Raw genomic sequence first — 142210 nt, 5'->3', positions numbered from 1 at the left:
TCATCTAATAAACCATCTTGTTAGTCTTTAAAGTGCTACATTGTCCTGCATTTTGCTTCAGGAACTATAAGGTCTTTCTATGTTGACAATAAAAAACAAGCAATTTACATAAAGCAGTGAAACTGTGAGGAGTGGTTTCACTTTCTTAAGCTATCATAGTCCTGCAAATATCTGAACTGCCAAAGACAGAGGCCATTACTCTGGTTTGGGGTTTGCTTGTTTTCGTACTGCACTTTGGTTTTTGTGGCAACAAAGCATAGCATAACTGGGTTAAGTTTTAGATTTCTGCAGCTTTACCTGCATGATTGCCATGGACTTTAATGAGTTGTTGCAGCTGAAGGAGCTGTGCTGAACATTTAACAAGCAGTCTGTTTTCATCCAACTGGTTGCATTTTGTAGTGTTACATATTTAGCCCAGTTATGCTATGCTTTGTTGCCCTTTAAAAGATTTCTTTCTCATGTGAAATGGATGAAATGCCAGCCCTTTACTTTGATGTGAAGTCCACCAAAGCTAGAATTTGGGCTCCTGCAAGAAGCACTTTATTCTTCTGAGATTACTTGGAGCCACATGGATTTCTGAAGGTTTTATTCTATTCTGGTAGCACCTGAAGATACTAGGGCCCCATTGTGCTAGATGCTGTAGAAAGAGCCAGCGTGAAAAGCTATAGAAGTTCAACAGGCCATAGAGATCACCAACACCATCAAGTACATCAGAGGTAACTGAAATAGACACAAATGCACTATTAAGCACTATAGTAAAACTTAAGGAAGAAGCTATTCTTTTCACCTGTGTTACTTCTGTAGGTCCTACATCATTTATAGTGTGCTAATGCCTTATGTTCTTGCTTTCATCTCTGACAATGATGTGAGAGCAACTATGGTATGTATTACACCTCCAATAAGTGAAACAGGCAGGAGACTTAAGTCCTTACTGTGCAGATTTAGAAGCTTCACGGGGTAGCTGAGTTAGCTGTATCCTGTACACAGGATAAACTTAAAAAACAGCAAATAGACTAACAAAACATGTAGATGGTTTCATAAGCTTTTGTGGGCACAGCCCACTCATCTGAAGAAGTGCTATCAGACCATTTGTTGTTTTTTTTAAGTTTATGCATATTTAGTTTGCTTAGGAAGCACTTAGGTATTGTGTTGATGGGGCACTGTAAGAATCCATGAGTTGGATACGTTCTTTTTTAAAATGTTAGTTTAGAAAGGGCTTTTAAAGGAACAAATCAGAGTTAGGTTTCCAATTTCCCCTGTCAGTGGCAGTTGGGTGCCAACTCTCCCTTTAAAAAATTTCCTTTTTATGTGAAATAGATAAAATCCAACCCTTTCCTTTGAAATGCACCAAAGCTAGAATTTGGGCTCCTGCAAGAAGCATTTTATTCATCTGAGGTTACTCGGTGCCACATAAATTTCTGAAGGTTTTATTCTATTCTGGTAGCACCTGAAGGTACGACGGCCCATTGTGCCTAGATGCTGTCAAAAGAAGCAGCTACACAGCACCTGCTCTGAAGAGCTTATACTTGAACATGAAACAAGACACAATAACTTCCCCTGACCAGCAAAGGAGGAAAGGGAGTGATGTTAGGGGCTCTGAAACCAGTTCACTTGCCATAGGTTAGTTATTGCACAGTTTGATTCCAAATACCAGGGGGTTTTTCTTCCATAAAATGTGGAATGTGAATTTAGCCTTGATAGGTTTGACTGTGCTGCCAACTCATGTTTAGGCAGTGAACAGCTACACCGCAGCAAACACGTGTTCTAGCTTCCCAAGTATTTCCCTCCCCAAGTGTCCCAAACCCTGCTCTGCAGAAGGTTGTTCGCTCAGCATACCCAGTGTGTCCGTGCGCAGTGAGGGCACTGAACCGTGCCAGTTGTGATGGCCGGGGGCTACATGGACAGAGTCCACTTAAGTATTACAGTGTGTTGAGACAGACCAGAGAATGCCCAGCTAATGGCTGGACAGGTGGGAGTTGTGATCCCTGCTAGTGACTGGTTGAGAGTGACCCTCCCAGCTAGTCTGCCCCAAAATGTTATGGCTGCTCTCTTCCCTTCCCTTCTCTCATTCACCTGTGTTGCCTTGTCTTTAGGCTACATCAGCACACCACAGCGCTGCATGAGGTGGGGGGGTAGGGAATGAGAACCAGCTTAACATGGCTTTTCCCTGCAGTGATTAAAGGCTCCAGCAACAGGGAGCTGGCACAGCCTTTCCCTGCTAACTTCCCTCAGACGGTGCCTTTTCACTGTGGTGGGGGAAGACTCCTGGAGCAGGCAGGCAGTGGGACACGACAGCACTAAAAATCAGTGTGGTTGCGGTAATATGGCTTGGGTAAGTGGAGAGCCTGTAGACAGAGTATATACCAGGGCTGTCAGCTTCCTAATAATATGAAACTGAACACACCTGCCTCCTGCCCAGCTCCACCCATTCCCTGAGATCCTGGTCGGGGCCCTTTGAGTCCTCTGCACTGCCTCCATTACCTCTCCCTCCATCACTCACTTTCACAAGGCTGGGGTAGGAATTGTGTTGTGAGGGCTCCAGTTGGGGTGTAGGATCTGGGTGGGACTAGAAATGAGGGGGGTTTAGAGTACCAGCATTGTTTCCTTTGTAGTGAGTTTCCTTTGGCTCTGTCCCAGGCCCTACCTCTACTTCACCTCTTCCCTTAATGCACTCCTGCCTAGTTCTGCCTCCTCCCTGAAAGCTCCAAATCCTCCCTCCTTCCCAGCCCCAGCCTCCTGAATGTTGCAAAAAGCTGATTGTGGTGGGTGAGAGATATGGGTAGGGAAATGAAACAGTGGGTGAAAAATCTGAGTGTTGAGAGGTTAGCTCTTTTGAGCTCCACGCACCTGGAGAAGAGCTCTCTGGAATTCCAAAGATTCTCTCTTCCACCAACCCTATCTGGTTGCAATTAAAGATAGAACCTCACTCACCTTGTGAATCTCATGCCGATACCAACATGACTGCTACAAAACAGCAAAACCCACTAAATGTCAATATCACCTGTCAAGATGTACAAAATAAATCTCCTAATACCAGACATGATTAGTTGATTTAACTATTCATTCACTTGACAATTTGTAACAAGCCTAGTTCAGAAGTAAATATCACCAAATTTAAGCTCTTAACAAATTCTCAAGCAGCATTTTTCTTGCTTTCCCTATCTGTAAATAATTATTACTAATGGAAATATTTCAGAATTTGTGTGTACTGTGAAATCAACAGCTAATTTCTAAAGTATTTGAAAAAAACAAATATCAACCCTACAACAACCTATCGATTTCCAGTATCTAACTGTCCTCTGGAATCAGCTGTTTCCCCCATCCCAATCTGAAATGGCACCCCTGGTGCATCAGGAGTGACTTAGAGGGCTTCATTTCACAATCTGGTCCCATTGAATTAGCAGCCTGTCTTTTATGCCTCCTGTCTTAGGGTAAATAATGCATCTAAAATAATCTATTCCTCATGTAACTCTTGGGCAAGAAGCACTGATAATGAAAATCCCCTTTGCAAGGGGCAGACACAATAGCAGGCCCTGCACTCACAGGAGCAAAGGACTAAGTAGCTTCCTTCATGTGTCCCAAGGACTTGCTTTGTCCCTTAGGGTACATCTAAACTACATGCCTCCGTCGACGGAGGCCTGTAGATTTGTGTATTCGAAAAAGGGAAATGAAGCTGCGATTAAAATAATCGCGGCTTCATTTAAATTTACATGGCTGCCGCGCTGAGCTGACAAACAGCTGATCAGCTGTTTGTCGGCTCAGCGCGCTAGTCTGGACGCTCCCCTGCCGACATCAAAGCCCTTTGTCGACAGCCCTGGTAAACCTCATCCCACAAGGAATAATGGGGCTGCCGACAAAGGGCTTTGATGTCGGCAGGGGAGCGTCCAGACTAGCGCGCTGAGCGGACAAACAGCTGATCAGCTGTTTGTCGGCTCAGCGCGGCAGCCATGTAAATTTAAATGAAGCTGCGATCATTTAAATCGCTGCTTCATTTCCCTTTGCCTACAACCCTCATCTACATGGCTCCGTCGATGGAGCCATGTAGTCTAGACACACCCTTAATGTCCTGAGACTCTAATTCCACCCTGGTCTTTGGGGAATGCTGGGGTTCAAATCTCACCTGGTCACAAGCAATGTCACAGTTTGCAGCAGCAAAGGCTTGCAGTGCTGCCATCTCAATCGTCAAAGCTTGGTGAAAAACATTCTGGGTTTGTTGTTCATTAGTTTAATATTTAGTTTATTTGACACTTCGCTATGATGGTTTTTATTACTTACAGTAGTTAATTATTTTAATCAAATTGAATCAAATTGTGTCAATTTTTTGAGTAAATTTATGAAAACTTTTGAGATTACTACTTTATTTCTGAAATTTTCACTAACATTACTACATACTTAAAGTCAAGGGCTGTCAAAAATACAAGTTCACCAAGAATGCCACTTTTTGTAAGGCCAGCCCAGGTCTCCACTGTGAAATCTGTCTATTGTAAGGGTGGCAGTACTGCAACTCATGACTTTTGTACTGCCTCCTGAGCTGGGCGGCCAACAGCAGTGGTCGCTGGCCAGGCACCTAGCTGTGAAGGCAGCTCTGCTGCCAGTAGTAGTGCAAAAGTGGGATTGGCTTGGTTAAGGGGTGCTCATCAATTTTTGGGGGGATGGGGACAGAAGGGCTGGCTTCACATGCAAGCAATGTGGGCAACTGCCCAGGGTACTGTGGGCGGGGGGACATCATGGACACTACTTACACTTTTACACACACACACACACACACACACGGGGGGGGGGGGGGAGACTGCGAAGGCCCCTTTAGCCCCTCAGAGCTAGGGCCAGATCAGGGGAGAGATACGGCAGGGCTGAGGACACACCAAGTAGACCTCTGACCATGCACCAGGCTTGAGTTGCTAGTCCTGGCCAGGCTGGGGACAGATGGGGCTTTCATTCCCCTGCATGGGCTGCTCCCAAGGCTAAGTCTTTCCCATATTTGGGAACCTCCTACCAGCTGCAGGAAGCTCTGCAGCTGCTGGCTGGGAACCCAGCTCTGGAGGCAGTGGGGCTACTAGCAGCAATGCAGAGTAAGGGTGGCAGTACTCCCTAAAAAGCCTTGCAAACCCTTTCCTGCAACCCATTCTTTGGTTGGCACCCCCACAATTACAACACTGTGAAATTTCAGATTAAACCATGTTAACCAAATGGGATGAGTGGGGGAGGCAGGTGTGTTCATTCTCAAGGAAGAAGAGGTGAGAAAACTGTCAAGCTTCATTCAGAATATAGAAAGTTCTGCTGACCATTAGAAAAAGGGCAGAGAAGGGGGTGTTTCTTTGGCTATGGTTCGTACAGAAGAGCAGAGGCCACTGTCCTTCCCTGGAAGCTGCAAACAACATCCTGTTAGAAACAGGTAGAACTGGATGAGAAAAAAGCTGAACATATTTCATACAACATTTTAGTTACATTTGTGGATTTTTAATGAAAATATTTGATTTTTTTACTTTACTTTTTCAGAGGAAAGAATAAAGTGGAAATGAAACTTAATTTTTTTCAAGGTTTTGCTTTGTTGCTGGCAAGAAAATAACGTTGCAACATTTTTGATCTGCTGTAGAAACCAAGGCAGATAATATTACTCATCACCAGCAGGAGGAGCTCACGATACAGCATGGGTGTGGTTTTGCATTTCCCTGACTTGAGTTTTCCCTCAAGCTTCAGGTGTTTTTTTGGACAGTGCAAGAGAGAAAACCACACCTGCAAAATGAAAACTCACAAGAGGAATACCACATAGTAACTTTGACTGAAGTGCTCAGATGGCACTGTTCTAGCACTGGTAGAGTTTTCACGAGTGATGGGATGACTTAGTCCATTGATGTACATGAGGTTTTGAGCAGAGGAAAGGCTGCAAAAAAAGAATTTGAACTGCAGATTAGCTGGTTTTAGTATGGAAGAGACATTTTGATTTTAGACAGGACAGGTTTTAACATTGCTGCGGCAAAGATTCCTCCGTTCAAAGAACCCCAAAGCCGGACAGAGCAACTAGGATTGGAACTGTTGAAGAAATGCTCTTAAAAGCTCTGTCTGCAATGCTTTGGGGGGAAAATAGGGTGAGTTAGCCTCTCACCCCTATCTGTTTCACCTTCCACAATTTGATCTGAGGAAGTGGGTCTGGCCCATGAAAACTCATCACCTAATAAACCATCTTGTTAGTCTTTAAAGTGCTGCACAGTCCTGTCTTTTCTATCTGTGTGTGTAATTTTGTTTTTTGCAAAAGCCAAGTTTTATCACTGTCAGTGTAAAGATCTTTAATGTTGTAGCCTGCAAAACTGAGAATTGGGGATAAAAAGTAGAAGGGGTAATGGATCATAGAAACACTATGAAAAATGGAGGGCAAACCCCTGCAATACAGTGGCTGTAAGTATATATCTTGCTAAAGAGGCCCAAGATGCCTTATGAGAGCGACACTATTCCTAGAGCACCTCCTTTATGCTTCTTCCTTCTCACCAGATGTTTAAACAGACATGTGCCCCAAGCATAAGAATCTGCCGTCTGTTCCTTCCTTTAATGTCTTTCTGGCTTCTCTCCAATAGCCCCTCTAGTCCCAGATGTGAACTATCTGAGTTACACTGCAATAGCCAATAAACACAAAGGACTCTCCCCAGCCTCAGAGGCCAGCACTTCCTCTGCTGTCAGGACTGTGTAGTAGGAGACAGTGAGAAGGTATCCTAGAGTGACGATGAGCAAGGACACTATCACACTTAGTGGGATATTCCTACAATAGAATAAAAACAGCCCTTTTATTGCACCTCTCACCTGTCCATCAGGGTTTCCACTTGCCCACATGAATCTAGCAAAGCTAGTTGGGAATTTGCAGCATCACACTTTTTCACTGAAAAATGCAGATTTGTCAATGCCAGAGTTTTTGTGGGAAATGGTTGGTTTGAATTTCTTATTTTTTGGACAAATTTTGGAATTGTTGAATCATCCCATTTAGATGTTTTCAGCATGGAAAAGATCTGGTTTTGGTTTGAAATGACTTTGTTTAGAAACTTTTGCTAATTAGAGAGAAATAAAGGCAAAACAGAACATTTCAAAATGATCAAATGAAATGTGTTGGGTTGACCCAAAGTGAAATTCTTTTCCCGGTTCCTGGTTCAGGAAAATTAAATTTCAACCTCTCATCCTGATTCAGGGGACAAGAAAATCTGAGATTCTTTAGCAAAATTTACCTGGATTTACCTGCCCAGTTCTAGAACTTGCATTACATTTCTGATTATTATTTTAAGATGCTGGTTACATGAATGCAGATACTTCAAGTGCTTGCTCATGTCTATTCCATTCTAGTTGTGCGCATGCATGCATGTGGGGTGGTTTGAGATTTTTGCCTTAGTGCAGGGGTGGGGAACTTCAGATGCAGCCCCTAGCTTGCCTAGATCCAGCTCCTGAGGCTCAGAGCTCCCCCCCCCCCCAGTATTGGGGAGCCCATGCTGGTGCTCCAACCCCCTCTCCCACCACAGAACTGGAGCATACAAAATCTATTAGGCTGGGCCCCTGTAGACACTGGTGTGCAAGGGGAATGGCGTGAGTGTCTTTCTCCGTCACAATCAGGGTCCATGTTAGTGAAGTGGGGTTTTTTTGTTTTGCATTTCACTTGTGTGCTGCCCGTGTGCATGTGTGTGTCAGCGGCCCCCTGACCCAAAAAAGGTTACCTACCCCAGCGATACCCAAACAGCCAGCACTCATTCTACGGTATATCAAGAGCCTACGGCCCATGCCCTCTCCGTTCCTTTTTACCACTGGTGGTGGTGGGCAGTAACACCTCTCTTGGTTGACAAGAGCCAGCGAGTTTTCTTCCATTGGACTTTGTGTCTTCAGGTCTTTTGTATATTGATAGTGTTAAATAGTTCTTAAGTTTTAGGATCCCCAGCGAGGACTTTGCCCCAGACAGTGTATGCCCTAGGCTCCTGAGTTATAGGCCTGTTAGTCTGAGCAAGGCTTAACCTGTGAGTGACCCTCATAGTGAATGTCTCAAGTGCTTGGGAGAGTCACTCGTCGAGGAGTGTTGTTGGATCTTCAAACCTTTTTGGCCTTATGCCTGAATGTGACCCAAAAAGAGAGGAACATTCCCCTCAGAGCTCTCCTGATGGATTCCACCTTCTGCTCACTTCCAAGCCTTCTACGCAGACCATACGAGGCACTTCAGCCTGCATGCACAGCATGCCACCAGCACCTGGCTCTTCTCAGCACCGTTCACTGTTGTCAGTACCGAAAACGAAGACTAAATTGTGCTCTTTGGCACTGAGCAAGAAGGCCCAGCAGGGGTCATCCAGCAAAGTGTCCAGGCCTGTCTGCCAAGCTTTGCCAGAACCATGCGAATGTGCCTGCACAAGTAGGATTCTCAGTCTCCTTAAAAGCCTTCCACCAACCCCTGGGAGCAGTATGGGACCTGCAACCCTGCCTGCACCATCGTCATCCCAAGCCCAGGCATAGAGAAAGCACAATTCTCCACCTACTCCTAGGATGTCTTTGGTGTAGTAGGACAAGGCTAAGGCTCTGTGAGAGGGCAAGCCCGCTATTAAGACTCACCGGGGAGGGCGAGGGGGGACACAGGAGAGGGCTGCTAGTCACCAGATAAAAAGCATCACTCTCTGCCGCGTTGAGAATTCAAAGTCAGGTCCCAGTTGTGTTGTCAGTAGCCCAGACACTCATCCTGATCTTTTTGGTACTATGCTATGGCACAGGGTTGATGCTCCCCATACTATGCCTGGCATCGCTCAATCTCTCGCCGATAGATTTCTAGACATCCGTCCTAACTGCTGGCACCATGGGAACACTCCTCATCGTACTACCATTCTGCTCCAGAACTGGGCTTCCTGGCACCAGGACTGCTCTCCCCAGTACAGTCCTGGCTGCTGATCACCACTAGCTGTGACCAGTAAATAGACTCAAGCACCAATGGCTCCTCCCTGGTTGCCAGAAGGTGGCTCCTCTGGCACGGAGGCTCAGTTCAGACCATTGCCTAGTCTCAGTAGTGGTACTGGACCTGCTCCAATGTTAACGGTACTGCAGTGGCAGGCATGCCAGTGGCCCACAGAGTGGCTATTTTGGAGCATGTGGGGCATTCTGGTAATGACAATGTCCCCTGCACATCTCTCCTCGGTGGCCATGTCAGAGCAGTGGTCAGTGAACCCACTGGCACCGGGTCCAGTACTGGAAGCTCATTCTGAGGTCAGGGTAGAGGATCTTGTGCCCACCTCTCAATGTCCTTCTCCAGCGGCAGCCGAGCCTAAGCTTCTCTCCCCGTGGCTAAGTTTTCCTTGTCTCCCTGGATGAGACAGTTGTGAGATTTTTCCCAGGGCTAGCCCCTGAATCTGAAATGACTTCAGGGAGCATCTAGCCCTTCTCCAACAGGTGGCCAAAAATCCTGAGCCTCGAAATACAGGAGATGGTGGAGTAGGAAGGCACCTTTTTCAGTGCTCTCTCAACCTCCACACCAACCTGGGTCACCCTGCCTGTATACAACGGGGTCTTCAATATTGCCAAATCACTGTGGCAGATCCCATCCTCCATCCCCTCTACCTCAAAACAGGCCAAGAAAAAGTACTTTGTGCCTGCCAAAGGTTTCAAGCATCTTAATGCCTACTTACCTCCAGGCTCATGCGTTGTGTCTGCAGCCAAAGAAAAGGAGAAGCATGTCCCCACCACCTTTCCTCCCAAAAGTAAGAAAGCCAAGAAACTTGATTGATTTGGCAAAAATAATAATAATTAATAATAAAATTATTCAAAGGCTTCCCTCCTGTCCCAAGTGGCAAATCATCAGGCCTTGTTGGACAGATACAATTTTAATCTTTTGGACTGCATTAAATCCCAGGATTCCCTTTCTCAGGGTCAGGCGGAAGTGTTTGGCACCCTGGTACAAGCAGGTACTGTAGCAGCCAGTGTTCCCTGTAAATGGCATGTAGCGTGGCTGACTTGGAGGCAACAGTGGTCACATCAGCAGTGGTCCATGAGACACAGCTGCTGGCTCTGGACGATGGGGCCTTCCCAAGAGATGCAGATCCCGATTCAGGACATCCCCTATGATGGAGTTGGTCTGTTCCCCAATCAGATGGACACCAGGCTACGTAAGTTGAAGGACACTAACGCTACTCTTTGATCATTTGGGCACGCACACACTGCAATCTGCCAGAAAGCCATTCTGGCCTTTGCCACTGCCAAGGCCTTGTCAAGTTGTTCAGGGATCTACAAGAAGAGGAGATGCTGGGTTTAGTTCTCGCTGCTCTCTTCCTCCCAGTTGCTAACCCAGCATTACACTACATGCCCAGAAGAGCAAAAGCCCCAGAGTGATACACCAGTCAACCATCCAGATCCTACCCACCCTTTCCTCAACAGCCTTTCTCCCACAACTAGGCCAAGTGGGAGGGGTATGTCAGACCATTGGGTCTTGGACACAGTAGTTTGGGGCTATACCTTGCAGTTTTATGGACACCCAGCCTTCCAGCCCCCCTGCTTTAATGAGCAACTCCTGGTCCAGGAGATCAACAAGCTCCTGCAAGCGGGGCAGCAGAGGTGCTTCCTCGGGACATGGAAGGAAAAGAATTCTGTCATCTATGGTTCCTTATCCTGTAGGCCACGGGTGGTCTCAGACCCATCCTGGACCTTTGCGGCCTCAACAAATCTCTTAAGAAGTTGAAATTCCTTATGGTCTCTCTGGCTTTCATTATCCCTTCTCTGGATCCTGGGGGCTGGTCTACCACTCTCATCTTTGGGGGCTAGACTTATTAATCTGTAACTTTAAAACCACCTTAAAATGGCACCTTAGACCCGTGATCACCAACCAGTAGATCGCGATCTACCGGTAGATCTCGGAGGCTCTAAGAGTAGCTCTTGAGCCCTCTCTGAACTGCGCACCTGCGCAGTACATTTACATTAGATTTCCTCATTTGAGGAGCGGCTACTCACCGAGCAACAGCACAGGTGAGTAGCTGCGAGGAATGGTGGGAATTTTTTTTAAAAGTAGCAGTATAAGGATTGGGGGTAGCAAGTGATGGAGAGGAGGAGAAGAGAGAGGGCAGGGCTTCAAGGAAGGGGCGGGGCGGTAGATCTTGGCTTGGTCTGTCATTTAAAAAGTGATCTTGGGTGTAAAAAGGTTGGAGACCACTGCCTTAGACTAAGTTTAACAAAAATCTATAGAATCAGGAGCCTCTGTGGGTAAAACTCACTTCATAGAATGGAGTGGAAATAACAGATTCATCAGAATTGGAGTGGAAATAACACACACACACACACACACACAACCTTGTATATATGATATACCCTGAAGTTTTTCAGAGATGTATTTGCAAAAACTTTGCAGTAATGGCACAGTTGAATACAATATTAAACATTATGGAATACACAATGCTGTTGTTTTGTTTTACATTTTCTTAATCAGTATTCCTAAACTGATTTTATATTTTAAATGTACTCTCAAGTCTTCATAGTGTAATCTTTTCAGATTACTTCATATTTAATGCAGAGAAGTTTAGTGTATTCATCAAAGTTCATTGCTTTTAGAAAAAGGGAACCCTAATTTATTTTGTGTAATCTCTCTAGCAATGGACATTTTTATAAAATGTCACCATATGTTTGTTAAAAATATGTTTCTAAAGATTTTAGGGTTAGCATAGAATTTTGTATCTTACTAAGATATTGTTTTTGGTAAAGGGTTCTGTAGACATATTACGGTAGTGCAATTTTTGTCAGTAAAATCAGAAACAGACAGCATATATCTCTGTTAAATTGCTTCATTACAACTTAATGACTCTTTCACTGGTTCAATGTTATGCTGATAGGTCTGGCAAGCTGGAAGGCTTTTTACTTTTAAGTTACTAGATTTCTCCCCAACCCCCAGAAAGACACGCCAAGCTGCAACAGCTTGTTATGGGAGCCTGTCTATCCCTATTGTGACCATTCTTGCAGAGGCAAAAGATTGGGCACGAAGACCCAAGGGAGACAATACCTTCCCTTGCCTCTTACACCTGCCGCCTATGACCCTAATGCTCTGCCCCACCCCACCCCTGCCTGACTCCTCAATCACGCAACAGGAACTTAGCTGCATTGCTCTACCTTGCTTAGGATGTGTGGTGACTAATACCCCTTCCCATCTGGATGAAGAAGATGAAGGCTGCATGTCACTGAATCCAGCAGGTGATGTGGGCCTGGAGCTGTTACCTGTTAATTCATTGCAGGTTTGGAGGGTCACTTTTTTTCTGAAAAATGTGAAATGGAGGTGTATTCAGCCTGCAGCTGCGCTCTGGCGTTGATGGATTGCCCATCATTTAGCAATACTAGTTGTCTCTAGACTTATGTTGGGCCTCAGAAGCACCTTTAATCTAGCAGCCAAAGGGATAAGATCAAACAGTTGAAGATTTAGCTAGATACACCCAGACAGAAGGTAAGGTTTCTTTTTTTAACTGTCGGGGGTAACTAAGCCTTGGAACAGATTGCCAAGGGAGCTGGAGGATTCTTCACCCTTGAAACCTTTAAAATCAAATGAGGTGTCTTTCCAAAAAGTGTATTCTAGCTCACCCTGAGCCTGAGCAGGGGAATGAAACTGCCGTTGTGAGGAAACTTTCCTGGCTCCTACACCCAGTGAAATGGGCCAGCAAAAGGATCCGAGTCCCAGCTCCTGTTTCCTTTATCCAGAGGCCTTCCTGACTTCAAGGGGTCCCCTTCTGCTCCAGAGTCCTTATAACCCCAACAAGGCTGGGCCCAGGATTCCTGTGGGGCTTGACCCTCTCACCTTGCTGTCACCTAGGGCAGGGGCTAGGCTGTCCCCAGCCAGGGGTGCACTCTCTGCGCACTAGGCACTTCCCTGAGCCACTGGTGGTTACAGTTCAAAGCGAAAACAATTTATTGAGCAGCAAACAATTTTTTAAAAGAATGGAAAAATGGGAAAGGTTAACGGAAAACACGTTGTCCTGCTCTGTGGCACAGCGACATCACGAGCAGCGTGTCTGGGACATCAAGGCAGTTCAGTCTGCAAGTCCCTTGTAAGTCCCAGGCCCTGCTGTGCTGCAGGGTCAGACTGGTGGTCACATGCCTTCAAGCTCTGGGTGGCAGAATCCTTCTCCCCAGCACCAGCCCCTCTCTTCTGCCTTTGCCCCCCGGTTGGGGTTATAATTCCCATCCAAGTCGGGCCTGCAAAGTCTCTTGGCTGGTGGCATCTTCCTGTGCTGGGTCTCTGCCCTCGCTCTCCGCAGCTGTTCACCAAACTCCAGCCTCTCTGCTGCTTCTCTGGCCCCTTTGGCTCCATGGTTTCAGCCCTGCTCTCCGCATGGATCTGTTCATGGGGTTCTCACAGGATTTACGGCTACAGCTCTGCTCCCAGCACAGGATCTGCTCCCGCCTCTGTGTCTGTTTCTCTCTGTAGCTGGCACAACTCAGCTCCTCTTGGGTCCCTGCTCTCTAACTCAGCCCCACTCTGTCTGACCCAGGCAAATTCAGCTCATGCAGAGGGCGGGACTCGCCCTGGCCTCCTGACTCCCTCATTAGCCTACCTGCCCTCTCAATCAGGCTGACCTGGAGTGCTGGCCCGTCAGTCTCAGGTGTCTGATTTCTCATCAACTCTTCCCTTTCCTTTTGGCACTGGGGACTAGCCAGTCAAAAATGCCAACTGAGTTTTAGTAAGGGATCAACAGCTCCCTTACACAAGTTACTAGGAGGGCTGCATTAGTTATTGGGTGAAATCTGCATTTTGTTATGTGAGAGGTCAGAGTAAGGACAAAACCGACAATTTATGATCATCTAAAAACCTATGAAATTTGATAAGCCATTTTAGACTGCATCTGGAGAGTCCCTGAGCTACCTCCCTATTGTCAGAGCTACAGCCATGGCTTTGTTGGTTGAATTCTTGGCACCAACTACTCAGAGATTTACTTGGCATGCTTCCATCTCCTCTTAAATCACCATGAGACTTTCTAGAATGTTCTGATGCTCGCTTGCTGGCTCTGGACAAGCTGCCTCTGGCTTTTTACTCTGGCATATTTGCTCATGGAGGATGATGGGCTTCCATATCCTGGCTAAAATTCTCAAGCTCCCTCTCTCTGTCTGACGCTGTTCTCCACTGTCTCTCTCCTTTCTCATCTTTCTGTGCCTCTCCCTAGGCCTCCTTCTACCTTTGTCTCCTGCTGTGAACCCCTTTCTGTCTCAGGTCACATACAGGTTGCCATTGTCTTCTCTTTAGCTAGCGCCATCATCCCAGGGACAATAATCAGCCAACAATGAGCATCCGGAGGTTGGCGAGAACTGTCTGTATGTTTGCAGACCTGTACCCTTGGCTTCTACTGCTCTAGCTGTGGATTTATTTGTTACTGTTGTGGTAACACGGGGAGGCCCCAGTCAGGGATGAGGCCCTGTTATGCCAGACACTATGCGAATGCATAGGAAGTGAGGCTCCCTGCCTCAAGGGCATAAGATTCCCCTCCTCTTCCTTCTTTGCTTAGACTAAGAGAGGTAAATGCTGACTATCTTGAGAGGAGTAGTTGCAGGGAGTTGATTTAGTACAAGGAGGGTGACATTACAGATGAATATTTATAGAGTCCCATTGCTTTGTATGGAGCTTGGCAGACATGGGAAAGGGCAGACCCCACTGACACAGGCAGAAAACAACGTAGAGACGAATAATACCAGGAATAGCTTGTTGAGTCTCCTCATTTTCCTCTCCCAAAACCTGTTGCTTTGCTTTGATTGTTTTTCAGGGTTACTCCTAGATACTAGTGGCAGTGACCATGGCAAGGGGCAAAGAGATACTCAAATACTAACCAAAAAAGGACACCGCAACAATGTTGAAATACTGGAAAGCAAAACAGAAATTCAAAGCATGTTAGCCAGGGGAAAACATGTAGGTTCTTCCTCTAGCCAGATCACTTTCCTTCTATGAACCATCCTTGTAGGCCTGACACACAGTCATGGGTTATATAGGCTTAATTTTCTAGCTTTGTTTTATGTAGTTATATAGATTTTGTTTCATAAGCTTTGTTTTATAGCAGCTGCTAGGTATTGAAATCTAGGTATTGGGTATTATAAGCTAGTAAAAAAAAATGTTTAAAGTTGTCTTATTAACTTTGTAAGTCTGTAAGAAATCCTGCCTGTTCCTTTGTAAGGGAAATTGCTTTCTCTGAACTGAACTGTCCTTTGTGTGAATAAGGAATGTGGGAAGACCAGAGACAGAAGACTCCAGCACCATCTGGTCAGCATGGCTAACAAAGGGATGTGAACTCAGGTGTCCATCAAATTTGGGATGGTCAAAGAGGGGCAGAACTGACGACTCTAAAGCAAAGGCTTACATCTTGTTAACTTCCTCATTAACTTATCTTCATTAATAACAGGAGGATGGGGCTCCCTCACATACCCACCCCTCAAGTTGGAAGGATGGTCTTGGCACATGTTGCCTCTGTCTGATTCCCGTGGGATGAGTGAGAGGGAGAAATCCGCATTAGTAGGGCTTTTTCCCATTCAGTATTGTGCTCTGAGGCTGTGTCTACATTGGCAAGATTTTGCGCAAAAGCGGCTGCTTTTGTGCAAAATCTTGCCACCTGTCTACACTGGCCACAAGTATGTGCACAAGAACGCTGACGTTCTAATGTAGGAAATAAGTGCTTCTTGCGCAAATACTCTGATGCTCCCTCTCAGGCATAAGCCCTCTTGCACAAGTATTCTTGCGCAAGAGGCCAGTGTAGACAGGCAATGTTAATTTCTTGCACAAGAAAGCCCGATGGCTAAAATGGCCATCGGAGCTTTCTTGTGCAAGAGAGCATCTACACTGGCATGGATGCTTTTGCACAAAAGCACATCTCTTGCGCAAAAGCCCATGCCAGTGTAGATGCTCTCTTGCGCAACTACTTTAATGCAAAAACTTTTGCATTAAAAGTATTTGCGCAAAATCATGCCAGTATAGATGTAGCCAGAGACTATAGGGCTGCAGAATGAGGTACCATCACTTTTTATGTGGGGTTGAGTCTTTCAGAGTGTGGTGGCATTGGATTGTGGTAAAAACATATTAGTTGCTGCAACCATTGTTGTATGTTTGCACCAAATCTTGTACAAAATGGGCGGAGTAAGATGTCTGTGAAAAGCTTATGATTCACTGATTCAGTTTAAACGACTTGTTTGCATGTCTTTTTTTTTTTTTACTTGAATATATGAACATTAGCTGTGTGTCTATATTTCAAATAGCCCCTGGAATAACACCCACACAATAGCTAACCAGCCTGTCTGAGAAGGGCTATTCAGGTTAATTGGCTCATCAAGGAACATTCAATAAACTATAAAACATGGGAGGCACCTGACTTCACTGTATGGATTTTCCTGTAGACCTTCAGTCTGGGATATAGGCCATGACATCTGCCTAAAAAGGATGTAGTCATGCATGGGCAGGGGACTTTCTCATGTGGTAAACTCCATCTTGGCACAAACTTTTGCACTGCAAGAACAATGGGAGTCCCTCCACATGGGTAAGCTTATAAAAAGGGAACTGAGGTGTTTCATTTGTCTTCAGTCTGGCTCTTCACTGTTGATGAATCTCTGCTACGAAGCTTGAAAGGACTTATGACCCCTCCTAACAGCAGCTGTATTCCAGAGACTTGATCTAAGACATAAGATTATTCCATCTCTGTTATGAGCCTGCACCAAGAACTTTGCAATTGATGTATGTGTTTGATTTTGTTAACAATTTTAACTCACCATTTCTTTCTTTCTTTTTATTAATAAACTTTTAGGTGTTTAGATTTTAAAGGATTGGCACAGTATTTTTTGGGTAAGATCTGAGTTATAAATTGGCCTGGGAATGTGGATAGTCCTTTGGGATCAGAAGAATGTGTTTTGATTTGGTGAGATTGGTTTTCATTACCTCTCATCTGTATATGGGTACCACACCTTAATGACACAGGAGAACTGGAGTGTGTCTCAGAGGAGTGCTTGTATGACTTCCTGCTTGCCAGAGTGGTGAACAGAAGTGGTCTTTGTGACTGGTTTGCTGTGCCTTACAGTGAAGGATCCCCAGGCCATGGCTTTAAGAAGTCCTGTCTCTAAGCAATTTGCCCTGGATTGATCTTCTCAGTAAAGCCCCCAGAAAGATGGTAATGAGCCATTGTAGGGGAGCATGATCAAGGATGTGGGGCTGCCCAGCAGATAACATTTAAGGGAATCTACTCCCTACTTATAAGGTAGTGCTGCCTTTTCAATACTCAAATAGGTCTTTTCTCTACGAAGTAGCTTCCCAATCAAATATAGGACCAGATGTTCTTTTCTCTTGAAGCCTTGGGGAGAGCATGATGTCAAGGCTTAGATCTGAGGCATCTGTGTGCAGTGTGAATTACCAGCAAAAATGGAGGTGAAAGAGCCCAGCACAGTTGTCCTTTCAAATCATTAAAAGTCGCTTTGCAGTTTCCATCCCATTGGCTTTTCTTGGGTTATTATCTCTGATGAGATTTGTAAGTGGGAGGCTCTAACTGAGGTGAAGCGATGGATAACATTTCAGTAATATCCTACCTGGACTTGCTTTTTATCTGGAGAGGCAGCGTGCCATTGGGGCCTGTGTTTCATCCATCATTTGTTTCAGAAGGCCACTCCTTGTGCAGTGTCCCAGATATGATACCTTGGTCTTGGCCAGTCTACGTGTCAGAGGCCTGCATCTTGAAGCATCCTTAATAGTGCTCGATTCCTGCAGGAGGTCTGGCTGCAAACAGCAGTGCTATTTAGGTATGCTTCATCATGTGAATAATGAATCCCAAGGATCTTATTCCTAAATTGCTGAAGAGTTGAAAAGCCCCCTGAACACTGAATGGCATGGTCTCAGATTGCAAATGACGGAAGGGGATGCGAAAGCAGTTCCCTTGAGCATGGAGTTGAGGGGATCTGCCAGCAGCCCTATTTTCCAGACTGATGGTGGTCAGATACCTTGCTAATCCCAGCCACTCTACATCTAACCTTGACATTGGATAGACGTTGCATTTTGAGACTGACATAACTGTCCTGAAATCAGTGCAAAACTGAACCATTGGTTTGGGAACCAGAACTCTGGGGATCTTCCATTTGGATGCCAAAATTACCCCCTCTCCATAATTTCTTGTATTTCTCTTCAGATAGTGCAGAGCATGGTTGACAAAGGGCCAAGGATTCTTCCAGATGCATTTGCCTGTGGTGATATCCAGGCAGTTTTGGATTAACTGTGTTCTCCATGGGCCAGGGGGAGACTACAATGGCAAAATCTTAAATCTGATGGAGGAGTTGCTCCCTGTATGCACCAATGAGTCCCCCCCACACTTCAAGCACTGGTGTCAACACTTGGCCACTGTGTGGTTGGGGTCCTAATTTAGGTTCCATGGGGGAAGGGATGTATCAACATAGCTTCTCATATCTTCCAAGGCAATATACAGGGTACATTTAAGTTTCCTTCCTTCTTCCTAGCAGTTTTAATCTCCTAATCCATCGGTCCTACCTGCCTAAAGACTTCAAATAGGTTTTGCCACTGGGCCTTTAATTTTGACTCTGCATAGGTAAGCCAAGAAAAGAGCTGGTTGCCCAGGTAGAAAGTCTGCAGTCATGCCCCTCAGTTATAACATCTGATCTATGCTGGGCCTTTAAAAAATTTTCTCTAGCAGATGTTCCTATTTTCCTGACTCATTCCTTTAGTTGCAAGACATACTGCATTGCATATAAGGCACCAATGTCCTGAGCCCTCTGATAGCAAGTCCAAAATTCACTGCTGTTGATAGCTGCAAAGTAATGTGAAGACCCCCCTAGAAACTCTTGGGACCTTCTTTCTGGCAAACTGGAGCAGTGGGAATAGCTGGTCCCCATGCTTGGGATTATAACTAATAAACCCTTAGAAGTTGCACTAAATCACTACATTAGGTTTGGGGTGGGACACAGGTGTTTTCACTTAATCTTCAGAACAGTGAATAACTCGTGTCAGCTGAGAGATGACATTATGTAGCTATGTAACTAAAATTTAACTTTATGTGCCTCAGTGTACCTTGCCAGTCATCCTTTCTGACTTGAAGAAAGGAACAGCCCTAATGTTGTTGGCAAAGATGCATTAAATAGGCAGTTTGTGTTTTGTTGTTAATGTTAAAGCAGAAATAAACCCAAAGAGTCTATTTATGGCTATTGTTACCCTTTTGCTGTCAGGATATGTATTTTTCTTTAAGAATTAAATTTAAATTTTCTTTAATTTAAGAACTATTTTTTACAGAAGCAACTACGTAATCTTTGTGTGCGAAAGTGCAGAAAGAGGAATGTGTGTTAGAAGATAAGTCTGAAGGTCATCACTAGACCAGATGTTCTAGGGAGTAGCAGAGGATCAATGTAAAGGTGCCAGGAGATTGCTGTGTACCCCTGTTGGGATGTAGATTGACGACTCTAAAATATAAGGCAAGCCATTTTCAACTGGGACAAGATAGCTGTGATATGAGAAGAACAACCTAAGAAAACAAGCACTCATCAAATGGCAATTGATTACAGTATGACGGGGCAAAACTTACTGATCCCAATGAAGGAAAACTGCTATAAAAAGGAGCTGCTTTGCCACAGTTTGGGGGTATGTCTTGCCAAGATTTTGAATCATCTGTCTGGACTGATAGAGCCCTATCAGAGCCCTCCCTATCCGTGGTCTATCTGGTTGGCTGCCAGACGGCTTGGACCCTGGACTGGTAACTATATACATCGATTGGTGGCGCTGTATGTGTGTGTCTATGTAAGCGTATACTAGCTGCTTTACTCTTCCATTCTTAAGAAATGAGGCATATTGCCTTTTCCCCTAAAAAGATCCTGTGTGCTCCTTATAGGCATAACAGTAAGCCCTGGATCCATTAGTATTTTGCAGGGAAATCTCATGTGTGAGAAGAGGTTCAGGAACTCTGAGGCTATTGCTGTAGTTTTTTGATGAAAGAAGGGGAGCAGCCTCTGAGTATCTTGTTGCTTAAGTAATTATTGGCTACGTACTGGCGCCCGGGGGCAGTCCTTTCCAGTGGCCCAACTGTGCCCATTCTCAGCCCTTGGAGGGGGGAGGCTCTCTGTAGGGTTACCAATTTCCTAATTGCTGAAAACTGAACCCTGTTGCCCTGTCTCTTCCCCCAAGCTCTGCACTCTGCTTACTCCTCTCCTTCCTCCTTCTGTCACTCACTCTCCACCCACCCCCTTCCCTTGTTCACTCCCCCCTCTCTTGGGACTCACCTGCTGTCTGCAGGCAGGACCCACCTCCTGGAGTCCAGTCTGGAACCTGGCCAGTGCTTTCTGGCAGGTGTCAGCAGCTGAGCAGAGCAGTTCCTCCATGTGGCTCCAGTCATGGCTCTTGCTTCCTCTACCCAATGGAGGAGGCCGATCGCGGCAGTTGTCAGCACAGCAGACAAAACACTGCCAGGTTTCCTGGCTGACCCGATGTTCTGACTGAAAACCAGACACCTGGCAATCCTATGTCTCCGTCAAGGACAGAGACATCAGAGGCCTGAGGAGTCCCTTTGCTGCTGGACAGGCATGCTGGCTGAGGAAATATTCTCACCCTCCAAGCTTCCAATGAACTAGGGGACTAGACTGTTACTTTGGAGAATGCTTGGTGGGTGTTACCATTTTGAGACTGGCCTCCCTGGTCTCTCTCAGGGCTGGGCTGCACAGTTTAGACTCCTTAGTGCCCTGTGGCGGCGAGAAAGCTCTCCGTTCACTGAACTGCCTCCGACAAGGCCCTAGCACCCACACCCTGCCTTTAGCTAGCAATACCCTAATAAGTTGTTCAGAAGCAGCTGACTTAGCAACCTGGAACCTGGACTGTTCTTGAGGCTGGAACATTTCCAGTGGTGTTCCTTCAAACACTAGACTACGAGGCAGGGTCTGGCCTCCCTGGGAGAGGTTTTGAATCTAAATCTCTGACTGTGGGTTACCTCAGAAGTGTCCAAATAGTCCCAAACTGTCTTGACTTATTGTCCTTACCCTGTTCTGAGCCCTGGTGATGCTAGGCTGCCTGGGCTAGATCCACAGAGCAGGGAGACAAAATCAAAGCCCTCTCAGGCTACATACTGGAAAGACTTAAATGGGTGACAGGATCATTGTCCAGCCCCATCTTTCTGAGCCTTCTGGGCACTGGAGGGGGACTGAGTTGGGTGGAAGTGTGCCCCACAGGGACTCCTGGAGAGCGCAGGGGTCACACCATCTGTTGTGTCATGTCCTTGTGGAACTGCTGCTGCTGCTGGGCCATCAGTTCCCTCAGCAGCTGTTGTGTTATTTGCAGAAGTTGTTGGATGAACCACTGCTGCAGCCATTGCTCCTGGAATTACTGTTGTGAGCTGCTTGCAGCACGTTCACCACTGCGGGGCTCTATCTTGCTCAGACCTGCTGCGTTCTATTCACCTTCCCCCGCCACCTCGGGGTTTGTTTGTTTTCTTTTCATGGGGGTGTAAATTGCCGGCATTCTTCACTACTTGGGATGGGTCCTGGCCCTTGAATTCCTGTCCAGGCCATGCTGGTTCCTTTCTGACACTGAGTCCAGCTCTACACTGTCACTTGCTTTGGTGTAACTTGTCATTCAGGATTGCGAATAAGCCACCCCCTGAGCGACATAAGTTACACCAGCCTGATGCCGCTCCTCCCAAAGGTAGATTCATTATGCCGATAAGAAAGTGTTCTCCCGTTGGCATAGAACATCTTCCCCAGACGCGCTGCCATGGTGCAGCTGCATTCATGTTCTAACAGAAATGCTTCTAGTGTAGACAAGCCCTGCATCCTTCCCTTGCCTGGGGGGTAAACAAAAGTCTTTCAAGAGCTGAGCCTGCCTTTCCCCTCACTGAAACAAGGTACAGAAAGGAGGGGTGAGGTATAATGTGTTTAGTCTCTTGGTCCATGTCTCTCTCATCCCTCAGGGTCTTGGCTTGTCTGTAGGCTTTTTATTATCCTAATCAGAGTTGGAGGCCTTCAGGGTTTTGGTAACAGCCTGTAAGCTGTGCACTTGCGCAGCCACTCAGGAGAGATTCAAATGCTGCTCTACTGATTAGCAAGTGCCCACAGATAGTTTTTTGTTACTACGGGTGGTGCACATTCACATATGCCTTGGTGCATGTAAAATTTATTCCACACATGAATGGAAAAAATCCTCACTTGCGTGAGAGAGATTAGAGGGAACATTGGTAATAGCTGGTCCATACCTCGTCCAACATGGCTCAGTCAGTAATGTAGGTAAGGGAAGGCACAGCCTTCCCAAAATTGCCTATGTGTTCCAGCCACCTGGAAAGGCTGGGGCCACGGCATGACAGCCCAGCTTCCCCATCTACCAGGGAGAGCTGGGGCAGTGATGAGGCAGCCGTGGCTGCTGAGACTGAGGCCAGGGCTGCAGCACGGCAGCTCAGAAAGGACTGAGCTGGGGGTAGGCGGGGCTTTTGGTTCCAGGGGTGGGCCTTAGGCAGAAGGAGAGGGCTTGGAGCTTGCCTTCCTCAGCTAGGCCTTCACCTGCTACCCATGTAGTCCACATGGTCTTAGGGGCATCTGACTCAGTGCCCATCTCCTTTGCTGATCTTTTACAGTGACTGGCTGTCTCTGAGGCACAGCAGTCTCTCCTGTAACTAGTCCTGCTGCTGACAGACCTTCCTTTCTGAGAACTTTCCTTCCTCCAGGCTGAGCAAGCCTATGAGGCGTGTCTAGATAATGTTCACTGAGCTCATTAGCTTCCTCCTTAATTGAGGTATTGGGAGAGAAAAACAGGCGCAGATTTCGTTTAATGCCTGTGAAAGGTGGGGACTGGGAGACTGCCTTCTTGGAGCAGGTACAGGTACTTCTTCAGCTCTGTCTGTTCACTTTCTTCCTGAGGCTGCAGGATGCAGGATTTCTCTTGCTGAGGGAGGTTAAGGCCAGTGGAGCCTGATTCCCAGCTTGCTGAGACTTAGCAGTGTGGCTGCAGCAGTGCAAGGGTGAGTACGCTCCTGACTGAGGCTGTGTCTAGACTGCAGGGTTTTTTTGAAAAAAGTAGCCTTTTTTTGAAAAAACGTCACCTGCGTCTAGGTTACAGCCTCATTCTTTCGAAATTAAATCAAAAGAACGCAGCTTTTCTTTCGGTGGCGAAAATCCTCATTTCACGAGGAATACCGCCTTTTTCGAAAATGCTCTTTCAAAAAAAGGCATTCTTGAATGCAAACAGGGCTTTTTTGAAACAAAGCATCCAGACTGCCTGGGTGCTCTTTCGAAAAAGCGGCTCACTTTTTCGAAAGAAGAGGTTGCAGTCTAGAAATAGCCTGAGAGGCAAGATACGTTGTCAGGACAGTTGGCCAGTCACAGTGATGACACCATTTTTTAGCATGGCAGCTTGATGAGAACTAGCATGACTGTGGCTAGTCAGTCGGGGTGGGGCACTTCCCAGCTCACAGTGTGAGGTGCCCTCCTTGCTCTCCAGCTGAGAAGGGTCAGGAACCTGGATTTAATTCCTCCCCAGCCCCTCTTTGCAGTGAACTCTGTACTGTTGGAGTTTGCCAGGCTGCCTCACCACGTGTACCTGTGGGGACCACCACCAGGGGCAAGAGGGGAAGTGTCTCCATGACCATCCAGCATTTCTGCAGAGACTGGGAGCTAACTGTGTGGGCAGCCGTTCTTGCCATTTACCTATTCAATGGACTAATGTGCCCTCTTACCACAGTATCTGAGCACCTCCCAGCCTGTAATGTTCTTGTCCTCCCCTCACCCCTGGGAGGCAGGGAAGTGTGACTATCCCCATTCAACAGACAGGGACCGGGAGAGAGCGTCACACAGAAAATATGTGGTGGAGCCGTGCATCAAATCCAGGTCTCCAGAGTCTCAGATAAGTGCCCTGTCCACTGGCCCATCTTTATTTTGTGTAGGAAAGGAGCTGATGCTACTAACGCAGCATAGTCGGGCCACTGAGGAGCCACTGGAGTGGGTCTGTTTTCACTCACTAAGAAGGGATGCGAACTGGTAACCTGGATGTGAAGCTCTAAGTGGTTCTCCTTCTCCCCAACCATGGAAAGAGAGCTAGAGATTTGGATTTAAAATCTCACTATTCTGGAAATACCATTTTGTTTTGTAAGCTTTGTTTGCTGCAGATTTTAACCATTCTGAACTGTGCTGCTGTAAAGCGCACACGGTGCTGTCGCATTCAGTGCCCGTGAAACAAAACGCACTGTGCACCTTACCCCCTACCAGTGTGCTTTTTCCCCCCCACCTTCCCAGAGTTGGAGGAACTGGGGCTGCTTTGTGGATGTGGCTGGGTAGAGTCTAGACAGATGGGTAGATAGGTCCAGTCCGGTGGTGACTGCTCTCATTTTTATGGTTATAAACAGAGGGAATGTTAACAAGCTAGACAATATTTTTTTTAATTTGTTGTGCCTTTTGAATAGAGGTTTGGTTACTGTGTCCCATGGCTGTAGGGGTTATGTTGCATAAACAGTGATCTCATTCTCCATGGGGGGGCAGATCTCTCCGCCAAATCCAGATGTGCTGTGGCAGATACTTCTGTTTATCCAGCAGCTACTGGAGGTAGGGGAAATGAGGACGAGGTCACCCATCAAAATAAAAATCCGTTAGCTGGACACCTTCCCCCTGCTTCCAGGGTTTGAGTTCTGAAAACAGCTGGGTAGCTAACCACAGGCCAAGCTAAGAGGAGGAAAGAGGAGCTAAAATCAAGCTCGCTCCACCTTTGATCCTGCAGTAAGGGCTTCATCCCTAGAGGATGGTACCTCCTACCCCATTGGGGTACATGGCCATGTCACATTCAACCCCACCTTTCATCTGCATGGCTCTTCTTGGCAGCGAAACTACTGCCCCTGCCTGCCTTTTTCATTCCAGTCCTTCCCAATCATTCTGGAAGAGCATAACAAGTGGGGTTCCGCAGGGTCTGTTTTGGGACTGGTTCTATTCAATATCGTCATCAACGATTTAGATATCAGCATAGAGAGTACGCTTATTAAGTTTGCAGGTGATGCCAAACTAGGAGGAGTTGCAGCTGCTTTAGAGGATAGGTTTATAATTCAAAATGATCTGGACAAATAGGAGAAATGGTCTGAGGTAAATAGGATAAAGTTCTATAAGGACAAAAGCAAAGCGTTCCATTTAGCGAGGAACAGTCAGTTCCATACATGCAGAATGGGAAGCGAATGTCTAGGAAGGAGCACTGCAGTAACGGATCTAGGGGTTATAGTGGACCACAAGCTAAATATGAGTTAACAGTGTGACGCTATTGCAAAGGAAGCAAACATGATTCTGGGATGCATTAACAGGAGCGTTGTGAGCAAGACTTGAGAAGTCATTCTTCCGCTCTACTCTGCACTGATGAGGTCTGAACTGGAATATTGTGTCGAGTTCTGGCACTACATTTCAGGAATGATGTGGAGAAATTGGAGAAGGTCCAGAGAAAAGCAACAAGAATGATTAAAGGTCTAGAGAACATGACCTATGAGGGAAGACTGGAAAAAAGGGGTTGGTTTAGTTTGGAAAAGAGAAGACTGAGAGGGGACACAATAGCAGTTTTCAAGTACTTAAAAGGATGTTAAAAAGAGGAGGGAGACAAATTATTCTCCTTAACTTCTGACTCTGCACGCTTTTTATTTTGGGGAGGGGAGGGAAGATGAAAAAAAGGTTCTGGTACTCCGGGGGGAAAGTTGTTGAGCCAAAAAAAAAAAAAGCCGCACCGGGGGGCCAAAATGCCTTTATGGCCTCTTTAAGAGCTGCATGTCCCAAGTGGGCTTCCATCAGGAGCCCAGCCACCCCAGGAAAAGAGGTGCTGGTATGCCCAAGGAGAATGCAATTCATTTGTTATGCAGGGAAAATAGATACTGGTACATTGTCCTGGGCCGTACCATCACAAAAAAGCATTGACCCCTGATGACAGGACAAGAAGCGATGGGCTTAAATTGCAGCAAGGGAGGTTTAGGTGGGACATTAGGGGAAAGAAGGCAGGCACCTCACTTGAGCTCAGTGTTGCAAAGAGCCAAGACACCAGATCTTAAAAACAAAAATCTGCTAGCTGGACACCTTCTCCCTGCCTCCAGAGTTTGATTTTTGAAAACAGCGGGGCAGCTAACCACAGGATGGGTAAGTCCTAACTGTCAGTGTGATTAAACACTGTAATAAAGTGCCCAGCGAGGCTGTGAAATCTCCATCACTGGGGATACCTAACAGCACGTTAGACATGTGTGAGGGGTGAGCTTAGCTGGTACTTGGTCCTGCCATGAGGGTATGGGCCTGGACTTGATGACCTTTCAAGGTCCCTTCCAGTCCTCATATTCTAGGATTAGCCATCTTTCCCTGCCTCGGAGGATGTGCTACCTACTATGGAGCAGTGAGAAATAAAACATCTGGGTAAAAAAACCACGCCCTGGCTAATGTGCTGCTCTTGCCAAAGTGCACCTGGCTTTAGTCAACTGTTTATTAGTCTCCTTACATTTTTAAGGACAAGAATTTCAAAAGTGACTAGTGATTTTGTTAAGCTTAAATTTATAGGTGCCCAACTCAAAGCTTCTGAAAGGGTCCTGACTTTGACAGATTTTTATGTGCTATCGGCAAGCTGGCATCATTCCTACAAGCAGCTCCACAAATCTGACTTTCTCTTCCCCTACCACAGGTGAGCTGTGTTGACTGTGGGATTGAAAAGGACCCCTATGGTAGCACCTCTTCTTGAGGAATCCTTGACTTCTCAACACCCACCCCTGCTCTGAAATTGTAGAGACCATGGGCAAAGCCAAGAAAGAAGAGGAGGCTGTTTTTCTGAGGCAAAAGATCACTTTGCTGAGGGCTTTTTCACTCCTCGTTGGCAGCATGGTGGGCAGCGGCATCTTCATCTCTCCAAAAGGGGTGTTAAAAAACTCCGGCAACCTGGGTGTCTCCTTAATTGTCTGGTTTGCCTGTGGCATTCTCTCTCTGTTTGGTGGGTGCTGAGTTGCTTTACTCTTCTTGCTAAATGCTTGGTAGACGGATAAACTCGTGAATAATATTCATCTATAACAAAGGCCTAACTTTGCTTCTCCAGGAAAAGTACGTTAGGAACACAATGGACCAAACTCCTGTCTCCTAATGCCATAGAAGTGCAGCAAAAACAAGTTCCTGTGTCCACAGGGTTCCAGGGATCTGTTGTTTTAACTGGTTTGCCTGAGGGACTTGGGGAAAACCCAACACTTAACGCTGTTGTGTAGACATAGCCTATTTCTGAATAACTGACTTTATTCAGAAAGAGTGCATCTATACAGCAAGCCATTATTTTGAAGGACTACTTATTCCGACTCCTGTAACCCTCATTTCACTAGGAGTAAGGGAAGTTGAAGGAAGAGTGTTCTTCCTTTGACTTCCTGCTGTGTAGATAGCGCCAAAAGCCGAGTTAAGCTATTTTGACTTCAGCTACGCAATTCACATAGCAGAAGTTGTGTAGCTTAATTCGACTTTTGCCCTGCTGTGTAGACATGCCCTTAATACCCAGCATTGCAATATCATACAATGGGAAATAGCTTTAAGTGTTACATTCCACATGCAATGGCCAATTACATCAGCAATGTAATTGCTATCAGCAATTCTTTAGACAAACGCACACCTACACAAATATCCAACTTTTTTACACCCAGCGTACACACTCTCACACACTGTAATTATTCCTTATGCGAGTCATCACTCTTACTCCTCCATAACTTTCTGTCCCACTGCTCTGTCTGCTCTGTCTGCCATGGCTCCCACTGCTTTGCCTTCTTTCTTCAGTTATTTTAGCTCTTATCTTTCAGCTAATGTTTCTTCTTTCAGAGTTCACTCACTCTAACTTCTTCCACTCACACCCTCCTGCTCATACCTTGATGGACTCAAGCCTACCAGCTCTCTGCTTTATACACAAGTTTCGTCCTGTTGTGATTGGTTTATCCCTCAATCCTTTTCATTAGCATACCTATCTGGCAATATCTTTAAGCTTTTCTTGATTGGCCCATTCTTATGAACCAATCTCGTCAGCTAAACTTATCTGTCAATCAGAATGGGTCCTGACTGAAGTTTTGTGTCATGCTCAACTGACCCTTCCCTTCAGGTTTTAGAGTGACCGTTACCTCATACTATTGTCCGGATTGCTCCAAGACCACCATTTTAGTTTCTCTCTGACTGTGATTCCCTGAAACCAACATCTTGGGATCCCCAGGTGTAACTGCTTAAAATTATCTTTCTTAATTGTTAAACTCTTTATAAATATAAACATTCATACATTTATGTGCTCCTAATTATAATTCACAGTCATCCAATTTTACTAATTTAAATAAGTGATGGGCAAACTAGGCTTGTGAGTGGGCCACTTGAGTGGCACTTCTTCATCTCAGTGCGCCACAAGTCTGTTGTAACCAAGATGGACTCCCGGGATAGTGTAGTTTTGATAATTGCGCTTGTGTCCTAGAATTTGCAGGGTGAACCATAGCAGCACTTTGGATACAGAGGGAATGCATGGCGCGCTCAGTCAATATTGTGTGCAATTAGTATGCACCTCACTTCATGTGCCTTGCTTTACACACGTGTCACTTTAGTAGTACTGTTGGGGAAACAATGACAACAGAAACCAGTGGAATCTGGCAACCCTGCACATGAGCAATAGTAAACAAAATGTCTCACAAGCCACGCATGCATGTGGCCCACCATTGTAATAAAGATTAGAGGTATTTAGCTTAGGAAAGAGAAAACAAAGGGAAGTACAACAGGGTGCTGTCAGGCCGCCTTGTTTCCTGCCCCTGTTGGGCTGATACAGCCTCTCCCTGAGTTACGGACCAAATACTTGGCCGTAACTTGATCTGTTCGTAACTCGGACCCCATTGAGTTACATAGCGACTGCGCTGTTCATAAGCGCGGGTCGCATTCGTAACTCGGGGACCGCCTTTACGACTGCTTCATGGAAGCTTTGGTCATAAATGTGAACGGTCGTAACTCGACTGTTCGCAACTCGGGGACTGGCTGTAGTCACTCTGAGACCCTGGGTTTAGTAACCACCACTGCAGTTTATTTACGGGTTGTGCTTCCACCAACTTTTCACCAAATAAGTAGCATTTTACCTTCTAGAAGAGGGGAGAGCTATCTTCCTGCTTCCACTCCCTGCCTTTTCTATTTCTTCCTGTTCCTTCCCCCTGGCTTCCTTCTCCTGAGACTTTTATACAGCCCTAGCCTAGTTAGGCAGCAGCTGTTTCTGCTGCTTCCAATTCACCTCTCTTAATTGGAGCTGGAGTGTCAGAGGTCTGGCTCAGCAGTTTCTGCCCAGTCATGGGGAGATATGATAAAGGTTTATAAAATCATGAATAGTGCGGGGGGGGAAATGAATTCAGAAGTATTATTCCCCCCCCACACACACAATACAAAAGCTAGCAGTCACCTCTTTGTTAATAGCAAATGTAATGGAAACAAAAGGAAGTACTTTTTCATACAGTGCACAACTAACCTGTGGAACTCATTGTCATGGAATGTTGTGATGGCCAAAAGTATAACTGGGTTCAAAAGATGAGATACGTTCAGGGCTGAAAGGTCCATGATTGATTATTAGTCTAGAGTTAAGGGGTGCCAGCCAACCTATGCTTGGGGCAATCCTACACTAGAAGCTGGGACTAGAAGTCAGGAATGGGTCACTCCAAAATTGTCTGTTATGTACTCTTTCCTTGAATCTCTGATACCAGCAATTGTCAGAGACAGATTACTGGGTAAGATGGACCACGGTCTGAACTAGTATAGTAGCTCTTATGTTGAATGTTTTTAACTCATTTTAACTGATTCCTTCCCAATTATCACCTCTAATACCATTAACTCACAAACATCCCACTCTCCCCACCTCTAATATCATCAATTCACAGACACTTACCTTCCTTCCTCCCCCCCCCCCCCGCATCCCCCTCCTGTTCTGAAATGTGATTTGTCCTTTTCATATGTGTTCATTTTTTTTTAATTGTATCCTTTGGTATATATGGTTGTGACTATTTTCTTCCACTATTTGATCTGAGGAAGTGGGTCTGGCCCACGAAAGCTCATCATCTAATAAACCATCTTGTTAGTCTTTAAAGTGCTACATTGTCCTGCATTTTGCTTCAGCTACCCCAGACTAACATGGCTACATTTCTATCACTTTAATTCTTAATACATTCTATATGCAGTGGTAATTCAGTGACAGTTTACTAAATGCATTTTTACTTGATCTTTTCCAGGCGCTTTGTGCTATGCAGAGCTTGGAACAAGACTCACAAAGTCTGGAGGACATTACATCTATGTTATGGAGACATTGGGGCCTTTGCCAAGTTTCTTGTATCTGTGGGTTGAGTACTTTGCTATTTGGTAAGATTTCTTTTCTGCTACCTGAAGTTAGGTGTTAATAAGACCTGGGAAAGCCGTGGAAATGGATAAGCAGTGTATATGATTTTAAAAACTTCATAAAATGAGAAACCCTAGATGTTTCTTTGAAAGTCTTATAAAAGAAAGAAGGTGGAGGGAGTAAATAGCCACATGTGCACATTGCAACAGCATGTGCAAATCACTCTCTTCTCCAGGACATTTGGTTCCCTCATTATAGCACCGTCATAGTGATGTTATGATTGTCATTCAAAATAAAGCTAGCTTCTATTTTAAGCAACTTTAAACTCTCTCTTGATTTATCTTATGATGAAAATTCTCTGGATTAGTCCAGTTCTCAAAATAAATACGTTTTGGAAAATATACAACAAAGAAGTTTCTCCCATATTTTATGAACATGAAAAATCCCACATGGAAAGTGAGATAAACATGACATGTGAGAGATCAAACACTGAATTTTAATACTGACTAACTATAACTAATCTCAATTTATGTTTGTTTTCATGTTTAAGATGAGTGCTTTACATGGGGTTAGATGCAAGATATGTGGTAACATTTTGGTTTACTATATATTTGTTGTAGGATCACTTAACAATCTTTTACTTTAAGGCAGCATGCTTGGTTAAGGTTACTCTGAAAATCAGAATAATAGGACTGAATGAGACCTCGAGAGATCATCTTTTTTTAGTTCCCTGCACTCAGGGCAGGTCCAACTACTATCTCAACCATCCTTGACAAGTATTTGTCTAACCTGCTCTTAAAAATCTCCTAAAATGGAGACTCCATAGCCTCCCTAGACAACTTCATTACTTAACCACCCTGATGGTTATGAAATTTTTCCTAATGTCCAAACTAAACCATCCTTGCTGACATTTAAGCCCATTGCTTCTTGTCCTTTCTGCTGAGGTTAAAAGAACCATTTTCCCCCTCCTCCTTGTAAAAACCGTTTATGTACTTAAAAACTATTATGTACCCTCTCAATCTCCTCCAGATTAAACAAACCCATTTTTTTTCAGTCTTCCACTATAAGTCATGTTGTTTAGACCTTAATCTTATTTGTTGCTCTTCGCTGGACTTTCTCCCATGTGTCCACATCTTTCCTAAAATGTGACACCCAGAACTGGAAACAATAGTCCATATGAGGCCTAATCTGCATGGACTAGAGTGATCTTGCTTACATCACTCCTACTAACATGTACCAGAATGATGGATTCCCACCCCTCCCCAACGGTATTACACTGTGGACTCATTTTTAGCTTGTGATCCACCATGAGCCACAGATCCTTTTTCACAAAACTCCTTCCTAGGAAGGCATTTCCCCTTTTGCATGTGTGCAGCTGATGGTTCTTTGTAAGCAGAACACTTGGCATTTGTCCTTATTCAATGTCATCCTATTTACTTCATTTTGGCAGTTTATCTAGATCAGTGTTTCTGAAAGTGTACCGTGGAAATGCTTTAACTGGCCGTCCCGGTTTGTTTATGGACCAGCGCCGCTGCCACGGAGCCTTGTGGCTCCCATTGGATCTGTTTCGTCCTTTGCAGTCAAGGGGAGCTGTGGGAAGTGGCATGGGCCGGGCCACTGCTTCCCATGGCTCCCCTTGGCTGCAAAGGATGAAACGGAGCCAATGGGAGCTGCGAGGCTCCATGGAAGTGGTGCTGATACATAAACAAATTGGGACGGCCAGTTAAAACGTTTCCGCGGTACACTTTCAGAAACACAGATCTAGATAATTTTGAATTTTAATCTTATCCTCCAAAGCACTTGCAACCCCTCTCTGCTTGGTACAGAGATATTCACGAGAACCAAACCCAAAAGTGAACTCTGGGGGACCCCACTCACTATGCCCTCCCAGCTTGATTTAATTCTTTTTTCCCCTCTTTTTGTCCAATTTAAATGTTCAAATATTAACAGTCTTTAAGGTAGCCTCTTGTTTATGCTTAACACCAGCAAGTCAGTTCTAACTCCATGAATCCATCCCTCCTGCTAGGCCAGCCAATGTTGCAGTGATTTCTCTGGCGTTTGGACGCTACATATTGGAACCATTCTTTGCCCCCTGTGGAGCCCCACTTCCTGCTGTGAAGCTTGTATCTCTCTTGGGGTACTGTAAGTATAAAGCAGATAGAGGCCTAAACCACAACCCTTTTAATTCAGATTTCTAATTCCTTCCCCCCAAATTCAGAGATGTTTACAGGCAGGGTTTGGGCCTGTCCTGTTACAGATAAAACTGTGAAACGGGGATTCCATATTAAATTCAGAATCACCCAAAGTTCTAGAGTTCTGGTTTGGGCCTGTCTCTAGAGTGAAGGAACAAAGATGAGGTGCCAAAGCTGATGGGAATGGGTCTGTGGATTACAAAGCTGAGTGGAGAGAAGAAATCACCACTGGCCAAGCACTGCTATCAGACCGACTGGGACATGAAACCAGAGTTGTAGCCAGCACGTTTCAAGGTCTGATTTTACATATGGTCTAGTGTTGGCTGGAAGCTGTGTCAGGCTGGTGACATTTTGGAAGAAAGGAATGGGAGCTGACTGGGCTTGGCACACTGATGTTGAGGGCAGAGATTCTGTCTGTGGTGCAAGCTCCGTCAGAACATATCCACATATGGTTCAGGCTTGGTGATGCCAATCAGTGCAGTTGACAGGTGAAAGCGTGCGTGCCTTTCCAGTCCTGGCGGCTGCAAATGCAAAGACTGCTGTGAGGCAGGAAACCTGAGATGACATTGCACTCGTGGCTTATTGCATCAGCCAGGCACGAATTGCACAAAAGAAAATGTGAGAGAAGTGAACCAGACAGGGCTCCTCTCTCCAGGCGGTAACCTTTTTTTCCCCTTGAAATGCCATTTTCTGGGTCATGCTTTTATGGACTTAAAATACCCGTCCCTCTGAACGTTCTGCTCACCAAGAATTCTCCCCAGCACCAAGGGCGGGGAGTGTTGCTGTCTCTGGCACAAGGCTGAGACAATGGGAAAAACACGAGTAAAATTCTGATTGTGTTCTGAGCTCCAGCCATGGACGGTTTTCTTTGCCTTCTCCTCCAGACACAGTCCTCATCCTGAACTGTTGGAGCGTCAGCTGGACGGCCAGGCTTCAGATTGTCCTGACCGTCTTCAAACTCCTGGCTCTCGCGCTCATCATTGTTCCAGGGATGATGCTTCTGGCCCAAGGTGGGTCTGCGGGAGGGCATGTGTTAAGGGCTTGCCCACATGGGAAGGTTTTACCATTATACTGGTATCATTCTACCATCTAAGGATGTTAAATATCGGTTAATTGAATAGTCAATTAACCTCGTGAACTTTTATGGGTTACTTGACTCTGGCCACATTCCCACAGAGCCCTCTGCTACTCCACACTACTGCCTCTGTATCAGAGGTAGCAGCACGGGGTGCCAGGCGGGAGCTGGTCTGAGAGGGAAGCCAGTTTAAAAACAAGCTCTCCTCGTGATAGAGGCAGCAGTGCTGGGTGCCAGCAGCCTTCTGCAGGGGGGTGTTTGAGCTGCTAGACCCGGCATGAACCTGAACTGAGCTGGGCTGCCTGCCCGCCCGGCTCCTAATATGCTTTAAATGTTGAGCCACAGTGAGGGTAGGTCCCAGACCTGGTGTGAGCCAGGACCAAACCGGGCTGTAGGGCAGACTGCTAAAAAATTTACTAGCAAGGTAAGGAGGGAAATGAGTGTAATCTATAGAAATAACCAATAATCTTTCGCTTATTGATTAATTGGTTAATCAACTACACTGTTATATCCCTACTACTGACATAGTTTAACAGTTGCACTAGTACAACTCCCAGCATAGATGCTCATATTGTGAAAGTGTCTTCACTACCTGAGATCAAAGCTCCAGATAGTGCGCTCCTGGGGTTCAATTTAGCAGGTCTAGTAACTGACCTCTGATATTGCCCCCATCGACCCTGGTACTCAATGGGGTCATGAGGTGCAAGGGAAGTTGATGGGAAAGTATTTCCCATCCATCTCCTGCAGTGGAGATGCCACAAATTCATGCTAAGGTATGTGGACTCCAGCTACGCTATTCTAGTTGCTGGAGTTGCTTATCTTAGGTCAACTTTCTCTGGTAGCGTACATCTGGCCTTATAGACCTCAGAATTACAGGTTGTACCTAATGTGACCACACCGGGATTATAAATCATTCATTAGGGTGTCACAAACAATAAGTCCTTTTATTTGTAACACTTCTGCCAGGTAGCGCCAGCAGCAGCCAGGGCCAGGTTCAATATCAAGGGATTCCTCATCCATCCAACACAGAATGGGCTGGAGCTCCCACCCAGTAACCTAGGCAATTCACACCCACCCCTGAGCGCCTCAGAAAGGCCATGCTTCCCCACTCGCAAGCACAGAGTCTGAGTGTAGAGAAGAAACCTTTAATAAAAGGGGAGGGCAGTAGTGTGGCATTAATTTGGGAAAGCACCAGAAACAAAGTTCATAATGGAACCTTTTCTGCATATTTTTCCCCCACCCCTAAAGGGTAAGTCTCTGTCTCCAGTGCTTCCCTGCTCTCTAACCCGGTGTTTCTCTCCTATTTTTAGGCCACACTGAAAATTTCCAGGATGCTTTCAATAGTCAGTCACTGGTTTTGGACAAGCTGCCCTTGGCTTTTTATGCTGGGATGTTTGCATATTCAGGCTGGTATGTGCAGTCAGGGTCATTTAATGGACGGTAGAATCTACTCCTAAGTCTCAGGGCTTCTCTTGAGCCATCATTCAAACTCCACCATAACCTGTCTTCTTTCCCGCTGCAGGTTTCAGACGAGCTTTGTGCGAGAAGAACTGGTCCGACCTGAACGGTAGGACGGGGAGAGGGGCCTTTAATACCAGCCACTGGAGGCAGCATGATTTCAACATAAGCTGCCTTCCAAATAGAAAGAAAAATAATAGTTAATTTTGCTATTGCCCGGAGTGGTAATACTGATAATGTGAGTCAAACAAAACAAAGATCATCTCTGTTAATTAGCACTGTATCTCCCACTTCTGTAGAAATAACCCGCTGGCTGTGATCGTGTCTGTGCTCACTGTAATGGTGGGGTACATGCTCACCAACGTGTCCTATTATACAGTTTTGACAGTAGAAGATGTGTTGGCATCCCAGGCGGTGGCTGTGGTGAGTTGTAAACCCCATTATTGGTTTTCTTCAGAAGGAACAATTTACACTAAGTGGGTGGGGTGGGCTGCGGAGGCTTCTAGGATGTGGACAAAAATAATGGATTTTATAGCAGAAAGGCCTTCAGGTTTGTCACGTCTCATGAGTATTAGCAAGTAATAACATCTGGCTTCATCTGAGGAAATGGAAAAAAGCAATAGAGATCTAGAGGGTGGTGGGGATGAGGAATAGGTAATACGGATTTGGGAGTAAGAGGAGATCTATTTTAAGCCATCCAGCTGTTTCCATGAAGCCTGATGCCACTCAGGGATTACGAGAGTGTTTCTGAACTGAATCGTCTCTTTCCTCCAGAGTTTTGCACAAAAAGCTTTCCAGAGCCTCATCTCCGTGATTCCCATCCTGGTTGCTCTGTCCTGCATTGGAACCATAAATGTGGCAATCATTACATTTTCGAGGTCAGACTCTTAAATCTCGGACATTCATAGTATAGACAGGAGGAGAGCATAGGGAACAAATCTGTTGACCTGTAGCTATCACTCATCAGCTAGCTGAGACCCAAGCAATCCTGAGACACAGCTCAGAAAATACAGACTTCTCCAAGCCCAGGGCCTCCTCCCACACTCCAAACACTTCATCTCCATCGCACCCCAGAGCCTGCACCCTCAGATGGGGTCTGGACCCATCCCAGTCTAGGGCTTCCTCTCACACCCTGAACCCCCTTGCCCTGCCTCCCCATCCTAGAACCTTCTAGTATACTCAAAAACCCTCATTCTACCCCTAGGGTTGCCAGATGGTTTAAAAAAAAATATTGAACACACATGCTAACAATTTGTCGAGCATTAAAACCCCCCCAAAAACCCATCACCATGCTTAAGACCCAATGGGAACTTTATTAACAACAATCTCAAGAGTCTATATCCTATTTTTTACATTAAATAGTGCAGCTTTTATCATTTTTTTTTTCAAAAACTCATATTTTTGATGAGCAGAGAGGCAGACCCCAGGGCAACCCAATGGCAGGGTTGAGGGTGGCTGCGGGGAACTCAAGCAGCAGGAGTGGGTAGGAAGGTGAAACCCACATAGCCAGGTCTTTGGGTGGCCCAGTGGGAACAGGCAGAAATTCCACCCCAGTCAGTTTTGGCTGAGACGGGAGCCTAAATACACAGCCAGAAGGCACCTGCGGGCTTCTCTCCCGGACTACAGCTGCACCATGTGCTTGAAGAGCACTCAGGAGCACGGACAGGGCTCCTCCTCCTCCCCAAGATGTCACTCCCATGTCAGAGGCAACAAGACGCAACGGACCAGCAGAGGGCTCCCAGCACCGAAATGCAATCGTGGTCCTGCCTCTCCAACCACTCCTCTTGCCCCTGCCCCCACCAGGCTTCGGTCTGGCACCCAGCCGGAAAAGCAGAAAATATCGGACATTGCACATGTCTGGTATTGTCTGGTATTTTTTACCAGACAGAAGACGCGATTTCTGGATTATCCGGGTGAAAACCAGGCACCTGGCAACCCTATCTACCCACCCAAGAGCCTGCACATCCAGATGGAGCCCTATCCCCCCAACATACACCAACCCCATCCTGGCGCCACTCCAGAGCCCTCACTCTAGAGTCTAGTCAAAAGATGTAATTGTGTTGGGTCGTGGGCATCAAAAATTCTCTTCAACTGAGTCATGAGGAAAAAGTTTGAAAACACTGATCTAGATGCCCTAGCATCTGGCCAGAGGTTTGGGAATCCCCCAGCCTGTTATTCCATGGAACACCACTCTCCCATCCCCTGCCTTGTAGCCAAATCTGCACCATGAAACAGGTTTGAATATATGTACTAAAAATGGGCCACGGAACCCTTTTAGAATTTTGGGAAACCCCAGCCAGGAAAATTAGTTGAGCCCCGCCCTTCCTCCCCCCCCCCCCCCCAAAAAAAAAAGCGAGAGCTGTCTCTTTAACCGGGGGAGGCAGGCGAGTTCAGAGTTCTCACAGAACCCTCCCTTGGGTTCAATGGAGCACCATTTGGGAAACACTGCTCTGTGCAGGGGTGGGGGGAACGAGTGCTGCAGTAGCACTTCTAGCTGTTCCTTTTTGCTGCTTCTCCAGAACAGGGCCAGGACATCCTAGCCTCCAGCATGAAAAATGGAGTTTCTCCATAAGGGCCAGCTCCTGGGGACTTACGGAAATTTCCCAGAGAATTAAGAGAGTTTGACTTCTTTTTTTCAAAGTCACCCATGAGTTTCTGCATCAGGAAGCTGTGCAAAGAGTTATGGGATAGGTAGCAGAGGATGGTGCAGCTACCAAGATGTTGACAAGTACAAACTGCACCCTAATTTGCATGGTATGTGTGGACAGCCAGTGTTATGGGTATTTACACTGGCTTTATGCTACCACTTACTCAGTTCTCTAGTGCAGGAGACTAGAACTCAGGTCCTTGTACTGCTCCATGTCTCCTTTCAGGACTCTGTTTGTGGCTTCAAGGGAGGGTCAGTGGCCTCCTCTCTTCTCCATGATCCACATCCGAAGGCACACGCCCCTTCCAGCCGTCATGTTAATGGTGAGGAGAGCTGATTAAATTGGAATTTCTGCTATTCTGCCCTTCTGGTTTTGCTTTATTGTACATGCCACTATGCATAGATAGGTGTGTGAGGCTTAAAGGGAATCAAGTTACTCTCCGGTCTCTGAAGAGTAAAAGGGATAGAAAAAGCTTTCTGTTGATATTTATTCACACTTGCAAAACACTTTACATTGATTCCATATTGCAATGTATTATCAGGTAGCTTAGTGATTGCGGTAAGATTTGCACTCCAGATCTCCTGACTCCCTGTCCTGAATGTAAAAGCCTACGACCATGTAGCCTAAATTAAGAAGGGTGCTGCCACCTCCCACAACCATGTCTCAAAATTATCCCAGAAAAATGTGCCTTCCTGGTTTTGCAGGCTCCTTTGTGGCTGATGGAGTGCTTTAAATATCACAGACACTGACATGTCAGGGGATGGGTTGAGGTCACATGAAATAAATTTTTGTGCAAAATGTTTCACCAATTTTGCATGGCCATTATAGGTGCCTTCTAGCATGAACAGTGTCTTTTTTGATGCAAAGTGGTGCAAACTTGTTTTATTTGCAAACAAAGCATTTTGCCTGCCAGGCATTCCCACCCTGAATCCTCAATTGCAGTAAATATAGAGGTCTCAGCTGAGCATTAAAATCAGCCACTATCCCAGAGTGCCAGCTGTATCTCACTGCAGCAGCCTATAAATGGGAATTTCTGACCCATCAATGTTTTTAAATTGCTAAAGTCTGGCATGAGGATTTAATCAACATGTTTTACCTTTACAATCCCCAGTTCCCATTGGTTACTGTCATGGTGTGCTTTGGAGACATCTACCAGCTACTGAATTTCTTCAGCTTTTCCCGATGGCTCTTCATAGGACTAGCCACACTTGGGCTGATCATCCATCGTTATCGCCACCCTGAACTGCCCAGTCTCTTCAAGGTAACACATGGCCAGCTTCAAAGAGAAGAGGACACAAGCCCATGGTTATTGTAACAGACTTCTGTCCCTATTGTTCGCTGAGAGCTAGAACATGATGCACATGACCTCGGATCCATTTAGAGATCGGGACCCAGCAAAGGATATGGGGGAAACTTTTTGTCTGCCACTGGAACGATCAGCCAGCCTTTAATACAATGGTGTTCTATCCACTTGTGAACAGTCATGTTTAATTAAGAAGGTAGTGTGGTCCAGGGGGTAGGAGATCAGGAGATCTGGTGAAAATAGATAGTCCCAACCCCACTCTCTGATACACACATCAGAAGGGGGGTGTCAAAACACTCCCCATGGTGTTTGCCAGAACAAAACACAAGCCTCAGCCAAACCTCACTCCTGAACTTAGTTTGTCTGTGGGGTTTCTCCCTATAAGACTCCTATATCTCAGCCCCTAGTTTCCTGTCTCCAGAGAGTTCTTCCAATAACTCTTCTGTTACAGCTTGCGCTCCCTGTAAGCTGAGTGCTGGGGCAGCTGCACAGGAGAGATTCAGGTGCCACCCAGCTGACTGACAGAGTGTCCACAGCCAGCAGAATGTGTTTCTAGTGGTGGTGCACATCCACATCTACCTTGGTGCACATAACAAACTGTATTCCACGCATGGATGGAAAAAATTAGAGAGAACATTGGTTCCAACCCCATCATTATTTGGACAAATTGCAATGGTCAGATATGATTAGAAAGATCTGTGCTCTTTTTTCCCAGGTTCCTCTCTTCATTCCTGTCTCCTTCACCATTATTTGCCTCTTTGCTGTGACAATGTCTTTCTACTCAGACCCCGTGTATATCAGCATTGGCTGCGCCATGGTTTTAAGTGGCTTTCCAGTCTATTTCTTGGTAGTCAACAGGCCAATACCTGACTGTTGCCGAGCCACGTTCTGTGAGTATAAATTTGATTAAAAAGGATAACATCGTAACATCCTGTCATAATAGATCCTGCGCAGGATTCAGAACTCTCTACCTGTATGAGACTGTGTGTGCTAAGTCTGGGTTTAATATGAAGAAACATATAACTTAAAATTAAAGGAGAACCCAAGCTGCAGTAATTTGCTCTAGATCTGAATGTCATCAGGATTTGGGGATCTGGTTCGAGGGTTTTAATTGGCCCCACTTCTAAAGAAAATGTATTGTGATTCGGGGATTACTTAAATCCTTGAGAACTCACACCATCTTTATAGGTGACACACCTATGAAATTTGCTATTTAAGCTGTAAACAGCCCACAAAAAATGTGATCTCCCCACAGCATTTCTCAGACTGGGGACTTAGACCAAAAAGGGAGTCACAAGTCTACTAACGGGTCACAGTATTGCCCCCTTCATTTCTCTGCAATGCCTGCTAGGTGGCGCTGCCTTTAGAGCTGTGCACCCAGGCAAAAGTGGCTGCTCTCTGCTCTGCCTTCATAGCTGGTGAGACAGAAGCTTTTGGCCCACTGTCCAGCTGTGAAGGCAGAGCCACCAGCCAGCAGCAGCAGAGAAGTAAAGGTGGTCTGGGGGGCCCAGGCAGCAGGCGCCACTCTTTGCCAGCTGTGAAGGCAGAGAGGCCAGAGACCAGATTTCACAGTCCATGATGTGATGTTCATGGCCGCAAATTTGGCAGACCCCAATTTTGATGCTTTGCGGTCATGTTTCTGTGGAAAGCCTGGGGAAGGAGAAGGGAGGAAGCCAGGGAGAGAAGGGAAATACACTTTTTTTCTAGTTGCCAGTATATACTTGTAAATAGACAAAAGATACATGTTGGTCATGAAGCACCAAGATTGTATCCTGTCTTGAGAAGTTTCAGGAAGATACATTTTGAGAAGATTTTCCCATGTAGTGTCAAGCACAATGATTCAGGGGTAGCACGTGAAATACAATGTCTGTCTCTCAGATAAAGCACTGACCAAATCCATGTTTTACTCTGCACCCTGACTTTTTTAGATGAGTTGGTGCATTAGTAAGTTTCCTCTGGGTTCTGTACTTTTTACGAGCATTAAAAACATCTAAGTAGATACACAAGGAAAGGCAGCAGAGATAGTGTTTTGCTAAAGAATGGGCTATATTAGAAATGGTTTCAGTTGCACTGAAATAAATTATTTCTCTACATAAAATGCTTTGTCTAAACACAACAGTTTTAACATAGTTCAAACCCCGCCAAATTAAATATTCATCCTTCCTTTCTCTCTTGTGGCAGATTATCTTACATTCAAACTTCAGGTACTGCTGGAAGTAGTCAGACAGGAAATCAGGACCTATTGAAGACCACATCTTATTGGAGAAGACACACAGTGGCTTGTCCAATGGAAGCCACTAGTCTACTTTCTGATTCTTTAGGCCCTGCTAAGAGATCAGGAGGCACTCTTAATTTTGCAGTCAGTGCAATACAACTAGAGATGTCCAGAACAAATAACCTGAATCCAAGCACTTCTAAGCTTTGGTAATCGGAATCTGTATCAGAATTTTGCATCTGTTTCTTTCATTCTAAACCAAAACTTCACATCTGACTTTGGGAGGGGTTCAAAAATCAGGATTCATATTTTGTAGGTTGGTCCATCTCTCCATGAGACAAATGATTTTTGGTTTCCTAGACCTTGAGTGCTAGCAAGGACAAGGGGAGGAAGAGTGCTTGGTACACAATCCAAATATCAATTAAATGGATGGCTAGGGAATAGAAATTCAACTTGCAGAGGGAAGTGCTCTTGAGATCTGAAATGGAGTTCTAAGGTTAAATTAGAGCGAGAGCGAGCTACTTAAGAGAAGCAGAGGGCTAGGTGAACTTCCATTCTCCTTTCATTGGGCTTGGATAAAATGATCTTTGGGATTTAAAGTTCAGTAGTTCTTTGGGAAAGGACTCAAACATGCCTTGATATGTCTCTCGGATTTCCAGATCAAATTTATTTGGTTTGCAAGAACAAAACCTGTTCTGTTTTGATGTAACAGCCCAGGCTGAAATCTGAAAGTCAAACTTTTTTTCTACTTTTTTGGCATCATTACTAGTAAAGATTTTCCTGGCTAAATTCCAACCTCATATCTGTGCAGACCCGTAGTTGGATTGCACAGGCATAATCCAGTAGAATAGCAGAACTTGGCCCTGTAAGAGTTTGTCAAGTAACATGGACAAGAATTGTTAACAAAACTAGAATAAACCTCTCTTTCTCTCATAATGCACCTAACAGAATCTTTTGTCACTAAAGCTAGCATCCATGACCCTCAATTCACATTGGGAGCAGCAGGTCAGAGTAAGGAGGTACAAGGTATAACTGCATTTTAAAGGAATCTCAAATGTAAGTCATTGCTGAGTTCAGGTCAGGGATGTTGATAAAAAACATTTAAATGCAGTGAGAATATGCATAGACATAAAGGTTTTGATCCAGCATAGCATGTAAACATCTATTTTAATTATAAGCACATGCTTAAATGCTTTGATGGTTCAGGACCTAAATGCTCATTTAAACAAAGCTTCATAATATTTTTTATTTACAGTGTAATATTGATGTTCCAAAATTTTGTCCAGGTGCCACATTAATCAGATATTTATGAGAACTTTTAAATGTGTGACTCACAGTGTAGTAGATGAGACTCACTCAGAGGGGTAGCCATGTTAGTCTGTAACTGAAAAAACTTAAACAACAAATCGTTTTGCAACACCTTGGAGACTAACAAAAAATGTAGATGGTATCATGAGCTTAGTGGGTTGTGCCTATGAAAGCTCATGATACCATCTACATTTTTTGTTAGTCTCTAAGGTGCTGCAAGACTATGTGTATCAGGAATTGTCCATCTAGCCCTCTGAAAAGCAGAAGACCAGAATGCAAAGCATTTTAAGGATTTCATGTTAAGCCTCCAAATATTCAGATCAACAGCAAAGTAACATTTACAGAATTGTAATGGAATCAGTTGAAACTCTATTAAATGTATTCTTGACCCTTTTCCAAATAAAGTTTTCAGATGTGATTGAGAGTCATTCTTTTTGTTGAGGTTTGTCCTCACACTGAAGAGGAACTAGATCAGTGGTCACAACCAACAGATTGGGCTCTACTGGCAGATCTTGGAGCCTCTGACAGGTGATCCTTATTGGACTGGCAAAGAGGCTGTTAGGGAGGGATTAGCTCAGTGGTTTGAGCATTGGCCTGCTAAACCCAGGGTTACGAGTTCAATCCTTGTGGAGGCCATTTGGGGCAAAAATTCATCAGGAATGATGCTTGGTCCTGCTGTGAAGGCAGGGGACTAGACTTGATGACTGATCAAGGTCCCTTCCAGTTCTAGGAGATAGGCAATCTCCATTAATTTTTTTTTTTACCTGCACTTCAGCTGCCCTTCCACCCACTGCCATGCTTCTCCTGCTGCCTGCCTTGGAGCTGTGCCCCAAGAGCCTCCTGATTGCTGTGCAGGGTGAAGGAAGCAGAGGAGGGGGCGCTGATGTCAGGGTGTCCCCCGTGCTCCATCCCTGTACTGCATCCCCACGGAGGGTCATGACAGGGCTCAGGCTGGATGGAGCTTGCTGGTAGCTACTCCTATGTCTGAATGCTCTCAGCATACTTCAAGGGACAAGCAAATCTCTGTCACTCTCACACACTGTGTGTGTGTCTCACTCACACAAACACACTGTCTTTCTGGGTGTGTCTTTGTTACTCGTCAGATTGACAAGCAGCAATCAATTCAGCGGGGGCTGGTCAGCTTATTGCGTTTAGCACAGATGTGATAAATCAGCCACTAAATGCTCTCCCATTGACTCAGTACTCCACTGGAATGAGCAGAGTAGGTGGAGTCAGCAGAGAACGTGAGCTGTGGACTTACTGTGATGAAGATACTGTGGTAAATAAATCTAGATACATCAACTTCAGCTTTGTGGTTGTGTAGCTTAGACGCCTCATCCACACTGATCTCACTCACCTCCTGACACAACACATACTTGTGTTGTTGCTGTTACTTCTTTCAAAGTGTGTTATTTCAGGTTTTGACTGGTCCATGCATTTTATAGTCTTTCTTTCTGTCTTATGCTTAAATTGAGTAGTGAGTTCTAAAATGCCTGACCTGTCACGGCAGGAGTAATTATCCCTGTAATTTTTTAAAAGTATATATTACAGGTAAGCTTTGGTTTGTACTGGTGATGCACATCTGCACACTGGTGCACGTAACAAGATGAATTCCCTCTACTTTTTTCCATCCATGGGCAGAACACTGGCTGGGAGTCACCTGGAATTTGGACTCAATCTCCTGGAGGCTCCTGCAGTCTGCTAGCAGCCCAGCAGTGCATCAGGGCTAAGGTACACCCCCCCCCCCCACACACACACATCCTGGCCCTAAGCCCCAGGGCCAGTCCTAACCAATTGGCAGCCCTGGGCGACCATCTGGCTTGGCCAGATGGTTTCAAAAAAGATACCGAACAAAAATTTGTCAAGCAAAAAAAACCCTCAAAACCAAACAAGCAAACCAAACTGCCGGGGAAAATTTGTCAAGAAGAAGAAAGGGTCGGGGAGTAACCAGGGAAACCTGGCGGGAGGATTCAGGAGGTCGGGCCGAAATGCAGTCCTGCCCCGCCCTGCCCCGCCCCTAAGACTGGCTCTGTTGGCAGCCCCTTAAAAATGGCAGCCCCTAAGACTGGCTCTGCTGAGCCCCTTCTGGAAGCAGCTGGCAAGTCCCTGGAGGAGGCAGGGCAGGGGGATCCACATGCTACCCTGGCTCACAGACACCCTTCCCGCCCACCCCCACCCCACAGCTCCCATTGCCCGAGAAGAGAGAACCATGGCCAATGGGAGTGTGGGAGTGATGTGTGCAGACAGGAGTCACCTGCCTGTCCCACTCCCTCTCTGCTCAGGTGCCACTTCTGGACATGCCGGCCACTTTCAGGGTGGGGGTGAGCCTGCCTTAGCCCCACAGTGCCACCACTAAGGAGCCACCTGAGGTAAATAGTGCCCAGTCAGAGCCTGCATCCTGAACCACTGCCCCAGCCCTGAGCCTGTCCTCCACTCAAACTGCTTCCCACAGCCTGATCTCCCCCAACCTCTTCCCTTGCTCTGCCAAGTGAAAGTGAGTGAGGATGGGGGATGGAGTAAGCAGGGTGGCACCTCACAGAAGGGGTGGAGCAGGGACTTCAGAGATGGAGGCGAGGCAAAGGTATTGGGACTTGGGATGGGTCGTGAATTAAATTAAAAAGTGATCTTGTGCTTAAAAAGGTTGGAAACCACTGGATTAGAGGGAATAATTCTAGGAAATAAAGGACCTTCATTTCGAATAGCAGTGTGTCTGCTGATGAACTACCGACCACCTAGAATAAGGCTTTTCACCAAGCGACTCTTGCTCTTGGTACGTTTGTCTATCTGTGGCATATAGACTATAAAATGAAACCATGGAGAAAGTAGATCAAAGGAGCAGGTTGCATTGGAATTCCATTCGTCACTAGTGAACATCAATCATGTTGTTTTAGGATTACAAGATCATGAAACAAAAAAGCACAAGGATGGGTAGGTTGCAAAGTGGTATGCTGAATATTCATTCCTGTAAAAGTGTGCTTGCCTCTGGGAGACCTTGGATCACAAGCTTTTATCACTGGTAAGCAATGTGTGAACACTCCCCAAACAAGTAGAGGACTGGAATGGAAATGCTAGTATACCATTTTTATTCATTTTAAGATTGCTGTGGAAACTAATTAGCAACTAAATATAAATAGACAGATGGCTGGGAGTCACCTGGAAGGCAAAGTTACTTGTAGGCAAAATCTCTGCTAATTTATTCTCCTCCAGTGGTTCCATCTGAAGTCTTCAGTTTTCTACCCATGTCGGTCCCAGGAAATGAGAGAGACAAGGGAGGCAAGGTAATATCTATTGGACCCACTTCTGCTGGTGGGAGAGACTTGCTTTTGAGTTTGCAGAGCGCTCTTCTTCAGGAAAGAAAGGTTGTCTCCCTAGAAGTCAGTCAAATAAAAGATCTTATTTCACTCATCTTGTCTCTGTTCCATCTGCAGGTATGCTCATGAGCCAATGAGCTTTGTCTTTACTACTTGACATCTGACTTACCTTATATAGACGCAGTAGAACAAGGGCTGCAACCTTTTAAGAGTTGCATTTGGATTAATAGGTCTCTTTATTTGTACTGCTCAATGCTCCTACTGCATGTGCTCTGGTTTTGGAAAATAACCTTTGATGGAACACATAAGGTAACTAAAAATACAGTGTGGCTATGTCTACACTGGCCCCTTTTCCGGAAGGGGCATGTAAATTTCACTAGTCGTCGTAGGGAAATGCGCGGGGGATTTAAATATCCCCCGCGGCATTTAAATAAAAATGTCCGCCGCTTTTTTCCGGCTTTTAAAAAAGCCGGAAAAGAGCGTCTACACTGGCCCCGATCCTCTGGAAAAAGTGCCCTTTTCCGGAGGCTCTTATTCCTACTTCAAAGTAGGAATAAGAGCCTCCGGAAAAGGGCGCTTTTTCCGGAGGATCGGGGCCAGTCTAGATGCTCTTTTCCGGCTTTTTTAAAAGCCGGAAAAAAGCGGCGGACATTTTTATTTAAATGCCGCGGGGGATATTTAAATCCCCCGCGGATTTCCCTACGACGACTCATGAAATTTACATGCCCCTTCCGGAAAAGGGACCAGTGTAGACGTAGCCTATGTGTAAGCTGTTTGTGATGCTTGGAATCTGTCAGAAAGGGAGAGTACTATTTCTTGCTCTTCCCAAAGATCATTTTTAAGGAGAAATAACAGCTCCCTAGTTTAACTTTGTGTAGTTATTGGGAATGGTATTTCCACTCATGCTCCAATTTAAACTGTAGTACACTTGAAAGAAATACTTGTGACCCAAGTATGTACCCTGGTGGTAACTGGTGAAATTGCAAGGCACGCTTCTATGAACAAAAAGCAGGACTATGTAGCACTTTAAAGACTAACAAGATGGTTTATTAGGTGATGAGCTTTTGTGGGCCAGACCCACTTCCTCAGATCAAATAGTGGAAGAGAATTGTCACAACCATATATACCAAAGGATACAATTAAAAAAAAAAAAGAACACATATGAAAAGGACAAATCAAATTTCGGAACAGATTGGGGGGGGGGAGGTAAATGTCTGTGAGCTAATGATATTAGAGGTGATAATTGGGGAAGCTCAGAGGATTCTCTTTCAAGTGCAGTCTTAAAAGGCTTTTGAAGCAGGATGCAGGTAATTAAGTCGCTGAGACAATGTCCTTTCTGGTGGAACATGTGGATGTAGGTAATATAATTTAAGGCTCTAAAAAGATATTAGGACTGGTTACATGAAAAGTTTGGGCTTCCTGAAGTTTTGTTTAGGTTGTGATTTGTCTGAATCGGTTTTCCCATGTATGTCTTTTGGTATGATAGAAAACAATTAAAAGATTTTAGTTAAAACCTCTTGTGGTGGTTTGGCCAATGATAAGAAATGTTTTCCATGGAAGCTCCACACTTGCATGTTGCTGTCACTTAGTCTATGCTGGGCAGCCTCAAGTTAAAAGTTACTCAGGCATACTTTAGAGAGAAAACATCATGTCCCAAAACTCTTAAATAGATTTTCGTATTCCTTTTTCCCATCATTATTCTGCATGATGATATGAACTTAAGGTAGCTTTGTCCTTTGCTTCAATCATCAGATAATGCCACCATCGAGTTCGACTTGAGATTCACCCCCACTGCAGTGAATTATTGGCATTGGGAACACTGGCTTGTAACATCACTCAAGTAATGGGAAAGAAGAAGTCTTAATGCTAAAAAGATTTATTTTTCTATGTGCCTGAACAGCCCAGTATTCGAGAGGACTTGTGAAGATGACCAAGGTACTGTTTTCATTAAAATAATGTTTTAGTCCACACATATGGTCTGATATCATTGCAGAAAGATCCTTTAAGTCATTTTGCTTGGATTTCTTTACCAGCTGCCACCAAGAATGGAATTAATGAGGGTCTTTCTTGGGCCTTTTTGAGTGAAGTCTGGGCTCTGATGCAAAATGCCTTCAGTAAGTCTGGATTTCCTGGGGGATGACTTCCATCAGGACCTGCAGCTTCACTGTCATGGAATCTACACATAGTGCAGCGAGAAGAGAAAACATTGTCTGAAACAGGAATCATGGGGAGGGTGAGGAAGTTTATTCTGTAAGTGAAAACTACTGGACCAGGGCAAGCTCTGTCCAAAGAGTCCCCCAGCACTCCTTCTGCAACATCTCTTACATAGAATTAGTGAAAACTGCACCAAGAACCAATTTTTCCCAGCCTCCCGCCATGCAACCTTTGGTCTTAAACAACCACCTTAAAGTATCCCTGTGTAGTTTCCAGTGCAGTTTTGTTTGAAACCTACATATCGGGGTGCCTAGTACAGGGGAGCCCTGATTTATATCTAGGCATTGCTGTAATACAATAATACATATAACTTGCAACCTGTTGCATAAGAAAGGTCTTGTGTGTGCTTTTTCTGGAGAACTCTTCCTTATTTTTCAAACAGGCCTGAGATGGGTTAGGACAGTGGTCCTCAACGCGGTGCCTGCGGGCCATTTCTATGCACCCGCCGAGTGATCGGGACCAGCCCCACCCCCGGGCACATGGTACATGGGTGGTGCCAGCCCCTGGGCGCACAGCACATGGGTGGCCCCACCCCCAGGTGCATGGTGCAAGGGCAGTGCCGGCCCCGGGCACGTGGCGTATGGGCAGTGCCGGCCCTGGGCATGCAGCGTATGGACGTCCCCGCCCCTGGGCATGCAGTGCAGGAGCTGCGCTGGCTCCAGGCACGCAGTGTGTGGGTGATGCCGGCTCCTGGGCGTGCAGCACAGGAGCGGCACCGGCCCCTGGGTGCACGGTGCATGGGCTGTACTGGCCCCAGGCACACGGCGCATGGGTGTTCCCGCCCCTGGGCATGCAGCCCAGGAGCGGCGCCGGCCATAGGTGCGCAGCACGTGGGTGATGCCGTCTCCTGGGCGTGCGGCACAGGAGCGGCGCCGGCCCCGGGAATGCAGCGTATGGGTGGTCCCACCCCTGGGCGCGTGCACGGCCCCGCCTCTGAGTGCCCGGCATGTGAGTGGCCCCGCCCCCGGGCACCCAGCAGCCCCAAAAGGTTGGGGACCACTGGGCTAGGACAATAGATTCTTAGATGCACGGTGACAATTTGTAAGAGCCAGAAACAGCCAGAATATGGCTAGAGGATAAAGGAGGAGGAGGTTCTAACTGTAGTGCTGTCTAGCTGATTCCTATTGATGGTAGTTGGAAGGATAATGGTGTTTTAAATCCTAGAATTGGATGTTTGTGGTTAATTGCTGCTAGTGTATGCATAATTTTGCTTGAAAACATGGAAGATTCACACTTGGCTTTAAAATGTCCCTTCTTCACAGTTCTAGTGTGGGTCATGGGTTGGTTGCAGGTTTGAACTAGAGTAAATGGTGGATTCTCCAATTTGAAGTCTTTGAATCAGGATTTAAATCCAGTAACTCAGGCAGAAGTTTTGGCTCTGTTATGGGGGGGGGGAAGGGGAGGTTTTGTGGCAGGATGTCAGAGTAGAGGGTCATGATGGCCCCTTCTGGCCTTCAGGTATGAGCCTATGAATCTCTTCCTTTCAAAGACCATAGGAACCATTATGATCACTGAGTTTGACCATCTGCATTAACTCAGGCCATAGAACCGTACTAGTGATTCCTGCATTAAATGAGTTTGAACAAGAGCATATTTTTTAAAAGGCCCTTCAGTGTTAGATCTAATGTTATAGCCTGTACTTACTGAACATTGCACTGCAGCTGGCTGGTATTCTTGATTTCTGGACCACCAGGTAGTAGACAGGCAGACCAGTCAGAGTTATGGCACAGCCAATGCCTGTGTTCACAGGGTCTGAATAAAGGGACATTCCCACGATGAAGAGAGATGATATTGTGAAAACCAATGGGATGAACAGAGGCACCTAGAAAAGAGAGGGAATCTAGGAGATGGAAGGCCTGGCAGAGCTTGTCAGCAGGTACCTAATAGATTGCTTGTCAAGCAACAGCAAACAAGAAATGTACATAAAGCACCGAAACTGTGTGAGAGTGGTTTCACTTTCTAAGCTATCGTAGTGCTGCAAATATCTGCACTTTAGAGGACAGAGGCTATTGCTCTAGTTTGGCCATTCCAAGTGGCTTGGGGTTCTTTTTGTACTGTGCTTGGGTTTTTGTTGCAACAAAGCATAGCATAACTGGGCTAAATTTCTCATTTCTACAATTTTATGGGCAAAGAAGCTGTGAGGAACATGAGACATGCAGTCTGTTTTCATTCAACTGGTTGAATTTTGCAGTGTTTCTGTACTTAGTGGTAAAGCATCTTATGGTCTTTGTCTGCATTGCAGATGTCTCTCTAGTGGGTCAGTAGGAGCATTTGCCTGCTCAGAAACAAAACCTAAACAAGCAAGATAGCTACGTTTTTTGTGTCTTACTGCTGCCACTAACCACATCAGTATTGAAGTCCTTCTGCAAACTGTGCTAATAGTCATTAGGCTGCAGTTTTTGCTACTCTATCAGCAGAAACAAACTAGTGACCTTACCCAGCCCACTGTAATGACAATAGTTTGCCATTTGGATTCCTTGTCTGCAGATGAAGCAAGTACAGAATACTAGAGGACCATTTGATCTCATGGAGCCGCTTCTGCCAAACAAGGACGGAAGGACATCTCTATCCTTCCATATCAAAACGCTTTCTTTTTCAAAATCCTCTGATTGTGGTGCTTCATGGGGCTGATGTTAGCCAGATCTCCTTTTACCTTGAAGGGCCTTGGTACCTCAGGATGCCGATAACGATGTATTATGAGTCCAAGGGTCACCAGTCCTATGAAGAGCCAGCGTGAAAAGCTATAGAAGTTCAACAGGCCATAGAGATCACCAATCAACACCATTAAGTAGATCAGAGGTAGCTAGGACACAGACAAAAATGCACTGTTAAATCCTGTAGTAAAACCTAGGAAGACGCTTTACCTTTCCACCTGTGTTACTGATATAGGTTTTACAATATTTATACCATGCTAATGCCTTATATTCTTGCCTTCTCCCCAATGATGGTGGTATGTTTCCTCAACACGTGCAACTATGGTATTAACTAAATCACAGGGTCTCCCATAAATGAAAAGAGCAGGAGATTTAGTTTGCTTAGGAAGCGCTTAAATATTGTGTTGATGGGGCACTGTAAGAATCCGAGTTGGCTCTGTTTTTTTTTTAAAAATCCTAGTTTAGGAGGAGATTTTAAAGGAACAAACAGGAGTTAGATTTCCAATTTGCCCTTTAAAAGATTTCTTTCTTATGTGAAATGGATGAAATGCCAACCCTTTACTTTGATGTGAAGTCCACCAAAGCTAGAATTTGGGCTCCTTCAAGAAGCACTTTATTTTTCTGAGATTACTTGGTGCCACATGGATTTCTGAAGGTTTTATTCTATTCTGGTAGTGCCTGAAAGTACCACGGCCCATTGTGCTAGATGCTGTAGAAAGAAGCAGCTACACAGCCCCTGCTCTGAAGAGCTTACACTTGAACATGAAACAAGACACACTAACTTCCCCTGACCAGCAAAGGAGGGGAGGGAGTGATGTTAGGGGCTCTGAAACCAGTTCACTTGTCATAGGTTAGTTATTGCACAGTTTGATTCCAAATACTAGGGGGGGAGGGGTTCTTTCATAAAAATGTGGAATGTGAATTTAGCCCTGATAGGTTTGACTGTGCTGCCAGCTCATGTCTTTCTGTCTAGGCAATGAACAGCTACACCACGGCAAACAGCTGTGCCAGCTTCCCAAGTGCTGTCCCATCCGTGTTCCCAAGTGCTGCTCTGCAGAAGGTTGTTCGCTCAGCATACCCAGTGTGTCCGTGCGCAGTGAGGGCACTGAACAGTGCCAGTTGTGATGGCCGGGGGCTACATGGACAGAGTCCACTTAAGTATTCCAGTGTGTTGGGACAGACCAGACAATGCCCAGCTAATGGCTGGACAGGTGGGAGTTGTGATCCCTGCTAGTGACTGGTTGAGAGTGACCCTCCCAGCTAGTCTGTCCCAAAACGTTGTTCTGGCTGCTCTCTTCCCTTCCCTTCTCTCATTCACCTGTGTTGCCTTGTCTTTAGGCTACATCAGCACACCACAGCGCTGTTCACAGCACTGGGTACCTGTAGCTACATGTGTAGTGAGAAGTGGGACTAGTGGGGATCTGGCACCAGCAGCTGGCCTTGGGCCCCTTTGCACTCACCAGTGGCAGTTGAGAGAAGTAGAGCAAAATGGCTTCACTCCTCTGGCTACCAGCTGTGTTGCTCTGCTTCCTTCCATTGCTGCCAGTATGGCGATGGGGAGACCCCTGCTGCAGGTGCCAAGACAACCCCCCCCCACGCTCCCCTCAAAGCCTCTGGGTTACCCATGGTATGTATACACTATGGGATAAGGTTGAATTAAGCTACGCAACTCTAGCTATGTTAATTGCATAGCTGAAGTCGAAGTACCTTAACTTGACTTTTGGTGCTGTCCACACTGCAGGATGTCACAGGGAGAACACTTTCCCTTTGACATAAGAACAACCGTACTGTGTCAGACCAAAGGTTCATCTAGCCCAGTAGCCTGTCTGCCAACAGTGGCCAGCACCAGGTGCCCCGGAGGGGGTGGACCGAAGACAGTGATCAAGTGATTTGTCTCTTGCCATCCCTCTCCAGCCTCTGACAAACAGAGGCCAGGGCCACCATTTCTATCCCCTGGCTAACAGCCTTTTATAGAGCTAATCTCCATGAAATTATCTAGCTTCTCTTTAAACTCTGTTATAGTCCTAGCCTTCACAGCCTCCTCTGGCAAGGAGTTCCACAGGTTGACTACGCGCTGTGTGAAGAAGAACCTTCTTTTATTAGTTTTAAACCTGCTACCTATTAACTTCATTTGGTGTCCTCTAGTTCTTCTATCATGGGAACTAATAAATAATTTTTCTTTATTCGCCCTCTCCACACCACTCATGATTTTATCTACCTCTATCATATCCCCCCTCAGCCTCCTCTTTTCTAAACTGAAAAGACCCAGTCGTTTTAACCTTTCTTCATATGGGACCCGTTCCAACCCCTAATCATTTTAGTTGCCCTTTTCTGAACCCTTTCCAAGGCCAAAATATCTTTTTTTGAGGTGACTTCCCTTATTCCTTGTGAGAGCAGGACTACTGGCATCAACCGGAGTGCCCCTTTCAGTTCGAATTAGTGTGTCTTCACTAGTCCTGCTAATTCAAACCCTGGAAGATTGACTGTGGCAGCTTCGATCTTCTCTGTAGTGTAGACATACCCTCAGAGGCTTTGGTTCCTTGCTCCTCCCACCCACAACATTGGTGAGCGCTCATGTGGCCCTTTGTCCACCCCCCCACTTCTCCCGCATTGCCAGTGTATGTACTCTACACACTGCCAATAAAACATGCAGGAGCTGTCGTTTATGATACATGTATACAGGGCCTGACACAGTGAATAGGGACCTACCAAATTCACAGCTGTGATAAATTTGCCACAGAGCATGAAATCTAGTTTTAACTCTGAAATCTTTAGTAAGAGATTTTTGCCCCAATTGTTTGAATTGCCTCAATGGGAGGTTTGCAGAAAAACTTCAGAAGGCATGTAAAATTCAGATGAATTATTAACTCCAATTATTGATATTTGGCCATTAAAAAGGATGGCGATAGTGTCAGAACACTTACAATTACACAAGACAGCAATTAGGTTTAAGATTTAATTTTTGATTAAATACAAATTAATATTGGTTTAGATTTAGACTATCCAATATGGCTGACCAAAATAGTGGACAATGGAAGATTCTGTTTCTAAGAAACACAGGGTGCAATTTCCTGTCATGCAATAATTCTACTTCCTGTGATGTAATGGTAAATTCCACTTCTAACTGGGCTTTCTGCTGAGCCATTTCCTAACTGGGATTGATACCAACAGCCATGCCCTCTGGACAGATATCTGACAGTCTCGTAGCGGTACATGTGGAGGAGCTATGTGTCACATGTAGGTACACGTGAATGGGTGGGGTTCAAGGTGGAACTAGGTGAAAGATGGAAACTGATGGCGTAAGTCAGTGGTCCCCAACCTTCTGGGGCTGCTGAGTGCCCAGGGGCGGGGCTGCTCAGAGGCCGGGCACCTGGGGGCGGGGCCATGCATGCGCCTGGGGGCGAGGCCACCTATATGCTGAGAGCCCGGAGCTGGCGCCACCCATGTGCCACACTCCCGGGGCTGGCGACGCAACTGTGCTGCACGCCCAGGGGTGGGGCCGCCCCTACGCCGCGTGCCCGGGGCCGGAACAGCCCATGTCCCACGCACCCAGGGGGTGGGGCCACCACTGCCCATGCGCTGTGTGCCTGGAGCCGGCGCCCGTGCCAAGCGCCCAGGAGCCGGCAGGGCCCATGCGCCGCGTGCCCGGTGACAGGGCTGCCCATGTGCTGCGCACCCGGGGCTGGCGCCACCCCTATGCCGCATGCCTGGGTTGGCACCGACCATACGCTGCAAGCCTGGGGCCGGCACAGCCCTCGCGCTGCTCACCCGGGGGCGGGGCCACCCATGTGCTGTGCGCCCAAGGCTGGCACCACCCCTGTGCCGCGTGCCTGGGTCGACACCGCCCATACGCCGCACGCTCGAGGCCAGCACAGACCTCGCGCCGCACACCCGAGGGTGGGGCCACTTAACTGCTGCGTGCCTGGGGCCAGCACTGACCATGTGCTGTACGCCAGGGGCCGGTGCCTCCAATGTGCCCAGGGGCTAGCTCCGCCCATGTGCTGTGCACCTGGGGGCAGGGCCGGCCCTGATCACTTGGCGGGTGCACAGAAATGGCCCGGTGGGCGCCATAGCGCCCACGGGCACCACGTTGGGGACCACTGGTGTAAGTAGATAAGGCTGACAGGCTAAACTCTTAGTGGGATCAGGATCTCGGAGGCGAGCAGAAGCTGTAAGATGCCTGCACAGAGGAAGCCACCCACGAAGCAGCAGTGGCAATAATAGAACCCTGCGAAGAAGTAGCAGAAGCAGCAGCAGCAGCAGCCCCTGAATTTTGAAGTCACCATGGCAATGGCTTCTTTAGCAGCCCAGCAGCAAAAATGGCTTGATGCAGCAGACAGCGCTTACTGTTGACAGAACAGAAGGACCAATAGACGAATCAGAGGGAATTTGATTGGAAAAAGGGTAAGTTTAATCTTCCTTTCTACCACTTTATTCATAGGGGTGGGTATTGCCGGTCAATAAAGCTGGAGGCTTCTGGCTTGAATGAGATGGTCCCCTACCTCTTTGGTAACTGCCCAGCCAGCACTTACCAGGTGTTCGGTGTTACATGGTAACTGTTAAATATGAAACATGGTGTATATTTAATGATGGATGTTAAGTTAAATGCTATTATTCATCATTCTGAGCCATAGGGCCTTGTGTCTTTTGTATGCTGAGCTGCTTCATTGTTTTGTTTGTAATTGTTATGCTAGAGAGTTTGATTCTCTATTTGCCGTATTGCTTTGTTCTTTTAACAGCTATCTTTGTTGTATTTAACTCTGTTTTTCCTGCTTCATTTAAAATAGGAACTGCTTTTTTTTCTGAATAAATATTACTTGAAAAAATTACTACTGGTGTGCCTAGTCTTGATCGGAGGGGCTATGTTCATGGCCTTTCAAGAGTCAGCAAAGACTGGCTTGCTTTCTGTAGCAATTCCTTTAGAGTGGGCCACAAGCTTGGTTATCAGCTTACATAAATCGTACATTGAGAATTAAGAGTTTAAATTAGAAACATTTCATTTTAGGCAATATATTTGGCTCACCACAATTAAACGCCATTCTTTCAGTAACAAACTGGCTATTGTAGGGGGCTGCAGTGTTGCCACCCTTTCTTCTGCACTGGCCCCAGAGCTGGGTGGCCAAAGGGCAGTGGCTGTGGGCCAGGCACTCAGCTGTGAAGGCAGCTGTGCTGCCAGTAGTGCAGATGTTAGGGTGGTATTCTAGTATGGGAGGGTCGGAAGGGTTACCCATGGGTGGTGAGTGGAGTCCTACTTCAGAGAGGTTAGCCTCTGGCTCTGCCCCTTCCACTCATCCTACAACTGTAGCCTGAGACGCCACCCTGCAGCCAGACACCCTGCAGCCAGACACCACACCTGCTTGGAGGAGCCCTGGCCAAAGCTGTCGCTGACATGCCTATTCTCTGCAGGCCGCAAGCCACCCTGCTTGAAAATTCAAAAGCTCTTTTCTACTCTCCTCTGGAAGAAGCAATGGAGCTTTTGATATGCAACATGCAGTTCTGTGGCACCTGAGGAGGTAGTACAGGTTGAGCCTCTCTGGTCTGGTACTCTCTGATCCAGCAACATCCGTGGTCCAGCATGATTTTAGTTAGCCAGATGTCCCACTTATCATGGGTGTGGCCAACTTTCCCGTGATCCCATAAACTTTGCTTACAGCCACCAGTCCAGAGTTCTCAGTGTTCTGTGCTGTGATTTAGCTCTAATTTACCCCTAAATGTCTTCTAAGAACTCAGTAAGCAGTGGAAGTGTTGGTAATGCTGCAAGACAATATTGATTTCCTGAGGTCTGGCAAATTTTCTGGCTCGGCACCAGTCAGGTCCCCATGGTGCTGGACTAGAGAGGTGCAAACCTGTGTGAGTTCTTTATCTTCCTGGTTTCATCAGTTATCTCCCTGCAGTCCAGGGAGATTGATGAACCCAGGAAGCTAAGTAACACATGCTGCCTCCTCAGCTTTCCCAGAATCTGCATGGAGAATAATAAAAAGCAAAAATGTTCCCCCATCAAAACCACAAACAGGGTTCAGTGGCAGCAGCTGCACTAGGGGAGGCCTATTATACCTGCTGATGATGAGGCTGTCACTCTTGAGAGGAGGCAAAGGGAAGAGGGAAAGGCCAGACTTACAAATGAGCAACCCTCCAGTGTGCCATGGATGCAGTGGTCAACCCCCCACCCCACCACACACATACACAGCTAAGGCCCTTAGGGCTGAGCCCTTAGCTAGGGAGGGGGCAAAGCAGGGCTGGGGATACTCCAGCTGAGGGATATTACCATGTGCTAGGCTGCAGCTGCTAATCCTAGCCAGGCTGGGGAGGGATGGGACTTTCTCTTCTCCTGCTGCCAGGACTGGGTCACACCCATCTTTGGGAACCTCCCACCAGCTGCAGGAAGCTTGGCAGCTGCTGGCTGGGAGCCAGCTCTGGAAGCAGTACAACTGCCACCATTGGTGCAGAAGTAAGGGAGGCACATACCCCCTAAAATAGCCTTGCAGACCCTCCCCCATGGTTACAACGCTTTGAAATTTCAGGTGTATATAATGGGAAACCATGACATTTATGATGTTTGAAGTTCAATGACTGGGAAACTTACTAAACTGAACCATTAATTTGGCAGGGCCCTGACAATGAGTCCCAGTTGGAGCCTCTAGGTGCTACCATATTGTAAATGGTGCATCTCAGTGTTGTCTAATACTACCTTAGTACATTACCCAATTGGGGGAGGCAGGTGTGTTCATTCTCAAGGAAGAAGAGGTAAAAAAACATTCAAGCCTCATTCAGAATCTAGAAAGTTCTGCTCACCATTAATAAAAGGGCAGGCAAGGGGGTATTTCTTCGGCTATGGATCATGGAGAAGAGCGGTGGCCACTGTCCTTCCCTGGAAGCTGCAAACAACATCCTGTTAGAAAGAAACCAGTAGAACTGGATGAAAAAAAGCTAAATCTACTTCATACTGCATTTTAGTTACATTTTTGGATTTTTAACGAAAATATTTTTTTAATGTTTTGTCTACTTTTTCAGAGGAAGAAAGTAAAGTGGAAATGAAGCGGCGTTGTTTTCAAGGGTTTGTTTTGTTGTTGTCATGAAAAGAAAGCTGAAACATTTTTGATCTGCTGTAGAAACCAAGGCAGATACAATATTACTCATCACCAGCAGCAGGAGCTCATGATACAGCAATGAGTATGTTGCAGTTCCCTGGCTTTTGAGTTTTCCCTCAAGCTTCAGGTGTTCACCTTAGAAGACAATAGCAAGGAGTCCAGTGACATCTTAAAGACGAACGATTTTATTAGGGCAAAAACTTTGATGAATTGCAAATCACTTTATCAGGTGCGTGAAGTGAAAGAAAAAGAAATAGGCAGTAGGGTAGGGAGAGGGAGAGGGGTGTGTTACATCAGAGCTAATTCAATCAGTGTGGATGGGGATAAGAAGGTGAGAATACCTAAAGTGGTAAATTGCTTATTGTAATGAGAGAGCCATTCCCTATTCAGACCCATTCTGATAGTGTCAAATTTGCATATGAATTGTCACTCAACAGTTTCAGGTTGCAGCCAGGTTTTGATGTTGTTTTGCTTGAGGATGGCAATTCCTAAGTCTGTAATTGTGTATCCAGGGAGGTTAAATTTTGGTAAACTTTTCACTCTTAGTCCATCAATAGTCTCAGTCCATTGATTTACATAAGGTTTTAAGCAGATAAAGGCTGTAAAAAGAAGAGTTTGAACTGCAGATTAGCTGCAAGAGAGGTCTGGTTTTAGAAAGGACAGGCTTTTACCTTGCTGCGGCAAAAATTCCTCCATTCAGAGAACCAAAACAGGACAGAGCAACCAGGACTGGAATTGCTGAGGAAATGCTCTTAAAAGCTCTGTCTGTGAAGCTCTGGGGGGAAAAATAGAGACCTCAGTTTTTCAGGGTGAGTTAGCCTATCTCACCTGTTTGTTTCTGTAACTGTGTTGGTTAAAAACCCAGGTTTATCATGACCTCCAGATAATCCCATCTCCATTATTGCTAAGAGGCAAGAGAACCTTAGGGAATGGCTAGACTACAGGCTTTTGTCGACAGAAGTTTTGTCGACAAATACTGTCAACAAAGCTTCTTTGTTGACATAACAGTGTAGACGCAAAGGACAGTGTAGATGCAGTAACACCTTCTGTTGATAGAACTCTATCGACAAAAAGCGTTATTCCTTGTAGAATGAGGTTTACAGCCATTGACAAAACTGCTGAGTTCTGTCGACGTTATGTCGACAGAACTCAACGGCAATGTAGATGCGCAGGTATAGTTTTGTCGACAAAACCCTGTAGTCTAGACACACCCTTACATGCAATCCAACAGATGTGTCACGTCAGAAAAATTGCAGGGAGGAAGGAGCAAACCTGTGTCCGTATAGGGGCCTTTATATAGTGTCATAGTCTGCAAGACTGAGGGATGAGGGATCACGGAAACTCCATGAAAAGTTTAGGGCAAGCCCCTGCAATACAGTGGCTGTAAGTATATATCTTGCTAAAGAGGACCAAGATGCCTTATGAGAGTGACACTATTCCTAGAGCTTCTCCTTTATGCTTCTTCCTTCTCACCAGATATTTAAACAGACATGTGCTCCGAGCATAAGAATCTGCCATCTGTTCCTTCCTTTAATGTCTTTCTGGCTTCTCTCCAATAGCCCCTCTGGTCCCAGATGTGAACTATCTGAGTTACACTGCAATAGCCAATAAACACAAAGGACCACACTCACCACAGCCACAGCCTCAGAGGCCAGCACTTCCTCTGCTGTCAGGACTGTGTAGTAGGAGATGTTAGTGAGAAGGTATCCTAGAGTGACGATGAGCAAGGACACTATCACGCTCAGTGGGATATTCCTACAATAGAATAAAAACAGCCCTTTTATCGCACCTCTCGCTTGTCCATCAGGGTTTCCTCTAGCCCACATGAATCTAGCAGAGCTGGTTGGGAATTTGCAATATCACATTTTTTCACTGAAAAATGCAAATTTGTCAAAACCAGAATTTTTCGTGAGAAATGGTTGGTTTGAATTTCTTATTTTTTGGACACATTTTGAATTGTTGAGCCATCCCATTTTGACTTTTGCAACATGGAAAAATCTGGTTTTGGTTTGAAATGACTTTGTGTTAGAAATTTTCCCTAATTAGAGAGAAATAAAGGCAAAATGGAATCTCCGAAAATGGCTAAATGAAATTATTTCAATTGACTCAAAGTGAAAGGCTGTGTCTACACTGGGCCACTTATTCTGGAAAATCAGCCGCTTTTCCGGAATAAGCTGCGAGCTGTCTACACTGGCCCTTGAATTTCCGGAAAAGCAATGACGCTCTACTGTACAAAATCAGCCGCTATTCCGGAAAAACTATTCTGCTCCCACTCGGGCATAAGTCCTTATTCCGGAACACTGTTCCGGAAAAGGGCCAGTGTAGACAGCCCAGTAGTTTTTTCCGGAAAAAAGCCCCGATCGCGAAAATGGCGATCGGGGCTCTTTTCCGGAAAAGCGTGTCTACATTGGCCGCAGACGCTTTTCCGGAAAAAGGGCTTTTCCGGAAAAGCAGCCTGCCAATGTAGATGCTCCTTTTCCAGAAAAACTGAAAACGGAATAGTATTCCATTTTAAGCAGTTCCGGAAATTCATGCCAGTGTAGACACAGCCAAATAGTTTTCTTAGTTGGTAGTTCAGAAAAATTTGAGATTTCAACATTTCATCCTGATTCAGAACAAGAAAAATCTGAGATTCTGATCAAAATTTCCCAGAATGGGAAAACAGTGTCCTGTCCAGCTCTAGAGTCTGTGTTGTATATCTGGTTATTATTGTAGGTTGTCGGTTATATAAATGCAGAATAGTGAGAATGACGTTATAGTACCAAATTGGTATGGTACCAAATTGTTAATTTCCTTGCAGTGGCATTTTTTTTCATGTGGCTCTCAGTTCAGACCTTTTTCCAAAGTATCCATACATATCTTGGGAAGATGAGAGCTGTGCTTAAAATAGTCCTTCCTAATCAAGAGATACTAATGTGAGTAGGTCTCCTTCATCCTCTATTGCACTAACAAGACATCTTATGATGATCCAAAACTCATAGACTAAAGCAACTAACTTTAGGCACCAGTGGGTGATGGAGAATAGCTATGGGAATTGGGGATTACTTTAGGTCCCTATTTTAAACCACAATTTACTATAAGAATGAATCCCACTGTAAAGGGAAAAATCAAAGGGATCTTCACTTGGATCAGCTCTGAATATCTCCCCCCCCCCCCCCCCTTCTCAGGAAGTCTTTTCTTTATCCCTTCATATTACCTGGCAATGGGATAAAATTCCTACCTTGGTGCTCATTAGACAGACAAGGTGGGTGAGGTAATATTTTTTATTGGATCTGTTGGTGAAAGAGATAAGGCTGTCCAGCTGACATGGAGTTCTTCAGGTGACTTACTATCCTGGGATACAACAACAACAGGTGCTTCTTGTAACTTTGTTTCACAGAGGGTTGAGTCAGCCTGTACAGCACCATGCAAATGGGTACCGAAAGCACTAACCAAGCCCAATTTTCAACTAGTGTGTTCACCAAGAGAATGACCCCCCCCCCAGTTTGTTAACAATTTGTCTTCCTTTAATAGGGGGGTCAAGAAAAAATCCTGCCCCTGCCACACAGCCTCCTCCACCGAATCATCAGGCTCACTACCATTGCCACCAAAGCCAGGTCACAGGATTTGATGGGCCTCTGCTCTGCTCCAACATGACAACATCCGGAATGTGCAGAAATGAATTGTACCCAAGTCAAATCTCAGTATGAAAATTATTCAGACGTCTGTGAATCAGTGTGGTGGTGCGCTGCAGTGAGTGTGTACCTCTCACAGCTTGTTACGATGCTTGCTCCAACTTTGGGGCAGAGGAATCCAGCTTCTCTTCAGAAGTTTGTTGATTTACCAGCAATGAATTCAAGCAGCTGCCCATGGCACTCACCTTTCAGGGTTTATGATTTCTTCAGTTACAAAGTTGACATAGAACCTGTAATTAGAAGAGAAAAGGGATCTGGACCTGGGATTCCGTTTTCCAGGTAGGACATTGAAGAGTGAGATGGAACGGGTTATGCATCTGTTGCCCTTCCTGGGCTGCATCTGGAAGTTTGCTTCCAGAATAGAGGGCATCTTTTCTTAGACCATGCAGCTTACTACATAAATATAGACACTTTCTGCAGCAAAAGTCAAATGCTTCCTCCTAAGGGTGATAGTAAGGGAAGAAACTTCTTTCTTCCCCCTGGCACCCACATTTAAGAACTTAGGTTCTCCAATTTGCACCCTGCAAAATCAATTTCTTTTCTTTCTGAGGTTATCTTCCTTGGTAACATTTAAGATAGAGCACAGTTTCATTTGTCACTCGAATGACAATTTGTCTAAGTTAAATGATCTCAAGCCAGTGTCTAGGGGACAGGCAAACAGCCACTATAGTGCCTCGGTCATTGCTAATCCTGGGGTGCCTTTGAATCTGTGACTTCACACAAGCCCAGTACTGCAGTTTTGAATGCTTTGGGACTTATCTGGCTTTCATCAGTGACTGGAATAAATCTTGTCCCATAGGGATATGGAAGCTTACCATCCTCCATAGGCAAACATTCCAGAGTAAAAAGCCAGCGGCAGCTTGTCCAGAGACAGCGAGCTAGTGTCAAAAGCATTCTGGAAATTCTCATAGTGACCTAGGAGGAGATGGAAGTACGACAAATAAATCTGATGATTTGGAAATTGGTGCTAAGTATTCAACCAGCAAAGCCACGGCCATCGCTCTGACACACAGTGCTAGCTCTAAAACTCTCCAGATCCAATCTAAAATGTCTTACCAAATTTCATAGCTTTTAAGGAAAAAATTGACCATTTATGATCATCTCCTCTGACCTCTCGCATAACAGAGCATAGATTTTTCACCTAGTAATTAATGCAGGGTGAGGTAGCACATCTTTTAGAAGATTTTAAAGGCTTCAAGGATGAAGAATCCTTGTTCCAGTGATTAATTACCTTGACTGTTAAAAAGACACCTTACTTTCTGTCTGAATTTATCTAGCTTCAACTTCTGGCTGTTAGATTTTATTACACCTTTGTCTGCTAGCTTAAAGATGCCTCTCTGATCCAACATCAGTCTAGAGAGAACTAGTATTGTTAAATGATGGGCAATCCATCAATGCCAGAGATTGGCTGCAGGCTGAAAACACCTCCATTTCACATTTTTCACAAAGACGAGCTTAAACCTACACTGAGTTTTCATGGAATATCTCCAAGCCTGCATCACCTGCTAGACTAGCAATTGATGCAATGACATGCAGCCTTCATCTCCTTCATCCAGGTGGGAAAGGATATTAACCACCACCCATCCTAGGTGAGTCTGGAGCAGCGTGTCCAAGAACTGGTTATGTGATTGAGGGGTGGAGGAAAGGTGGACGCTCTGGGGTAAAATACTTATTTTCATCATGTGCCTTGGTGGTTGCAGTTCATGTTCTAAGGTGCTGTATCTCTTGTTTTACTGCTGCTCCTGAGATGGTAACATTTAAGGAGGTGACGTGGTGCAATGGACAAAGCAAAGTGGGGCATAGGGAGCTACGTCTGCATGTTGATTGTGCTGCTTCCATTCTATTTCAGATGTTCCTGTCATGCACTGCCTCACTTGGCAAATGAGCAGACATCCATTCAAACAACACAGCTGATTTTTGGAAAGGCTGCTTGGATTTGGTTCCCTTGGCAAACCAAAGGAGAGCTGAAGGGCAGTGCAAGAGAAATGGCCTGAGGGCAGGACACAGGTAAGTGTGGTTTTTTTTTTTTTCCAGTTGAGATTTCCTCCTGGCTAAAACTTCCTCTCGCTTTCTGACTCTGTTCTCCACTTTCTAGCTCCCTTCTTGTATGTCTGTGCCTCTCCCTAGGCCTCCTCTACCTCCTCTTCCTGCCTCAGGTCACATGCAGGCTACAGTTGTCTTACCTTCAGCTAGCGCCATCATCCCGGGGACGATAATCAGGCCAATGGTGACCATCTTGAGGAAGGCGAGAACTGTCTGTATGTTTGCAGACCAGCTGACACTCCAGCAGTTCAGAGCAATGATTAAAGCTTGGAGGGAAGGAGAAGCAGTGGCGGAACAATGTTAGTTACGTGGACAGAAACCTGATATGAAGGCACTAAGTAGAGGTTCTTGAGATGGGCTTGGACTGGATGGCCCTTGTAGTCCCTTCTAACCCCTCTAACCCTACGGTTCTGGGATAAGTGGCAAGGGATGGGTGTGTGGGGCAGTGTTGAGTTGAGGTACAGTAGGAAATAAGATTGGATCCCATCTTATTCAATATCATCATGAATGATCAGGAACACAGTGTAAGCACCATTAATGTTAATTGTGTTTTTAGAGGATGTTGAACTGCGACATGGTGAAAACAACAGAGAGGACAGAAATAATACAAGGGGACATAAAGAGATTAACAACTTGGAGATCACGGGTGGCCAGTAGCCTAAGCAGGGGAAAGCACAGCCTTCCCAAACCTCTAGCCTCACCCTGTCCACACTCCGTCCCCAGAACACCTCTGTATGCAGTCTGAGGACAGAGTATTGGTGCCTCCAGCACCTGCCCTCCCCATGCTCCAGGCCCGTGGAGGCTGGGGCCATGCACCTGCCCACCCCACTCCCTGTGGTGGTGGGGCAGGGAGTGTGATGCTGCGCCACCTCCCTGTGGTGGGGGGACAGGGAGGCAGCTTGGCTCCTGTGGGGTGCAGGGCCCCACCAGAAAGGGTGGGTCTGGGGGTGGACATAGGGCACTGCCTCCCCCAGCCCTTCCTAAACCAACCACCCATGTTGGAGAGGAAATAACTAAGATGAGATACAAGCTGGAAAATGCACCTGTCAGAAATAATCTCACCCCTGTGATATTCAGGGATGGGGAGAGCTGGGAACAAGTTGCACTGGCTTTCAATATTGTTGCAGTTTTGTGGACTCTGGCAACCCCCTCAGGAAGGAGGGAAGTAATAATCTCTCCCTATGGCCCTGAAGAATCTACTTGGAATATACTGAGTTCACTACTGAGCAAAGGTGGAAGTAAGCCAGCGGGACTCAGAACCCTGCCCTGGCCCCAGGCTCCATGCTGCACTTCCTCTTTGAAATGCACAAGAGCCCTCGCTGGGAACTATTGTACATTTCAAAGTGGCAGTGCTGCACGGAGTGCATGGTCATCTAGGGAGTCCCTAGCTAATCCTGGGCTCCACCCGGCATTTCAAAGCAACAGTGCCACTTGGAGCTTGGGATCAGCTGGGCCCTAGGTTCCATGTGGCGCTGCTGCTTTTAAGTACCTCCCGTTTCTCCTCCCCCCGACTTGCTGCCTCTATCTGATAGAGGCAGCAAGGGGTGGAGGGAGCGACTAGTCAACTAGTCCTTTATATTGTTAGTTGGAACTCCACATTACATGCTTGGAGGGATTTGACTGTTTTGGGGGAAGATTTTCAAACTCTCGAATGTGAGAGAGATGTTCAAGCTGTACTGAAACCCATGGATTTGGGCCCCTTACACTCCTATGAACATCTTATGTCCTTTATGTACACAGTGTGTCCTTGGTCTCTACTGCTCTAGCTGTGGATTTATTTGGTTGTAACACTGGGAAGCCCCAGTCAGGAGTAGGACCCTGTTATGCCAGACATTATAGGGTGTGTCTAGACTACAGGATTTTGTCAACAAAAGTGGACTTTTGTCGACCAAACTATACCCGTGTCTACACTGCCACTGAGTTCTGTCGATGTAACGTTGACAGAACTCAGCAGTTTTGTCGATGGCTGTAAACATAATTCTATGACTATGTCTAGACAAAACCCTCTAGTCTAGACACACCCTACAAGGAATAATGCCTTTTGTCGACAGAGTTCTGTTGACAGAAGGCGTTATTGCATCTACACTGTCCTTTGCGTCTACATTGTCATGTCGACAAAGTGGCTTGCTTTGTCCACAGAACTGGATGTAGTCTAGACACTCTTTGTTGACAGAAGCTTTGTTGACAGTATCTGTTGACAAAACTTCTGTCGACAAAAGCCTGTAGTCTAGACTGCATCAAAGGTATAAGGTTCCCCTCCCTTTCCTCCCTTACTTAGACTAACAGGGGTAAACAATGCTGACTATCTTGAGAGGAGCAGTTGCAGGATGTTGACATTACAGATGAATATTTATAGAGTGTCCAATTGCTTTGTGTGGGGCTTGGCAGAGACATGGGAAAGGGGAGACCTCGCTGACACAGGCAGAAAACAGTGTAGGGAAGAATAATATCAGGAATAGCTTGTTGAGCCTCCTCATTTTCCTCTCCCCAAACCTGTTGCTTTGCTTTGATTGTTTTTTCAGGGTTACTCACAGACACCAGTGACAGTGACCAGCTTCACAGCCAGGGCTGGGGCATGGCAAGGGGCAAAGAGAGGCTCAATTAAGTAACGACCAAAAGCCAAGGAAACCACTGCAATGTTGGCAGGCCTGGAAAGCAAAATATAAATTCAAAGCATGTTAGCCAGGGGAAATACCTGTGTTGTTCCTCTGTCCAGATCATATCTCCTCTCCTATGAGTTACCCTTCCCCTGCCCACTCATCTCCTTCCTTTAATGCCTTTGAAACCACCATGGAGTCCTGTGGCACCTTAAACACTAAGGGTATGTCTACACTACCCCCCTAGTTCGAACTAGGGGAGGTAATATAGTCATACAGAGTTGCAAATGAAGCCCAGGATTTGAATTTCCCGGGCTTCATTTGCATGAAGCTGGCTGGCGCCATTTTTAAATGCCGGCTAGTTCGGACTCTGTGCCGCGCGGCTACATGCGGCATGGACTAGCTAGTTCGGATTAGGCTTCTATTCCGAAGTAGCTGTATGCCTCGTGGAAAGTAGGAATAAGAGATCCTCCGGAATAGGGCTTTATTCCGGAGGATCGCGCCAGTCTGGACGCACTTTTCCGGCTTTTCCCCAAGCCGGAAAAAAAGTGGTGGCCATGTTTATTTAAATCCCACGGGGGATATTTAAATCCCCTGCAGATTTCCCTATTCCAAAGTTAGAAATTAGCATGCCTCTTCCGGAGAAGGGGCCAGTCTAGACGTAGCCCTAGGGTATGTCTACGCTAGCCCCCTAGTTTGAACTAGTAACACCTCATTCCAGGAGGAGTAACAGGTAATTCGAAATAAGGACTTATTTCGAATTACCATTTAACTGCCACGTGTAGCCGCGGGCAGTTAGTCCGGGCTAGCGCCATTTAAAAATGGCGGCCGGACGGGAACATGCAAATCAAGCGCAGGATATTTAAATCCCAGGCTTCATTTGCAAGTTCGAATGCCTACATTAGCCTCCCTAGTTCAAACTAGGGGGCTAGTGTAGACATACCCCTAGGGAGTCTAGCCTAGTAGATTTTGTGTGCTTCAGGCCCTTGGCGAGGCAGTGGTGGGGGGAGAGGGCTGGAGCGCCATTGCAGGTGCTCCATTGCTGTTGGGGAGCCCTGAGCTTTGGGAGCTGGATCCAGGCAAGCCAGGAGCCGCATCCAGCCCCCAGGTCTTAGGTTCCCCATCCTTACCCTACAGGTTTATGGGTATTGCTATTCCTGATGTCTGATTTGTGTCCATTTATCCTTTGTTGCAGAGACTGTCTGGTTTGGCCAATATTGGTGGCAGAGGGGCATTGCTGGCACTTGATGACATATATCACATTAGAGGATGTGCAGCTGTATGACCCTGTGAGGTTGTGGCTTAAGTGATTAGGTCCCGTGATGATGTCACTTGTATAGATACATGGACAAAGTTGGTAACGGGGTTTGTTGCAGGGATAGGTTCCTGAGTAAGTGTTTCTGGGGTGTGTTGTGTGACTGCTGGCGAGTATTTGCTTCAGATTAACAGGCTGTCTGTAGGTGAGAACTGGCCTGTCCCCCAAAACCTGTGATAGTGAGGGATTATTCTTCAGGATAGATTGTAGATTGTCAATGATGCCCTGGAGGGGTTTTAGTTGGGGGCTGTAGGTGATGACCAGTGATGTTTTGTTATTTTCCTTGTTGGGGCAGTCTTGAAGGAGGTGACTTCTAGGTACTAGTCTGGCTCTGGCAATCTGTTTCCTTGGACAATGGGCTTAAATTGCAGCAAGGGAGGTTTAGATTGGACATTAGGAAAAACTTCCTAACTGTCAGGGTGGTTAAACACTGGAATAAATTGCCTAGGAAGGTTGTGGAATCTCCATCTCTGGAGATATTTAACAGCAGGGTAGATAGACATCTGTCAGGGATGGTCTAGATGGTACTGGGTCCTGCCATGAGGGCCGGGGACTGGACTTGATGACCTCTCAAGGCCCCTTCCAATTCTAATGTTCTATGATTCCGCACTTCCACGGGTGGATATGTAAGTTTTAAATATGCTTGATAAAGATCTTGTAGGTGTTAGTGTCTGTCTGCGGGATTCGAGCAGATCCAGTTGCATTTTAGGGGTTGGCTGTAGATAACTGATTGTGTGATTGTCCTGAATGGAAGCTAGAGCCATGTGGGTAAGAATAGCAGTCAGCTGGTTTCTGGTATGGAGTGGTGTTTGTGACCATCATTTATTTGTACTGTAGAATCCAGGAACTGGATCTCTTATGTGGATTGGTTTAGGCTGAGGTTGATAGTGGCCTGGAAATTGTTGAAATCCCTGTAGAATTCTTCAAGGGCTTTCACCGGGCAGGGGCCTCTGGAGTCTCTAGTTTGGGTTGCATCTTTTCTCTGACATGGAGCCCTTCCCTTGCTGGAGTTAAATAAGAGTCTCTCCAAGAACTGAGAGTTCCTTTCCCCTCTCTGGGGGCAGGGAGCAGAGGTGAAAGTGGATGGGTACGGTACATGGCCAATGTTGAAGTGCTGCCTCTTTTGCTTCCCCCGTGGTTGGCGGCCCTGTCGTTAAGGTTTGGCACTGCTGCCAGACACTACCAGCTAGGCCACTGACAGGATGGAACAAAAGTGACAGCCTGGGCCATCCTGAGGGAGGCCTGGGGTAACCACTGCCCACTACAGGCCCTGCCTCACCCTCACTCCACCCCTTCCCCAAACCCCCCTCCTGCTCCACCTCTGCCCTCTTGTCCCATCTCCCAAGCAATGCAGCATGGAGGATTATGGGAGCTACTAGGCAGGGTCTGGCCTCCCTGGGAGTGGTTTTGAATCTAAATCTCTGACTGTGGGTTATCTCAAAAGAGTCCAAATAGTCCAAAACAGTCGACTTGACTTATTGTGCTTACCCTGCTCTGAGCCCTGCTGATGCTAGGCCGCCTGGGCTAGATCCACAGAGCAGGGAGCCAAAATCAAAGCCCTCTCAGGCTACATACTGGAAAGACTTAAATGGGTGACAGGATCATTGTCCAGCCCCATCTCGCTGAGCCTTCCGGGCACTGGAGGGGGATTGAGCAGGGTGGAAGTGTGCCCCACAGGGACTCCTGGAGAACGCAGGGGTCACACCATCTGTTGTGTCATGTCCTTGTGGAACTGCTGCTGCTGCTGGGCCATCAGTTCCCTCAGCAGCTGTTGCCTTGTTTGGAGAAGTTGGATGAACCACTGCTGCAGCCATTGCTCCTGGAACTACTGTTGGGAGCTGCTTGTAGGCCCTGCCTCTCAGCTAACCACGTCCCCCACTGCTGGGCTCCATCTTGCTCAGACCTGCTGCATTCTATTCCCTCTCCCCTCCCAGGGTTTGTTTGTTTTCTTTTCATGGGGGTGTAAATTGCCGGCATTCTTCACTACTTGGGATGGGTCCTGGCCCTTGAATTCTTGTCCAGGCCATGCTGGTTCCTTTCTGACACTGAGTCCAGATCTACACTGTCACTTGCTTTGGTGTAACTTGTGTCATTCAGGATTGCGAATAAGCCACTCCCTGAGCGACATAAGTTACACCAGCCTGGTGGTGTGGACAGTGCCCTATGAGAGGAAAAGCTTCTCCTACCAATGTAGCTGCCGCCTCTCCCAAAGGTAGATTCATTATGCCGATAAGAAAGTGTTCTCCCGTTGGCATAGAACATCTTCCCCAGATGCGCTGCCGTGGTGCAGCTGCATTCATGTTCTCCTAACAGAAATGCTTCTAGTGTAGACAAGCCCTGCATCCTTCTCTTGCCTGGGGGGTAAACAAGAGTCTTTCTGAGAGATGAGCCTGCCTTTCCCCTCACTGAAAGGCAGGTTGGGGTTAAATGTGTTTAGTCTCTTGGTCGGTCTTTCTCTCATGCCTCAGGGTCTTGGCTTGTCTGTAGGCTTTTTATTGTGCTAATCAGGGTTGGAGGCCTTCCTTAGCCTTCTTTTTAGTACAGCTAGTACTTACCTGGTTCAAGCAGTCTCAGGAGCCTTCTGGCTCAATAACCATCTCCTTTGCTGATCTGTCACTGGAACTGGCTGCCTTTGAGTCCTGTGCTGGCAGGCCTTCCTTTCTGATAACTTTCCTTCCTCCAGGCTGAGCAAGCCTGTCAGGTGTGTCTAGATAGTGTTCACCTAGCTCATTAGCTTCTTCCTTAATTGGGTGTGTCTCCCCTCACAGGGGGATTTGGAGAGAAAAACAGGCGCAGATTTCTTTTAACACCAGTGAAAGGTGGGGACTGGGAGACAGCCTTCTCGGAGCAGGTACAGGTACTTCTTCAGCTCTGTCTGTTCACTTTCTTCCTGAAGCTGTAGGACACGGGATTTCTCTCGCTGTTGGAGGTAAGGGACAGTGCAGCATGCGCGTATGCCTATACTTTGAGTTGGGGGTCTGATTCCCAGCTTGCTGAGACTTAGCGGTGTGGCTGCAGCAGTGCAAAGGGTGAGTACGCTCCTGACTGAGAGGCAAGATACGTTGTCAGGACAGCTGGCCAGTCACAGTGATGACACAATTTTTAGCACAGCAGCTTAATGAGAACTAGCATGACTGTGGCTACTGAGGCAAGGTGGGGTAATTCCCAGCTCACAGTGTGAGGTGCCCTCCCTGCTCTTCAGCTGAGAAGGGTCATGAACCTGGATTTAATTCCTCCTCAGCCCCTCTTTTCAGTGAACTTTGTACTGTTGGAGTTTGCCAGGCTGCCTCACCACGTGTACCTGCGGGGACCACCACCAGGGGCAAGAGGGGAAGTGTCTCCATGACCATCCAGCATTTCTGCAGCAACTGGGAGCTAACTGTGTGGGCAGCCGTTCTTGCCATTTACCTATTCAATGGACTAATGTGCCCTCTTACCACAGTATCTGAGCCTGTAGTGTTCTTGTCCTTGCCTCACCCCTGGGAGGCAGGGAAGTGTGATGATACCAATTCAACAGACAGGGACCGGGAGAGAGCGTCACACAGAAAATCTGTGGTGGAGCCGTGCATCAAATCCAGGTCTCCTGAGTCTCAGGCAAGTGCCCTGCCCACTGGCCCATCTTTATTTTGAATTATGAATTCAAACTGGAACAGGTACAAAGAAGGGCCACTAGGATGATCCGAGGAATAGAAAACCTGTCTTATGAAAGGAGACTTAAGGAGCTTGGCTTGTTTACCTTAACCGAAAGAAGGCTGAGGGGGACATGATTGCACTCTTTAAATATATTAGAGGGATAAATACCAGGGAGGGAGAGGAATTATTTAAGCTTAATACCAATGTGGACACAAGAACAAATGGATATAAGCTGGCTAGTAGGAAGTTTGGACTTGAAATAGACAAAGGTTTCTAACCATTAGAGGAGTGAGGTTCTGGAATGGCCTTCCAAGGGAAGTAGTGGGGGCAAAAGACTTATCTGGCTTCAAGATTAAGCTAGATGGGTTTATGAAGGGGATGGTTTGATGAGATAACATGATCTTGGTAACTAATTGACCTTTCACTATCAGTGATATATAGGCCAATGGAGGGATGATAGGAGTTATTATAAAGAACTTGTCCTGGGTGTCTGGCTGGTAAGTCTTGCCCACATGCTCAGGGTTTAGCTGATCACCATATTTGGGGTTGGGAAGGAATTTTCCTCCAGGGTAGATTGGCAGAGGCCCTGGAGGTTTTTCGCCTTCCTCTGTAGCATGGGGTACAGATCACAGCTGGAGGATTCTCCGCATCTTGGGGTCTTTAAACCATTTGAGGACTTCAATATCTGAGATATAGGTGAGAGGATTATTCTAGGAGGGGTGAGTGAGATTCTGTGGCCTGCACTGTGCAGGGGGTCAGACTAGATGATCATAATGGTCCCTTCTGACCTTAAAGTCTATGAATTTATTTTGTGTCGGAAAGGGGCTGATGTTACTAACGCAGCACAGTCAGGCCCCTGAGGAGCCACTGGAGTGGGTCTATTTTCAATTGCTGCTTCCCTAGGAGATGTTTTAACCTTGAGTTGAGGATCTGAGTGCTTCTCCCCACCCTCCAGCCATGGAAAAAGAGCTAGAGATTGTGATTAGACAATCATTTAGCACTGTATGATGAACCCCTTTTTGTTTGCCTCAGCTATATGCGCTGCAGATGTTAAGCATTCTGAACTGTGCTGCTGTAAAGCCCACGCAGAGAGGTGACCATGCCATGGTCGTGAAATAAAACATGTTGTGCTGTGTGTAGCTGTGCATGCCTCACCCACTACTGGTGCACTTCCCCTCACCCTGGGGCATGTAGGTATCCCTTGGGAACTGGGTCTGCTTTGCTGATGAGGGCTGTATAGAGCCTAGACAGATGGGTAAATCAGCATGAGAGGATATTTCAGACTCCATTTCCATTCAGCCTGTGACCTCTCTTATTTTTTATGGCTATGAACACAGGCAAGGTTAACAGGCAAAACAATGTGGGTTTTAAAATATCTCTTGTACCCTTTGAGGAGAGGGTTGGTTACTTTGCCCCATGGCTGCAGGGGTTCGTTGCGTAAGCGGTGATCTCATTCTCTAAGGGGGCAGACCTTACGGCTAAGCCCAGATGTGCTGCAGCAGACACTTCTGTTTATCCAGCAGCTATTGGACTAGGGGGCCAGTTGGGAGAGGAGAAGGTCACACATCAAACAGATTTCTAAGGAGCATGGAGCCCTTTGCCAGAAAACCCAGCTGTGTTGGCAGATTGCAGGAAAATGTCCATCTGTCTCGTTCCCACATTTGCTGCAAGCTGTTCTTTTTATTCTTCCTCTCGCTTCTTCTTTTTTTTTTTTTTTTACCTTTTACCCTTTCATTTTCCCCCTCTGCCTCCTGTGCCCCCTCCATTTCCCTATCTTAACTTCCCTCCCTCTTTTCCCTTCTATCCTCCCTCTAGCCATTTGGAAGGCTATGTGCTTGCTACAGTTTTGCATTCAACAGCTCACTCCGATAGCCACACAGTTGGAATCTGCACCAAACAGCATCAAAGAGAGGAGACTATGAATACAACAACAACGACATGTCACTCCTGTCCTTATACATCTATGGGAAGCAGAACCGTTCTTACCGGATCATAATGAATTCAGCCCACAATCTTAAGAATGCTGGCAAAGGCCCCAGGGTTTCTAGGAGGTAGATGTAATGGCCCCCAGATTTTGTGATGCTTGTTCCGAGGTCTGCATAAGACAGTGCACCTAGAGAAAAAGTAGGGGAAAATATTGGTTGATATTACAGTAGTGCCTGCAAGCCCTAAATGTACAATCACCCAGTGACAGTCCCCATGCAGAACTTAGTCTATATAAACAAGGTGATGTTCCTGAAGAGCTGTCATGACCAAGGTCATGTTCACCCAAGAGTACAAGGTCTTCTTGTCATGGACCAAAACTACAATGAGGATCCAGGAACAGGTGATCTGAAGGCCCGCAGGGGGATGTGAAGAATGCCAGTGTCAGCATGGAAGGAGCACTGGACAGGAATGCCTGGATACAAAGAACAAGAGCTGCCAGCCCTGGTACCAGGAGAAGATGAAGAAGCAGAATGGACTATTACAACCTCTCCTAGACCTGCTGACAGGAGGTTGAGGTGGCTAGGGGGCAACTGCCCCAGAGCCCGGCAATTCAAAAGGGTCCAGGGCTCCTGGCTGCCTCTGCTGCTACTGTGGCAGAAGCAGTGGCCAGAGCCCTGGGTCCTTTAAATCACCGTTGGAGCTCTGAGCGGCGCTGAGGGCTGATGGAGGGGGAAGGGTACTCCACGGTCTCGGCAGCACTGTGGGCTGGATGCCTTGGCCCTGCTCCTTTCACCGGAGGCCACGCCCCTTCCAGAAGCATGAAGGCAGCCCGGCCCACTTTGCCCAGGGGCTGATCTCTCCTCAGAATTGGTAAACTGAGGCAGAGAGAGGTTGTGACGTGCTACGGTCACCCAGGAAATCAATGGTTTGAAACAGAATCCAGATCTATTGCATCCTAGTCCATGAGATCACCCTTCCTCTGAGACAATAGTAGCTGCTGTTGAGGCCTGGGCTTTCTTAAGTGTGAAGAGGCCACAAAATACACAACAGCTTGATTATATACCATAGTGGCTGGTGAACTTGGGGGCAAGTAGGGCACTTTACCTGCCATAGATGGGAGGAGCAGGGTTGGAGTGGGGGGAGATGGGAGGAAGATAGAGGCAACAAGAGAGCTGGGAGGGGGCTGTGGTTTGACTCCCAACAGAACCTGGCCTCTGTTGAGATGCTGCTCCCTGAAAGGGGCTATGCCACCTGGGTGGTCCCTCACTGGGCTTCTGATGGCTCCTGCCCAAACACGTCCCTACCTGGTCCTGGCTGCAGCATTTCAACTCGCTCTGTACTGACCAGCTACTGAGTGCCACTTGCCCTTCCCTGGTCTGGCACTGGTTGGGGAGGAGGAGGAGGAAGAGAAGGAGAGGTACTGGCTGTGACCTCTCCCTGCCCCTCCCACCAGAAATGACTGAGACTTCTCCCTCTCTCTGCTCCCACTATGCCTTGAGAGGTGAACTGGGGGGCACTGATCCCTGTTGCGTTGTGCCCAGGGCCTATCTGCCTCTTGGAATTCATCCTGATTATTGGTGTTGTGAAAACTGTAGAGCAGTCTAAAGGATTGCACTTTAACCACCTCGCTTAGCCCCTGGTAGTGTGCTTGAAAAGGTACCCAATTCACCAACAGGCTCTGCACAGGGCAGATAAAGTGCTAGACTTTAGAACCTTCTACCATCACTCCTGCCTGTGGCTTGAGCAGTGACTCTAGTGCGCCATGCCCTACAGGAAACGGCTGCTTTATATCCTGTCCAGCCTCCTGTGCGTGTGCCACAAGTATGGTGGAGAACAGCCTGCCGCTAAATATGAATTACAAGCACAGCAAATTTATAGTAGGCCCCTATACATTGACTATTTGTGATTTGCATTTAGTGACACACCCACATGTGTTTACAGTATACATGTGTACTGTCATCAAACAGAGTCTTAACCTGGGACTTCAGCTCCCCAGCAGTCTGGGCATGCAGTAGGCTAACAAATTGGTATTGTAGCTCAGGACACGTGTGTTCAAGTCCTCCTTTGTTCCCAAACAAAAGTTGTTGGGTTTTTTTCTGGCTTGCTGACTAATCTCTGGAGAGAATTTTTGTCTACATCACAGGGCCTGTTCTAATGTGAAAAGACACTAATGAGCTTTGGAGCAGCTCCAAATTTGCCACTTAACTGAAGGCTTCATTCTGATTTAATTTTTTTTTTTACTCTTTTTTTTTTTTTTTTGTAAAGAAAAAAACAACTCTCTAACTTATTCCTCCACCTTGTCCTCATTACGGTTCTCTGTAGACTTTGTGCTACACACAAGTGCAAGGCACTGTAGGAGCTTTGACCCTCTGCACACCCCTTCAATTATGATTTCTGTGTTCCCAATTAGTAGTTTGAAAAACAAGGCATAAAACCAGACTGGTTCAAGGTTCAAGCCTCCAGCATGGATACACATGATGTCATTTAGTGGAGGACTGTGAATGACACAAATGAGTGATAGTTGGGTGGATTTACAATAAAACATACCATACCCTGGCATGGCCCTGCTCCCAACAACACAGGGTCCCCAGGGCTGGGCAGTCCAGCGCTGGGACCAACACATTGCCCCTCCTCCCACGCTGGGGGTGGCCACTCTGGAGGGGTGTCAATCCCTCGGCAGAGAGGACAAGGGGGAGGGGAAAGTGGCAGGAGAGCAGGGAGGTTTGCCTGCAGGCTGCAGCCTCTGGAGAGCAGGTAGGAAGCAGCAAGCAGTGCGAACACAAGCTAGAAGGCTTCAGGAGAGCACAGGGCAGCTGCAGAGCCAGCTGGAGAAAAGTGGCGCTTTGAAGCAGAAAAGCACTGCTTCTCTCTGGCAAGTGGCTGTGCTGCCCCCTCTTCCTGAGTTCTCCAGCCCCTGAGATGTTGTGCTGCCATCGGCTGCCACCTGGTGAGTGACTGCAGCCCACGGGTGAGTGGGAGAGCATTTGGGGGATGGAGAGCCTGGGGCGGGTGGGGGGTGTTCAGGTGGATGATGGAATTATGCCCACTTCTCTGCCACTGGGGTGCTTGAAGCTATTCTCCACGGTCATCTTTGAATCTCCTCAGTCAGTTGTCTTCTCCAGCCCCACCATGGCTGCTCTGCTCCTGCACTAGGCCTCCAGCTCTGCCCCTTCCACCTAAGGCCCCACCCTTCTGGGGACCCATACCTGCTTCCCCTCTTTCCCAGAGACCTGGCTATTCTGTAAGCAGCCCTGCCTGAACCCTAAGTTCCTGTGCCAATGCCCTGCAACCAGGCTTGGACCTATGCCTATGAGAGACAAGGGCTGGGTTTCAGCACCCCATTATTAAAAATGCTCCAGTGCCACTGATGGTAAACTTAATTGGGGAATGGGTGGGCCAGACCACAGCCCACCCATAGCTACATCCTTGCTCTTTCAGACATTTAATCTGTGTAAAAATCAAGATCAGCTTTTAGCAAAAAAAATGAAGGTGAGGCAAAAAGATGAAGCTAAGCAAAAAGAAAGTTTGTCATTTTATTGTACAAATCTTGAAGTACTGAACAGAGAATAGTCATCAAAAAGTATGGGTGAGGAAACCTCTCAATTATCTGATCACTTGCTGAGTTGTAGGGTTACCACGATAACTGCAAAAGTTGAACAAGTGGACTCTGAAGTGGCAATGGAACTACAAAATATTGGTAATTTTGTGGAAGTAAGGGAAGAAACCTACCCTGAAGACATTGCATTATGGCCAAAATCTATTTCATTGAATAGGATAAAATATTTTGTAGTAAATAAACTGAAAAACATAGGGAATATGCAAAAATTTGAGAAAAGAGTATGAAGCTGGAGGATGAAAGCAATTAAGAAGTCTTCATGAGTCCCATTTTCTGAGGATGAAGAAAAATGGAACCATCAAAATGAGAAATTGGTTGATTTTTTTTTTTCAGAAACCATCACAGCAGTCTTCTGTTATGTTTGCAAATTATTTCCTTTCCATAGTAAAGGAAAACAAACATTTGTCAACAGGCACTCTAACTGGAGAAATGTTGCATGAGATATTGCTGATCATGAAACTTCCAAAGCTCATATTAATGCTATGTGTAAGTTTGTTCGAAGATGTAACTTATCCAGAAGAATTGATTTTGCATTATCGGCTCAGTTTGAGGTGCGTTTTTATTGGAGGAAAGTGCTGAGACATGTTATTGGATAACTTATTGCCATGGTGAAACTGCTGTCATCTTTGGGACTATCTCTAAGAGGACATGAGTCATTAGTGTCACATCAAAAAGACAATTTTGTAACCTGCCTTGAATATTGTAGTGAATTTGACAATTTTCTCAGTGAACATTTGAAAAATTATCAGTATTGTGGCTCAGGGAAGACCAACTTTTTAATGTATCAAACCTACAATGAATTCATTACTATAATGGCAGAGCAGCTCAGAAATCAATTAGCTGATGAAGTAAAGGATACCAAGAACTATTCCATAATAGTCGATTCAACACCAGACGTGAGTACGTAGACCAAGTAACACTAATTTTAAGCTGAAAGTTGTAGAGTGTTTCCTTTGTTTTGTCCCACTAAAACCCCACACTTCTGAATGTTTAGAGTCAATGGTTTTGGAAATTGCAAATTTAGGTTTGGACAGCAAAAACTGTCATGGGCAAAGCTTTGATTGATATTGTTGCAAATATGGCAGGAAAATATTCAGGTCTGCAGGCCAGGCTGAACAATGCAAATCCCTCTGCTTTATTGATACCCTGTTCCAGTCATTCCTTAAATTTAATCTGCAGTGCTGAAGCTGCTTCTTGTGAAGGAGCTATACTTTTTTTACTTTATTCAAAACTCGTATGCTTTTTTTGTTTTTGTCTTTTTCTACACATCAGTGGAGTATGCTACAATCACACTTGGAGCAGGCAAATGGAAAACATTTGACAGTCACAAGAATTTGTGACACCAAGTGGTCTGATTGTGCAGATCCTGTTTTGGCTTTGAAAATGAACTAGGATGTGATAAAGAACCTTATTAGACATAGCCACATCAAATTCTGAAAAACCATATGTGATAACTGAAGCAAAATCCTTAGCAGAAAAGTTTAAAAAGTATGATATAGCTGTTTTTACTATTTTGTGGAACCGTTTACTTCAAAGAAGAAATGCCATCAGCAAATCACTGCAAAAAGTTGATACAAATTTGAGTGCTACACAATTGTTAGCCCCGTTTACAAGTTTTGTCATAGAAGTTTGAAATGACTGTAGGTCCATAGAAGCAGAGGCACTAGCATTAACAGAAAATATAGGTTTCTCTGATATAGTTGATGAGACGTGGAAAAAAACAGGAAGTTATTTTTCAATGGAACTAGAAACAAATCAATTCAAAAGAGAAAGAGAAGAGCATTTTGGAGATCATCAATGTTTTGTGACACAAAATTGCAATTGCAGAATAGAGGTGAATCTCTAAAGAGAACTTACTTATTTTGCATGTTTTTTGACAGAAGTACGCTAAAAGCCACTACAGTAAGAAATTAAACGAATTCTACCAAGAGAACATAGACACATCTTTTTGAAGATGAAGTGAAATATTTCATTCATTTTATTGAAAATGATGAGGCCTATGCTTCAAGATCACCAGTTGATTTGTATAGATGTCTACATGATGGTTAGCAGGATACCTTTCCAAATGTAGAAACCATTCTGAAAATGTTTTTAACAATACCTGTCTCAAATGCTTCTGGTGAACGTTCTTTTTCTGTATTGAAACAAGTTGAAAATGGATAACAATGGCTATAATCCTTCCTCTAATGTTGCCTTGCAGGTGGATGAGTGCACATCATTTAAAACTAGGGTGCTATCCTTTTTATAATCACAAATAACACCCACATTAATTAGCACTAAAGCTACCTTTGACCATATCTGTATTTCTACTCCTACATTTCCATTATTTAAATATCCTTGTCCATTCCCTCAAGGGCTATTTAATATTAAAAACCCCTTTAATTAACAGCTGTGTGAATACCAATAACTGTCATGATAGGGATAATTTTCTATAATATTTTATCTTAAACACCTTTAATAACCAGTGAGAGCCAAAAATGCTCACCTGAGGCTCTAATTTATCTCTGACTTGCTTCTGAATGGTCCCACTTCACTTCATCATTGGTTTTGGAACTGGGGGTTTTGGGGCTGCTGCAGTATCTCCTGGCTTGCAGTGGTTTCCATCATAAATAGGTTCAATGGCTCTCAGCAACCCAGCTATTCTCAGGCTTCACTTTACTCATATTTTACGAGGCCTCACTTGACTATGTCAAGCCTATTTTTAGGAAATAGGTTATTGGACTTTATCTATCTATCTATCTATCTATCTATCTATCTATCTATCTATCTATGTATCTATCTATCTATCTATCTATCTATCTATCTTTAGAGATTTGTGCGTCTGTCTGTGAGTCTGTTTGCTCAAGAATGTCTCCTAAATGGTAAGAGCTAGGACTGCCAAATTTGGAATGCAGCTTCCTCTTATCCTAACTTAAAGCAAGGTCAGGGTTTGGTCATGTCAGGAAAATGGGCACGCTGAGGTATACTCAGTTACCATGGAGGGCAGTGAATGCAGGGGACAGCTATACTGCAGAGTGATTACTGGATATGCTGCACCACCAAGGGAGTGGCCAGCACTGGATGGGGCTCATCATCTTGCCAGTCTTTAGCCCAGTGAAGTGGCCTCCCTTCCCCAAACCTTTACACTCCAGCCCTTGGTCCCACTGTTGCTGAGCTAAGGGGAGGGAACCTTGCTGGTCCCACCACTGCAGTCCTACCCCCGGGAGCACAGCTAGGACCAGGCAGTGCAGTCCCAGCCACTGCCACAGAAGTCACAGCTCCTGCCATGCTGTTCAGTGTGGCCACCTTCCTTCCTCCCCCTGCACAGACCCCCACCCATGGAGCACTAGTGGGAGGTCTGTGTGCCCCCTTGCCCCTTTTTTGGGTCGGGGGCCGCTGACCCACTGAAAAAAATCAGATGCGGGCTGCACACAAGTGAGAAGCAAAAAAAACCAAAACCAAAGCAAACTCTCATTGAAGTGGCCTCTGACTGAGAAGGAAAAAGACGTTCCTCTCACACACCAAAGCCTAGGGGAGCTGAGGCTAGTAGATGTTGTGCACTCCAGACCCATGGTGGGACAGCGAGGGAGCTGGAGCACCAGCATTGCCTCCGCTATGCTGCAGGAGAGTCCTGAGCCTCGAAGGCCAGATCCAGGCAAGCTGGAGGCTGCACCCAGCCCCCAGCCTGAGGTTCCCCATTCCTGAGGTAAATCTTCTAGTATAACATAAGCAAGCATCATCTCTATAGGCTAATAGGGTCTCTGCACCAACCCCATGTTGGCAAGTAAGGGATTCAGAGATCGCCAACTCATGTGAGGCCTGCCAGCACAAGTCTGTGGTTCTGGACTTGGAGAATCAGCTGCATAGCTATCGCTTGCTAAAAAGCCCGCTGAACTCCTTGAGTAAGAGTTGATTAAGAAGTGACTTGGTCATCATCTGTAACTACATTAAAAAACAACAAATGGTCTGGTAGCACTTTGTAGACTAACAAAACATGTAGCTTTTGTGGGCACAGCCCACTTGTACAGATGACCAGAGTTTTGAGTTTAGGATGCGCAGACTCAAAATAAATAGGCTTAAACTAAACTCAAAACTCCGCTCATCTGAAGAAGTGTGCTGTGCCCATGAAAGCTCATGATGCCATCTACATTTTTTGTTAGTCTAAAAAGTGCTACCCAACCATGTGTTGTTTTTTCCCTCTACAGACTAACTTGGCTATCCCCTGAAGCTTTTGTAACTACATACATAGGGAACAAATATTTGCCAATGGGCTCTTCAGTCTGACAGGCAAAGGACTAACATGCTCTAATGGTTGGAATTTGAAGCTAGACAAATTCAGCATAGGAAATAAGAGTACATTTGTGACATTGTTCTAGTGGTTAATTACCCTCATTCTGCCACATGTTGTGGTGGATTCTCCATCGCTGGCAAATCGAGATGGGAAGTTTTTCTAAGAGACACTAATTCAAACAGAATTGAATTCAGGAAATGCCAATGACCTTGCTATACAGGAGGCTAGAATAGATAATCCCTGTGGTCCCTTCTGGGTTTAAATCTACAATGGTTTATCTCCGTGAAAAGACAGTACAAAAGCACAAGTAGCATCATTTTGTCCTGCCTTTGCACGGGTGCAGATCACTCTGCAAGGTAAGGAAGTGAAGAATCAAGCCAGCTCTTTGACTTATGCTCCCAGTTGTGAGGTAGAGGTATCCTATTTCCTAGACTGAGTGAACAGACACACATTTATTCTAGCTTGCTAAAAATCGCAATGTAGCCCATAGTAGAAAGGGTGGTGCTGCAGGCTAGCCCTCTGCGTCCGAACATGCCAGAGCTTCTGCCTACAGACGAAATTGGCTAGCCTGAGCTATTTTTAGCACTCTAGTCTGTCTACCTAAGATGTGAAGCAAGAGCTGCAATATTGAGACTGTGTCCCCAGGTTCTGAGACTCGCTGTTTGCTGTGTAGATGTACCCTTATGGTATTTTAAAAAGCAATATAAGACCTGTGGTAACTGACTCTGGTTCCTAGGATTCAGGTTCTGAGGTTATAAAACTGCAGTGTAGACATTTGGGCTCTGTCAAGGCCTGAGCACCAACCTCACTGATTGTTATCCCTAACAATTGCTTTACATTTACCTGCATGCCTGTGCAAGGAAAAGGACTAGAAATTTACATTAAAAGCATGAGGAAGGGGAGAGCTGAGAGAACCCTTTAGAATCCCAACCACGTGGGGTTGTCATAGCAGCATGCTTTGTGGGCTCTGAAAGCTGACTTTTCCCACAGCTTTGAAACCCAGGTAAGCCACCTCCCCCTAGCAGACTTTGTGCTACGGGGCCAAGAATTATGGCTCTTTCTCATTTTTGAATAGGGTTTGGATCAGCTCCTTAGTGGGCGTGGATCAGCCCAGCTCCACTGACCCATGCAACTGAGACTGTACGGATTTACATCTGCCTTGTACGGATTTACATCTGCCTTGCCCATAGTATTCCAGATTATTTTTCTATTTAGTTGCTTTGCAGTCTCGTCACACTGTATTGCTAATATTTTCCCCATGTTTTCACGGGGGAAAAGATTGAGATTACTCTAGACAGTGTACAGCTAGCCTGAACGTGCTAACCTCCTTGTTGGCTCACATCAGGAGAATTGGAAAAGCAACTCACCAAACAGGGAGAGGATCCCACAAGCCAGCCAGACAATCAAGGAGAGACCCACATTGCCAGAATTTTTCAACACCCCTTTTGGAGTGATAAAGATGCCACTGCCCACGATTGTGCCGATAGTCAGTGCAATGGCCCGCACCAGGGTGATCTTCTTCCTCAGGAACACGGCTTTCTCTTTCCCCTCCTCCTTCACATTTGACTTTGTCCTGCAAAATCCCATGGCTTTCTGTCTGTCTTCTCTATTGAGTCCTGCAAGCATAGGTCTTCCTGAGAGCTCTGTCTACCACCCGACTTCTAGGAGTGATACATCCTCCCCAGTTCTTTTCCCTGCCCTCCACGGGCTCCCCTCCCTCTGTGCTTGCAGGCTGCCAGAGAACAGCCTTGGCTGGAATCCCTTATGCACAACAAGCAGAAAGCATACAAACACAATCAAAAGGGAGAAAGAGAAGAAACTCCCTAGAAAGGAAATGGGTGCTGCGTGCTTAGGCAGAAGGGGAAGATGACACATTGCAAATTTTACACTGTACATTCAGCTTAGTGGGAGTCCAGCTTGTGGACTCCACAATGCATTGTAAATGTGGGTTTACACTGGCAGGCCCCAGGTCTCTTAGCCATGCTTATGCATCTACGCTCCAGACCTTTGGACTCAGGTCTGTGATTTGAGCTGTGTTTATATTGCAAAATGATATGGCTTTAGACCCTAGATGCTGGGACACTCAAGCCATGACCTACCCCCTAACAAGTCCTAGGACTTGGGACCAGATCTGAATCAGACGGTTTTGTGTGTGGAGACAGGTTTAGGGCTCAAACTAGAGTCAGGACCTGGCTTAGTATACAGTTTAGGCATACCTAAAGGCATACAGTTCTGATCCCATTTATTCTGACTTCAGAGGACTTGCTCCTGTTTTCCTATTAGTGTAATTCACATCAGAATCAGGCACAAAACCTTCCCTGTTGGGTTTATATTTCTAGTTTAAAATCCAGAACAATAAGTGGGCTGACAGATAAATTCTGTTTGGTGCAAAATGTTATTGGAACATAAAGCCTGTCCTGGTAGGTCAGAATCCTGTCCCAGAAAATCTAACTTCAACAATTGCTAATACTTGACGTTTCAAGGCAGTTTCAGCTCATAACTATCACAATTGGCTTATTCCAATTACAAATAAGGCTGAAGAGCATCAGTGGATGTCATGGCTTTCTCAGGTGCCGTTGCATTAGTGTAGCTAAAGATCCCTATGGAATTTACTAGGCCAGTCACCAATTCTGCTTCACCATCCATTAGCATGGTGACAATGGGGGAAAATGATGTTTTTATTTGCCCTAGACAAGTTGAATTGTGCAAGGTAGATCTAGCCAACTGTGCAATGTAGGCAAAGGAAACATTTCCTTCCGCCACCCTAGACAATCCAATTAGCCTCTGAAGAATGAGACTTGATTCCCTTTGTCTTAACCTGTATATCTACAAAATGCAGTTCCTGGTCCTGGAGTAATTTGTTTTTCTATTAAATCTAGTGAGGGTCTAGAGAACCTCCGGCAACAGTGAATCCCCGCAGCTGCCTGTACAGTGTGTGAAGCAGTGTTTGCATTTCCTTGTATTTTTCTAAATTTACCTTCCTTTAATGATGCAATTAGGCTCACAAGCCAGCAATGAGGCTCAAAGTGCAGGAGCAAGACAAACAGTCTAAAATCAAGAGAAGAGGCTCCAGGTCAGTACCTGGAACACAGGCTAAAACAACACAGAGAAACGAGGCCAGGGAGACAAGTAGTGAGGCATGGACTGCTTTACTTCCAGAGGTAACATCCCATCCAAGTGATGATAGGTATCCATCAAGCATCTCCCTGCATCCAGTTTATGGTGTGATCTAACCCCCTCATCCCAAAGTCAGTGGGAATAATTTCATTTCATTCACTTCACTGGAATTTGGATCAAACTCCAAATCAAGAAGGGAATCCAAGGGGATCTCTAACAGTGTGACTTGCTGTATAAATGCATAGGCAATGTTGTATATGTGCGATGCTCAGCTGAGCTCCAGTAGCTCCCACTAACTTGACATGGAGTTGTGGGTGTTCAGGCACTTCTGGGAATCAGTTCTTATTGCTCTGATTCAATTAACTGGAGTTCTGGCAAAATTTAGTTACGTCTGGGCAACCCTTCTTGTTGCCCTTTTAAACGGAAACAAGTTCTCTTTGTATTGATTTAGCTTCATACAGTGGGACTATAAGCCAGGTTTTCTTAATACCCTGACCCTTCGGGTATAAGCCTCCCATATAGAGGTGAAAAATTAGTGGTGGACTAGGAATCTGTACAGATATGTGACTGAGCTAGGTTTTCATCCTGCTTCCCATCCTGCAGGTTCCGGGAAAGTCCCACAGTGATGATCTCTGAAAAGGGCCAGTGCCACCTGCTTTGGAGAAAAGCACAAATAACCCTGCAGCCAACAGTTATGGTGTAAACGGTTCCCAGGGAAAGAGGCCTCCTAACTCCCAGTAGTCAGAGGTTGGCTTATGCCCTGAAGCAGGAGGTTTGTAGCTTCTTCAGGTCGTGTTTTCCTTTAGTATTAACTGCCACTGATATAAGGCAATAGTGGCCAATCCAGGGAGGAGGCAGAACCAATGTTCCCTCTAATCTTTTCCATCCATGTGCAGAATAAATGTATGTGCACTGAGGCATGTACAAATGTGCACCACCGGTAGAAACAACAAACCTAGCTGTGGGCACTCTGCTAATCAGCTAGGCTGCGTCTGAATGTCCCCTGAGGAGGTGCACAAGTGCACAGTTCACAGGGAACACTGGCTGAACCCTCACAGGTTGGAGCAAGAGGGGACGGGATCACGGCACACCATAAGTCACTGGTGAAATACCTGAAAATGAAGGGCAAGGCAGCGAATGGTTCGAATAGTAGAAAATGAAAAGCAACGAATGGAAGGGTTGCTGTGAAGATACAATCCTATCTGAATAACTCTTGGCTGGGTAACACCCTGAATCATTAATTACTGTCAGAAGAACAGATGAAGGTTTTACTTTTTCACTCCTCTTATGCTATGTCTTTATCCTCTGAACTCCACTCCGCGTGGACCATGAAAAGTGGTGGTTTCACTTTCTCTTCAGAGTTCGTTTCACTTCCCGTTTCTCATACACGAATGTAAAAACCATTGTGTGTGGATTTGCCACCCTGAGTGGGCATCTTTCCATTAGAAAACATTCCTTGCGACACTTCCGTGCAAAAACATGAGCACGTTTTCCCTTCATATTCTGTTTTGGTTTGATACTTAAAGATCATCCTTTTCAAATAGCCTCCCACTGGTACCGAAGGATTCTGTGGGATGCTTTGCCAACGTTGGCATCTTCTCTTCCTCGCACACTGCTCTGATAGCAGACCCAGACTGTGTGGCATGGCATCTCCATCTCCACCCATCCCCTTGCTGGTGTGCGGGTTTGCACTCTTTTCTGATGCTATGAGGCAACGTAGTCTAGCTCAGTGCTTCTCAGCCCATGGGTCATAACCCAAAACTGGATCACCAGAATGTGACAAAGGGTCTCATGGAAGGCAGGAGGGAGGAAAGAGGGGAATGTTGCAGAGCTAACTTCACACACCCTATGCCGCAGTGGTTCCTGGAGTCGTCAGTCCCCTGGACCAGGCTGGGCTTGTCTTTCTGACCGGGATCATGGCAGGGAACTGGCTGGGCTACATCTGAGCGAGGAGTGCTGTGACCCCCTTGCATTCAATTGCAGTCTCGTGTAGACAAATTTGGCTCATCAGGGCCAAACCTCAGCAGTGCTGCAACCTCTGAGCCCATCTCTCCCTGGGGACAGGAGCTGCAGGAGTCACACCTGTGGTCTAGTGCAGTGTTTCTCAACCTTTCTTTTATAAAGTTACCCCCTTTAAAAAAAAAAATACTCTCAGTACCTACAGTTTTCAGACACACATTTTTTCTACCATTGCAACATTTAATCATAACTGAGTGGGCAATGAAATTTTTGGGCGTAAAAAGGACAAAAATAATAAAGCACTGTAAAAAACTTAAAACAAAAATTCAGTTTTCTCCAAATTTCAGTTGTGTTGATGTACCCCTCCCCTCTCCAGACTTCTTTTGAGTACCCCTGAGGGTACTCATACCACTGGTTGAAAAACATTGGTCTAGTGCACTTAGTACGTTTTGTGTTAGTGTGTCATTAGTAAGCCAGGTACTACTGGCACTCAAACCATTTACATGGGCACTGTTTACAAATGGGTCTCAAGCCAAAAAAGGTTGAGAACCACAGATCTGGTTCACTGGAAGTGGGAGCCAATAACTCCTTGGTTTGAATCCCTGTTCTGCCTCCTTCCCTTATAAGAGACTAATTAGCTGGTGTTTGTGCTTCAGACAAGCCCACTGGTGTGTGTGGGGGGAGGGGACACAAAGGGGCAATTTCCTGAGGGCGCACTATTGCTCCACATGGTTTTGAGGGCTGGGGAAGGGAGGATGCATGCCACACTCCAGGCAGTGCTGAGGGTTGGCTGCCCTGACTCAGCCCCTTCTGCCTGAGGCCCCATGTCTTCCAGGGGGTGGTGTCGGGCCCCCCCCCCCCCCACACACATACCTTGCCCAGGGGTCCACAGAGGCTGTCAGCACTCCCCCAGCTTTAGGTCGTCTGTGCTTTGTACAATCCATAGTCTCAACACTTGGCAGCTAAGGCATGTGTTAATTCTGCCACTGTCGCTTTAGCCTCAGCGAAGGGCCAGAGTGGGTGCTGAAGAGGGAAACTCCCCAGCAGCGTGGTCTAAAGCAGTGGATGAAGTTGTGTCTATCAGACAGCAATAGCCTGGGAAGTGCTGAACCAAAGAAAGAACCGCCTCAAGGGGTTAAAAAGGAAATGCGCTTGCTTGGCGGCTGTTGTGTTTAGCTTATATTGTAATAAATCAATACCAGCTGATCTGGGAGGCCGGCAGCACAGAGGCGCTCGAGAGATGGGGTCTGAGTAGGAGCCAGGTGCAGTACCAAGCGAATTAGTACATAGCTGCGGTAGTGCCATTAGAAATTAGGTGTCTGCCCTGAAGCCAAGTCAGCGAATAAAGGTGAGTGGCTAACAAAGGTCAGAGCCAGAAGAAAGGCTCTATTATAGCACAGGGGAAAGGACCAACGTTCTGAGTTAGAACCTAGAAGATGTTGGAGAAAGCTCAGCTCACAAAGGTAGATCCAGGCTAAATGTAACTTTTGTGGTGCTGGGGGAGGGACACCTGACCACCCCACGTGCCACCTTTGGGCTAAGAAGCCGTGGCAAGCGAGAGCCTTGGAGAGCATCTCCTGGCAGTCAGGTTTTGTGGGCAGGGGCCAGGTATTAGGGGTTTTGCTGGCTGTTATTGGGCTACTTGGGAAAGCAGCAAGAGCGTGTAGGGTGCAGCTTGGAGTTATGCTCCCTGCCCTGCCTGGGGAGTATCTGGCAGTGCAGAGGCATCCTGAATTTGGAAGCCAGGCAGGAGGGCTCCCAGGCAGCCAACACCCAAGCTTCCACAGTGAGGGAGCCAGGGGCTGGAGCAAGCAGAGCAGCTGTTACCAGTTTCCAATCTGTTAATTGTAGGACTAGTGTTAATGAAGCTAATTAAGACTGCGTGGATGTGTCTCATTCATAGTATTTGATGTGGACATGTGAATATCAAAAGTGGGGAAATTGCCTGTGTAGTGCATTAACCAGTTAAGATCATTAATCAGGCCTAGGTTGATCGTACTGAACTTGTAAACGAACTTCAGTTCAGCTGTCTCCCTCTGTAACTGAGTGATAAAGTTCTTTAGTAGAAGGATGGCTACTTTTAAATCCATTACTGAATGCCCAGGGAGGTTAAAATGTTCCCCTACACATTTATATGTTACCATTCCTGATGTCTGATTTGTGTCTGTCTATCCTTGGGTGCAGAGACTGTCTGGTTTGGCCAATACATGTGGCAGGGGGCATTGCTGGCACTTGTTGGCATATATCACATTAGAGGACGTGCAAGTATATGAGCCCCTGAGGTTGTGGCTTATGTGGTTAGGTCCTGTGATGGTGTCCCTGGTAATGATATATGGACAGAGTTGGCAGCAGGATTTGTTGCAGGGATAGAGTGAGAGTAGACAGATGATTTTCATTAGAGGTGGCATGTCTGTCAATAACAATATAATGCACTGAAGGAGGGGTGGGAGATTTCCTTCATGCAAAGAAAAAGTTTCTCCTGGAGAAGAAGAGCTACTAAGTATTTGGGTAAGATAGTTGACAGTGGCAGGGAGTTCAGTCTTTAAGTGTACCGATGGCAGGGTGCATGACGGCTTTAGACACTTAGGCTATGTCTACATTGGCAAGATTTTGCACAAATACTCTTTAACGCAAGAGTTTTTGCGTTAGAGTATTTGCTCAAGAGAACGTCCACACTGGCATGTGCCTTTGCGCAAAAGATGTGCTTTTGCGCAAGAGCATTGGTGCCAGTGTAGACGCTCTCTTGCGCAAGAAAGCTCCAATGGCCATTTTAACTATCGAGCTTTCTTGTGCAAGAAATTCATGTTGCTTGTCTACACTGGCCTCTTGCGCAAGAACAGTTGCACAAGAGGGCTAATTCCTGAGTGGGAGCATCATACTTCTTGTGCAAGAAGCCCTGATTTCACACATTAGAACGTCCGTGTTCTTGCGCAAGAACTCTCCGCCAGTGTAGACAGGAAGCAAGTTTTTGCTTTTGCACAAAATCATGCCAATGTAGACACAGCCTTACTGGGTAATGTCGTTGGCTCTCACAAGACAGATGTTGCTGGAAATCTTTTAATTGCTTTTGGAATTAATTTGCTGGTCAAAAGTATCAGTTCAGAAGACTGGAGTCCTTTAGCTAAACAACAGGTATGGCATGGTCATTGGCTGTGCAAGCTTCCCCGTACTGCCCTTCCACTATGCCTCAGCTTTGAGAAGTCTACTTGTGGAGATGGGGAGAAGATAGTTCAGCCTCCGTGCCCATTCAGCCCTTGGCCTTTAGGGGATGCTCATGGTAACGTGCTTGTGAGGAGGGTGCCTGAACCCAGGGAGCTGGACTGAAACCACCAAGGCACTTCCCATAAGCCACCAAACTTCCATCAACACTTGTTACCACTGCCACTCTGGGTCAGATCTGAATCTAAGCTGGGGAAGGAGTTTCTCTATCCGGATGTAGCCTTGAGGAGCCTTAGCATTGCTCAGCAAGAGGCCCAAGTTATAAACAAACCGTCTTCTAACAGTACATGGGAGTCCTGTGTTTGACTTTTTTGGTTTGCATGGACGTGTTTAAGGAACTAGAATTTCAGGAAGGGTTTGCTCTGCTTTGAAGGAGGTTCAGGCTCTTCTGGGCGATCTCTCAGCTGGGAATGTTTAGACAGTTTTTTAATTTCGTCCTTTGCAGCTGAAAAAACAATTTTAAAACTGGACAAATAGTTTCAGTCCCTGCAGGAGGCTTGTTCTTGAGAGTGGAAGGAGGACAAAAGTCACAAGGGAAAGTGTAGCAGCTTCAGTGCACGTGGACTCGTGCTACTGCTCATGGTAGCATCTCATAACAGAGATTGTCAAACTGGAATGCTAATCTCTGAACACTCTTATCTCTAGTAGTTGGCTTACCTTCAAGTTGGCTGTGTTGTCTGGAACTGGGTGCCAGGGATCCTGGGTTCTACTCCCTGTTTGTTCCACAGTGATAAATCTTCAGCCTAAGTTTTCCTCACTCTGAAAATGGGGACTAACGTTTCACTACTTCACAGGGAAACTTGTGAAGAGATTCTTTAATGTCAGGTGATATAGAAGTGTGAAGTATTCTGTTTTCATCAGACACTCTCCTTTTGTGTTGCCTTTTTGCTAATAGAGTGAAAGAGCTTAAGGGCTGGAACATTTTGTGGAAAGAGTAGATATTAAGTAAATTCACTTCTGATTAATATGCTGCAGTATTATTAGATTACCAAAGCAAGTGCTCACTGCCATGAATTTAAAATTCAGTTATCCTAAGACAACTGAGAAACAGAGACATTACCATATGACCTGTATGGCCAGTGAAATCTGATCAATACAGCTAGAATTAAAATAATGGATACTTGTAATGACCTATTTGACAGACTGGGCTTAATCAAAAAAATTATACTTGATACAGAATAGAAATTCTGGTAAGAGGCAGCTATACAAAAATGCTGCTTTAAAGACAAACTTTAGTTTAATTCAATCACTTGCCAAGGGGGATGAATGGGTGGGATGAACCTATTTCATCTTGGATTCTTCATTAAAAGGACATAAGTACTGCTTTTAGCAGAGGGTTGGACTCAATGACCTCCTGAGGTCTCTTCCAACACTAAGTCTATGAAAAGGTTATAGACTAAGGAATCTTCTTGCAGGAGATGTGACATGCTGATGGACACACAGAAAATGCTTAAGGACCAAGGTCAAGGGGATTAAAGATGTCCCAGCCCAAGGATAGTTTGCCATAATTATTTGGTAATTTTAATGAAAGAAATTAGAGAAAATTCCAATCTGAGCGTGGACAATTGACAAACAGAAAGAGGTGAAAATTCCTTAAATAAATGATTCATTAAGAATTACTCATTTCACTCTAGTATTGAAGCTCAGAATCACATTGGTTTTATTACTAGCATCTGGCAGGGCAAATTCACATCTAATTTTTCCAGTGACTAGTCCTCCAGGATTTTTTAAATCTAGGACAGCAAGCTGTGAGTCTGTTGTAAATTTAAAAAAAAAAGCCAAATGTAAGTCTATTCAGACTTCTCTTCTTTAGTCTTGTTTCATGTGTTACTTACAGTCTCATAAACAAATGCCTCTCAGCTTTCCTAACTAGATTTTTCCAATTACATATGCATACCACAACACTGCCTGTCCAATTAAGCGTCTCCACATTTCTTTGATACACCAATGAGCCAGCTTAAATTCATGGCTGGTTTTTAGTTGGACTCAGTGTCTTCTAATGGGCATTGCAATAGAGAGATTAGTGGCAAGAAAAAAAGAAAAGGAGCTGGTCTGGTTAGCCTATCTCAGTGGTTACATCTTTCATTGTATGAAAAGCAAGGGGATGAAGTTGAAAGATTATCTGTTGCACCACAGAGTCCTTGCTCCATGCACTTTGCCTGGTTAGCTTGGAAAACCATATGGGTGTGTGGCTGGAGAGCCTACCACAATGGGGTCCCCATATCACATTGGGTGTCTAGGAGCAGTATGGTAATTCAAATAAATAAAGCTTTCCGTTTACCCTAGTTTGGCTTTCTCTCCATCTTCACTCTCTGCCAGGCTTTGAGTGCTGGTAGATAAGATGAGAAGCGCTTTATTCTGTCCTGAGAAGTTGGTAAAATTGCTTGAAACACTGGTGTGAAGTGCAACCTATGGAGCTGTCATTTTAAGCAATGCTGTTGGTAGCTGCAGTGGTTCTGTGTTTTGGAAGAAGGATTTGAGCCAGTTGTCAAGTAAAAAGGTGAACAAGAAGCTGCTTTGTTCTTTTTTTTTTATATTAAGCACATTGTGCTTATTCTTAAGCATTGCCACAAGGATTAACATAGCTGCCTTTTAATGTCAGGCGCAGGAATTTAATTCAACCAGAAAGCAGAGTTGGAACAATTTGTTCAGGTGCTGCTCTGTACTAGGTATCTATTTAATGTGGTAGGTAATAGCTTTCTGTTTCTTTATTTCCCTAATAGCCTGTAGAACAAATCCCAGTTGATTTCACATTACTGAAATCTGTGGTGTTTGTCCATTATGTTTCCAGGTATTCCTGGCTGGCATTGGCATGACTGACCACGTGGCTAAATTGTAGCATTCAGGAGTTGATTCAGATCCTTATCCTGTAAATCTGATTTTTATATCCTGCTTCTTTTCTTTTTACTATGGAATTTCACAGCTAACTCAAAGAAGCAACTGGTTATGTACTTCACGCAGCTCTGAGACTCCAGAAAGAAATGAGAATCTGGGACGGATTGTAAACCTGTCTGCTTTGTTCAAAAGCAACCAATAAGATAAGTGCACTTTTTAAATTTTAGTAATAATACTTGTGCTCAAAAGAACTCATTCTTCATCTAGACCAATTTTATAAATCTTTAACCAATCCTACATTTGCATATGGGACCCACATGCTTTGTAGTTCTACTTTCAGAGAAATGACACTTACCAGGCTGTAGCTGTTCCACACAAATTAGCTAGATACAGACTAAGACAGTCCACTTGTAACATCAGTTATATACAGGCAGTCCCCGGGTTACGTACAAGATAGGGACTGTAGGTTTGTTCTTAAGTTGAATCTGTATGTAAGTCGGAACTGGCATCCAGATTCAGCCGCTGCTGAAACTGACCGCCAGTTCCGACTTACATACAGAATCAATTTGAAACTGATCAGCGGCTGATTCCAGGAAGCCCGGGGCAGAGCAACTCTGCCTCGGGCTTCCTGTAGTCAGTGCTGGTCAGTTTCAGCAGCAGCTGACTTGGGAACGCCTGGGGCAGAGCACCTGGGGTGCTGCTGGGTTGCTCCAGTAGCGCCGATCCGGCGCTACTGGACCAACCCAGCAGCACCTCAGCTGCTCTGCCCCAGGCGTCCTGATTCAGCCGCTGCTGAAACTGACCAGCAGCGGCTGAATCAGGACGCCTGGGGCAGAGCAGCTGGGATGCTGCCGGTTTGGTCCAGTAGCGCCCAGAGCGGCGCTGTGGGACCAACCGGCAGCGCCCCAGCTGCTCTGCCACAGGCAACGGAGAAAAGCCTAGTCTGCTGGGGGGGGGCGTACTAGCTGAGCACCCCCCCCCCCCCCAGCAGACCAGGAAGACGCGGGCGGCGGACCGAGACGCACTGCGGTCCCGCCGCCCAGGTCCTCCGCGGCTTTGCTCCCAGTCTCCCTAGTCCCCTGCCAGCTTCCCCTGCAGCTTTGTAAAGCTGTGGAGGGGCTCGCGCAGCGGAGCAGCCCAGGTGCGCCTGGGCTGCCCCCCTGCCGGCTTCCCCCGCGGCTTTGTAAAGGCGCGCCTGGGCTGCTCCGCTGTGCGAGCCCCCTCCGCCCCCCGCGGCTTTACAAAGCCGCGGGGGAAGCCGGCAGGGGGGCAGCCCAGGCGCACCCCTTTGCTCCGCGTCTTCCTAGTCTGCAGACCAGGGAGACGCGGAGCAGCTTTTCTTGCCGGGGAGTACACGGGCGGCGGGACCGCGCGGTCCTGCAGTCCGTGTTTGTAACTGCGGATCCGACATAAGTCGGATCCGCGTAAGTCGGGGACTGCCTGTATTGCAATTCACAGCATAGGAGCCTTTGAGATTATTAATCCCCATCCCTCAGTCCTTAGACTATCAGTTCCAGCAACCCTTCTGAGCCTTAGGAAACTCATAAAGTTACTCCCTATTCCTCATGCATGGTAGTAGGTAATCTGCCTCCTCTGGGGCCCAAAGAGATTGCTTTGACTTTTAAGGCTCAGTAGCCCATTTTGACTCAAGAACAGGTGTACCGGATATGTTAGCAAAAAAAGGTCCACTAAACTAAACCCTTTGCTCTACTGTTGCCAAAGAAAAAGCATTTATAAGGCCAACATTTTCAAAAGTGACTAATGATTTTATTGGGCCTAAATTTATAGGTGTCCATTTTGAAGCATTAAAGGGGTTTGATTTACAAAGTCAGAGTGCTCAGCAGTTTATGAAAATTGGGACCCTTTAAGGCGACTCAAGCTGCATAATGAACTACAAAGGCACCCTAACTGTAGGGAATGATTCCGGATACACTAGGTGCAGGTGAAAACAAGCAGAGGATTTATTGGTTCACATAGCTGGTGGAGTACTCATCAGGGGGTTAGCCTCGTGAGCACTCCACCAGCTGCGTGAACCAATAAATCCTCTGCTTGTTTTCACCTGCACCCAGTGTGTCCGGAATTATTCCCTACAGTTTGCGGGCTCATCCAGGATCCAGGAGTTGTGAGCTAATTGGGGATTGGAGACTGATACCCAAAGAAAGGTGAGTGTGTTTATTTATCACCTCATTAGGCTAGAGTTTGAAGTCTTTCCTTTCCTTCAGACACATCCTGGATCCGTTCCCGTTTGAGGCACGAGACACTTGGATGTGTGTGAACCAAGCATAGAAGCAGGCCTGAGGGGACAAGCACAAGAGGGCAGTGTACTGTTTGAGCTAAGGGGCTCTTACGAAGGGACTGGATAAAACCACCAGGGAGTTATTGAGCTGTTCTAAGCCGTATTAAGCTCAGAATTGACTGGGTACGCAAGGCAGGCAGTACGAACTGGCGGTACACTCCCTCATTGCACGTAACATTGTAAGACCTGATGGAAGCCCCCCAACAGGCAATGACGTATACACCCTCGAATAGTGCAGATCCCCAACCAAGCCGGCAGTGGGAGGGTGCCAAAAGCACAATGACAATGCGGTATAAGCTATATACGGAAGTATAGGAGGGAAAGGCCGACCCACGCAGGGGAAAACTCATCCCCTGGGGGAAACAGCAAAGCTGTGTACAGAGAAAAGGGAGGGAGAGATTCCCAATATTCCCAGGATTGTGGGGTATCCGTGTCTGTGACATCTAAAGGGAGGCAAGCTGCCCAAAACGACAACGCTTGATCTGGGGGGCTTGTGCTCACAAATCAAGATTGGAAAAGAAAAGGAAAAAAGTGAAGGAAAAAACCCCAAACAAGTAATACAGGCAGGAGCGGAGAGAAAGAAGCCATAACATTGCAGGGAGAAGGGGGAGCTAGCCCACTGGAACATCTAGACTACAGGCAGTCCCCGAGTTACGTGGATCCGACTTATGTCGGATCCACAGTTACGAACGGGGTTTGCTCCCCATCTCCCTGGTCTGCTGGAGACCAGCAGACCAGGGAGATGGGGAGCAAAGCCTCTGAGGACGCCGGCAGCGTCAGTTCCGACTTACATACAGATTCAACTTAAGAACAAACCTACAGTCCCTATCTTGTACGTAACCCGGGGACTGCCTGTACAAACAAGCACCAGAGAAGGATTTGATCAAGTGGGGAATTAAAAAAAAAAAAAGTGAAAACACCAAAAAAGTAGTAATAACATTGTTAAAAACCCTCACATTAAAAGAGGAAGAAATTAAAGCCCTGAGGGATGAGATTGAAGCTCAGAGGAGCAAAAATCCTTCCTGCAGTGAGAAATGTAACTTACAAGCAGCTGCAGCACCTGTGTGCCAAAGGAATGCACTAGGAGTGAGAGGTAAAGATTTCTCATCTGGTGCCGTAACAACTACGCCACCTCTCCCAAGCTTCGGGGGAAATTCAGCACAACATCACCCCCTCCTCCCCTCTCTATGCCCAGTCCCATATGGGCCATTCCCACACATCATTGAAGATAGAGAGGAGGCACAAAAGATAACTGAAAGGGATCAGATCTTCCCTCGGGAAAAATGGGCTCTAGTAACAAATCTGCTTGATCCAAACCGAAACACTGAGGCTACATCTACACTGGCCCCTTTTCCGAAAGGGGCATGCTAATTTTCAACTTCAGAATAGGGAAATCCGCGGGGGATTTAAATATCCCCCGCGGGATTTAAATAAAGATGTCCGCCGCTTTTTTCCAGCTTGGGGAAAAGTTGAAGCATCTACTTCAAAGTAGGAATAAGAGATCCTCCGGAATAGGGCTTTATTCCGGAGGATCGGGCCAGTCTAGACGTTTTTTTCCGGCTTTTCCCCAAGCCAGAAAAAAGCGGCAGACATCTTTATTTAAATCCCGCGGGGGATATTTAAATCCCCCGCGGATTTCCCTATTCTGAAGTTGAAAATTAGCATGCCCCTTTCAGAAAAGGGGCCAGTGTAGACATAGCCTGAGTCTTGGAATAAACTTGCCAGCTTAGGGGAAGTGTTCCTCCAAATTCTGAAGGAAGGGATGTCCACCGACCATCAAGTTGTATTGGCCCTAGGCATTTTGGTTGGAAACACATACACATACATAATGAAGTGGAATATCGATTTACAGAACAGGAAGGGAAAGACAGTAGCTTCAATCAACACTATAAAGGCAGCGGCCACAATCCATCCAATCCAGGCTACTCTCTGCTACACCTGCGGGAAGCTGGGGCACATAACACGGGACTGTGGGCACAAAAGGAAGCCCAAACTTTGTAACAACTGCAAAAAGATTGGCCACATTAAGGAAGAATGCTGCCACCCCGGAGGGGGTAAGGCAGGACAGTGGCCGAGCAGGAGCGCCCTTAGCTCACAGGACACACAGAACATCACACAGGAGCAGGAGAAACTGCCAAGCAACTCAAGCAACTCCAGGAGATTCTTAAGCTCCGTGCCAGCAAATAATGTTTTGTAGTACATGAACGGGGGCGGGAGGGCAGCTGGGCAAATTATTAATAAGCAGCCAAACCTTCCCCTCGCATGCCATTATATTTGGCTCGAGGGCATGGGAGGAGGTAAATTAAAAGCCGCCTTAAGCCAGCTAGTGGCAATTGAATTTGAAGATGTAATCATCGTTGGCCCCTGATAAGGAGACACAATTGGCAACCTAGATCTCCTATCAAGTTTAAGGAAGTAGTTAACCCCAAAGCCGGTATAGAATGAACTTTTCAGGAAACCCTACAGACTTTGAAGTAAATTGACAACGTTTACAATCTCTTAATTTCACTGTCAAAAATAAAAACCGCAGACTCTGCTGCAGCATGGATGTTATGAAAACCCTATACTCAGAAGTTTAAAATTAGTAATAGCTGACTGCAATAATGAACATTCAGATTTACCTACTGAAGAGAATCAGGAGGTGTGGGGGGCTCATCGGAAAGCCCACCCTCCTTACCAAATTAATATTGGACAAACTTGTGTCATTGGGAAAAGTCATTTAGCAGGAATCAGGATGGACCATAAGAAGGAAAAAGCATGTTAAAGGGGAAGGCAAAAGGTTTGGAGCCCTATCATGGGCATAGTGGAAGGAATAAGGAAAGTAGGACAGACAGTGGAAAGTTACTAGGAATGAGGAACATTTTCTTTGGAAGGACAAAGCAAGTGATTGGGGGTATGTGAAGATGAGAAGTGGACTTCATGGGAGTGTGGAAGGAATTAAGCGATTGTTGTAGTATGTGAAGGGAAACCTGCTTTTAAAATGACACCTCGTTTCTTTGCAGCCTCTTTCTTAAGAAGTGTGCAAATCATCTAGGCAAAGAAACAATCACATTTAACTATTTGGCTACAAACACTTTTGTTAAATCTGCAAAGGAGAAATTAGGAATTCTACTGAAACTTAATTGGTTAACTGCATAAAAGAATGAGCTCTATATATAGTACAGGCAGTCCCCGACTTACACGGATCCGACTTACGTCGGATCCGCACTTACGAACGGGGCTTTCTCGCCCTGGAGGTCGAGGTGGCGGATTGCTACCTGCGAGCTCCGGGGCGAGAAACCCCGTTCGTAAGCTGCTCTGGTGCCCCTGGTCTGCTGGAGACCGTCTCCAGCAGACCAGGGGCACCGGGCGGGTTCCTGCGCTTCTGAGGCTTTGCCAGAGCAAAGCCTCAGAGGCGCGGCACCCCGCTGCCGCTGCGGCTCTGCTCCCCGTGTCCCTGGTCTGCTGGGGGGGGGGGGGCGCAACTAGTGTGCCCCCCCCCAGCAGACCAGGCTTTTGTTTTGGACCCTGGGGCAGAGCAGCTGGGGCGCTGTCGATTAGTCCTGCAGTGCCGCTCTGGGCACTACTGGACCAACCCGCAAGCACCCCAGCTGCTCTGCCCCAGGTCCTGATTCAGCCGCTGCTGGTCAGTTTCAGCAGCGGCTGAATCAGGACGCCTGGGGCAGAGCAGATGGGGTGCTGCTGGGTTGGTCCAGTAGCACCGAGGAGCGGCACTACTGGAGCAACCCAGCAGCACCCCAGCTGCTCTGCCCCAGGCGTCCCCAAGTCAGCTTCTGCTGAAACTGACTAGCGCTGACTACAGGAAGCCCGAGGCAGAGTTGCTCTGCCCCGGGCTTCCTGGAATCAGCTGCTGATCAGTTTCAGCAGCAGCTGACTTGGGGAAGCTTGGGGTTCTTAAGTTGAATCTGTATGTAAGTCAGAACTGGCGGTCAGTTTCAGCAGCGGCTGAATCTGGACGCCAGTTCCGACTTACATACAGATTCAACTTAAAAACAAACCTACAGTCCCTATCTTGTACGTAACCCGGGGACTGCCTGTAACTATTTTGTAGGTTTCAAATGAACTAGTTTTATTTCATTTTTTTTTAAATGCCTTCTTGCTTAAAATTACATACAGACAAGGCACAAATTGGCTAGTGCTTGTGTTGGGCATTCAACTCTTACGGTTAATTTAACTCCCTAGAAACAAATTATTATTTTAGAAATTCAAGCTTTGGAACTTCACTGTCTCTTTCAAGGCTGAGTTGATAATACTTTTGGCTTGCTTTCAAATCCAATGTTATATGTGAATACAGGCTTCCTGGCTATTTCCAAGGAATATAAAACACCTGTCCCTTGAAGTAAATTGTCCAAATACAAAAAAGATATGTATAAGCATCTATTTGACAAAATTTAATGTCATTATTACTATTAATATAGCACTAAAGTAACGCTGTATATAATTTTTTCAGGAACTGAAAACCTTTTTGATTGCTGGAATGGTAATTGGTAAACACCTAATTCGGCAACGGGGCTTAGCAGATACCATCACAGGCTGGTTTGGGCCTGGAAACTGTCAGCAACACTTATGGCAAAGAACAAAGAAACCGTATAGTATCCAGGCTAGTAAATGTAGTAATATCCAATGCCTGTGGAGGCCTAGACACTAGCCAAGCTAACGATTAATCCTGAATAGTTTGAAGGATTTGTCCAGCTCTGTGTCCACATCACTAGACCTAACCAGATATTTGGACCAGAGATTAATTGAATTGTTAATTAATGGAACTAAATTAAAGGAATTAGAAGGCCAGTATTAAAGAATAGGGCAAGCTTTAGCCACTACTCCCCCCCCCCCAACCCTTATGGAGGTGGTGAGTCCCCATTTCCCCCGTGCCTATCCATGGGAGTGGGGAAGTAGAGAATCCATGAGGACCCAAAGGCCCACCTTGACAGGCCATAGTATAACCTTTCACCTTTTAGCCCCTCTGGATAGCCCCACTTACAGCAAGAAAGAGCATATAGTTAGAGTTGAGGGCATCAAATATTCTCTTTTGAGTGGTCCTCGTTGGTGCTCTACTCTGGGTGCTGGTGTGTCCTCGCGCCAGCGACCGGAGATCTTTCTAGCTGTTTCTACCACGCACACGCCAGAGCGCCCCCGTGTCATTGGAATTTGTGAGGCGTGCGCCCAGCACGGCTCCTTGGTTCCTTCTTTACTGTCCTTGGTAGCAGGCGGAGCTTCTTTCTCTCTCTTCATCTTTGGTTAAAAATAGATTGAAACCCTGGTTAATTCCCATAGTTACCTTGGAGTCCAAGTTATTTCACCCTACTACCCACCCAGTCTACAGTTAGAACAAACAAACAAAAAATTTTCTCTCATTGCGGCTTGTCGCTTGTTCCCCGCGCCTCATGCCGGGATCCCTCGGCTTTAAAAGGTGTCAGACATGCTGAGATGCTATGCTCGTGTCTGATGGACATGCCAATTGTATTAAGTGTCTCGGCGAATCCCACCAGACTCAAAAATGCCAGCACCGCTCAAAATTGACCACCAGAGCACGTCGGGATCGAGCTAATAGGCTGAAAATGATCCTTTATGAAAAGTCTTTCCGACCTCCATCGGATGACCCACCAGTGGCTCCAGAAATGGCCTCTCTGACCAAGTGTACGGCTAAGTCATGTGCCTCTGCTCTGTTTACCCCAGTGGCATCGAGAACGGCTCGTTCCCCAACCCGCTTGCTACCCTCGGCACCCTGAGCCTCATGGGTTAGCACCGAGGATAAACCGGGCCTGTCTGGTACAGCTTCGGCCAAGACACTGGCACCGCACAAACAAGCGCATTGGGAGGCGAGACAAAGAGCATTGGCACCACCCGCGTCAACGGCACCAACCTCCTTTTGGGCACCGGCCGCACCGGTGGGCCATAAGGAGCATACGGTGCCAAAAGAGCCACAGCACTGGTCGGTGGCACCACCACCAGCTGTGAAAAAGCCCCGCACTGACATGCCGCCCCCGGACTGCTCGGCACCGAGCAAGTCCCACACCTCGGCACCGAGCCAGCATACTGTGCACGACTGCTTCCCGGTATGGAGCCGCTTGCCGCTGGCACTGACCTCACGAGCTTCTTCAGTACAATCAATACATTCCTGCAGATCGTCTCACATCTCACGGTCTCCGAGTGATGCAGGCACGTAACCCAGGAGCAGATTCTCCTGCCAACATTCTATTCCTGTGCACAGGACTTGGCAGCCTCCGGTCACACATTACGCATACCCACCTCTGCCACCACCATGGTATGCACAACAATATAGTTACCCACCACTGCCATACGCTACTCAATGGCAACCATGTGAGCCACAACCAAAGCGAAGTCATCATCAGCCTCCTTCAACAATTTCCAGACCACCAGCTTCGCCACCTCTTACTGTGTCCATTACAGAGCCAAATTCCCCAAGTTGCTCTGAGATACAAGATTCTCTCTCAGAGGGTGAAGACAGGTCTCCTCTACATAATTCCTCATCCTCACCTGATGAAGCAGCCTCACCTGATGAAGCCTCCACCATCCAGTGCTGACTTGAGCAAATTTCATGACCTTTTCAAGAGGGTGGCATTAGCACAGGAACTGGACTTACAGGAGGTACAACTTAAACAGTATAAGCTCCTACGTACACTAGAACCATCCACTACCTCTCGTCTGGCAATCCCTATGGATGAGGCCATTATGGACCCAACTGATAACATATGGCAGACTCCCGCGTCTATTCCCCCTACCAACAAGAAGGCTGACCACAAGTACTTTATTGTGCCAAAGGATGGAAATTTCCTTTTCACTCATCCACCACCTATTTCTCTAGTGGTGGATTTGGTTCGTCACAGGAAGACAACTTAACCTTAAGACGACGCCACAGGATAGAGACCACAAGAGAGTAAACGTTATGGGCCGTAAGGTCTATTAGTCTACCACTCTGCACCTTCAAGCAGCAAACTATATGGCAATGCTTGCGGATTACGATCTTGCAAATTATTCCAAACTCCAGGACTTGGCACAACATTTACCTGAACATAAACGTACCAGCACCCACAGGGACACATCTTGAAGAAGCACCATTACTGCACAAGGTGAGTAACTCTTTCTTCTGAAAGTGTGGGGTCTCCCTATACCTCAGGGATTGTTGCACCCACTTTGATAAGGAAATCTTGTGTGCCTGCCCATTTAACATCATGATGAATCTGCCTAGGTTTGATGTGGTTGTCACAGAGAAACAAATGAACACCAAGCTGGTCCAAATAAACGGTACCTACTGGTGTTTGACTACCCAGACAGATCACTCCATCCTGCCCCTCTACATATCCGTCTGTGTGCATAACAGTCCCTTGCCAGGTGATCCTGACCGTGGATGGGACACGACTCTACCACACTTTGGCGATGATGGGTAACCGAACATGAGATCCTGAGTGGCATTGCAGAAATAAGTACCAAAAGGGTTTACTGGCCCTGCAGGCAAAGATTGAGGAGTTGGTGGCCGATGCCCAAAGACATATCGGGGTTGGCCGTCTGAGGTACACACAGATAGGGAAATGCCATGGATCATAGAATACTAGGACTGGAAGGGACCTCGAGAGGTCATTAAGTCCAGTCCCCCGCCCTCATGGCAGGACCAAATACTGTCTAGACCATCCCTGATAGACATTTATCTAACCTACTCTTAAATATCTCTACAGATGGAGATTCCACAACCTCCCTGGGCAATTTATTCCAGTGTTTGACCACCCTGACAGTTAGGAAGTTTTTCCTAATGTCCAACCTAAACCTCCCTTGCTGCAGTTTAAGCCCATTGCTTCTTGTTCTATCCCCAGAGGCCAAGATGAACAAGTTTTCTCCCTCCTCCTTATGACACCCTCATTACTATGCCCAACACCAATTCTGTGGCACTTGACCAGGCAGTAGAGGTAAAACCTATCATCATGGGCAGCGCCTTAACTGGCGACGAAATACTTTGGGAATGGATTTGAATCGTTTTTGCCAAGTTATGTGGGGAGTTTCGATTATAACATTCATTACAGTGCTGGTGCTGTACTGGTGCTTCCAAAGTAAATTAGAAACCCCTGATACTGTTGTATTTAACCTGTTGGGTTAAAGAACCCTAAGGTCAAAAGGAGGGAACTGTAGGGTAAACTGAGGCAATCCATGGTATCTTGTTGAGAACTGACAACTCAAATCCTAAATCATTAGGCAAGGCCTGGAAAGCACACAGACAGCAGTTAACCTGACTCTGGTCGTCCTGGCAACTACATTTCAAAAGGGCCTCACTTTGATAAGGCCAGTACCAAACAACCACATGGGATTGTTGTTCATTGTCTGCTTTGTTCCTAGAAAATAAGCTTGGATCCCAAAGATTGCGCCAAGACAATACCACCCCTGCAGGAGACGCATTATATTTCTGGCTGACAAAATGACCATCAATGTGCCTTTGTTTATGTTGGCTCATTTAGCTTGTTAGGAATAACTACCTGTATTAGTGATAACCCGTTTAATTGGCAATGGGCAGAGATACTGTGTAACTTTCGTAGCTCGTTGGCTTATGTGCATATCTCACTTCCACTGCTAGACCTATCAAATCACTTCTCCTTCGTCCATCTGCTACCTATATAATCTAATGTATGTTTTGGTTAAGTTAGTGCTCACCAGCCTAACCCCCTGATGAGTACTCCACCAGCTATGTGAACCAATAAATCATCTGCTTGTTTTCACCTGCACCCACTGTGTCCGGAATCATTCCCTACACTAACTCACTAGTCATTTTAGAAAATCTTGGCCTAACAGACTGTTTATGTGCAGCTTTCTCAGTATGTTATGCTCTTCTGCAGCAGGAGAAGCAAAACTAACTAACCAATGATGTGTAGAGCGCTAATCTGACTTTAAGAGATTGTATGATTGTGTAGCATGTTTTATACAGTTGGGTTTATTTGCCAAGGGGTATACAATGGGTGAGGAGAGTAAATACAGCCAATTTTGATGGGCTTTTGGAAAGGTGGCTTCATTCCCACAGAATCTCCACAAATCTGACTTTCTCTTCCCCTACCACAGGTGAGCTCTGTTGACTGTGGGATTGAAAAGGACCCCTGTGGTAGCACCTCTTCTTGAGGAATCCTTGACTTCTCAACGCCCACCCCTGCTCTGAAATTGTAGAGGCCATGAGCAAAGCCAAGAAAGAAGAGGAGGCTGTTTTTCTGAGGCAAAAGATCACTTTGCTGAGGGCTTTTTCACTCCTCATTGGCAGCATGGTGGGCAGCGGCATCTTCATCTCTCCAAAAGGGGTGTTGAAAAACTCCGGCAACCTGGGTGTCTCCTTAATTGTCTGGTTTGCCTGTGGCATTCTCTCTCTGTTTGGTGGGTGCTGAGTTGCTTTACTTTTCTTGTTAAATGCTTGGTAGATGGAGAAACTAGTGAATAATATACATCTATAACAAAGGCCTAGCTTTGCTTCTCCAGGAAAAATAAGTTGGACCAAACGCCTGTTTCCTAATGCCATAGAACTGAAGCCAAAGCAAGTTCCTGTGTCCACAGGGTTCCAAGGATCTGTTGTTTTAACTGGTTTGTCTGAGGGACTTGGGGAAAACCCAAGACTTAGGATCTATGAACGTGGTGTCACATGCGGGCGCAGGCATGGGAACAGTTATCATGGAATGTTTAGACACATGGAAGGTTAGCATTCTAGTCAAGAATGCTAGATGGAAAATCTCAGTGTTCTGGGGGACTGGGAGACACGCTGGGTGTTTTATTTCAGTATGTGACTTTAAATTTGTTTTCTTCTTCACAATTAAAAACCAAACAATTCAGGAAAATTAAGTGCAAAGAAATCTCTGTTGCAATGCTGTGGTTGAAAGTTTAAAAGAACACTACCACAAAAATTAGGAAATTCAATGATAGATCTCACAACAATTGTCACTCTTTCTTCTAGTGTTTATCATATGTAATGTTTTGTATTATGGGAGATGTTAAACTTATACCTTACTCTCTCTATATATGGATGAAATTTCAAACTTGATGTTTCCACAGCATCCTCAATTAGGATATCTATATCTATATCTATATCTATATCTATATCTATATCTATATCTATATCTATATCTATATCTATATCTTATCTATATCTATGAGAGTTTGTGTGTCTGTGTGCCCATCCATCCATCTGTGAATCCATTTGTTCAAGAACTCCTCCTAAAGCTAGATAAGAGCTAGGACCACCAAATTTGGTGTGCAGCTTCCTCTTATCTTAAAGTAAGGTCATGATTTGGTTGTGCCAGGACAATGGGATGTGCCTGAAATTCAATTGTTTCTCGTAAAATGGAAAGGGTGAGGTTTGGTAGGAGGGATGGTTATGCTGTTGAATGACCACAGGGGGGCAGCAAGGAGCCTGAGGTGGGACCTAGGACTGCTATAATCCCATTGGGCCAGCAGAGGGCAGGGGTGGAGAAAAGGACAGGATCTACTATATATTTCAGAAAATGTATCTGTTTTATGTGTTTGTTTATCTGATGTGTCTCACCTGGCCCCAAGCTGCTGCTGCAGTGAGAGAGGGCTGGGGTTGTTCTCTCTCCCTGGGGTACCCTGCATTCCCTTGCCCCACCCCAGAGCAATGATTTAAATGAAGGGAAAAAAACTTATTTGAGTTAAGGACCTGAGAAATGCCAGGTAAATCTTTTATATCTATATCTATATCTATATCTATATCTATATCTATATCTAATCTATATTTTGTCTGTCGGTGGGTCCATTTGTTCAAGAACTCCTCCTAAACAGTAAGAGCTAAGACCACCAAGTTTGATATGAAACTTTCTCTTATCATAACTTAAAGCAAGGTCAGAGTTTGGTTGTGCCAGGATAATGGGATGTGTATGGAATGCAATTGTTTTGCAGCAAAGGGAAAGGGAGGAGTACGATGGCAGGGACAGTTATACTCACAAATGGCCACAGGGGGACAACAAGCACCTCAGCCTCAGGGAGCAGGCACTGACCAGCAGTGTGGCCCTCAGCAGCTCCTGAGGAGCAGCTGCCAACTATGCTGTTGTGGCCCTCGTTATGCTGGGCTGGCTCCTGTGCGCGCCCTCCCCCCCCCATTTAAGCTGTACACATGCAACTCAGAGGTTAGAATTCTGAACTTTTGGCTCCAAAAGCTTAGACTTTAAGGCTCAAGTTACAAAATAAGAGAGTTTGTGGCCGTATGAATCTGTTACAATGCACTCATACATTCGTTACAACATGTAATTTTGATCATCATGCCATATGACGGTGGTACAGGTCATGCTAATTCAACTATGTTGTTAGAAAGACAATCTCATGGCAAGGTGACAGGGTGAAACAGAAAGGAAAAGATTAGCCTGTCAGTCACATGATCCCGCAGGAGACTTAAGGAAGGGGGCCAGTTTTGTCCTTTCTCCAGGGCTGAGACCGCCAAGGGAGAAGCCTCTGGGGCCTGCTTTAGTCATGGGAATCACTTTGTCTATTGTTACTTCTTGAGTTTTTATGTGTAAACTGTACAAGGGTCAGAAATGGACTTGGGCAAGCCATTGGTCCTTTCTGGGGCTGGTCAGAGAGCCCTCTAGCATATGGACACCGTGATCTCCTAGCACTGTGGTTCTCAACAAGGGCTGCGGGCCCCCAGGAGGGAGGGGGGTTGTGAGCAGTTTCAAGGGTCTTCTGGGCATGGTCAGCATTAGATTTGCTGGGGCCCAAGGCAGAGAGCTGAAGTCTGAACAACTTAGCTTCACAGGGCCCCCGTGTGGCATGGGTCCCCAGGCAATTGTCCTGCTTTCTAACCCCTAACACCACTCTTGACGTTTATATGTAGAAAAAAACAGGTGTGGCACAGGTGGGTTGTGGAATTTTTATAGCTTGTTGGTGAGCGGCGGGGTGCTCAGAAAGAAAAAGACGAGAACTCCTAAGCAAGGATATAAGTGGCTGTCATGTTGAAAAGTTAGTTGTTTAAAAGGCTGAGCATATATAAAGTGCGATACCTTTGTGCGTGACCCCTCCGAGCCAAAACAGTCTCCTGGTTTCACATTTATCCAGCCTCATCCCTTAGTAAATTCAATTCAATTCAGTAACATATTCTTGATCACTGATCCCTTGGAAATTACTGTCCATTGACTGATATAAGGGTGTTTCTTTAGGTTGTTATATCTCCAGAGTCATTTTAACAAAAATACAGTTAATTCAGGTCACATCAGCTGATTGCTCACTACCTAGTGAGCTAGATAGATAAAGAGCTAGATAGATTCATGGAGGTTAGGTCTATCAATGGCTATTAGCCAGGATGGGTAGGAATGGTGTCCTTAGCCTCTGTTTGTCTGGAAATGGATGACAGGGGAGAGATCACGTGAGGATTACCTGTTGTGTTCCCTCCCTCTGGGGCATCTGGTATTGGCCACTGTCGGCAGACAGGATATTGGGATAGATGGATCTTTGGTCTGTTCTTACATTCAATATGGCCGTTCTTATGTTCTTATCCATATTATTTTCCTTCTAAGAGCCTGCAAGACAAAAAAGCTCGTAGGTATTCCCTTCCCCACCACACTCTGGCAAACTCTCAGATAGACTCCCTCCCTTTCTTGCTTCTGTGTGTGCAGCTCCAAGTTTGTTATGCTTTGACCAGGAGTTGTGTGTAGATAGATTCTCAAGGGGTTTACATTTGGGATAGAGGAAGCCAGTTTTAAAAGCTATCTACATAGATGACAGAAGGAGAAATAGAGTATTTGAACCACTTGATGAGAAATTCTCTACCTTCTTCTGTATGAAGGGTTCTTTTTCTTCTTCTTATGTAGCTGTTTTATGGCTCTATTCAGAGAGATGTTTCCATGTCTTGGGTTCACCTATATTTGAAGATGTGTGTATGTCTGAGGCTTAGAGCTAGTGAAAGATTAAGTGTTTTAAAGTAAATCTCTGAGACAAAATCAAACTTCCTTCTGTGCCCTTTTCTACGTAAAGTCAGTGGAGAAGGTATACCATTAAACTCAGAAGCATGTGTTACCAAATGAAAATAGATCTCCCCTGGAAACAACATAATTTCAAATAAAGGAATTTGCACTAAAATCCTTAATATTTTGTGTTACATAATAGCAACTAGATAGTGACTGGTTCTCTGAGCACTTCCACCCAATGTACACCAGCAGCAAAAAGGTTAACTGTGTGAGGAATGATTAGGAAAAGGAAAGAAAGTATTGCAGAACCATTATATAAATCCATAGTGCGCCTACTTCTTAAAAACTATGTCCAGATCTGGCCACCCCATCTCACAAAAAAAAAAAAGAGTAGATCTGAAAAGTGTCGGGGAAGAACAACAAAGATGATCAAGGGTATGGAACAGTTTCCGTATGTGGCGAGGCTAAAAAGATCAGAGCTGTTCAGCATAGAAAAGAGACAACAAAAGGGAGATATAATAGAGGTTTATAAAATCATGAATCATGCTGAGAAAGCGAATACAGAATTGTTATTTATATAAAAGCTAAGCACCACTCGACTAAGGTGTTGGGTTGGCCAAAAGTACAACTGGGTTAAAAAAAAAAAAAACCTTCAAAAATTAATGAGGCTAGGTCCATAAATGCTAACTAGCCAAAGAGTAAGGGATGACTCACCAAGCTTTGGGGTGATCCTAAAACTCTGACTACCAGAAGCTGGGTCTCGAAGACAGAAATGGGTTGCTCCAAAATTGCCTGTTTTCTTCTCTCCCCTTGAAGCTCTGGTATGGCCCATTGTCACAGAGAGAATCCTGGGTGGGTAGCCTGGACTATGGTCTGACCCAGTATAGTAAAACTCTTACATTCTGTGTTCTTAGTACATTTTAAACCGATTCCTTTAATTCTCAGTGAATTCTATATGCAGTGGTAATTCTATGGGTCAATTTACTAAATGCATTTTTACTCCATCTATTCCAGGTGCCTTGTGCTATGCAGAACTTGGAACAAGAATCTCAAAATCTGGAGGACACTATATCTATGTTCTGGAGACATTGGGGCCTTTGCCAAGTTTCTTGTATCTGTGGGCTGAGTACTTTGCTATTAAGTAAGATTTCTTTGCGGCTACCCTAAACGAGGTATTAATGAGGCTGGGGAAAGCTGTGGAAATGGACAAGCAGTTTATATTATTTTAAAACATGAATTAAATGAGAAACCATAGACATTACTTTGAAAGTCTAATAAAAAAAAGCAGGAGTACATAGCCACATGAGCATATTGCACCAGCATGTGCAAAAAACACTTTTCTCCAGGATATAGGATCCCCTCATCATAGCACTGTGATAAGCTTAATATATATATATATATTAATTAGAGTCTGTCTGTCTGTCTGTCTGTAGTTTGTTCAAGAACTCCTCCTAAACAGTAAGAGTTAGGGTCACCAAGTTTGGAATGTAGCTTCCTGTTCTCCTAATTTAAAGCAAGGTCAGTGTTTGGTTGTGCCAAGAAAATGGAACGTGCTGGGAAATGCTTCCACAACATACCAGGAGCTGGGCTGATGAGAGGGATGTGATACGAAAGTAGCCATTGCGGGCAGCAAGTGCAGGGGAGAGCTATCCTGAAGCATGTCCACTGGGGGCAGCCATACCACCAAGGGAGTAGCCAGCAGGGTTGGGGCTCTGCCATCTTGCCTGCCGCCAGACTGGGTAAGTAGCCCCCCTTCCCAAATTCTTCCCTCCCAGCCTTTGGCTGGAGCGGGGAGAGAGAAAAGGCCCCTGGTGCCTGGAGATGGGGACTAGAGAGAGAGAGAGAGAAGGTCCCAGGTGACTGAGGGGGAGGAGAAAGCCCTTCTGGATGGGACCCCCACCCTGAGCCCCTCCTTACACCCCACCCTCACTCTCACACCCCCATATCCCTAGCTTCCTGTCTTGCCCCCTCACATTCTCAAGGCCCTGCCCTGACTTCTGCACCCCCCACACCACCAGCCCCCTGCCATGAAGCATCCAGGCAATGCTGGGTAAGTCTTCTAGTGATGTTATCATTGAAGTTAGATGCTAGTTTTACTTTTCTCCTTCCTCCCTGTAACAACCTTGAAAACTGTTATCCTGTCCCCTCTGTCATCTTTTCTCAAACCCAATTTTTTTCAATCTTCCCCTCTAAGTCACGTTTTCTAGATCTTTAATAGTTTTTGTTGCTCTTCCCTGGACTTTCTCCAACTTGTCTTCTATTTTCCTGCAAAAATGTGCCCAGAACTGGACACAATACTAGAGGTGAGGCCTAATCAGTGTGGAATAGAACAGAAGAATTTCTTCTCATGCCTTGCTTACAACAGTCCTGCTAATACATCCCAGAATGATGTTCACTCCATTGGTGCCTACTCCTAATGCATAATTTCAGAACTGGATCACTCACGGAAAAGAAGTGGTTGGTGCTTAGCACCCCCAGCAGCCAAACTCTCCACTTTCCCCCAGCACCTCTCGCCCTCTAGTGGCCCCACAGATCAACTTCTCTCCGTCACTTCCAACACCTCTCGCCTGCTATGACAGCTGTTTTGTGGTGTGCATGAGGCACTGGGAGGGACGGGGAATAGCAGGGATGAGACAAATTCAGAGGAGTGGCTGGAAAGAGGTAGGATGGGGGGCGGTGGAATGGGGCCTTGGGGAAGGAGTGGAGTGGAGATGGGGCCTGATGTAGGGTAACCATATTTTCCGCATGAAAAATCGGGACACATGATCTGACAAGGAAGTTGGCAGCACAGTGAGTGAGCAAACTAGGGGTGTGGGGTCTCAGCAGGGTGGTGAACGTGGGGACTCGGGGTGTGGGGTCTCGGCAGCGTGGCAGCAGGGTGCTGAGTGTGGCAGCAGGCTGGGGATGTCAGATCTCAGCATGTGGGTGGGAGGACACTTACTTGCTTTGGCACCACTTTCAGGCATGGCCCCCCGCTGCTCCCATTGGCCAGATTCCACACTCTGCCACTTCCCTTTCCCTGGCTCCTCCAGGAGGCACATCCCTGGGATGCTGTTCCCCCAGCCACGGGAAGGGAAGTAGCAGCGTGTGGAGCCATTTTTGGCTCCGCTTCTTTCCTGCAAGTTGGATACAGTGGGGAGCCTCGGGGCTTTCTCCCTCTCCCTCTCTCTCTCTCTGCCCACTGAAATATTGAAATTTCCAGGACATTTCAGTGCTTTATGGGGACAATGAGACAGAGTATTTTAAATCAGGACTGTGCCAGAAAATCCAGGACTTATGGTTAGTGTAGGCTTGGGGCAGCAAGGAGTGGGGACGGTTCTTCAGCAGGCCCCAGGAGAGAGGAAGTCAGCAGCCAGGGGTCACTCACTTTTTGCTCGTGGTCCAATATGAACCTCAGATCCCTTTTTGCAGTTACCTTTCCTAGGCAGTCATTCCCCATTCGGTATGTGTGCGGCTGATTGTTCCTTCCTGAGTGGAGTACTTTTCAATTGTCCTTTTGGAATTCCATCCTGTTTATCTCAGGCCATTTCTCAGATGTGTCCAGATCATTTTGAATTTTAACCCAGTCCTCCAAAGCAATCCCTCCTCGCTTGGTAGCATTCACAGACTTTTTAAGCGCACTCTCTATGCCATTGTTTAAATCATTGATGAACCAGACTCAGAATTGATCCACTTCACTTGATATGCCCTTACAATTTGACTTAATACTAAATTTCCTGATTTTTTGTGTGTGTGCAATTTAAATTTTCAAACACTAACAGTTATTTAAGGTAGTTTGTTGCACATAAAATAGCTTAACACTGGCAAATCAGTTTCTAACTCCATCCCTTCTGCTAGGCCAGCCAACAGCGCAGTGATTTCTCTCGCGTTTGGACGCTACATATTGGAACCATTCTTTGCCCCCTGTGGAGCCCCACTTCCTGCTGTGAAGCTTGTATCTCTCTTGGGGTACTGTAAGTATAAAGCAGATAGAGGCCTAAACCACAACCCTTTTAATTCAGATTTCTAATTCCTTCCCCCCAAATTCAGAGATGTTTACAGCCAGGGTTTGGGCTTGTCCCGTTACAGATAAAACTGTGAAACGGGGATTCCATATTAAATTCAGAATCACCCAAAGTTCTAGAGTTCTGGTTTGGGCCTGTCTCTAGAGTGAAGGAACAAAGATGAGGTGCCAAAGCTGATGGGAATGGGTCTGTGGATTACAAAGCTGAGTGGAGAGAAGAAATCACCACTGGCCAAGCACTGCTATCAGACCGACTGGGACATGAAACCAGAGTTGTAGCCAGAACGATTCAAGGTCTGATTTTACGTATGGTCTCATGTTGGCTAGAAGCGGTGTCAGGCTGGTGATGTTTTGGAAGAAAGGAATGGGAGCTGACTGGGCTTGGCACACTGATGTTGAGGGCAGAGATTCTGTCTGTGGTGCAAGCTCCGTCAGAACATATCCACATATGGTTCAGGCTTGGTGATGCCAATCAGTGCAGTTGACAGGTGAAAGCGTGCGTGCCTTTCCAGTCCTGGCGGCTGCAAATGCAAAGACTGCTGTGAGGCAGGAAACCTGAGATGACATTGCACTCGTGGCTTATTGCATCAGCCAGGCACCAATTGCACAACAGGAAATGTGAGAAGTGAACCAGACAGGGCTCCTCTCTCCAGGCTGTAACCTTGTTTTCCCCTTGAAATGCCATTTTCTGGGTCGTGCTTTTATGGACTTAAAATACCCGTCCCTCTGAACGTTCTGCTCACCCAGAATTCTCCCCAGCACCAAGGGCGGGGAGTGTTGCTGTCTCTGGCACAAGGCTGAGACAATGGGAAAAACATGAGTAAAATTCTGATTGTGTTCTGAGCTCCAGCCATGTACGGTTTTCTTTGCCCTCTCCTCCAGACACAGTCCTCATCCTTAACTGTTGGAGTGTCAGCTGGACAGCCAGGCTTCAGATTGTCCTGACCGTCTTCAAACTCCTGGCTCTTGCGCTCATCATCATTCCAGGGATGATGCTTCTGGCCCAAGGTGGGTCTGCGGGAGGGCATGTGTTAAGGGCTTGCCCACATGGGAAGGTTTTTGTGTAGCCTCTCCTGCTCACTAGCCCAGTATGAGGTTATTCAACATAGAGGAAGCCTCGTGGCTTTTTACACAACTCTGGGAGACTAGGCCTGAGGCTTGTTGTGTGTCAGTGTGTGTGCACCTCAGACAAACCACTGGGAACAGGCTTTATTCTGTAAACAGCATAGAACAGGATCACTGTTCAGCAGCCTCCCCTCTGCCTGCAGCCTACATGCTCCCAGCTCAGTCAGTGCTGAGACCCTGCTGGGAGGAGAGGCGGAGGGGACACCTCCTGGAAGGAACCCAGAAGTTCTCCCAACATGCCACAGCTTGTAGTCCACAACTTGTAGTTCCAAGGGCTGCTCCTGAAGCACACTGGACCTTGGACTCCAATTGTAACCCTTCTGCTAGACAGAGTAGGCAACAACAAGTTCAGTATTTAGGAGTTGCTTTCCAACAATGCATCGCAAGACTAGCTCAGGCCCCTACCCAATGAGCTGGGACAAATATGCACCCCCTGCGTGCCTCAAAGACAATACTTCCCCTTTCACAAGCACAAAGTTTGCACGTAGCAAAAACCTTCCATAGAAGGAGGGAAGCAGCTCTGCATTAATTTGGAAAAACACTACAACTAGGTTCATAAACATAAGCTGAGCCAAAAGACCCAGTCTCAAGTAGGCTGAGCAGTGTTCGTTCCCTTCAAGTTCTTAAGTCCAGCAACCCAAAAATCCCTTTAACATGCTCCATTCTTTTTCTGCATCCCACTCACAGTTGCTGTCCTTGGTCAGTGCAGCCTCAGAATTCAGAAGTTCATCTGCCGAGTTCACCTTTCAGCCCAGGTGGGGTGTGTGTAAGGAGGCACCTTTCAAACTCCGCTGTTCAGGCAGTCGCCATTCCAACAGCCAATTGATGTGCCTCTCTGCAGAGCTCTGCCCTGGTCCTCTCCACCAGCTGCCCTGCTAGCCACACCTACCTGTTGGTCATGCACCTCCACCCACCACCGTGCTGGCAGTAGCTTCTTGCCAGCCATTCACAAAGATATCTTCAGGGTTCCCCACCCCCAACATGCATTTACCACAGCTCCTAATGATTTCAGTTGCTAGAGGGGGAGCTTGACCACTGGCACACACCAGGTAGTTTTCATGCATCAGAAACTCTGTCCCTTATTAGGTCTGATACTTAGCTATCAGTGATTTCAGCTCTGCAGTACATAAGACCCTCAGCCGAGTCTAAATTAGTTCTGGTACAACACCATGAAGAAAAGAAATATTAAACAGCAGCAAAAAAACCCCTAAGCAAAAGCCACACCCACCTTAACTCACTCCTCTTTGGAGCCCATGTCCCCTCTTACCAAGTGCTATTTAGCTGAGGGTGAGTCTCTCCATCAGTATATGCCAGGTATAGTTCTGCTGCCTGGGTTCACACAATAAGGATGACAATCCTTTATTACTTCTGCCCCAATAACAAGGAGACCAGGGAGCTAACACCAGCTAAAAGAGATCATTGGAGCAAGCAATCCCATCATGCTGAGCAGGGTAGATATGTCCATGCAATTGAGATCAGCTCCTGAAGTCCTTATCCCCTGCTCCCCACTAGATGTCAAGAGAGAGCTCATTCAGACTATGCTTACATACTGGTCTAATTCAACCAATGTAGTTTAACAGATATCATCACACTGTGATAGCTCTTTTTGTGTCTTTTTCTTGTTCTTTACCTTGAAACCCTTCCAAATCACCTTGAAAAAGGACACATATCAGAGCAAAAGCGTGCAAATTGGGAGTAACACTGGTTTTATATAAAACTATATTGTTTTAAATTCAAGCCTTAGATTATGCTGGTATAACTATTCTGTGTAGACTGGTGCTCCATGGTGTTCACAGTCCGGCTAATCCACCTTGTATCCTCATTTTGTCTCTTCCATTGAGTGAATAAAGGGATTGGGGTGCATGTTCATATTTCTGGTTGGCATCTGGAACTGACTTCATGGTACATGCCAAAAGCCCACCAGACCAGCAGTGCTTCTGACCTAAAGGATTGGCCCATTGCTATGAAATCCTCAGCAATTTATTGTTCAGAATGTCTTCAAATGACACTAGATGTGTGGGCACCACCCCCTGAATAGAAGGAGTAAAGCCAGTGACATCTGGGAAGTGTGGTCACTCAGGGTATGTCCAGACTACATGCCTCTGCCGCCAGAGGCATGTAAATTAGACTACCCAACATAGTCAGTGAAGAGGGGATTTAAATATCCCTCACTTCATTAAAGTAAAAATGGCCACTACGCTGTGCTGGCTCAGCTGATCGTTGGCACAGCGCAGCAGTCAAGATGCAGATTGGTTGACAGGGAACGCCTTTGTCGACCGCTCCCTCATGCCTCGTGAAACCCTCAGGCCCCTCAGAATTACAGGTTTTACCTACTGTGACAACACGGGGATTACAAACAATAAATCCTTTTATTCTGTACTTATTTATCAGCAATCATGTTGATCAGAAGATACATAACCTCCCCGACCATAGGCCAATTTCTCCATTGTACCTCCTTATCCTTCCACTGATCCCAGCAGAAATTTTTGTCCTATTGTCTCTTTTCCCTTCCTTTTTGCCTTTATTTTTGTCCTTTTGTTGTAGTTACCATTTCTTATGTGTTTTCAGAGCATTCTCCCTTTTTTCTAGGTTCTTTAATGCTGTTTCAAGTTGCTGTTTAGTTTTCTTCAACCCCAGGTTTCTTTTAATTCCATGAGCTTTGTTTTCTCAATCATCCAATTAAATGGGACCCCTCCCCCCCACATCCAAATCACCTTTGTTGTGGTCCATGTCAGCCCTCAGTCTCTTGAATTTTTCTTCCCCCTCCAACAGGGTTAGCATGGAAGTCTAGGCATGGAAGATGCCTTCCTGAAATAGGACCACTAGCTCCATTTTTTTTTGCTATGTCCTAAAGCTTTTCATTGCATGGTTCCCATATTCTACACAGCATGAGGCTGGGTTGGTGCTTACACAGGGTAGCAGAGCTTGAGCCAAGTTAGCTGGCTGTGCAACATCAAAGTACAGTGCATTGGGATGGGGTGCGGTCATAGAAGTCCTCTTGGGATTGTTCCCCAATGGGCTGATCATGACACTGATATCCAACTTCTCACTCTCTGGGGCTCCTCCCCATCTGTCCTGCTGGGATAAATCCTCTGGTCTCCCCCAGACAAGGCACAGAGTTGAGGTTACTGCCTCCCTGCAGAGGAAACAGACACTGAACCAATTCAGCTCTGGATGGATGCAGTTCTAGGGCTCAGCACCCAGGAAACCAACCCACAAATGGGACTAAACCCCCCCCAATTAAATCCATCTTTCCCTGTGTAAAACTTGGAATTGAGTAAGCTCCCTCTATGAATGAAAGAGACATATGCACAGTGATTGCTTATCCCAGATAACAATTATTTGTACTGGGCCTGATAGTAAACAAAAGCATTTTTATTAATCACAAACAGTAGGATTTAAGTGTTGCAAATGAAACCAGACAGATCAAAGTAAGTTACTAAATTCAATTAAAAGAAAATGCATAGCTCATTCTAATTCACCAAGAAACTTATTGCATGTATATTTTTACCCTAAAGAGCTCCTCCTTATTTTAGGCATAATCTTCAAGTCATACACAAACTCTTTTGCTCTGACTTTCATCTCTAGCCCAGAGCACTTTGTATCCTTATAGGGTGTGCTAGCATAGAGAGGAACCATCACATGCACATTCAGAGTTTGGGGGTCAAGGAGTTTCTTGCAAGACTAGAATGAGGTTTTCTGCAAATAGAGAGATTTTCAGGCCGTCTTTGTCCTCCTCAGCTCTATGGCCTGCTTTCTCTAGAGCAGACTGTGTGAGAGGCAACCAATAACCATCTCTCCCCTTTCAAAAATATCTCCTATAGCAGCACTTGTATTGTGCACTAACAAGTCAACCCAGTTCTATGTACTGAAGCAACAGAACAAACTCTCTCAATCAATCAATCAGAAAATCCTGCAACCACAAACTCTTGGGGTCATGTGAGAGACATAGAAATGGAACCTTTTCTGAATATTTTTCCCCCGCCCTAAAAGGGGAAGTCTCTGTCTCCAGTGCTTCCCTGCTCTCTAACCTGGTGTTTCTCTCCTATTTTTAGGCCACACTGAAAATTTCCAGGATGCTTTCAATAGTCAGTCACTGGTTTTGGACAAGCTGCCCTTGGCTTTTTATGCTGGGATGTTTGCATATTCAGGCTGGTATGTGCAGTCAGGGTCATTTAATGGAAGGTAGAATCTACTTCTAAGTCTACAGGGCTTCTCTTGAGCCATCATTCAAACTCCACCATAACCTGTCTTCTTTCCCGCTGCAGGTTTCAGACGAGCTTTGTGCGAGAAGAACTGGTCCGACCTGAACGGTAAGACGGGGAGAGGGGCCTTTAATACCAGCCACTGGAGGCAGCATGATTTCAACATAAGCTGCCTTCCAAATAGAAAGAAAAATAATAGTTAATTCTGCTATTGCCCGGAGTGGTAATACTGATAATGTGAGTCAAACAAAACAAAGATCATCTCAGTTAATTAGCACTGTATCTCCCACTTCTGTAGAAATAACCCGCTGGCTGTGATCGTGTCTGTGCTCACTGTAATGGTGGGGTACATGCTCACCAACGTGTCCTATTATACAGTTTTGACAGTAGAGGATGTGTTGGCGTCCCAGGCAGTGGCTGTGGTGAGTTGTAAACCCCATTATTGGTTTTCTTCAGAAGGAACAATTTACACTAAGTGGGTGGGGTGGGCTGCGGAGGCTTCTAGGATGTGGACAAAAATAATGGATTTTATAGCAGAAAGGCCTTCAGGTTTGTCACTTCCCATGAGTACTAGCAAGTAATAACGTCTCTTGTCCTTGTCTGAGGAAATGGAAAAAAGCAATAGAGATCTAGAGGGCGGTGGGGATGAGGACTAGGTAATACGGATTTGGGAGTAAGAGGAGTTCTATTTTAAGCCATCCAGCTATTTCCATGAAGCCTGATGCCACTCAGGGATTACCAGAGTGTTTCTGAACTGAATCGTCTCTTTCCTCCAGAGTTTTGCACAAAAAGCTTTCCAGAGCCTCATCTCCGTGATTCCCTTCCTGGTTGCTCTGTCCTGCATTGGAACCATGAACGGGGGGATTCTTACATTTTCAAGGTCAGATTCTTTTAAATCTTGCTGATTCACAGTATAAACAGGAGGAGAGAATGAACAAATCTGTTGACCTGTAGCTATCACTCATCAGCTAGCTGACACACAAGCAATCCTGAGACACAACTCAAGCCTTTAACTCCGAAAATGAAGACCTCTACTGCTTCAGCTCGAAAAGTATCTCTCTAAGCTGGCAATGAACATAGTACAGAGGTACGCTAAGTCCAGTATATTTTCCATTCATCTTAGGGCCCTTGAAGAAATACTAACTGGAGACAAGGCAGTTATCTACCCATGCTAAAGACAACTCCCATCTCTACCATCACTATTACTGGGCAATCGACTGATTTCTCTCATCAGGCAAAACAGCCTTGATACTGAAAGATAAATCAATTGATAGGGAAGGGATGGTTCCTATTGGTTGTAAAAGTGCTCCAAAGACAAACATAAATATAATTGGAAAGTCTCCACTCTGATTTGGCACTATGGGGTAAGGAGTGCCCTGAATGGGACAGAGCTTCTCTGTGCCAACCCTTCTCCTCACCCAAAGAAAGGCTGCTCTAAGTGGTGCTGAGAATCATGCTGATTGCTGGCCAGCCACAGCACTGGGAAGCACAAAGGCTGGCATGAAGCTCACTTTGGGCATACACCCCAGCTACTCTGGGCAGTGCTCCTGCCAGCTGACGATCTGGCACTGGTAGGTAGAGATTTCAAATGAATGAAAACGGACACAACTTTTTCTTTCTGATTGTCCTTGCGTGATGCAAGGAGGGCGTGGGAGCAGGAAGCTCCCCACTGTTACTTTGCTACAGGTGAAACAAAAGACAGGACTATGCGGCACTTTAAAGACCAACAAGATGGATTATTAGGTGATGAGCTTTCGTGGTCCTAATAAACCATCTTGTTAGTCTTTAAAGTGCTGCATAGTCCTGTCTTTTGTTTCAGCAAGACCAGACTAACACGGCTACATCTCTATTACTTTGCTACAGGTGGCTGCCTCTGGCAGGTCCATCTAGGTTCCCCGGCATCTGGCCAGAGATTTGGGAGTCCTCCAGCCCTGTTATTCCAGAGAGCTCCACTCCCCACCCTCCACACTTGTAGCCAAATCTGCACCATGAAACCTGTTGGAATATGCGAGCTAAAAATGCCCCAATGATACTGAGAGCTGCTGGTTGCTTTACCCAGTGAAGATCACACTAAAGTGCTGCACAGGTGCGGGGGGAGGGTGGGAGAGTAATTATTTCAGGGAAACCTCTAAATAGCTGTTCCTTTTTGCTGCTTCTCCAGGACAGGGCCAGGACATCCTGCCCTCCAGCATGAGAAATGGACTCAAACAGAGCCAGTTCCTGGGGACTTATGAGAATTTCCCAGAGAATTAAGGGAGTTTGACTTTCCCATGAGTTACTGTGTCAGGATGTTGTCAAGTACAAGTGCGGGCTTGGGGTGAAACTGCACCCTAATTGGCATGGTTCAAGAGGACAGCCAGTCTTGTGGGTATTTACACTGGCTTTATGCCACCAGTTCAGCTACCTGTGACTCAGTTCTCTAGTGCAGGAGACTGGAACTCAGGTCCTTGTACTGCTTCATGTCTCCTCTCAGGACTCTGTTTGTGGCTTCAAGGGAGGGTCAGTGGCCTCCTCTCTTCTCCATGATCCACATCCGAAGGCACACGCCCCTTCCAGCGGTCATGCTAATGGTAAGGAGAGCTGTTCTGATTTGCCTCTTATTTTATGTGTCACTATTCAGGGTCTGGGCAGGTGTATGGGATTTAAAGGGAATGCAAAAGGAGTGGGATACTGCAATAAGCTTTCCATGGATATTCATTCACACTTATAAACAAGTTTACATTGACTGCATATTGCAAAGTAATATCTAAGACGGGGTTCTCAAACTTTGTAATACTGTGACCCCCTGAAATTCTAAATGAATTTGTGTGACCCCCCCACCCTCACTGCTCCACGAGTAAAGGGGAAGTTGGGGGGTTGTTGGGGGCAGCAGGGCTGGCTGGGGGAGATCGAGCGGGGGAACTGGCTGGAGGGAAGCAGGGCTGGTGGGGGAGGGAGTCGGGGGCAGCAGGGCTGGCCAGGGAAGTTGGGGGGTCGTTGGGGGCAGTGGGGCTGGCCGGGGGAGATTGGGCAGGGGAACTTGCTGGCGAGAAGCAGGGTTGGCAGATGGGGGGGGGGGCGATGTTGGGTGCAGTGGGGGAGATGGAGAGGAGGAAGGGAGAACTGGCCACCAGAAGCAGGACTGGCAGGGGCAGCAGGGCTGGCTGGGGAAGATCGGGAGGAGAAGTGGGGGAGAACCAGCAGGCCAGGAAGAGGTCAGGGGGAGCACGAATTGGCCAGCGGGGAGCGGGACTGACCTGGGTATGTGCAGATCCCATGGTGCTGCACATACAGTCCCACGCACAGTCCTGGTGAAGCGCGAGTGAGTTCGGCTGTGGCTCCACCATGCGCTTGACCAACGCTCAGGAGCACGTACAGGGCTTCTCCTCTTCCCCAAGGCATCACACACAACCAGAGGCTCTCAGTGCTGATTGGACCCCGCCTCCCAGCCACTCCCCCACCCCCGCCAAGCTTCCGTCGGGCTCCCAGACAGAAAACCAGAAAATACCGGACATTACACATATCTGGTATTTTCTGAATTTTTTTTACTGGACAGAGGACCCAAAAACCAGACTATCCGGTTGAATACCGGACACCTGGCAACCCTAGCTGCGACCCCCCCTCTAAGTTGCTCATGACCCACCTTGGGGGTCATGACCCACAGTTTGAGAAATGCTGATCTAAGACACTCAGGGTATATCTACATTGCGGAGCTATTTCTGGATGCCAGAAGTATCCCAAAATATCTACTTCGCGTCTATTGAAGCAGCTTGTTATTTCAAAATCAATTTTGAAATAATGGGTGGCTTATTCCAACGTCCTGGTAACCCTCGTTCCGCAAGGGTTAAGGGGAATTTCAGAGTAGCGAATTATTTCTAAATTTGACACTGTATAGACAGCACCAAATTACAAAATAAGCTATTTCGAAATACACTCGAAATAAGCTACACAATTTGTGTAACATAAATTGCATAGCTTATTTCAGTCTAAGGGTGCTGTGTGGATACACCCTCATTGACAGAAGTGGGATTGAACTCAAGATCTCGTGACTCCCTTTGTCCTATGTTTAAAACCCACTTGACCACATATCCTAAGCTAGAAGATTGCTGCCACCTCCATCTCCCACAGCCAATTCTCAAAATTATTCAACCAAAAATTGTCTTCCAGGTTTTGTCTGCTTTCTTTATGGATAAATTAGTTCTTCAAATGTTACAAACGCTGACATTTTGGAGATTGAATGAATCACGTGTAATGAATTTTTGTGCAAAATGTTTCACGAATTTTGTATGGGCCTTCTAACACCAATTGCTTCTTTGGTCTGAAGTGGTGAAACGTGTTTTATTTGCAAATGCGGCCCTTTACCTACCAAGCATTCCCACCCTGAAACCTCAACTACAGTAAACAGGGGTCTCAGCATTAAAATCAGTCACTATCCCAGAGTGCCAGTTGTATCTCACTGCAGTAGCCTATGAATGGGAATTTCTGACCCATCAATGTTTTTAAATTGCTAAAGGCTGGCATGAGGATTTAATGAATGTGTTTTACCTTTACAACTCCAGTTCCCATTGGTTACTGCCATGGTGTGCGTTGGAGATATTGACCAGCTACTGAATTTCTTCAGCTTTTCCCGATGGCTCTTCATAGGTCTAGCCACACTTGGGCTCATCATCCATCGTTACCGCCACCCTGAACTGCCCAGGCCCTTCAAGGTAACACATGGCCAGCTTCAAAGTTAAGAGTGCACAAGCCCATTGTTATTGTAACAGGCTTCTGTCCCCATTGTTTGCTGTACATGACCTCCAATCCATTTAGACTTAGGAGAAGTAAACCAGTAAAGGGTAGGGGGAACCTTTTGCCTGTCACTGGAATCGTCAGCCAGCCAGCCTTCAGTAAACCAGTGTTCCGTCCAGCGGCGAGAACTGTCATGTTTAATTAAGAAGATGGTGTAGTCCAGAGGGCAAGGGGTCAGACTGGAAGTCAGGAGAGCTGGTGAAAAATACACAGCGCCAACCCCGCTCTCTGATATGCACATTAGAAGGGGGGCGTCCAAAAACTCTACATGGGGTTTTCCACAATGAAGCACTAGCCTCAGCCAAAGCTCCCAATACCAAGTCATCAATACTAGCTTTAGTGGAGGAGGAAATGCACAGCAAACAACCAACAGTCGCAGAGAGAAGGTGTAATTTTGTTCTAGCCCCATCCACCCCATATGCATCATCCAGCTCTGTGGGGTCAGGAGACTCAGACTCTGGAAGCTGAGAGAAACGAAGGTTGGGCTGCAGAGCTGCATCCAGAGCCCTGAGCCCTACGTGTGGGAGCTCTCCCTGTTTCAAACTGTTTTAGAGACCATCTTAGGAGCAGGAAGGGAAGGTGGGTTTCAACCTGCCAACCCATTTTCCCTGCTGCCTCATGTTTGCAATGGGAATCAAAGTGGATTCTGCCTCATGCAGTTTTCTTGATTCCTACAGTGGTTGTCTTCTCTGCCCCAGGCCATCCTTGTCAGGTCTCCCCTTCCCAAGGCTGGGAGTCATGGGTGGACAGTCTGCTCTGCAGAGCTCTAAGGGTGCATCTGCACAGCACCCTAACCTGGAAATAAGCTACGCAATTTGGGCTACACAAATTGTGTAGATTATTTTGATGTCATTTCAAAATAAGGCATTTTTCTGAAATGTCCCTTATCCCTCGTGCAATGAGGTTTACAGGGACGTTGGAATAGCAAGCCCTGTTATATTTCGATGTTATGGGCTTGCTCTTAAGACACGGAATAGCTATTTCAGGATACTGGAGGTATCCCAAAATAGCTCCGCTGTGTAGACATAGCCTAGGCATGTGGATGGGGCTTTATTTGGATGCTAAGAATCTGTTCATATCCGTTCTCTATCTGCTCCAGCCAGAGCGCCATAGTCTGTGTGTGTGGGAAGAGAGATTTGTGAAGCAGTTCAAGAAAAAAAACCAAGCCCTACCTTGAAATTTTTGTCTATCTTCCAAACTGAACTGACCCTTTTTTCTTTCCATCCCAGTCTGTCACTGCACCCCAAGTCCTTGCTAATGGCATGTATGAAAAGACACCTTTGGCCTTCCCAGACACTATGCTGGCTGCACCTACAATTCACCAGAGCCACCTTTAAAAATACATTTCCTTGAAGTAGAATCATTTTGTAAAGCATGAGTATTTGACAAAGGAATTAGCAACACATTGATTTCCCGAAAGGTTTTTAACCTCACTCTGTTGTTTTTAAATTTGGACTTTAACCCCCTTCTGCTAGTTTGAAAAGCAACTAATTGAGGAGGAAACTTGACTACTTAGGCAGCCTTTATTCTTCTGCCCCAGGAGCCACCTTTCTAACAGAGGAAAGTATAAATGCGTTGTGTACTGATGCTGCTCTCTAGTGGCCATAGAAGAAAATCCTTTTAATATTGTCCCATTTATATAGTTATTATGATTGTTCATTTTCCCTGTAAGATTCTATGCTTAAAAATAATAGAAAACCAACAGCAGCAAGAAGCTTCATCCCTTACAGGCTCCTAAGCAGCAGTGCAACACAGCTGGTAATTGCACTGGAATGAGATCCTAGAACTGCAATTTGAATCCCCCGCTGCTTTGGCTGCCACAATCTCTGTTCCCACAAGAGGTTCAGAACATAAGAACGGAGCAAGAGGGCTCCGTTTTTATGTTTTACTAATTCTAACCAGTTGTTTAATTTCTTCCTAGTCTGTTGTTTATTCCTTATTTAACTGACTGCTATGTGTGCTAACGGTGTGCTGACCTTGAGGACCACAGACTAGGAAAGAGAAACCAAACTAGCCTGTGAGTGGTTTAGTAGTTTATAGCAGTCAGGGCAAGAACAGCCCATCCCTTCTCATTACAAAAGACCAGAGTCTAAAAAAGCTCAAAGGGTAATTTTTGTTCCAGGTGAACTATCAGTTTTCTCCAGAGATTAGGATCAGCTTTTTCAATTGGATTGTATGGAGACTGACGTGGTCAGTTTAGATCCACAGTCCAAAAAACCTCTCTGCTAATTTATCCTGAACTTTAAACAGCCCCGGCCATTTGGCTTCCTAGAGAGTTTTCTCAGTCACTGGGGTAGGTACTGTATACTATACACAGAATGATCGTACTGTCCACATGAAGCAGTCTCCCAAACTTATTTGGCCTCCCCCAGCCTGACTCAAACTAGAGAATGCGCAAAATGAAGTAAGCACATGGAAAATCATTTGCATGAAAGGTTATGTGCTGCTCTTGCTTGTGTATTTTCCACCAGCAACATCAACAGATGAGAGCTACGACCAGGCTTGCCGACAGGAAGGCAGGGGAAAGGGTGCACTTTCCCAGAAGTGTTCTCTCTAGTTCAGTGTTTCTTAAACTTTTTGAGACTGAGGAACACCAAACAATAATTTTTTTTATGAGAAACACCAAGGATTTTTTGTTGAAGATAAAATAAAAATGTTGGGGGAGGAGGGGGGAGAGTTGGGGGGAAGTTGAGGAAAAAAAAGTTGCCTGCCCTTTTAAGGGTAGCCATTTTGAATTCTGTTGTTCTCCGCGGCACACCTCCAACTGCCTTGAGGCACACGGGTGAGCCATGGAACACAGTTTAAGAAACACTGCTCTAGTTTCTCCCATCTCTGAGCAGAAGGAATGTTGTTCTGTGCACCAGTTCTGTAGGTGATGTGCTACACGTCACTTCCACATTGCACATACCTACATTCCCGTGGTGGGGCCAAGTGGTTTGGGATGTGAGGGGGGACTCAGAGCTGGGACAGAGGGCTGGGGGCAAGAGCGTGAGGGCTCTGGCTGGACATGTGGGATCTGGGGTGGGTCCAGAGATGGGGCTTAGAGCTGGGACAGAGGTTTCAGGTCAGACTCTAGGTGGGGTGCAGGATATAGGGTGGGGCTGGGTTGAAGAATCTGGGTTGAAAAAGGGGGATCCGGGGCTACTGTGAGGAGAGAACTTCCCTCAGCTCTCTCTCCTCACAGCAACGGCTAGGTTGGGAGGGAAAGGCATCTCTCTCCACTGTGGTAGCTCCAGAGCTAGGGCTGCAGGATAGATGCCCTTCCCCTGGCTCCTGCAAGTTCCAGTCAGGGCTGACATGGGGGAGGGCTACCATGGCCACAGTAGATCCTGGCATTGTGGCTGGGCCCAGGCCAGGCCACCACAGCAGGAACTCCAGGGTTGGGCAGCCCAGGCTGTGGCAGGGACCCCTGGCAGTGACTGAGTTCGGGCTGAGGAAGAGGTGTATAGGGTTCAGGCCTTCCCCTGGCCACAGCAGGCGGGAGGCTGGGAGAGGTTGCGGCTGGACAGGGCCACAGAGAGGGGACAAAAGAGGGTAACTGCTCCAGGGCCCAGTGATTCAACAGGGCCCGGGCCTCCCAGCCATCACTGTCACTAGTGTAGCAGCAATGGCAGCCGGAGCCCTTTAAATCACTACCAGAGCCATACATGGTGTGCTCCAGTCAGCTCTGAGTGCTGCCCGAGGTCGGCACAGCACAGTGTGGGTAGTGCGGAGGGCTGGCTGCCCCAGCCCCTCCCCGTCCATCTCAGGTGTGGAGTGGGGGCCCCCACCTTGCCCTGGGGCCTGGCAAGTCTGTGGGCCTCCCCAGGGGCTGGGAGAGGAACAGCCCTCCCCTAGCGATGGAAGATCTTTGGGCGGGGTACTTGAGTGCCTGCACAGTGCTAAATAGGCAGCTGCAGATCACAGAGAATTAAGTTGCCCAGGAATCCGGGCAATTTGAAAGCGACCAGGAGCCCCCAGCTGCCACTGCCTGTAGTGCATCAGCAGGCTTCCTGCCAGCCCTCGCTCCGCTCCGCACCCAGAAGAGGCCAGCATGTCTCTGCAGCCCCTGGAGAGTGTCTGTGCGCTGCCCCATCCCAAGCTCTGATTCTGCAGCTCCCATTGAATGGCAGCTGGCGGGGTGGTGCCTGCAGGCAGTGGTGCAGGGAGATCCCCATCCCCCCTTCTCTGCCCCTATGCTTAGGAGCTGCTGCCAGAGAGTTGTGCCAGTTGCTTTTGGAAGCCACCTGAGGTAAACACTGACCCTCTCACCTCCTCCTACACCCCTACCTGCTGCCCCAGCCCAGAGCCCGCACTCTGCACCCAAACTCCCTCCCACAGTCTGACCCCTCTCACTTCTTCCTGCACTCCAAACCTCTGCCCTGGCTTGGAGCCCACCTCCCATACCCTGCACTCTGCACTCCCCATCGAATTTCCCTCCCACAGCCCGAAACTTGCACCTCCCAAACCCCAACCCTCTGCCCCAGCCTAGAGCCTGCCCTCTGCATCCAAACTCCCAGAGCTCTCACCCTCTTGCACACCCAAACTCCCTCCCAAATCCACTTCCATACCCTAGTACCCTGCCCCAGCATGGTGAAAGTTAGTGATGGTGGGGCAGAGCAAGCACGAGAGGGAGCAGGGATGGAGTGAGTGGGGTAGGGCCTCAGAGAAAGGGCAGAACCGGGGTGTATCCTCAGGCAAGGGGTTTAGGATTTGCATGATTAGACAGTTGGCAACCCTGTCATGCAGGCATGTGTGGAAGTCCAGGTTGTGCCAGAAGAGTGCACCCAGCAGCTCGCTGGGCACCAGGTGAAGCACCACCCAAATGTCAGGAGGACTGTGTCCATGCATTGCAGGCATTGCTTGTGAGTGTCTGGCAACCCCACTGACTGTTCTGCCTTGGGACTGGGAATGGCTGTTGGTGGGTATCACTGACATCCGTCCCTGATACATTCAGAAAGCTGCCAGAGCATCATGGACTTCTGCCTCCTGCTAAATTCCTGGCTGCATAAGGTGTTAAGTTTTATATATGGCAACTCCTGAGATAGTCACTAATGTCTGCTTCTGTGCCTTATCGAGAGAGGTGAGTATGTGCTGGTGGTGTTACTGTAGTGAAGCAGGTAGCAAATGGGACCCTATCAAAGAGACTGTGCATCCCACTAGCAGACAGACTGCATGGAAAGATTGGACCAGCCAGGTTTTTGTCTTCTGGACACAGGAATCTAGCTATTGATAAATATTTGTGTACAGGCTAATGCATACTGTGTTTGGACAAATTGAGACCAATTGCAATGGTCAGATATGATTAGAAAGGTCTGTGCTCTTTTTTCCCAGGTTCCTCTCTTCATTCCTGTCTCCTTCACCATCATCTGCCTCTTTGCCGTAGGAATGTCTTTCTACTCAGACCCCATGTATGTCAGCATTGGCTGCACCATCGTTTTAAGTGGTTTTCCAATCTATTTCTTGGTAGTCAGCAGGCCAATACCTGACTGTTGCCGAACCACGTTCCGTGAGTATAAATTTGATAAAAGGGGTAACGCCTCTTGTCATATGACACTCTTCTCAAGATTCATAAATCTTCACCTATTATAGGCTGTATATACTAAGTCTGGGTTTAATACAAAGAACCATATAACTTAAAATTAGAGGATGACCCAAGCTGCAGTGATTGGCCCAGAGCTGAAGTGTCACCAAGCTACAGGGTTGTGGCTGTATCTTTGGTTCTAGGATTGTACAACTGTAATGTGATTAGGATCTACATAAACATCGGAGAATTCACACCATTTTCATAGGTTGGCAACAGTATAAATAGCACATTTCATAAACGCTATTAGTGCCATGACCATAAGTTATGTGATTTCTCCTTAGTGTTTCTCAAACTAGGGGTACTGATCCAAAAGCGGATCACAGGTGTCTTAGGGAGTCATGGTATTGCCATCTTCACTTCTCTGCTGTGGCTGGCAGTTGGCTTCTGAGGTGGGCACCAGGGTACAGCCACTGCTCTGCGCTCTGTCTTCACTGTTGGTCAGCCAGAGAGCCGTGGCTGCTAGCTGACTGCCCTGCTCTCGAGGTAGTGTCACCAGTGCTTTTTTTGTTTAAAAAAAAAAGTGCTGGTATTCTTTAAGACCCAGCCGACTGTCGGCCATTTTCTTTACAGAGGTGCCAGTACTCTCTGTTCTTTCCAGGTAAGCTCTGACTGGAGGTGCCGGTACTGCGAACTGGGCAGTACCATCACAAAAAAAGCACTGATGTCACCCATCAGCAACAGGGTTTATAAGCAGATATAAGGATAACATGGGACCCTTGGGCAGCAGCCCCAGCCCTCTGCTCTGCCTTCACAGCAAGGGGGTCAGTGACCATATGTCACAGAGGAGACCAGATTTCACAATGTGTGATGTGATTTTTTTTCATGCCAACAAATTTAATAGATCCCCAATTTTGATGCTGTTCAGACCAGCATTCCCTCTAAGCTACACGGCAGCACAGCTCTGCAGCTGTTCAATCAACCTGCCCAGTCAGGCAGCTCCGTGTGCCGAGTCTTGAGCCCCTGACTGGGCGGGGCTGATTAAGCAGCTGCGGAGCTGTGCTGCCATGCAGCTGAGAGGGAACACTGATGCAGACCTATTTCTGCAAGAAGCCTGGGGAAAGCATTGCTAGGAAGAGAAGGGAAATACGTGTTTTCTCTAGATCCCAGTATATACTTGTAAATAGACAAAAAACATATGTTGGCCATGGAGCACCAAGATTTTATCCTTTCTTAACGAAAGTTTCAGGAAGACTGTATGAGTAAGGGATCTGGGATACAAGGAAGATATATTTTGAGAGGATTGTCTCATGTGGTGTCAAACACAAAGATTCGGGGGTAGTACCTGAAATACAATGTCTCTCAGATAAAGCACTGACCAAATCCATGTTTTACCCTGCACCCTGACTTCTTGAGACGAGTTGGTGCATTACTGTAGTAAGTTCCCCCTGGGTTCTGTACTGTCAACAAGCATTGAAAATGTCTAAGTAGATACACAAGGAAAGGCAGCAGAGATAGTGTTTTGCTAAAGAATGGGCTATATTAGAAATGGTTTCAATTGTACTGAAATAAATTCTTTCTCAACATAAAATGCTCCATCCAAACACGACAATTTTAACATAGTTTAAAATCCCACAAATTAAACATTCCTTCCCTCTTTTTTTTTTTTCTTGTGGCAGATTATCTTACATTCAAACTTCAGGTACTGCTGGAAGTAGTCAGACAGGAAATCAGGACCTATTGAAGACCACATCTTATTGGAGAAGACACACAGTGGCTTGTCCAATGGAAGCCACTAGTCTACTTTCTGATTCTTTAGGCCCTGCTAAGAGATCAGGAGGCACTCTTAATTTTGCAGTCAGTGCAATACAACTAGAGATGGCCAGAACAAATAACCTGAATCTAAGCACCTCCAAGCTTTGGTAATCGGAATCTGGATCAGAATTTTGCACCTCCTTCTTTCATTCTAAACCAAAATTCCACATCTGGACATCTGACTTTGGGAGGGGTTCAAAAATAAGGATTCAAATTTTGTAGGTTGGTCCATCTCTCCATGAGACAAATGATTTTTGCTTTCCTAGATCCTTAGTGCTAGCAAGGACAAGGGGAGGAAGAGTGCCTAGTGCACAATCCAAATATCAATTAAATGGATGGCTAGGGAATAGAAGTTTAGCTTGCAGAGAGAAGTGCTCTTGAGATCTGAAATGGGGTGATAAGGGTGGTAAAATATTTTAAAGGTTAAATTGGAGAGAGAGAGAGAGCGCTACTTAAGAAAAACAGAGGTATAAGTGAACTCCCATTCTCTTTTCATTGGAGAAATTTGATGTTTAACAGGGAGATAAAAGATTGACTGGACTTAAGAAGTCAATTCTACTTTGAAAAATGACTCAAAAATTTCATGTTATGTCTCAGTGATTTCCATATCAAATTTGCTTGATTTACAAGAACAAAACCTGTTCTTTTTTCAATACACCAGCCTAGCCCAAAACCTGAAAGTTAACCTTTTATCTCCCTGTTAAGCACCATTAGTAGTAAAGATTCTCCTTGCTAAATTTCAATGGCACATCTGTGTGAGAAGTAGCACTGAACAGGTATAATCCAGTAGAATAGTAGAATTTCACATAGGGGATAGCAGGTATGAATAAGAAGGTGCATTTTGTTTCACTTTTCAAGGTCTAGCTCTGTTTTTAAAGGAATCCCAAATGTAAATCATTAGTGAGTTAAGGTTGGGGATTTTAATTAACATATCTTTTACTGCAGTAAGAATGCATAGGTTTTGATTCAGCAAAGCACTTAACTGTAAGCATGTGCTCAAATGCTTTGCTAAATCAGGACCTAAAGGCTCATTTGAACAAAGCATCTGTTAAATTAATATTTTTGGCTTACAGTGTAGTATTGATGTTCCAGAATTCTGTCCAGGTGCCACATTAATCACTTATTTACATTAACTTTTAAAAGTGTGACTTCTATTGTAAAAGATGAGAATCAGTGTATCAAGAATTGTCCACGTAGCTCTTGAAGAGCGGAAGACCGGAATGTGAAGCATTTTAAGGCTCTCATGTTAAACCTCTAAGTATTTAGATCAAACCGAAATAGCATTTTACAGGATTGTAATGGAATCAGTTGAAGCTTTATTAAATGTATTATCTAACCTTTTTCAAATAAAATTTTCAGATATGTTTGAGAGTCACTCCTTTTGTTGAAATCTGTCCTGTCACTGAAGAGGAGCTAGAAGAACAGACTGTCACAGTTGCAGGGTTAGGTGCACCTCTGACCCATCTCTGGTCTCTGAGTGCATCATTTCAGTCTCAGGACTCACACCTTTACCTCTCCTGGGGTGGAATCACATGATTCTTGCCACTCTTAGGCTTTGTCTACACTGGCAGATGTGAAGCATTGGCAGATGTAAAGAAATTGGGGCATGGAATCTGAGAGTTTTTGCTGGGTGGCAGGGACAGCGTGTGAAGTCTCTCCTCTCCCTCCCCAGCATCCAGAGCAGAGAGCTGCCAGCTGTTTAAAGCAGTGTGAGCTGCTATGTTACATAAGGGTCTTGGCAAGGTGGCTGCAGGCCGGATCCAGTGACCATAGGCCGCATCTTGCCTATCCCTGGTCTATCTGAATGTCTATATTACCTATAGCCCTGCCATTCTTTGGTAGGGATCTTAAGTAGGCCTCACTCTCCCAGTCATCCTTAGCCCCTGGGTGTCAGTCTGTCTCTCTGATTAGGGCGGAGTAGGGGAGTCTCCTTTAAAATCCAGTCAGGTTTTCTCTTGTTTTCACAGATTTGGACTCCACCTTTGATAAAGTAGGTCTGCTGAGCTCAGAAGAGGCTCAGAGAGAGAACATCACAGTGAATGGCTCCTGTATTGTCTCATAAGTGTTGGCAGATGGTGGCTTTGAGCAATAGTTCTGCTTCCTGCTTGTTTTTTTCCAACAACCTGCTATTTAACTAAGCCAACAGCCATACAGTAACTATCCCAATAACCAGGCCAACACTTCTAAACAACTACAGAATAGCTCCACCGCCTCCATGTTGAAGAATCCCCTTAAGTGGATGAAAATACCCTTTTCCCCATTATAGGGGAAAATGAACAAGAATTGAGTTTCATACCTAAACATTAGTGAAATAGGCACATTGGGTGCATTTATGTCTAGTTTCTTCTTATGGAACATCATTGATAGATGATAACTTAATTAGCCATTAAATTGGAATGTTTTAGTAACAGCCCAACAGGGTCCTAAAGATTCTCCTACAATGTATGAGCTATGAGGAAGGTTATCAGTCCTTAGCTACTGTACTAAAAAGAAAATTGTTAAGATAGCTGTTTTTACACAGGAAATATTAAAATAGGGGCAATCTCTGAGCCCTGTTGACATTAGAAATCCAGGGGTGCAAGGGTCTACCACCATCAACCTTATGGTAAGATGAAGGCACTGCAAGTCTTCTCAGTTTGTCCAGCTGTGGACAACTTTCTGACTCTTCATATTCTCCATTGGGGGCACTATTAGCAACATAGGAGCTAATCTTTGCCTTTAGATTCAAGTTCTGTACTACCAAAAGAAGTAACCCTTTCCACATTTCTTTGGCTGGGCTCAAGTTTCCCTACTTGGCCAAGTCCAGCTCTTGTACAGGCAGAGCCTGTATCCAAGACATATTTGACACAATTTTTCCTGAATACAATTGCAATAATTAGTAGATTTACACTTAAAAGCAAACAAATTTTTAAAAAAACAAATGCATCAAACTCTGCAAGTGGATTTATTGGTAAGTAACATAGAAATAAGCTGACATCTGATGTCTTTCCCTCCTTTCACCAACATAAACTGCAGAGAAGTCTATCCCTCCTTAGCCATTGAATTTGCAGCATTTAATTAGAACACTACAGCAACAGTGAGAAATCCATATCATCCTAAAACCTTCTTTTGGTCATCAGCATTAGAAGGCAGAATTTACTATTGGGTGAGCTGCTGTTCCAGCAAGGGGACTGTTTTTCTTGTACACAAGAGCAGTTCTCACTACATAACCAGGGCATAAAGGAATATTATGGAAATGGAAGTTAATAGAGAACAATTATAGTGTGTGTGTGTGTGTGTGTGTGTGTGTGTAAAAAAAAAAAGATACATCACCTGCTATTTTGTAATAACCAGAGTGTTGTGTTACCATCTCCTCAGCCCTGTAACAGTATGTCTGTGCTTTAAACGTGCTATAACTGGTAATGCCATTTTACCAAGGGGTTGTCTACAGCTGTAGGACCTGATTCTTCATTTGGATCTATAAAGGGCATCCACCCATGTTATTCTAGTTGCAGAATTCGGGCCACGAGGCCTAACTGTGCAGACTCTTATATGTCCAATTTTACTGATTGGAGTAGTTCCTCTGAGGTCAGTTACACTTGTGCATAAGTGTTTCTAAGACTGGGGCCTCAGAGAATATATCTCTGGGTTGGGCAAGACCGTTATGTAAATTAACAATTTAATGTGAACAGTGCATCTCAGGTTTACCTAATTTACCCTGGCCACAAGTCCCTTTGATACAGCAAAAATCTCCGGTCAGACCACTGACAGGAACATATCCTTTATTCTTTCAGTTCTGTACTATTTGCTCTAAATTTTTCTCATTTGCTCAAATTCTCTTTTCAAAGCACAGTCCACTCTCACTTGCCAAGCCAAACAGACCGTTTTTTGAAGATTACCTGCTGAGAATTACTGTATAATGTTACTCACTGCCCCTTTGGTGTTTGAAGGAACAGCAGTTAAGCACATGGAAGCATTAGAAAATCATAATACGTTTTTGTAAATGTAAGATAATAGAGTGGGAGTGAATGAACCCTGTACAAGGTGGAGGGAAAAGAAAAAATTCTGCTTTGTTTGGTTCCACAGAAACTCCACTTCCATCAAAACGCTCCAGTACAGTTTCATGGTGCAAGTCAGGGTCTGAATGAGCATTCCCTTGCCATCTGCTGATGAACTGGGAAAAAGACCTCAGTGTGAAAGCAGACTCTTTGCTGGCAGGAACAAAAACCAGACCTGTAAAGTTCATGCTGGTTGTGCTGACTGTGCCATACCGGATAAGGCAGAAAAGGAAAAACAGGAAACCATCTCACCCCCTTCCTCCTGTCACTTAACAGACAGGGTCTTCTAGCCTATCACAAAAAGTGCGCAAAAGCTTTCTCTATAAAACAGCTACCCCTCCTGTATCAAATTGAGGAATCCCAAATAAACATTGGAAGGCAGAATATGAGCCAGGTCCGAGGACTGATCACCCGAGAGCCACCTCCCGCTCACTGAACCAAATAAGTTCCTGTAGAGTGTAACATATACCAAATATAATGTATACCAAATATGATGATGATGTTGTAGTTTGTGTGTCTGTTAAATGTAAGTATTGTTATCTGAAATTGTTTAGAGGTAGTATTAGTCTTATAAGTAAGACTGATGTAAAGGTAGCTGTTAGTAATCCCTGGTCCCTTGTTAACAACTATTGGGATTTAGAAAAACCTCAGGGAATTTTCTTTACTGTGTTGCATTTTGCTTATTGGTCATTCTAATACTTATTTGGTGCCTACATATGTAAGAAATCGATAAAATAATAATTTATATGTAGAAGCCCTTCAATAAAAGTTTAAAAGATATTTAGTAATAGTTTGCCTGTTTCTGCGCCTCCCTGGGGCTAGCCACATTTCCGAACCTTTTACTTTAAACCACACTCAGGAGCAGGCCATAATTGCCAGTTTTGCTAACGTGGCCAATTCTGGCTGTTTGGGGTTAAAATTCACGTTAGTCTTGAATGCAGGAAAAATTAAATATTGTTCTTTTATTAGGAGTAAAAGGGAGCAAGCCTGTACTTAATATGATCTAAATCAGGGGTGGGGCACCTCAGGCCAGCGGTCCGGCCGTGGCTTCCGGCTTGCCTGGATCTGACCCCCGAGACTCAGCATTGGGAAGTCCACGCTGGCACTCCAGCCACCCACCCGAAAGGCTGGAGCACAGTCTGGGCCCCCCTAGCCCAGTCTGGGCCCCCCTAGGCTCTGGTGTGCAAAGGGAATGTGGGGAGGGTCTGTCTTCTTCTCAGTCAGGGACATCTCACTTGCTTCTCACTTGTGTGCAGCCCACGACTGATTTTTCTGTGGGTCAGCAACCCCTGAACGAAACAAGTTTCCCCACCCCTGTCCTAAATGAAGGGGGAAATCATCCTAAATGCGACCTCATTTGCTAAACGGGGGTTGTGATACCAACTTCAACTAAAAGCCAAAAGGGTTGAGGGAGAAGTGTTTTATAGGATGGCGCAGAGTCTGTTTAAAGAGTCTTAGATGCCATTTACTGATCTCCCGTCAATATGCATATCATCTTATTACTGTTTACTAGAGCTGAATCACCAATGAGCAGACTTAAGGGGCTGAACCTCCGATCTGGTGTGGGGACAGTGTTGCAGTGAAAGACAGTGCCGCAGTAGTGGGGTTCCCTGCTAAACACATTGAAAACCAGGCGAAGTGGCAGAACCTCCGAATGTGGCATCACAGCTAGAGGCAGAGGAGGCCGTGAGTAGCAGAGGCAGTGACTGTGTCATGCTGCAGTCGAGACAAGAGCAGCAATGGTGACTGGAGGCAGCAGAAGAATAGCTCAAACCTGCCCCCACTCTTCAGGGGTGGGAAGTGAACCAACATGAAGGCACCGATGAATTCTGGGATTTCAGACAACAGCTGTGAATGGGGTGAAGCAGAGAGAAAGGGAGAGTGATGTGCTAAAGGGACTTTTGTGTGTTGGATTTTCAAAGTGCAAGGTGGGAAACTGAGGTAAAAGATCACTGCCCAAGGTACTGTGGGTTGGGTATGTACTTACGGTTTGTCTACTGTTGAAGCATTGTTGCCATGTTTACCCAAATTAATGCAGAGTTCTCTCCCCATTTAATGAAAGTTTTCTTTTGTTATACACAGACTCTGTGGGTATGTCTACACTAGAAAGTTAGTTCGAACTAACGGACGTTAGTTCGAAATAACTTTCCTATGCGCTACACTAGCGCTCCGTTAGTTCGAATTAATTCGAACTAACGGAGCGCTTAGTTCGAACTAGGTAAACCTCATTTTACGAGGACTAACCCTAGTTCGAACTAGCTAGTTCGAACTAAGGGCTGTGTAGCCCTTTAGTTCGAACTAGTGGGAGGCTAAGGCTTCCCAGGTTTCCCTGGTGGCCACTCTGGCCAACACAGGGAAACTCTATTGCCCCCTCCCGGCCCCGGAGCCCTTAAAGGGCCACGGGCTGGCTACTCACTTTGTGCCAGTTGCAAGGCTGCCAGCACCCGTGCCTGCACAGCCTGTACCTGCCACAGGATGAGCCAGCCATCCGAGGGCTCCCAGCCCTCCACTGCTCCCCACGACCAGCCTGGCGGCTCCCGGGAGCCTGCCCGGGGGCGCAAAAGGCGGGCGCCCGCCTGGTCAAGTGCGGAGATCGTGGACCTCATCGAGGTTTGGGGGGAAGCCTCAAATGTCCACGATCTCCGCACTAGCCACCGGAACGCGGCCGTCTATGGACGCATGGCTGCCAGCCTGGCCGCCAGGGGCCACCAGCGCAGCCGGGAGCAGGTGCGCTGCAAGATTAAAGACTTGCGGCAGTCCTACTCCTGGGCCTGCCTGCCAGAGGCTGACCCGGAGGCCTGCCCCCACTTCCATGCCCTGGACCGCATCCTGGGGCCTCATGCCGTCCCTGCCCCCCGGGACGTGATTGACCCCGGGGCAGAGGGACCGCTCCTGGACACCGAGGAGGAGGAAGAGGGCTCTGAGAGCCAGGAGCCTGCCGCCAGCCTTCCCAGGACCCGGGACCCCCGAGGCACCCCACAGAGCCGCTCGCCTGCATCATCAGAGGCCGGGGAGGCGTCCACCTGTGAGTACCCTCGTGTTCCCCTTATGTGTACGGGGGGCTGGGGCGAGAGGGAGCCCCGGGACCGTGCGCCTGGGCCTTGCCCACTACGGAGCAGCAGCTGGGGATCCTGCAGGGGCCCTGGCCTTGCAGAGGGGAGCTGGGTTTCACACACCTGGGCCCCTGGGGTAATTGACCGCTGGTCTTCTTGCACCACAGCTGCAGCACCGGGGACTGCAGGGCGCACCACACCGCCTGCAGCAGCCGCCCGCGCCCGGGCAAGCAGGACAGCCAGGAACCAGGAGGACTACCAGAGGCGGCATCTCCGGTTCCTGGACCGACAGCTCCGTCTTCAGGACCACTGGGTCCAGGAGGACCTCAGGCTGCGCCAGAGGAGTCTGGAGGCCCTGGAGGAGCAGGGCCGTGCCCTGCGAGGCCACCTCCAGAGCCTGCTAGACCGCTTTCCATTTCCTCCTCCCCCTGCTCCCCCTCTTGCTCCCCCTCTTGCTCCCCCTGCTCCCCCTCTTGCTCCCCCTCTTGCTCCCCCTGCTCCCCCTCTTGCTCCCCCTCTTGCTCCCCCTGCTCCCCCTGCTCCTCCTGTTCCTCCTGCTTCCGCTCCTGCTTCCGCTCCTGCTTCCTCCACACCCCCTGTCCTCTCTGCCCCCCCCTCCACAACCATTCCCCACCGACGCCCCCGGACCCGCAGTGTGGCGAGACGGGAGAGGCACCCAGACTCCCACCCCTGAGCTTTCCTTTCCCTTCCTCCCTTCCCTCCCCTCCCCTTCCAGCTCCCTCGTCCCAGGTTTCCCCCTCCCTTCTCCCACCTTCATTCCTCCCTCCCCCACCCCAGTTCTCTGAAATAAACAGACGTTTTTGTTTGAAAAACAGGTGTCTTTATTGTACAGTAGATAGGGAGGGGAAAGGGGAAGGGGGGTAGGGTGGAAGAAGGCCCCGGTGGGGCATGCAGGGAGAGGTCAGTCCTCCTCCTCCTCCACCTGGAAGCTCTCCCGCAGGGCTTCCCGGATCCGGATGGCCCCCCGCTGGGCTTCCCGGACGGCGGCGGTGCGGGGCTGACCGTAGTGTCCAGCCATGCGGTCAGCCTCAGCCATCCAGGCTGGCAAGAAAGCCTCCCCCTTCCGCTCACACAAATTGTGGAGCACACAACATGCCGCCACCACGGTAGGGATGTTGTGCTCAGCCAGGTCCAGACGGGTGAGGAGGCATCAAAAGCGGGCTTTCAGTCTCCCGAAGGCCCCCTCCACCATGATGCGGGCCCTGGTCAGCCTGGCATTGAAGGCCTGGTGGGAGGGATTGAGGTGCCCCGTGTAGGGCTTCATCAGCCACGGCTGCAGTGGGTAGGCGGCATCCCCCACCAGGCACACGGGCATGTCCACGTCCCCGACCCTGATGTGGCGGTCGGGGAAGAAGGTCCCGTCCTGCAGCCGCTGGCACACGGAGGAGTTGCGGTACACCCGGACGTCGTGTGCTTTGCCGGACCAGCCCACATTTATGTCCGTGAACTGTCCCCGGTGGTCACACACGGCCTGCAGGATGACGGAGAAGTACCCCTTGCGGTTCACGTACCGGGACGCCTGGTGTTCCGGGGCACGGATGGGGATGTGCGTCCCGTCGATGGCCCCCCCGCAGTTGGGGAAGCCGAGGGCGCCGAATCCCCGGATGACGGCATCCGGGTCGGCGAGGCGGACCACCCTGCGGAGCAGCACCCGGTTGATGGCCTTGACCACCTGCGGAGAGAGACACAGCAAAGCGTCAATCAGTGGGGCGCCCGGGTGGCTGGGAGCATTCATGCCCTGGCAGTGCCCCGCGCCCCACTCCCGGAAGCAACCCCCCTGGCGGCGTGTAGTACGGCCAGGACAGCCCGACCCCTCCGGTGCGGGGCGCCTTCGCCTCCTCCCGCCCCCCCCTTTGTCCCTGGGGCGGCCCATCCCCTCCTCGCAGCCCCCCTCCCCCCCGGCTCGGTGGCTGACGAGCGCCGTACCTGCATGAGCACTGCTCCGACAGTGGATCTCCCCACGCCGAACTGGTTCCCGACGGATCGGTAGCTGTCCGGCGTGGAGAGCTTCCAGAGGGCGATGGCCACCCGCTTCTGGAGGGGGATGGCGGGCCTCATGCGAGTGTCCCTTCTTTGCAGGGCAGGGGCGAGCCACTCGCAGAGCTCCAGGAAGGTGTCCCTCCTCATCCTAAAGTTCTGGGTCCACTGTCGGTCGTCCCAGCGCTCCAGGACGATGCGGTCCCACCAGTCGCTGCTGGTGTCCAGACGCCAGATGTGGCGGGGCACGCCGGTGCCGGGGCGCCGCCGCGGCTCCTCCACGGCCCCCAGGGCGGCCAGGCGGAGAGGCAGGGGGCTGACGTTCCCCAGGTGGTGCCAGGCAGCCTCGAGCCATTGCTGGCAGGCTTGCAGCAGCAAGTCCAGAACGTGCACCAGAAGGTGCAGGGCGAGCCGTGGCTCCATGTTGCCACCTGCGGCGGTCCCCCCGAAGGGAAGCACCAACACAGACGGGCACAGAGACCGACGCTTTGCTGTCCCTCGGCGAGGTTGGCAAGCAAGCAGGAAAAGCTGAGAACCGGCTGTCCAGGGGGTCCCTTTAAGCACGAGCCTCAGATAGCCTCAGACAGCAGCCACACAAAGCAACTGCTGACCTGATGCCCTGCCAAAACCGGTTTCAGCTGCCCTTAAATGCCCCCTGCGTCCAATCAGTGTGGACGCGCTAGTTCGAACTAGCAAAACGCTAGTTCGAACTAGTTTTTAGTTCTAGATGCGCTAGTTCGAACTAGCTTAGTTCGAATTAACTAATTCGAACTAAGTTAGTTCGAACTAGCGCTGTAGTGTAGACGTACCCTGTGCTTGTGGGTGGTGTAGTATTGCTGCTTAGACTCACCCAGGGCCAGTATTTAGTTTTCCTAGATTTCTGGGTGGGGGCTTGAGCTGGTTCTGTTTTGTAATGTTAACAGGAACCCTTAGATATTGAGCCCAGCCTTTGTTGCTGCCAACACAACCAGGCAGACGGGTTACATGGGCATTATGTCATCAGAGCAGACTGTCTTTGGGTGATCAGATCCTGGAGAGGGGAGGGCATTGCTTGTAGCGCTACTGAGCCTATTCTATAGTAATCCTTACTATATTATTTCAATGACCGCTCTGTGAAAAAGGGAAATAATTCCTGCTGAATAAGACATGTATTTTCAGGAAAGTGCTGGAACCAGTGACCTCAAGGTCCTTACCAGTTCCATGGGAAATAGTGAAGCTGTACGTAGCCCAAATATTTAGACAAAAGCTTATAGGACATCAACATTGAAACTGATGACAATATAGTCACTGAAAATGGTTTCTGTTGCTCTGAAGAGAAGCTACTGTGGAATTTAAAAATACAGCTGAGGATACGTCTACATTCCATGGCTATTTCGGGATACCCTGCGTCTACACAAGCCGCCTGTTACTTCAAAATATTTTGGATGACAGCTAAGGGATGGCTCGAAATAGCGAGTTATTTGTTGTGTAGATGTGTCAAATTTCAAAATAATCTATTTTGAGTTTAGGGTGCTGCGTAGATGCACCCTGAGAGATTGGCAGAGGGGCAGGCTGTGAAATAAATGGAATTATTTCTAATTATAGGTGCAGCGCATGTGACACCCACCCCCACATAAAACTTTTTAAAAATAATTTAAAGGAAAAGTGTAGTGTATGTAACTATAACACTGCATCTAGAATAGTGGCTTTGGAAAGAGATGGCTTTGGCTTTGTAAGTGTTTGAAAAAATGAAATTAGATAGGCTGCACACTGGACAAGAGCCCTGAAGGGAGAAGGTTTCAGAAAATTCTAGGACAGCGGAGGAGGCAGAGGGAGGGTATGAAATTGAGACAAAAATGGGTCGGGGTGCAGAAATCAAATATCAAGAATAATTAATATAGTTGACTGGACTTCTGTTGTAGTGCCACTGATGATAAAATTAAACTGGGTGATGTCCTGTGTTTGTGAGTTCTCTGACTGGTCCTGGCCTTTCCTGTTCCTAAAATGAGCTCTTGGGAAGGGTCATAGGAAGGAGTGTGCTGTTAACTGCAAGGAAATATTTTAGGCTCGGCAGTGAAAGTAACTTACAATTTCTTACAGGTACTGTCCTATTGCAAGCCAGGTCCCTGCCAGCTCTTTAAACAGCTCCCTGCTGGCTTTTGCCACAGCTCAGCCAGCTCTTGCCAGAGCTGCGCTACAGGGCGCACCCACTTACTTTCACCTCTATTTAGGATTTTAAATATAAGGCTGCTCACATCTCAGGAAGGGAAATACTTGAGAAAAGGCAGCAGCATTCAAAGGTGTAGCTGGACTGAGTGTACAAGAGTTGCAGTGTTTTTCTAAAGGCTGCAGGTCCTAGTTCTGCTGGGAAGGGGTTAAGTGGGTTCTTCTGACTCAGAGACAGCTGACTAACTTCTCCAACTGGGTGTAAGTGTGGTGGGAGGGTCTAGTTACTTAGAGGACTGTGGCCGAGTCGTTCTCAGGTAAGAACCCTATGAGCACCCCAGGGGGCAGAAAAGATCTAATTCTTGTCTTTGTCTTTTTGTTGTTGTTAATAAAGACGGAGCAGATGGGCAGCGTTTGTGTTTAAACAGCGTGTGGACTTTGGTTCAGTGCAGTTTGGGAAGAATGCCTGTTTGCAGTGAGCAACGTAATGATCTGATCATTTCTCTGTGATTTCTCTATCTGAAATCTACTGTCAGTAGGAAATGTACTGTAAGATTGCTTTTTCCATGCACAGTATACGATAGAATAAAAAACTACTATTATGAAGGGACAATTTGGCTTTCTAATTTAAGAAGATGCCTGTATCGGGGTGCTTGTAGGCTGTACTCCAAGGTGAGGTTTGTCTATCCCAAAAGAACCCCCAAATGAGTGGGGGTTTTTTTTGTGCTCTTAAAAAAGCCATGTAAAGCTGTCAATTGTCGCATTCTCTAACAGTAAATTAAAATCTGAGAAACTTTAATGACAGGCGCAACTTCAGAAAGTGAAAATGAAAGTCTTGCACAAGTGCCACCCTGTAAGGCTTTGGAAAAGAAACCGGTGCTACTCAAAACACAGGAAATCCCCAGCAATGGGATCTGAATGAGAACAAACAAGGTTCATCTTTATCGAGCTGCTCTGCTCCAGGCATCCCCAAGAGCAGCTGGGGAGCTGCCGGGTTGGTCCTGCAGCCCTGAGGGGCAGCGCTACGGGACCAACCCGGCAGCACCCCAGCTGCTCTGTCCCCAGCTTCCCCGATTCAGCTGCTGGTCAGTTTCAATTGTCTGGCTCCAATTGTCTGGCTGCCCCAGCACTTCCGGGTTCCTATAGATTAAGAAAGAATAACAATGCAGGGGAAAGAATCTGAATAAAGGATTTTATTAAGGCAATCAAAAGGCAAGATCTCTGATCAGCCACAAGGCTCTTAGTTCCTGCAATTACTTAGATGAGACCTTTTGTGCTCTAATTGTTATACTCTGAAAAATGTAGACTGGGTGCTTTTTTAAAATATGGGATTTTTTAAAATTGATTGACTGGGTTTCTTCTTGTTCCTTAGCTACTTGGGTCTTGGAATCTTTATAGACCTAGAAGCAAAGTTAGTGGATTTTTCAAAGCCTGCTAAGAGATTTGGGGGCTCAATTGCCATTGGAATTGGGTGTGCAGGCTTCTTAGGCAGTTTTGAAAAATCTCGGACACAGCCTAGTGTAAACTTGCAGGTGGGCACTTTTTGAATGTGCACAGTTAGTTCTAAGGAAAAGTTGTGCAAGGGAGAGCAACATACTAAAGTACAGAGAGGATATAACTTGTGAGGAGTTGAAGACTGAGATGTGCAAGTAAAAAAAAAAAAAAAAAAAAAAATCTCCCAAACCCTCCAAACAATAGGCTTATTAATACAGGAAGCCCCCAACTTGCGACGTGATTGGTTCCCGGGGAAGTGTTGCAGGTCGGGGGGCATTGTAACTCGAACCCTCATTTACAATAGGTGCCAGACACTGTCGTAAATGCAGGCTGGGTACGTAAGTCACGGGTTTTCAGCCCCTTCCACACTTACAAAAATGGTTGTAAGTGTGGGCGGTCATAACTTGGGTGGTCGGAAGTTGGGGATTTCCTGTATTTGGTTGATGGATAGCCATATGTTCATCATTGGACTACCTCTAGATATAGGCCCAAGCCAAAATCCTGAAGCCAAAAATGAACTGTATGGAAATGTGATTCAGATCCAAACTGCAGAGCTGGTATTCATGGAATGGATTAAGCCTAACCCTGCTTCTCTGCACCGCCCCATTCCACAACAAACTAGCTTTCTCCCTAAATATATATTGAACCTATAAATGTATAACTTTGTTCTGTGGCATTGTGTACTCTTATCTAGCTTAGTGGGCACAGAGAGAGAGAGAGAGTCACTGGGCCTGAATCCTCAACCCACTGTCGTGCAATGTACTTTGACTTAAACCCATTTTTACTTAGGATGGAGTATTCCTGAGAATAAGCATGCTCATTAAATTGCGTGGATATACTGTGGGCTAGCACACTCATGCAGGACACCCCCCCAAAAAAGTCTGCAACCTGCATGTAATCCTGCAGAGCTCCATCTTCCTTTATTATTATTAATCACTCCCCAGATTCTGCTA

General features: G+C 46.5%; 4 protein-coding genes across 11 annotated transcripts in view; 3 read left to right on the top strand and 1 right to left on the bottom strand.

The window, feature by feature from the left end:
- The first annotated feature begins 22653 nt into the window (after positions 1-22653).
- On the top strand, positions 22654-42867 carry LOC102452431 (cystine/glutamate transporter-like). Of its 4 annotated transcripts, none has more exons than XM_075939649.2 (13): positions 22654-22768; positions 26573-26875; positions 30147-30273; positions 32277-32392; positions 33327-33452; positions 34828-34927; positions 35040-35084; positions 35275-35398; positions 35750-35853; positions 37849-37945; positions 38735-38884; positions 39642-39816; positions 41108-42867. In XM_075939649.2, exons 2-13 carry the CDS (start codon positions 26680-26682, stop codon positions 41170-41172), a joined length of 1425 nt encoding a protein of 474 aa, XP_075795764.1. In that variant the 5' UTR covers positions 22654-22768; positions 26573-26679; the 3' UTR covers positions 41173-42867. The 4 variants fall into 4 exon arrangements, with proteins under 4 accessions (XP_075795764.1, XP_006133457.2, XP_075795781.1 ...); XM_006133395.5 differs by lacking the exon at positions 22654-22768 and adding an exon at positions 22775-22913; XM_075939666.2 differs by lacking the exons at positions 22654-22768; positions 26573-26875 and adding an exon at positions 22783-22913.
- A 4723-nt stretch (positions 42868-47590) lies between these two features.
- Positions 47591-82509, bottom strand: LOC102452940 (cystine/glutamate transporter-like). The gene is made up of 12 exons (XM_075939607.2): positions 82158-82509; positions 72965-73091; positions 65966-66081; positions 63574-63699; positions 62206-62305; positions 61576-61620; positions 59348-59471; positions 58388-58491; positions 57421-57517; positions 50628-50777; positions 49619-49796; positions 47591-47936 (listed from the first exon to the last, which is right to left on the bottom strand). Exons 1-12 carry the CDS (start codon positions 82414-82416, stop codon positions 47872-47874), a joined length of 1491 nt encoding a protein of 496 aa, XP_075795722.2. The 5' UTR covers positions 82417-82509; the 3' UTR covers positions 47591-47871.
- On the top strand, positions 62344-129905 carry LOC102452679 (cystine/glutamate transporter-like). 4 transcript variants are annotated; one of them, XM_075939623.2, is made up of 14 exons: positions 62344-63397; positions 92009-92124; positions 103276-103579; positions 108124-108250; positions 110947-111062; positions 111995-112120; positions 116293-116392; positions 116506-116550; positions 116741-116864; positions 117219-117322; positions 118916-119012; positions 120981-121130; positions 126526-126700; positions 128395-129905. In XM_075939623.2, the coding sequence occupies exons 3-14, from the start codon at positions 103384-103386 to the stop codon at positions 128457-128459; spliced, it is 1425 nt and encodes a 474-aa protein (XP_075795738.1). In that variant the 5' UTR covers positions 62344-63397; positions 92009-92124; positions 103276-103383; the 3' UTR covers positions 128460-129905. The 4 variants fall into 4 exon arrangements, with proteins under 4 accessions (XP_075795738.1, XP_075795731.1, XP_075795749.1 ...); XM_075939616.2 differs by lacking the exon at positions 62344-63397 and adding an exon at positions 87110-87214; XM_075939634.2 differs by lacking the exons at positions 62344-63397; positions 120981-121130 and adding an exon at positions 87110-87214.
- Positions 129906-139974: 10069 nt separating this feature from the next.
- LOC102453191 (protein mono-ADP-ribosyltransferase PARP12-like) overlaps positions 139975-142210 on the top strand; it is a 23355-nt gene continuing 21119 nt past the window's right edge. The window contains exon 1 of one of the 2 annotated variants that reach the window (XM_006133398.5): positions 139975-140080. The gene's annotated coding sequence lies outside the window, so the exon portion shown is untranslated. Of the gene's footprint in view, positions 140081-140844 lie in introns of those variants that run through there. The other variant, XM_025189809.3, reaches the window with a different exon arrangement.

This window comes from Pelodiscus sinensis, chromosome 1, assembly GCF_052426305.1.
Source record: "Pelodiscus sinensis isolate ZL-2025 chromosome 1, ASM5242630v1, whole genome shotgun sequence".
In the NCBI taxonomy this organism is placed as follows: domain Eukaryota; kingdom Metazoa; phylum Chordata; order Testudines; family Trionychidae; genus Pelodiscus; species Pelodiscus sinensis.
This window is presented reverse-complemented; position numbering and strand designations above follow the sequence as displayed.

Bases quoted from the DNA above. Each gene is read 5' to 3' on its own strand.
- LOC102452431 (XM_075939649.2), top strand. From the start codon at position 26,680: ATGGGCAAAGCCAAGAAAGAAGAGGAGGCTGTTTTTCTGAGGCAAAAG. The intron at 35,085-35,274 runs GTAGGACGGGGA...CCACTTCTGTAG, and splicing joins GAACTGGTCCGACCTGAACG to AAATAACCCGCTGGCTGTGA. The intron at 35,399-35,749 runs GTGAGTTGTAAA...TCTTTCCTCCAG, and splicing joins CATCCCAGGCGGTGGCTGTG to AGTTTTGCACAAAAAGCTTT.
- LOC102452940 (XM_075939607.2), bottom strand. From the start codon at position 82,416: ATGCTTGCAGGACTCAATAGAGAAGACAGACAGAAAGCCATGGGATTT. The intron at 73,092-82,157 runs GTGAGTTGCTTT...CTTTTTCTCTAG, and splicing joins TGGGATCCTCTCCCTGTTTG to GTGCACTGTCTTATGCAGAC. The intron at 59,472-61,575 runs GTGAGTGCCATG...ATTCTATTGTAG, and splicing joins GAAATCATAAACCCTGAAAG to GAATATCCCACTGAGCGTGA.
- LOC102452679 (XM_075939623.2), top strand. From the start codon at position 103,384: ATGAGCAAAGCCAAGAAAGAAGAGGAGGCTGTTTTTCTGAGGCAAAAG. The intron at 108,251-110,946 runs GTAAGATTTCTT...CCCTTCTGCTAG, and splicing joins GCTGAGTACTTTGCTATTAA to GCCAGCCAACAGCGCAGTGA. The intron at 117,323-118,915 runs GTCAGATTCTTT...GTCTCCTCTCAG, and splicing joins GGGATTCTTACATTTTCAAG to GACTCTGTTTGTGGCTTCAA.